The 144,179-nt window shown below is 41.2% G+C and overlaps 3 protein-coding genes across 4 annotated transcripts; 2 read left to right on the top strand and 1 right to left on the bottom strand.

Annotated features, from left to right (window-relative positions):
- The first annotated feature begins 39,343 nt into the window (after positions 1-39,343).
- On the top strand, positions 39,344-96,311 carry LOC137265805 (QRFP-like peptide receptor). Its single transcript, XM_067801264.1, has 3 exons — positions 39,344-39,478; positions 82,224-82,733; positions 94,960-96,311. Exons 2-3 carry the CDS (start codon positions 82,295-82,297, stop codon positions 95,751-95,753), a joined length of 1,233 nt encoding a protein of 410 aa, XP_067657365.1. The 5' UTR covers positions 39,344-39,478; positions 82,224-82,294; the 3' UTR covers positions 95,754-96,311.
- LOC137266278 (uncharacterized protein PF3D7_1120600-like) lies at positions 60,437-72,240 on the top strand. The gene is made up of 3 exons (XM_067801768.1): positions 60,437-60,673; positions 60,795-60,956; positions 72,166-72,240. Exons 1-3 carry the CDS (start codon positions 60,437-60,439, stop codon positions 72,238-72,240), a joined length of 474 nt encoding a protein of 157 aa, XP_067657869.1.
- A 4,866-nt stretch (positions 96,312-101,177) lies between the features above and the next one.
- Positions 101,178-142,570, bottom strand: LOC137265910 (transcription termination factor 2-like). 2 transcript variants are annotated; one of them, XM_067801386.1, is made up of 25 exons: positions 142,420-142,570; positions 141,703-141,814; positions 139,740-139,826; positions 138,793-138,862; positions 137,855-138,445; positions 137,158-137,331; positions 136,840-136,954; positions 130,862-131,086; positions 130,649-130,748; positions 129,724-129,863; positions 129,089-129,217; positions 128,465-128,618; positions 128,214-128,328; positions 127,486-127,685; positions 124,115-124,179; positions 123,598-123,686; positions 107,470-107,561; positions 106,812-107,064; positions 105,934-106,086; positions 105,458-105,525; positions 105,008-105,161; positions 104,413-104,495; positions 103,900-103,974; positions 102,889-102,972; positions 101,178-102,133 (listed from the first exon to the last, which is right to left on the bottom strand). In XM_067801386.1, exons 1-25 carry the CDS (start codon positions 142,445-142,447, stop codon positions 102,073-102,075), a joined length of 3,417 nt encoding a protein of 1,138 aa, XP_067657487.1. In that variant the 5' UTR covers positions 142,448-142,570; the 3' UTR covers positions 101,178-102,072. The 2 variants fall into 2 exon arrangements, with proteins under 2 accessions (XP_067657487.1, XP_067657488.1); XM_067801387.1 differs by having other exon boundaries at positions 128,223-128,328; positions 141,703-141,810; positions 142,416-142,535.
- Positions 142,571-144,179: the final 1,609 nt, after the last annotated feature.

Raw genomic sequence — 144,179 nt, 5'->3', positions numbered from 1 at the left:
AGTGATATACTGTAAACTGTTCATGTAGGTTGACTTACTTAAAGCACTAACCGAGAAAATAGATTATCAAACATATCAGAAGTCATTCCAAGAGAACCAGGTTAAGTAATCATCACGGGGATCATGGGAGTAACACATGCGTTTCCAACGGAATCTAATCAGCAGTCTGTTCAGCAACATTATCAAATATCATGTTTGGTGGAAATATGCTGAGTTGAGAGAAACAATGCAGTATTGTATTCATAAAAGTTATAACAAATTGGCCTCTGACGATGTTGTGGGCACACACCGGCTTCTGATGCATGTAAACTACCCTTTCCTATTCGTGCTGTATGATAATTGGATTGATCAGGAAAACTGTCTGTTTGTGTTGCTCATCGAGACTCATCATGATGTCCTATGGTAGAATCACGTTTACAATGCGCACTAATCTGAACTACATTTTCCTCGTAACATATGTCATACTTGGGATTACACTTTCTTAGTTAAGTACAAATTCTAGTACTTTTTTGGGTTGAGTCCCATCCGGGATTCTAAGTCGCACTTTCAGAGTCAGGCACCTAATCGTAAGTTCGAATCCCGGATGGGACTCAACCAAAAAAAGTATTAGAATTTGTACTTTAATAAAACAGTGTAATATGCCATGTTAGATTTGACCACTTTCTAAATGGCACTGTGTGATCATACATTTTCCGTGTAGTTGTGTACTTTTTGACAAATATAGTGGTGCGTGTGTATTGAACACACATATCAGGAACAAGAACGTTTCTGTGTTTTTGTAGTGAAACCTGAGCGCAAGCTTCCACTGTATTACCTTTAAAGCTGAACATTGAATTGGCAACAGGTTCGTCTGTTGTTGTTTTATCTTTGTATCTACACTTGACAACATACCCGATAAGGCAACGTATCAAAAGTTTAATAAAAACATATAAAAATCTTTTACTAATATTCGACACATGGAAATTCTAAACGAATGGTCCAGGAAAGTGTTCGACATTGTCAGTTTGTCGATATTTACACAGTCTTGTACGCTACACATTCTTAATATTACGTTTTGCTTGTACACCATACTTCTTTGTATACTATTTTTGTGCACGCACAGGCATCAGAATTTTTTTTGTTGTTGTCATTTCAACAATAGAACACTTGCTTTCATTTTGTTATGGCCGCCAGTCAAACACAATAATCTCATGGTCGGAATCGTCACAGCTGGTGTGGATCTGACAAGTACTTTTATCTTACAGATGAGTACTGAGCTGTTGTTGAAGACGTTTATGTCAGGTGTCATCGAACACCCCAGTATCGTCATTATGTGACCCTGATTCATGCTGGCGTGTTCATGCTAGTCTGAAAGTAAAAATCGATTCCGCTTTTGAAGAAGTTTCATGTGATATAGAAAATGTTTTATAGTGTTTATCTACAGTACTCCAAGTCAAAGATAATGTCAAACTGCCCGTGAAGATTTCCCAGTTGCATCATATTCTGTCTATGACATATCAAATCAGCTATTTACAGAACAGTCCTTAGAAAACACCCATATCTCTCAGACACTTAACATTTTCTCGCGTCTTGGTTCTGACGCCAGTACGTCTCACAGACACGTGGTTTTCTTATCATGTACGGTAGGTTTGATCAAAAGCGTAATGAAAATAGAATATGCATATTTATATGATCGGATAACATTAGACATGATCGTGTGAGTAATAGCGTTGTTGTTGCAGCTGCTGCTGTTGATGGTGGTGGTGGTCCTAGTCGTCGTCATGTGGTGTTACTACTCTGTTTCGCGTGCAGAGCATTACGCGTTTTGACGGCTTTTCGCAACATTTGGTAGTTGAATCTGTAACACTATAACAAGTGTATTGTCTGATGCGTTGTTTTCATTGCTGAAATAGTTTGCTGTCTGTATGCGTGTGCACCAGGAGCTGAACACCGATTTATCGCACCTGTCTGTTCACCCCTACCCAGCACGTGATCTAAACCTGGTAATAATGCATTTGTTTTTAAAATAAATAGAGAATCCGACACAAGTGTCAATTGATATTAATTACATCAACACAAGTTGATAAAGTTACAAGTCCGGTTACCCGGTTACCCGCCCCTGATTGGGGGTAGACAGGTGTGCGTGGCGGTGGGAAAAGAAGTCGAAAATTCCCTATCTAAATGCCCTGTAATACCCCAAATTTGGATTCAACGATTTAGAGAGAAGCATGGGAGACGATTTAAACATCTGGCGTATCAGAATTGGATGTTTTAGAATGCCACGAGGATGCAAACAAATAGAACATGTAAGCGAGACAAGATGGACACCGGCGATGGACTTCACGTACAGGCTCTACGCCGTGTGCATAACACTGACTGCTATAGTTTTCTTGGGCCAAAGCTTGCTTATGCAGAGTGGAAACTTTGGAACTATATTTTTGAACATCGCTAGACTACCATACACAGATAATTTCATAGGTGATTTCGAAAACAACAGCTTTCGCACTTGCGAAGCGAGAAGCACTCTTGCTTTCCTTTGATCAAAGATGGCGGCTTGCCATGTCAGGAGACATTGAGTCAAACCCCGGACCTGGTCCCAGCACAAGAGGAAAAGGACCACAACTGGAAATAGAGATGGACCCCACTATGAGTGAGTCAATTAAAGCTCTTTCAAGTCAGTTTGATACACTGAATAAGACAATATCATCTATGAGTGGAGTGTTGAGCAGTCTCAAGCGCACTGTCGATGAAAGTAACGCTAAACTGAACAGTCAGCTGGAACTTATTAAACAAGAAAATAGTGACCTCAGAATGATAGTAACGCTTCAAGCAAAGAACATTATAGCCCTGGAAAATAAAATTGATAAAAATGAAAATTATTCACGACGGAACAACTTAATTGTTTTTGTTACTGACATGGACGATGTAAAAGAAGAGTCAACAGAAACCAAACGGAAGGTTTATCTATTTCTCAAACATAAACTAAAGCTAGAGAACAGCGATGACATTACTTTCGATACTGTGCACAGGTTGGGCCACAACAGACCTCAGGGAGCTAATCCACTCATCATTATGAAGTTTATCTCAGGAGACGACAAATATCTTGTGCATAAAGCGGCAAAGGAACTGTTGAAAGGTAATACTTCTGTCAGAGTATCGGAGAGCTTCTCCCCAAAAATCAGACTCCGAAAAAAGCAAATGGTAGCCCATCTGAAACAAGCAGGGGAAGAGGATAAGACGGATTATATTAAAGGTGACCTTCTCTTCATTGATGACGTGAAATTTTCTGTGGATAGTACTGGAACTCTTATCCGTTGCCCTACTAGTCGGACTCCGTGGCATGATGACCAGTGTGCTTTTGTGCTGTAGCAATATGGTCTTGATCAGTGCTGCTGATGACAACCCCTTGGAAAGCTCGTGCACTCCTAACTCGGAGTTAGTTACAAATTTATTGTGCTGGAATATAAATGGTCGTTTCAGCAAAATTACTAACCCTGACTTTATACAATTTATTTCTGAGTATTTAATAATATGCCTAACTGATACGTGGGCCAAAACTGATGAGGATTTTAATCGAATACTCGATGATTTTACGGCGTTCCAGTCGGTGAGGCCTAAACGTAAAACTCTAGGACGGTGGTGTTGTTGTTATATACTACCCATCAAAAGATTAGACTCAATAGTGCAAATGTAGCCACTTACTTCAGTCACCTGTTTTAAATTACAATTTGCAAAATTTTCAATACCGTTTTAAGATAATGTTTACACATGAACTGTTCTGTTGTACAACAAATTAATACCACAGTGACTGAAAACATTATTGTCATGAGTTCAGTAAATGATGAAAAGCAGTGAAAATTGTTAAATTCTTAACAAAATTTTACACCCAAATGCAACTGTTCTTCTGCGCGATATTTGCACATGCTTGTCAGCAATTTGATGCTTGATCCTCATGCAGTTCATCTGCAGAAAGTTTGCAATTGAACCCCCCAGGATAGTGGAGAAATTCATTTTCAATGTAACCAAATATGTATACATAACATATAGTGAGCAATGCTATTTGATCACTATTCACAAGAATTCACGGTGAGTGGATTGACTGTGTTTTTCTTGTTGCTAAACGTCCTTTAAACCCAAATAAAATAAATATTTTAGGATGTGTCTACATAAAACCAGAATCACCCTCTTGTAAGGAAGAATTTCCTAATTGCGATTTTGTTATCTGTGGAGACTTCAACAACCGTACTGGCACAGAGCTGGATTATATTCATTATGATAATGCTGATTTCATACCACTAGATGATGATACATATGAGGAGTTTGATGCTCCACCAGTTTCCTAACCATAGAAACAAAGACCAAGTTATGAACAACTATGGAAGAGATCTTCTAGAATTGTGTAAAATGTTTGGTTTGTATTTATTAAATGGCAGGTTTTCTGTTGAAGACGACTTACTTACATTGGCCCAACTGGGTACAGTACACCTGATTATGTTCTAGTATCTTCTGCTTTGTACTACTGTGTGGAGGAGTTTAGAGTTGTCTCTCCTCCTCACAGTATTATTTTCTCCGCTGTTTATTGTGCCAGTCTAGGAGGATAATGTTAATAGCAATGTTCGGTTAAATGGAAATCTGATAATGCAAAACAGTGAAAACATGAAAAGTTTGTTGATATGTTACATTTTGATATCGAAAAAGCTTTGGAGATTCTACATTGTATATTTGAAACCTGTGGTAGAGAAATGAAGTATATTCAACCGAAATTTCCCCCTCTTAAACATCAGCCCGACTGGTTTGACGAAGAATGTTGTACTCTTCTCAAAAGAGAAAACTACAGATGTTTAGATATGTTTAGAAAACAGTCAACTAAAGAGAATTATAACTACTATAAGCGCAGCAGAAATAACTTCAAGTATACATGTAGAGCCAAGAATGAACGTTATAAGCATTCAATAAGTGAAGCTATACATGATGTAGCTAGTTCTAATGATTGTACAATGTTTTGGCGTCTTGTGAAAAAGCATGTTACAAGTCATTCGCCTGAATCAGCTATTTGCCCTTCAGTATGGGTTGATTATCTTAGGAATTTACTAAATCCTACACAACCAGATGATGGTGGTTTCGTAGAGGACATAAAAACGTATCTGAACAATCATGACTGTATTGCATGTGCAGAATGTTGTGTTGAAGACAATATTCTCAGTAGACATTAACGAACAGTATGTTATTAATGCCAGAAAAAAATGAAATGCAATAAATCCCCGTGTGATGATGGTATCCCAGCAGAATTTTTCAAAGCTGCCGAAGATGTCCTTGTGCCATATTTAGTTATTCTCTTTAATAGATATTACATACGGGATACTATACAATATCTTGGTCTACTGGTATCATTATGCCACTATATAAGAAAGGTAGTAAGAGTAATCCAAACAATTTTAGAGGAATTTCTTTACTAAATGTGATAAGCAAACTCTTCTCTACAGTTTTAAATGCAAGATTGGAATACTGTTTAGAATTTTATGAACTAGTTGGTGAATACCAAGGAGGCTTCAAAAAGGATCACTCCACTGTTAATAGTATCTGTATTCTACAGACCCTTGTACAGAAATGCATAACTCGCAAAGGTAGTAAAAATATGTTGCTTTTATAGACTTTCGTAAGGCTTTTGATATCGTTAACAGGTATAAATTATTATATATTCTTTTACAAACTGGAATTCATGGTAAATGTTTTACGTTGATACGAAATAAGTACAGTAATGTTAAAGCTACTGTATCATATGACTTTGGTAGAAAATTAACTGAATATTTTGACAGCTCATGTGGAGTGCCTCAAGGCTGTGTCAAAGTGTTGCTAGAAACTAAATTTCAGGATGGCATTTTTATATCTGAAAAAATGCTAAACATCGTTGCATTGTTGTTTGCAGATGATCTGATTTTGGTTGCAGACTGTGTTGTTAAACTTCAACGTCGTCTTGCACATGTATTCTTACAAATGGGGCATGGATATAAATATTGATAAAAGTAAATTATTGTTTTCAAGATGGGTGGTCCACTGCCTAAAAATGAAAAATGGCTATATAATGGTTCACAGGTGGAAACTGTAAGTGCTTAAAAGTACCTTGGACTTATGGTAACACCCAAATTAATTTGCACTAGAGCATGTAAAAGTCTTTCTGAGCAAGCTAGTAAAGCACTCTGGCCTGTTAACTCATTAATACGACGGCATGATATGTGTTTTTCTGATGCATTATATATTTTCAATAAGAAAATTGTACCAATACTTACATATAGCTCTTAGATTTGAGGTTTTCCAAAGAAAGCGAACATTGAAATTGTACATCGCAAGTTCTGCAAATTCATGCTACGAATTGGTTATAGATCTCCAAATGCTGTTGCTTATGGGGAAAGTGGTTAACTCCCTTTGTCACATGTTTACTTTGTAAAGTGTATTAAATATTGGCTAAAATTATTACACATGCATCCGGATAGATACCCCTATCAATGTTATCAGTTTTACTGTCAGTTGAATCTAGAAAACGACCAATATGGGTAAGTTATGTTAAGCATTTATTGTTCAGCTATGGGTGTGGAATTGTAGGGAACACACAATCTGTTGGTGATCCAAAAACATTTATTTGTAAATTTGTTGAGAGACTTAATGATTGTCTCTACCAAGAGCGGCACCGATCCCTTCATGAACACAAATCACTGTGTTTCTATTACTCTCATAAATCTTTGTTGAACTGTAAAAAATATCTTTTGTCTAACATTAGTAAAAAATATAAACGAATCTTTACAATGTTTAGATCAGGATGTAATATACTTGGTATTCAGTTAATGAGAACAGGTCTGGCTAGTGATAATGATAATGTTGTATTATGTAAGCATTGTAAAGCTTTTGAAGACGAAGTACATGTTATATACAGCTGTAAGTTCTATGATAGCATTCGCCAACGTCTAATTCCAAAGACATCAAGTGGAGATTATATTTCGATTCAAAGTCTTTGTACATCTTCGGATACCAATATAATAAACAACCTTGTGAAATATTTGAATTATGTTTCTACCCTTGTTGTATACCCATTCAGAAATTCAGCCATACTATATAATATTTCATATATTGGTATGTTTGTAATATTTAGACCAGAGTGCAAAATATTCGGTACGTAGTAAAACCAGAAAAGGTTTGGATACTGTCAGTGAAAATGTTGCTGATGTATAATTCTATAGTCATTAAGTGGGAAATATGTCTTTGCCTTAAGTCTTTGTATACTTCTCGGATATTTAATATATTTACAACTCTGTTAAATATTTAAAATACGTTCATCCTCTGACATAGTGCTAAAAGCATGGTCACCTTGATTGAATTGCGGTATGTACACATCTGATAGCTCAGCTGTATAATGTACCATCCTATGTAAACCTACAACCGGCCACTTTATCTCCATCCAATGTCCTCAGATATGTAACATGTCTAACAACCTTGTGATATATATGTATTAAGTGTATTCTCCGAAATACTGTTAGTGAAACTTGCCTCTTTGACCCATATTGTATACATATCAGGTAACGCATCTGTACTGTGTACTATTTTGTACTGTAGGTCGAATGGCCTTATATACAAATAAACTATCTTCTTCGTCTTCTAAGTTACAAATATCTTAAGCTTGATATAATTGATATCAGAGACACTTAGGTGTGATTATCTATTTATCATCAACAATCACTCTTCATAAGTTTTCAATGAAACATGTGTATCTCCGAGAACGGGACTACCATTAGACTTGCTGTTCATTAATGCTATAGCATTGTAACGTCATCACGTTCGTGACGTCATAGCATCGTCAGGGTATAGTTCAAAATCTACAATCCAATTCTACAAACAATAACTACCATGGAACACAGTTTTGTATGATAAATATTTATTTGGAGGCCATGTTTGTTGTTACCGCAACCATGACTCCTTGCTGTAATGGCTGCTGTTCATGACAGTAAGGACACATGTCTAATGCTGGGAAATAGTATTGTAGGGTTTTGGTAAAAGCTATCGACGTCAACATGATCAAGACATCATAACCATTTTGCATTTGTTGAAGATATCTTAACCACCTTGTGGATAAGATCATTTCACAAGCAGAACATTTTCCAGTAATTCAGAGCTTTTCTTCACTCATGTTTAAAATGACTCCAAGAAACTCTGAAGTTTGAAGTCATGCTTTGCTTGCTCTTTTCCTCAAATGTCGTATTCAAAAATACCTACATGTAAGTTTGGTAAATTTGGTACATGAACAAATTGAGAGTTAGTTGTTCAGGGCCGGCGAATTATCTTCAAAAAGTATATTCCAATTTTTTTGTTTTAATTTCAGGCTGCTATCTTCCAACGAACTATGAAACAAACCCGTAGAATATATATATACATACATTCCATCACCGAACACACCATCACGTTGTATTTGAATACCCAGCTGCAGGTGGTGTATGATATATAAATAAATAAACGAAATACCCACTTTGATTAACACCGGAGTCTCTGACTGCAAACCTAAATAGATTTTCGTACAAAACTTAATTATTACCCCGAGAAACATACGCTTGCTTCTGAACGCGTAACACGTGTTTTATGACCTTGTCTTACTGCGGTTGTTCTTTCCATCAAGACTCGATTTTAAAATTTACTGTTAACGGCGTCTAACTTTCATTTACTCACACATTTTCACACTTCTATACGTCTTGCCTATATAGAGGATACTAAACGACCTTCTGTGTAATACCATTTTTATTAAACGAGTTAATGATCTTTAACGAGTTTAATAAAAATGATATTTCACGGAAGCCAGTTTAGTATTCTGTTTATTACTCGCCAACATAAATTGACAGAAACTGCTGCGAAATTCCCTACAGTGTGACCATTCTCAGCTTTCCGAGTCAAGCAAGGGCTAGTAAAATTGCGACATCGGCATTAGCACTGTGACGTCACAACTTTGAAACATTTTGACGTCATACGTCAAGCGGTATTACAGTAGTGTAATATTGCCGTAAAAATATTACACTGCAGTATCTTCAACGGGCGAGTAATAATGCATAATATTTCACTTCCATGTATTATGGCATAGAATATATCAGGACCAAATGTTTGCGATATTACACTAACTGTTGTTGCTATGTGATACCAACACAATATTGATTCACGTGTAGCTATTTTAGGATTCAGTACTGAATAATCAGCGTTTTATTATTAGAACTACAGCCGTAATGAGTGTCACATTAATCACAGTTATAGCCTAACTGACTAGGCTCCTGGTTACCGCTGGCTGTAACATAACCAACCTCCTGTGTATAGGTCACTTAATGATGTCACGCGGTTTCTCTCGTGGCAGTGTATGGAACATAAACGAACAGTCATATATTATAGTCCATAATGTGTTAACATTGAGTCGACATGGTATGTGGCGTGAGAGCAATCAGCACTGCGCTCCACAAGATTCCTTCTTTGAACAGTTCGTTGGGATCTTGCAGCACTCAGTATGTCTATGTGCCAAGTTGAATTACCGAGAAGTTATATATGTTGAGCAATTTTGGACATCGTCATTGAGCAAGTTGAATTACCGAGGAAGTTATATATGTTGAGCAATTTTGGACATCGTCATTGAGCAATGCCAAGATGCATGTTTCAAATGGCGTTACACCTTGTAAAAGCTGACGCATGTGGTTGCGGAAGAATGTTATAAGTGTGTTTGTATTGACTATTTCTATTCGGAGACACCTGGCATATAAATGTCATTTGCATGAACAATCACAAAACTGTTTAGGCTGTTCCAATACAAACAACAGTAAGCGCTTGCTGTCAAAGTATAGTGTGACGTGTATAATGGAAGCATCAGACAGACAAACAGACAGACAGACAAACAGATTATTTATTTGAGTCTCACCTCACATATGAAAATGTAGGACACATATAAGCTATAATACAGAATAAAAGTGAGCCACCCGTTTAGGGTTATGAGAGACTATTGTAAACTTCACCATAAAATAGAATCATGTAAATCAAATTCCCAATTCACTTGGATACCTGAATACCATTGGGAGGCATTTGGGGGGATATGGCATATTGATCAATTTCCGTCAACTACCTGACTGTCTTCAATGACCTTTATCTGCTGGAGAGGTTGCATGATGTGTATGTTTGAGGTTGTTTGTTTTTCATTCTCGTCTTCTGTTAAGGACAAACTGTATGGATGATCGGCTTCTTTAATCGGGTGAAGCGACGTTTCGATACAGCTTCTTGTATCGTTGTCAAGCTCATACTTGCTTGAAGAAGCTGGATCGAAACGTTGCTTCACCTGATCAAAGAAGTTGCTCATCCATAAAGTTTGCCCTTATCTGATTCACCTACTTCTAATAATGTCACTCAAAGACATCCGACTTGTCTTCTGTTGTTTGTTTGTCGGATTGGTTGCTTGTTTGTTTCATTAGGTCTGGGTTGCGTGTCCTTCTGGAGGGGGGTTGAAAATCACTGCTGTTGAAATGCATACTGTAGGTTGTGCTTGAACATTAGGAGATCGAAAGACAGAAGGGAGTATGTTTTCTTTTTTGTCTGATTGTTTGTTGTCTAGCGCCACAGTTGGTCATGTCAGTGACTGACATCTGTGGATCGGATCACCCGACCTTGTTATTCGCCTGCCTCCTACGACAAACACGCATTTATTAAGCACTTACAAGTTGACTGAATTTTAACAAGAATGAGGTAAATGAATAGGAATTTCAATATTCCATTAGGTCTAATGTTATGCTTGAATGGTGATACGTTTACAAGGCGTTAAGTGCGGTTGAATATCGTTCTTAACACACTAATAGTTAACTTATAATAGACACATGAGAATAAATGAAGATGTGATCAGCTTTCAAATTGTATTCAAACGCTTTTAGGAATAACAGGATAATTCGGGTGTGTGGTTCGTGCAAAATTTATCAGGCAGTGGTATTCGGGGAGTCGGAAATTATTATGGACTTCAGAATAGTGTGACCGATCACAGCAATGACGCGTTTCGTATCGGAAATCAATATGCAACTATACTGATTAGAATAGCAATTGGTGCATCCATTTGTAAAAGATAAGCTATTAGTTCATTCAAATCCTAGTAGCTATAATAGCTAATGACATTGGGGTGAGGCTTAATTTGACCGAAATAGAACCATTCATTTTCTTGAGTACTTTCAATTAATACAGGTGCCTTCGTTTGCACTGGTACCTTTACGTTAATATCAAGAGATAATTACATTTAGATCCCGATTTATCTGAACAAACAAACATTCGTGGTCAGCCTTCTGTTTGTTGTTCAGGCTGGGTGTCAGTAAGAGGCTTCGAATTCTTCTACATCGTGCCTAACATTTATTTGCTGTTTGTAGAGTGAGCTGATATGTATAAACGTCGCAGTCACAGCAGTTCAGGTTTATCAAGCGAACAATTAGTGATGCACGCCATATGTGCCAGATGAGCCATAATCAACCATATAGCCAGAGCACGGTATCCGTTCTGGTTGACTATGACGGCGGTACTACGAATTCTACGCCTGTTTGCCAGGATACAAAATCAGTTCCTGTAGTTTTGAGAAACATGCCAGAGGCACGGAGAGTACAATTCGTAATGGAGATTCAGGGTGTTACTGAATAGAAACAAAACACAATGTGCCATCATCTCCAGTTTCAACTAAGGTCTAGATGTAACGCGAATAAATGGATCAAAGGGACAAGCTTCGTGACTTGACTGATCGCCAGTAATCCTGACGAAGTAACATAAATAAATGCATTCTTAGTCTTCACAAATGAATAGTCAACATGTTCTTGGCATCTCATTGACTACAACGTGTCTTCCAGTCTACCAGTCTACGATTCAGATCAGATGACCGCATATATGGCGTGAGGGGTGAGGTGAAGCGGAGTTTAACGTCACGTTACAGCTTATTGCACTGTTCAACTACGTGAGCGCGTGTATTTGTAATAGTCTCAACTAAAGCCGGTCTTATTGTGCTAGCCCACTAAGATACCAAGATGAAGTTTAACATTAATTTCCTGCTAAATTTATGTAATACCCAGAAATCTCAAATTCCATAGTTGTTGGGATCGCAGTCAGCATGTTGCCAAACGTTCTGTTGGGGTTAGTCTTACTTGAAAAATATCTTTTAGCCTTTAATTATCATCACTTGGCAAAAATATTCTCACATTAACGTTCACCCTCTCCTTTCTTGCGAGATGAAGTATTGAAGTTCAAATAAAATGTGGCATATCTTCAATGCGTTAACAAAATCATGAAATGTCCCGATAGAATCTTCTTTTTGCCATGGGATACTTTTCTTCACAAATTGAATGTGTCAGTGAATGCGAAACAGCAGTATTATCTAAACTAGTTTAATCTTGCCAAGTATTAACGTGAACATGTATAAAACTGTACAGTGACGTGTTCCTGCAATACCAGTAAATTCAGTCAGTGTCAGTGTTCCCGTCCCCAGGGATATAACAGAATCTGTGTGTCTTTGATGTACTCCTTAAGACCCTGCGTGATCAATTATAAATATATTATATACACATTTCAGTATGTTCATGGGGTGCCCTTCTTCCCAAGTCGTCCAAGGATGTCCCTCTTTCAAATTATACCAAAAAATGAACTGTATTAAATTTGATACATTTTAGTGTGCGGTGTGGTAGCACACCCAGTGGTTAAAGCGCTCATCCTCCGAGGACTCGAGTTCGATTCCCCACATAATTACAGTTTGTGAAGCCCATTTCTGGTGTTCCTCGCTTGAATACTGCTAAAGCGGCGTAAAACTAAACTCACTCACGGCCACTGTTAAGTCTTAGTGTCTGAAGACAAAGATGTTTTCTCCAGGGGTCCCTGTAATTACTCCTGTATTGATAAATAGAGTGAACCACTCTTTTTCGTGGCTAATGTTTACTGACCCGTTTCTTACCATCTCATAAATACCTTCCGTCTCTTTGATTTCAATGTCGCCACTTTTATTAAAACACCTCGAGACGATTGCAGTAAAATCCACACATGCTTACATATATACATCTATTTACTTTTTACGAGGGTAGGAAACATCATTGCGAGCACAAGTATTGGTCTGTTGTACTGTCTGTGTGTAACTGGAATATACAGAAAATTGATTCTATAAAATAAAGGGTTGTAGTAGAGGGATACTTAGATGAACACATCCGATAAGATATTATTTATCACGCACTTGTTCCTTGTGTGTCTCGTGTATTAGTCTGGAGACGTGAATGTCAGCGTTACAAAAATAACATATATCTTCTATAAAGTCTTTTATACGACATACGTTCCATAGTGTAGTGATCGTATTTCCACATTCGCCTTCGTCAGTGAGTGGACTTTTATATCCACCATCATTGGTGGTTTTGTACCACATTCACATCCAACAGACATTGCGTGTTTTGTAATTTAACGTGTAACACAAATGAGACAAATTCCTTGCAACCAGTCATTATTAGCGACTATTTGTCTCATTATTCTGGCTCAACCGAGCTCTACCATGACTTTCAAAGAGAATTAAATAATTACGTTATGAAATAATTTCCGCCCCCACTTTGAAATGGAAATATGTTTAATCATCTTTAGAACAATACGAACCCAGGAGTTAAACGTATACACACAGGGCTGGCTTAAGTCCAGCTTTTCTCTTTGTTAGTACTCATACTCATGTCATACTCATATAAAAGGCTATAACTGCATTGAGAAAAGTCTCCTAATGGATGTGGGAGAGGGGTTTGTCACTTGTATTCCCCAGACTGGCCCGACTTATCCCATAAACGCCATGGTGAAAGGCGGAAATTAGTGTGAATATATTGACTGCATCAATGAGCGATGACTTAACGCACATTATCAATCTATATTTGATCGATCCCGGCTAGACTGATTCTATATAAATCAAATGAACCATTTCTATATACGTAGACAGATAATCCATATAATGCAGTCACGTTGTGTTAGAAATTTGATAATCCTGTGAAACATATCACGAGAAAAGTATTATTTGGATATATCAAATAGTGACCAAAGAATATTCCGTTTCACTTACAGAACATTGCATGTTTCCCTGAGGAATATTGGCGAGCGATACATATGTTAGAATGTTCATTATAATACTGTGTACCTTTCATTGATCTTCACCTCTATTGATGATAAGACCCTGGACTACACTAGTCGTGGAAACAGCCTCATTATTGGAGCTAGTCACATAGTATAGGTGTCACAAAAACCTTTTCCTCATCTATCAGCTAAAAGCAGATAGCAGAGTCGATGTATTTTTCTAACTATTTTTGTTTTAGCAGCAGTACAGTTTACGATGTTGTTTGTAAACCCTCGGTATGGATCAGACAATCAAGTGATTGTCACCATGAGATACGATCACGGAGCATGTGTATATGAATCACTATGAAATACTTATGATACCACGTGTTCGCAAAAAAAGGCCAGTATGTCAAGCCTCAATAATGGTGCCAATAAGAGAGTGAGAGTGACGACACAAGGCTGGTATGTCAGTCCATTGTAATGGTCCCAGTGACTTCTTGTTACTATGACGACACATCAACAGTATGTCAAGCCTTGACAGTGGTAACTACAGCACCACAGTGCTGACTATTGCTATTGGGAATATACTCATGGTGACATAATACCATATGTCGCCACAAGAGCGCTCCAGGCAACAGCTCCTTCAGGTGCCTGTCACCAAACCTAAGGAGTTCGGCTCCAGATCCTTCTCTGCCTCAGCCGCTACTCTATGGAACTCTCTACTGACGTCACTGAAGTTGAGTTTAAGCATTATGCCTAAAAGGAAAAAAACAAAAACAAAATCTCATACTATTGTGAAGAACATACCTGCCTGTGCGACCATTATTTTGAGGCAATGCGCTCTGAGAATACCTCCTTGGCGTGGATATAGCGCATTATCTAGCCTCATGTAAGAATGTCGAGTTTTGATTGGTCCACGTGACTCTGATAAAAATACCATGTACATCCATCACGATCCGCCAGCGGGAGTATAAAAGTCGTATACTCCCGCTGCGAAAGTCATATCCTCCCGCTACGCCTCGGTGACGACGCGAGAAGTGAGAAACGCGTGCTTCGACAAGCCTTTAGTAACGTGCGGTGCATTGAGGTCAGACGATCAGCTGGTGTCAACATGGCAGCAAATCCATTCCATGCGTGTTGTTTTGTTTAGATTTTGTGAAAACATTCAGGTAGATAAATGCGTTATCATATCGTGTCTCGGGAAATACGGAATTTTATCAGTCCCTCGTAAGGTTGTATTGTAATACAAACTTACTCGGGACTGATAAAACCCCGTATTTCCCTCGACACGATGTGATAACTTATAATGTAAGTGCCAATATTATTATATTATAATCCTTCGCAGATACAACAGTGCGAAGTATGTCAGAATAAACAATGCAATTATAACAGTGAGTGAGTTCAGTTTTACGCCGCTTTTAGCAATATTCCAGCAATAACATGGCGGGTACAATTATAACACACACACACACACACACACACACACACACACACGGCACACACGGCACACACACACACACGGCACACACACATATGCAGTCGTTCACTTGAGCATCAATTCCAGAAGATTGCAATTCAGCTATACTGGAAAGGTCATTGGTTTAATTCTCATTTTGTCTTGATCAGAACAACTTACTGGCTGCTTTAAATCTCATTTTGAACACTGACAACAGTCTTTTGATAATGAAATGAAAGTTAAGGTTGTTCAATTTGGTGGAAATTGAAATGGACCAGCGTACAACTGCCAACAAAGGAATCAAAGCTTTTTTTACCCGACCGACCTGCTCACATCGGCGAATCAGAGAAAACAACAGACAGTGATTTAATTTGGATATGCTCATTGCCATTCAATAAAAATGTAAAAGAACAAATGACACCATGAAAAGGAAATACGTGACAAACTTGAGACCCAAATGGACGATTTTGTCCAAGACGAATGTCTCTGTCATCCGATAGCAACGGTGTTAGTTAAAAGCACCTCATTAAGAAACGTTTTCCGCTCGTAATAATAGAATGAAACTGTGAACTTAATCCTATTCTTCAGGCATTCGGATATGAGATCCAGATACTTCGTGCTATAAAGAGAAACTGGCAGTGAGGAAACTAATTCCCTCCATCTAAGGTTGTAGCTCTTGACGCTGAGACTGTTTTGATTTGTAAAACTAAACACTGCTGACCCAGGGAATTCTTAACTTAGCATTCATTTGTGTTTTGGAGGGGACAACTATGCCATTCATATGGCACAAAAACAAATTGAACACCTTGTTTGTTTTGTTTGTATTTTGTTCTTGGATATATGAATAAACCATAGTTCTACGACATACAAACTGAGATTTTGCTTTCTACAGCATGCATACAGTTTCTGAATGCCCCTGATCGCATTGTCAAAAATTGTTTATGATTGTGGGGATTTTTAGTAAGTAATGAGTCTTCGTCCTCAGTCCAGCATCTAACACAATGTCCTGGAATAGCCAGTGACATGATGTCCTGTAAGTAACGCAGATGTGGATGTGGATGGATGACTCACAATGTTTGAATCTGTATTTTCTGGATCACGGACCTGGTTGTGGTGGGCGCTAGCTTAAAGAACAGTATGCCTACCAGGTAATGAAACTGTAGCAGCAAAGTCCAGTTACACAACCAAATTAAATCGTTATCATCAGAGATCTGTGTATGGATTTGAATAGAGGTGTTTACATCTGTCAAAATATAGATATTTCCTGTTTGCAGATCATCATGAATTGTTTACTTATTCCAATAGCTTGCGTTCTTACTGACGTTGATGAACAGTTAGTGGCAAACGCATACACACGCACACGCACACGCACACGCACACGCAAACACCAAGATATACAACAACTGTTACTGAATGGGGTTAATGGAAGTTGAATTGTGACAAGTTTGATTTGATATTGAGAGTGGAATGGTTAGAACACAACGCGCGTTCGTGAAATCAATCCATCGCATTTCCACAAAAGACACCGAAGTGTCATAGGACATACACCGGAGCTGTCACTTCTGGTAACTATTGCTACCAAAGCTCACGTTTTTCACACTGGGTCTGACACTATAAAGAATAAGGACTAGTTTGTAATAAAGCACACCTTATAAGCTGAAGATGTAACAGCCCGAAATGAATAAAGCCTGCTCATGTTTTCACGACACACCCTGGAGTTTTGACACTTTAAAATGTCTTAAATCAGTGTCTACTTGGCCGTTACGAAGTTTGACCCAAGGATGATAAAGACATCACTGGTTGGAATATGTGCCTACCCGTACATTGAACTGACACACCCTGGTGCTCTGACATGAAAAAGAAATGTTAAAATGAATATCTGCACCTCTAGTATTACTCCCCATTCCACAGGTATAAATTAATGACAGCCCAATGTGTAAACTAAGTGAATGGTTGGGGTCAAGCCACAAAAATATGCCACGTTAGTCCATCAGCTTTGGTTCGTGCCATCCTTCTAGATGATGTTTACGCTCAATTCAGCAGAGGCCTAGAGAATGACATAAGTCGTAACCCAGTGTGCAGTCTGTAAATTGCCAGTTCTCTGCAGTTATGGTACAGTGAAAGTCATTGACCTGACTGGAGATGGAGATTCGATTTGGTTCGTATGTTATGGTTTGCTGTGAAACGTGACCATGATTTCCCTTGACAATTATTGTTGTTACAAGTGAGTGGAAAATGAGAGATGAACTGGGTTTTTTTCTTGCCTAGATCCACACAATAGAGAGGAGCAGGGAAAGATGTGATTCATAGTATGACCAACTTAAGATGTCATCACCAACACTGTACACTAAACCAAACAACCTTTCACTTTTTGACAAGTCAGTAGTGACAGGTTCTTAACAAAATTCGGAAAAAGGAAGTGATCATGCTACCACGTTTTCCCTCCGGTGTCAGTTTCACTTTCTGTTGATGTTTACAACCTTGTTTGACACACTTCCTTTGATGGGAGCTAGCCAGGTTGTACGAGATCCCTTGTGTTGGTGCATTTTTGCAAGTGTCCAACGTTGTGTCTTTGTGACTGCATCTGTGAGAGGTAATAGATATTTCATTACAACCAAGAACCACAAGCTGCATTTTGTCTGTTTTAGAACATCTTCAACGTCTTCAATCAAAGTCCACCATGTAAGGATCAGTAAAATCACAGCTGTCTAACATCTGACATGGACATAATATGACAACAGGTTCCTAAATGAATAGTTGGTGTTTACTATTCCGAACTGCAGTCTTAATTAGTGAAACATTATTCATTGCTTCGGTTTTAGTGATTGAGCACATATTTACTTCTGAATATAAATCATCAACGTCCAGATTAAAGGCCACTTATTGACGACATATGATGTCTCTCATTGTAACACATGGAACATAAAGGAGAGACAGCTACGTGGATCTGGTACTTGTGAGCATGATCCACATGGTATGTCAAGTGATTCTCTTTGGTCCTACATGTATGTGTCTTCTGATACCGTCGACGTTAAGTAAATATCTCAAGATGAATTAACGATCAGCTTTATATGTTTTGACACTGGATGTACATTACTATTCAGCACAACTAGCACCAGCTCTACACGCTGGTACTTTTGTTGTTGAGATAGAATGTGAGTAGTGTGGCCATTTCCTCTCAATCACCTTTTTCATTTACTGACGCATGGTTGAAAGTAACAAAAATAGACTTCGATGGTCACACAAGCAATTTTAGCAGTTTATCAGCGTTAAAGTATAGTGTGAAATTTATAACGTGACCATTAGTGGTGGACCCACAGATGAGAGGAAGACCTATTAATACTCACCTAAGAATGGGGAAACTCGGTTACATAGACACCACACACTTCCGCTTGAAAGTAATTGTGAACTTCCTTTGTAGTAAGACTTTGCAATGAGGAAATCAGCAAATAGACTTCAGGTTGATCGACTTATTTGTTTCTACACAACACACGAGAATGTGGAAGAATGTCTGTACACTGGAAAACATCATTGTGAGTTGTGTCGGTACTGTGAAAGCATCAGGACAATGAAATGGCTAAATTACGACTACTCACCATGTTACTTAAATCAGCCACTGCACAATGGTACTGTGTTTTCGCCAAGAAAACCATTTAATTTAGCTATGATTGGGTTTCACATCGACAGGAAACAACTCAAACACCATTGACGGGTAAGCTTGATTATGTGGAAGTCATGAGAATTCTGAAGGACTAATCATCTCGTTGGGATGATTTCAATGCATGTTCTGAGACCTCATCCTATGTCCTGCAACATGACATTTCATGATGAAACGAACATTATTCTAGCAACACGGAACAATCATAGATGTGTAATAATGCTTGAACATGTCGAATGTGTTGGGAGAGATATGTCACACAACAACCAACTCAATTTTCCTGATGCAGAAGTCATGTAGCTAAGATATGTGTGTTTTGTGTGTGACAAAAAGAGAGAGAGTGTGTCGATGTGTGTATAAGGGAGTGTCTGTGTGACCAAATTAGGCGCCTCTTTTGACAAGCATGCATTTGCGCTGAAGATGCAGGATGTCTATATTATAATTAATATTGCTTGAAAATAACTTTTAGCCTTAGAGTAAATAACGTTGAAGTGTCGGAAATCAATAAGCCGCTACTCTCCTTAAAATTGTTATGTTAAGTATTGATTGAGTAAACTACATGTAGTGAAAGCCAATAGCGTCAGCACGACGCCAAATTTGTTGAAATTAAGACCATTCATTTTCTTGTAAATTATTTTGTTCTGATGCTTTTCTGTTAAAATCGAGGAATAATAACCTTTGGTATATTTATTCGGGACGTCATGGCGGTATGTCTGGAAGCTGGTAAGAGACAGCACTTTGTTCTACCCAATGCCTCGCATTAAACCCTGACTGTAGATGTAAACATTACCGCTTTGAAGTCCCTGTGGGTCCTTGTTTCTCAAATATAATCATCAAAGCAAACATTAGTGTCAGATGAGCCGCTATCACTGACCATCATTGGGCCAGAGCCAGACCACCGTATCTGGTTTGCTCGACCATCATGATGTTCTAAAACAGAATCCCTACTGTTTCGAGAACGTGGTAACCAAAACAGAAACATATTAGAGCAATATTGACACCTGGCTAATATACATATTCTTCAATCATAGTCTCATGAAATCGACATCGCAAGTATACCCATCCATTATACTGAGCACAAAATATCGCGTGTTCCATGTTTTAGAAAGTACCCCATGGTGTGTAAGAACACGCGTTGCGATCTAGATTTCAATTGTTACCAATATTAAACGTCAGCGATTACCAGATTCTTTCTTATAATTGTAATGAACCTGTCAAGCCATGACAGATTAACTGTTATGATATGAAAGAATTGTTGGATTCCTAACGTCATTTAGAGACGTAGTATTACAGTTATATGTCTTTAATAACTTGCATTTAGTTGAACCATTCGTGTCACATCAGTTTGTCTCAGCGTTGACCAAATTCATGATGATTCCCCACTCCTTGTTGACTTTAATTCTTTGAATTTTTTTTCATGTGAGGTGTGCAACAAGTTTATTTTAACAAAAACATTCTTGTAAAGATTTCAAGTGGAAAGTGTCAATTCCAAAAGCAAAAATCCAGTCAGATTAAACTAGAGACTCAGAAAGACTACCTCTTCAGAAAAATGTTCAGAGAAACAATCGCGTCGGTAATATTCGATTAAACTCATGGTGACAGAGTGGGCAGGAACAAGTGAACAAATTCGCATGTTTCATCGATTATTACATTTTCGATGGTCCACTGAAGTATATGTTTTATTAGCCCTGATAACTACATCTTTGAGAAGTAGCCTGATTGGTTTAAGGTATATGTAGCTACCGTTCTCTCAATACATGAGATCACCCAATGATCACCCAATTCCTTATAATAAAATGTCATACTAGCTGTTGTAATATTAAATATATAATGTGATTCTTAACGCACATCGAGTAGAATAATTTTATATACAAATAAACACAATGTACACAGGCCTGGTCCAGCTAAGGTGACAGTCAATATCAAAATTTTCCATCCACACAGTTTGGTTTTAATAATCTCTTCGAAATGCTTGTTGAGTTAGATATTTAAAAAGTGTACCAATTACAATAAAATAGTGTGAAAATTATGATATCGGAAGTGTCCTCTGAGTGTACCTAAGTGTAAAAACCACATCACCTAACCGTAGAATTTCATAAAAGCAGTGCTTCCGCCAGACAGTCAGTATTGAAATGTGTCGTTAAAATCACCTCTATGAAGTGCGATGTCATCTCCAAAACAAAGATCCAGTCACATGGACAGCAAAACGTTCAGACATCCCATCAGAATCATCTCCGTGGGCGTGGCTTTCACCAAAGTGATCAATGTCTGACTTTCCTCCTACATTAAGCTGACATGCCGTGTTACAACTGAAATACTGTTCAATACGTGGACTGAGACCGGCACAGTCACACAACACAGAGACCATCCATCGCCCCAATACAACTGAGAGGAATCACTGCTGATGTGTGTTTGTCTGGGAGAATGCAGATGCCATTAAAGTTGGATTATATCTGCCAGCCAAGTGAGATTAATCCCCATTTAGAATTGTCTGCACACACTACCATCACCTCTCCACTGACAAGACCATGCAGTGATATGAACTCAGTATTAGTCGCACGTCTGTCTAATTCGTCAGATCAATAGTGGCAATTCAATACACTTCCCTCTGTGTGTAGCTTTGTCGGTGTCAGACAGCGGACACGTTTATTGTTCAATTTTTAGGCAAGTACTTCCGGAAGAGTACAACATGCTCACCTTTTACGACTGTGCTCTCCCTGATTTTTAGTCATTTGGTCATATAATCTGTTTTGTCGGGGGAAAAGAAAAACAGTTTGTTAGTGAATATAAAATTCAGTAAACTCGTCAACTAAACTTGTCAATGTTGTCATGACCACTCGTTAAATAATAATAATCAAAAATATCTTAATATCTTCATTTTTATTTCTATTCAAAGGTATTGTTTAACCACTTCTATATCTGTTAATCTAGGAGCAGTGCTTTTATTCGTAGCTCACATTGAACAGATGTCTTGGGACCCGCTTCTTATCATGTCATAAATACCTTCCGTCTACTCTTTGTGTGTTTTCAGAGTTCACAAAAGATTATGTCAATAGATACGATGAAAATTGAAAAGTAACGAACATTGATAACGGGACGATACCTTTACGTACATAAAATGTTATGAAATTAAATTATTACAGATAACAAATAGGACATCAGAGTATAATCCCTACGAATGATAGGAGTGAGTTTAGTTTTACGCCGCACTCAGCAATATTCCAGCTAAATGGCGGCGGTCTGTAAATAATGGAGTCTGGACCAGACAATCCAGTGATCAACAACATGATCATCGATCTGCGCATTTTGGAACTGATGACATGTGTCAACCAAGTCAGCGAGCCTGATCATCCGATCCCGTTAGTCGCCTCTTACGACAAGCATAGTCTCCTTGATTGGCAAACGAATGATTGGACTAGGTTGTTATTGCAAAGTTCAATATGGCTGTGGGGTAGGTAGAGATTCCAGCTGAAAGTTCTTAATTATGATAATTATAACACATTATAACTAAAATTGATGGAATTATCATTAAAATGCCTACACCTTATCAGACATGAGATGTAAGCGATTATCAGGCACGGTCTTAGGTGACGTCATTAGTAGCTCAGTTCTTTATGTTACGGTTACGTCTCGTTTGAATTTGGGCTCATTACAGACGATATTTCGTCACATGTACCTGTGCCATCATGCAACAGTAACAACGGAACCACAGATTACAATATACAGCAATGAAAACATTGACTGCAACACTAGCGTCGTTGAGCTCTGAAAATGAAAAAAATGGCGGCTGGTGTGGACAAATGTCAAGGTCGAATGTCGGCAATATTTGTTACAAAAAGTGTTGTTAGTGACATCCCTCGTTTGGTGTAGCAGTAAATGTTTTAAACCTTTGTTTTGTGTCATTAGAAATTCTATCCATTTAGCCATACTAACAGTAACGCTATTTTTCAGGGTATTGTCACTTGATTAATTGGTCTCACTCGGTCTTTTCAAATGCCCACCTTCTGGCAGTTAATGAAACACCACGAGGTTTTGCAAATGATAATGCCCTGAAAAATAGTTTTACCATCATAGTAACAGTTCTAACGAAAATAGATCATCTTCAGAGCGATTGATTAATATTCCACCAAGGCTTACTTTTGACAAGAAATATGTCAACTTTGGATACAGAACCTTGCGTAATGCTGATTCTGTCAGTTTTCTATAACCTTCGTGTGACGTTTCAATTTCGTTCTTTCTGAATTCAGTTATTGTAGCGGGGGGTTTGAGTAGTAGCATCTCATGCCGTCAGTCTACATGATCAATAAACTATAACATACACAAATACTATCCCTTGTGTGTACTGCATTTCCATGAAACTATATGTTTGGTAGTGATTCGCAAATATTGGCAGAATAAACCTTTCCAATAACGTCAAGACCATATCAAGTTGCGATATTTCACTTTAAATTCTCTATTATGAAATACATGTAGATTATTGATTGTTGTCTGTGGCGATAAAAATTTGAATTTTGTTACTATTTGTGATACACTCAGACTATTGATCATTTAAGAAAACATGAAATGTATGTTAGCTGACATTCTATAGTCTTCCCCTGTGCCTTCACATCCAACCCGAGTCCTCTCTAAACTCAACTACACCCAGATTACCACAAACAGCACATACGTTGAAAATATGAACAAGTAGACTGTGCCTGTAAACAAATGTATTAGAGGACATGCCTGTTCATATGTTTTGCAGTAAAGACTGATTACACCACACATATACTTGACATATTTTCTCCCTGATTTCAGTCATCATCAGATTTCAGCAATTATATACACTCATATTAATTGCGCTGCATCATCATAATTCATCAAGAATGCCTCGATTTTCACTTATACGTTTGTCAAATCAAGCTCTAACACAGACTACAGAAACGAACAAAAACATACTAACATCTGAAATTCCTACAATATCAATCTATTTTAGGTTTTACATCGTAATAGACACTAATAATTCTCTAGAGATCAAAAGAGCCTCCAAAAACGAAAATGAAACCTGTTATACGGCCATTTGCAAACCTAGACGTTTTCTCATCACAAACGTGTTACCCGTGTGAAATATAACATCCGAGACATATTAACTGAATGTTCTCGAGTCGCTTGCCGAGCTGCTAATTTCCTGAAAATACGCTGGTTCGAAAGAAGCATGCTGAAGATATTCGCTACTGAAGCTAACATATTACACTCACGGACGCACGGATGCACGCACGCACACATACACACACACACATGCATGCATACATACATACACACGCACGCACACTCATGCATGCATGCATGCATGCATCCATCCATCCATCCATCCATCCACGTACATACATACATACATACATACATACATACATACATACATACATACATACATACATACATACATACATACATACATACATACATACATACATACATACATACATACATACATACATACATACATACATACATACATACATACATACATACATACATACATACATACATACGTGCGAATAATACTGAGTTCATATCACTGCATGGTCTTTTCAGTGGAGAGGTGATGGTAGTGTGTGTAGTCAGTTCTAAATCGGGATTAATCTGTCTTGGCTGGCAGATATTATCCAACTTTAATGGCATCTGCATTCTCCCAGACAAACGCCCGTCAGCAGTGATTCCACTTAGACGTATTGGGGCGATGGATGGGCTCTGTGTTTTTGTGACCGTCCCGGTCTCAGTCTACATGTTGAACAGTATTTCAGTTATATCACGGCGTGTCAGCTTAACGTAGGAGGAAAGTCAGACATTGATCACTTTGGTGAAAGCCACGCCCACGGAGATGATTCTGATTGGACGTCTGAACGCTGTGATTCACAATACTGACTGTCTGGCATAGGCACTGCCTTTTTGATATTCTCTTGAGTGTGAGGTGATATGTTTTTTGCACTTTGGTATACTAGGTGGACACGATTTTCTCATATATCAAAGCTTTCATACTGTATTTTGTAATTGGTACACTTTTTAAATATCTAACTCAACAAGCATTTCGAAGAGATTAAAACCAAAGTGTATGGATGGAAATTTTTGATTTTGACTGTCACCTTAGCTGGACCAGGCCTGTGTACATTGTGTATATTTGTATATATTCTACTCGATGTGCGTTAAGAATCATATTATTTAATATTACAACAGCTAGTATGACATTTTATTATAAAGAACCGGGTGATCATTGATGTATTGAGAGAACGGTAGCCACATATACCTTAAACCAATCAGGCTACTTCTTAAAGATGTAGTTATCAATGCTAATAAAACTTATCCTTCAGGTGACCAACGAATGTGTAATATTCGATGAAACACTTAAATGTGTACACTTGTTTCAGCCAACTCTATGACCATGAGTTTAATCGAATATTACCGAAGCGATTGTCATCAGTAAGACTGTAAAAAAGAAAACGTTTTCGGAACATTTTTCTGAAGAGGGAGTCTGTCTGAGTCTTCAGATTCTTCATGAAAAAAAATGAACCTAAACACATTTTGAAGTGTTCTCATTAGTAAGATCTCAGTGGCCAATCATGGGTTACAAAAGATGGAAATCCAGAATAGGGCAGAATACAACCTATGACCTTTCCTCGTATACATGTATCTACTTTGACCCGCTTAATTGATAATATCATAATGTATCAAGCATACCTCGACTTTCACTTACATGTTTGTCAAATCCACGAAACGCCAAGGCAAAATACAGAAACGATTCAAAAACATATTGACATCCGAAATTTATACAGTGTCAGTCTATTTTAGGTTTTACAACGCAAATGCCATAATGATTCTCCGTAGATCAAATTAGCCACCTCGATATAAAAATAAAACAAAACCTATTACACAGTCATTTGCAAACCCAGACGTTGTCTCATCTCTATCTATTAATCGTGTGACAAATAGCATCCGAAACACATTAATTGAATGTTCTTGAGTCATGCATACATGCATGCATACATACATACATACATGTGCGCGCACGCGGCCCGCTCCCACCTTTCGCGTCTTCAAGTCGGAGCCACCACTTTATCTGTGTCAGGACTTCGACATTTAGAAAAGTTTTTAATGAATGCCTATTTTTGTGAACCACAGTTGAGCTGTTGAAGAACTGTTCACTCACGAAATCCGTACTGTTTTGTTATGAGGCCCAATCTAAAGGTATTAAAAACATCGATGGTTGGAATCAATGCCAACCAGTAAAATATAATGACGAACACTGCGACTGTTACATAAAGGGATGGTCGAGGTAAATGGCTGCTGGTCTGTCCGACTAAGAACGCGTGAATGCTTGAGATCAATAGCTACGTCCGTGTTACAAGCCACACAGAGAATGTGCCACATATGTCCATCAGATTTGGTTCGTCCAGTACTTCTAGATGATGTTTATGCTGTGTTCAGAGGCTACGGGAAGGACAGGATGTCTCAACCCACAGGTTAATGCTACGTAAACAGGAGACTGACAGCTCTGAGCGCATCTATGGCTAAATGTGCAACACTATTGACGGCTGGGGGGCATTCATCCATTGACGTGACTTTGAGAGCCATTGACACTACTGAAAATGTGGAGTCGATTTTGTTGGATTGTGGTGACAGACTGGAAGGTTGACTGACGTTACTATTGCATTTGTGGACAATATCATATTTAAGCTGAATAGACAATTTAATGTGTTTTCTTGTTTTTATCACCACTTGGAAATATTCCAATCCAGACAAAGTAGTGACTGATACTGTGACCAACACTGGAGGCACCATAGTATGATGACAGAGTCGACCAAGCCAGACAAACCGTTTCATTCAGCTGTCTCTCCACCTGACCAAGGGTTACTGGGGATGCATCAAAATTGTCACATTAATCGACAGGAGAACGGACGTTCTTAAATAATCCAAAGAAAATAATGCCATTGTCAGTTTTGCACCCATTGTTATAGATCGTACATAATCTTATATGCGGCAGTCCTTGGAAAGAAGATCCGGGTTTGAATATGTTTTCAATATGCCTGTCGTAAGAGGCGACTACTAACGAAATAAGGGTGGTCAGGTTCGGTAATTTGGATGGCACATGTCATCGTTTCTCAGTTGAGAAAACTGATGTTCATGCTTTTGATCACTGGATTGCCTTTCCCAAGCTTGTTTTCTTACATACTGTCGTCACACAGTTGGAATATTGCAAAGTTCAACAACTGTCAAGCCAAATCTTTCCTCTTGATTAATTTAGGTATATCACTGGTCTGAGGTGTACACGTCGAATACATCGAATATGTCGAATTTAGACAGGAAATCGGACAACCACGATGCATGAATGTTTCCTTAGTAAGTGGCCCCAAGTTCAGATCCAAAGACATACCATACCGCATTAGGTCACACGTTTAAATTTAATCTGTTATTTATTAACGAACATTTCCACACATATAAAGTAATACGTTGTATCTACTTTTAGTTTTAGGATATATCTATTTTTAGTTGATTCACACCATATGCATGTGGCAAATGTGGCTTTGCAGTGCGAAGCAAACATTGCGGCTCTTGGAATACATTTATCACCTGTAAATTCCGTCACTAAATACAAACAGGAATAAATTCATAACCGAATACGTTTCATAAATACATATTTCGAAAGGAACTATTAGATTAACGTCAAAGTTTTGGACTATTCAAAGAAAACCCAAATCTAGAAAGCGTTCGTTCTCGTTCTAAACTGAATTATGACACTGTTTTCTCAGAATCCTACACCTGCTCTAAAATGTCTCTCTGGTGCTAACATCCCACCACAGCGGTGCATTACTCACGGTTGGTCTCATCAGGACTCGTTTTAGAATATTGATGACATTCAGTAACTCACACATTTTGTCACACCGATTAGCAAAATGTTTTACTTGCTTGCCACGCAAGTAATATTCTAGGTGACTTGATAATGGTCATAGTTATTGCTGGATATAACATGGCCGACGTTTAAATTGTGGATCAGTAATCGATGCCACATGTTGTTACTCAATATGCATGAACGGGACATCCATGCAGGATAGTGTGCTGCGTGCACTGGTAATAGTATGGCTGAACATTTCAGTTCTCCATTACAGCTTTGCATTTTCAAAAGAAGACACCGTCTCATGTAACATATTAACATTTTAGATTTTTATAACGCACAAACATTTATCGCTCAAGAAAGGAACTTGCATTATTCCGCTTTCTTTCAAGCAGCTTAGAGAATTAGAACGGATTTTCCCAAAATACCTAAAGGTGTTGTATTTTGGGAAGCCTATGTAATGAGATAGATGCTTAATCCTCTAGGAATACGTCCCTTTGATGTTACAGTATGTGAGTGAGTGAGTGAGTAAGTGAGTGAGTGGGGTTAGTTTTACGTCGCACTCAGCAATATTCAAGGTAAATGGCGGAGGTTTGTAAATAATCGAATCTGGGCCACACAATCCAGTGATCATGAGCATCGATCTGCGCAACTGGGAACCGATGACATGTGTCAACCAAGTAAGCGAGCCTGACCACCCGATCCCGTTAGTCGCCTCTTACGACAAGCATAGTTGCCTTTTATGGCAAGCATGGGTTGCTGAAAGCTTATTATACCCCGGGACCTTCATGGGGCTAGTATGTCTGAACACAGCACTGAAGAGATGTCTGAAATCAATACGCACAGATTTACTGAATTAATATTGTGATAGATGTATCTGGACGTGATAAGACTTTGCTTGCTTTAACTACATGTAGTTAGACATAATCACTTCGCAGCAACGTCTAATCTTAAGGAATTAGGAACATTCATTTCCTCATGTAATTAATGTTACGCTAAGCCGTATTTTCTACTGATGCCTTTCTGTTAACATCATCTGGCATTTACCTTTGATATATTTGCCACATCAATAGCTTATACCACGGACCTTATCAGGGATGTCATGGCGATACGTCCGGATTTACTGGGACACGCCAACCTCTTGGCCAAGCCGGAAGTCCGTAAGAGGCTGCAGTTTGTTCTACACAATGCCTGACATTGATTAGCACTGCGCTGATGCTAAAGAGCCATGTTTCATCCTCAGTTACCTGTTGTCAGTACCAATATTGACATGGAGGAAATGCTTCACCGTAGACCTAGCATGAAAAGGTAATTCCACCGTAGGTTCAACCATTATGTTAACTTGGCTCCGGGCATTAATTAACGTAGGGAAATTCAGCAGTTAAAGAATTCTTGGAGATACGGATGTGATACTAGTTCTTCATGACTTGATGTTTGTTCCGTCAGTAAGGATAAGTTAAACCTTTCGTTATAAGCAAATATATAGCCATCAATACCATCTGTCCTCGATGAGTCGCAATCAGCCACAGAGCCCGTGCACTGTATCCGTTCTGGGCGAAAATCACGTGTAATTTTGCAAGCATTTTTTTACGATGATACTGTTCTGGGGAGGCTGGCCAATCCAGAGAAAGATGTGGCTCCAAGTACACACGGGGTCTAAGACTCAAGGTGTTACCAAATTAAAACAAGATACCTTATTAATAATAAGCAAGCATTCCCAGCAACGGCGAGTGAGTTTGCTAGTCTAACATACTTAACAAAACAAAATGTCTATAGCATTTGTCAGCAATCACCTATCCATCGCATAACCGTCATGACAGAATGAAAGTGATTCATCGTCGGAACTTGCTGTCACACAATCCACCGGGTCAAAGTTGACATACGAGGAAGTCATCGGTTCTATTCCGCACTTTTCTGGATTTGCGTCTTTGGACACTTGACCACTGAGATCTTACTAATGAGAAGACTTCAAAATATTTTCAGTTTTCCTTTGTTCATGAAAAGTAAGACTCAGAATGACTCCCTCTTAAGAGAAACGTTCCGAGAAACGTTTTCTTTTTTCCTGTCTTTCTGATGACATTCGCTTCCTTAATATTCGATTAAACTCATGGCCACGCAGCGTACAGATTCACTTATTTCATCGCATTTTACACATTCGTTGGTCAACTGAGGTATCCGTTTGATTATCAATGGCCTTCTTTATAACTGATAATTACATCTTTCAGAGGTAGTCTGCTTTGCTTGTAGCTATCTTCTCTAAATTCGACCACAATCACCCGATCACTTCTTATAATATTAACTGTTGTAATATTACATAATATGATTCTTAACGCACATCAAGTAGTATACATACAAATATATACAATGTATACCGGTCTTATCCACCTTGGGTGACAGTCAAAATCAAAAGTTTCAATAAACTCTTCGAAATATTTGCTGACTTAGATGTTAGAAAGGTGTACCAAATACAAACAAATATAACACATTATGAAAGCTATAATATATGAGAAAACCTAAAGTGTCCGCTGAGTGTACCAGTTGTAAACAACACATCAGTTCACACTAAATAGAATGCTTTGAAGGCAGTGGTTATGCCAGATAGTTAGTATTAAAATGTGTCGTGAACATCACCTCTATGATGTACGATGTCCACTCCAAAACAAAGATCCAGTCACATGGACACCAGACGTTCAGACATCCAATCAGAATCATATACATGGGTGTGGCTTTCACCAAAGCGGTCAATGTCTGCCTTTCCTCCTACATTAAGCTGACATGCTGTGATATAACTGAAATACTGTTCAATACGTGAAATGAGACCGGCACAATCACACAACACAGAGACCATCCATCGTCCCAATACAACAGAGTGGAGCCACTGCTGATGTGTGTTTGTCTGGAAGTATCCAGAGGAGATTAAAGTTGGATTATATCTGCCAACCAAGAGAGATTAATCCCCATTTAGTATTGTCAAAACACACTATGACCACCTCTCCACTGACAAGACCATGCACTCACATGCGCTCAGTATTAGTCGCACGCCTGTCTAATGAGTCAGATCAATAGTGGTCATTCAACACACTGCCCTCTGCGTGTACTTTTGTGCAGACTTCTATTCAAAGTGTTTAGTGGATGCTCAAGGCAGAACAGGACATGCTGATCGTATTTACGGGCATCCTGATTTACCCACATGGTCAACGTATGGGTAGTTGCGTACTAATCTCGTACGTCACAAGAGTGTCGTATCGCGTTGACCTGTGTCGTAACGACTTGACCTGAGATTGTAACGATTTGATTGGATAACCGATAACCTCTCAAATAAGTCACGCTCTCACGTAACTTCTTTTTTATTCATAACAAAGACGTAAATTCATTCACCAACTTGTATGCATTGTGGTAATGTAAACATTGCGACCGTTGCCGTGTCGCTGTTTCATTGTGAGTCGAACTGAGACGTTATATCCGCTGAAAAACATAAACGTTGTGTTTCCACCAGAGATGTGGAAACAGGGTGCTACTAAGTAAGAGACTGACAACTGAAGCTACGTCTCCATTAAACCGGTTTCGGTTTGAAACCCTTAAAATAACAAAAATACGCTATTTTATCAATTTATGTCATGCAAGACGTGGGTAATAAATAACATATCAAAACCGGTCTCATTACATACGAATTATACTTAACGAGTGTCGTTCCTATGGTATCTGGCCGATACCAGTAGTGTTTTCTGTATACTTTGACTGAGACCGACCGATACAGTCACATAACACAGATACCTAAATACATCTCCCAATACATCTGAGTGGAATCACTGCTGACGTGCGTTTATCCGGGAGCATTCAAGTGAGAATACAGTTGGATTATATCTTCCTGCCAAGAGAGATTAATCCCCATTTAGCAGTTCTACAAACTTATCCCAACAGCTATATACACTCAATATTATTTGCACGTCTGTGTAATTGCTCAGATCAATACTGGCTGTTGAACACCTGACTTTTATGTGACAACTGCTGTGCGACCAACACAACCGGAAAATAAGGGCATGTGTACCCTTGTCGTAAACGGCAGGTGTCACCTCTGACTTTCAGTGATCTGTTCATATCATTTTCTACACCAAGTGAGGTTTACGTCGATCGAGTAGCTAAATGGATAAAGTGGTTGGTCTTCAAGCCAAAATTCCGGTTTCGATTCCCAACACTGATCCCGACTTGATCTTGCTAAGTCATGACAGACACGCTGGGCAGTGTTTAAAGAGTGTCGTCAGCAATGCCCCCACGCTTCAGTGCGCGGACAGACAGAGAGTGATAATAGCCCTGCGATCATGTCCAAACTTATTTTATTAACCGTGGATGAGAAATGTGTTTCGAAAGGTAACGCTGATTACAGTAAATCTCCGTTAGTAAGATTCCTTGAGTGAGGATCCCCTGTACTCAAGGAATACGGAAGTCCTCGGACTTCAGAGTCCAAATATGTCAGTGGTTGTGAAGAACGTGGTTGAATTAAAGACAGTACAGAACCTAAATGACACTAGTCTAAATCAAAGAATTAATGAGTCAACGGTGGAGAGGCCCAGAAATACGCTTCACACACTGTACAGATGTATGGAATCGAACCCTGGCCTTTGGCGTGACGAGGCTATCCCACCGTCCCAAAAAGGGAAGAGCAGATTCTCAGTAACTCATTCATACTGTAAGGGGCAACTGAGTGGAATTGGATACTGCGATTTGGTCAATGACGGAGTGGGGCGATGTTCATAGCATCAACCGCTGTTGTGTTTGGTCCAGACTGATGTATTGCTGGAGCGGAGAAACGTAAACAAGAACTTCTAAGTTTTCACAAAGAAGTTGGCATCGTATGGCTTGCGTAGTTTCTTTCTATCTATCAGGGTTACAAACAAGATCACCTACAATATGCGCACGGGATGGCGGTTGACGTGGTTACAGCGGCTCATTTATGGCGAAAGGCATACCCCTATGTGTGCCTGTCATTGTGTGTAGAGGTTGGGGACTGGAAAGGAAGGAAGTGGGGTTGATGTGAGCTGCTACCGAGCCCATCTTCAACCGGTTATGTAATGGATGACCACTTACGCACCACTGAAGAACGACGGACATCGCAAACGGTGCTTATATGAATATATTACGTATATTACCTATATACAACCGACGTTCCCATTCCAGAATGCATGTATATTGGCATTATATGGAATCTGTATTTTACTTTTATGTGCTAGCTGCAAGATAATTGAGCAGTATTACCTATAATACGTTACTTGTGTTCTCCAGTCAAATAAAGAAATAGGAACGCTTCAACATTCCTGTAATAGAGCATTAAAACAAATAAACCATGACAGTCGTCTGCATGAACTGTCCTTGAGTGGATCGGAAATAATATTCTCCTTCCAACTCCTTACGAGTTTATGTCTCCCCCGTACAGTTATATATGTGCGTGAGTGTGCTTGGCGATCAAACAGCGCCCCCTACACAAGACCTGATCAAGATTTACAACAGATTAAATGACTATAGACGGGGCTGCCAATATTCACGTCCCGTATCTATGATCAAAGAGGCAAATAAATATCTCGCTGGTAATTGCTTGGTACAAGCATCACCGCTAGTGGTTCCGTTTCCATTTTGGTTCCATCATTCATTTAGAGATTGCGTCGCCTGTATCTCCTCCTGACGAGGAAGGGAGCTGGCGAAAGCTATCATTAACTCTTGCAGTATCTGTACATGTTTTGTTTGTTATTATCTGGCCAATTCAATACGTTATTGCAGCTTGTTGTTGTGGAACCGTGTGGTGGAATGGGAGTCTTCATTGTAAAGAGACTGACTGCATCTATTTTTCCATATCTGCATCAGTATCCGTCACGCTATTAGAGGAATAGTAATCAGTTTGTATTGCAGCATTGTACTTTTCCATGTTCAGTATCATGCTACAGGCGCAGCCTGCAAGAAAAGTTCATTCGAGACAGTAGTTTTGAAGGTGGGATAGGTTGAAGAAGTACGGAGTGTGCGGACTGGTCGTATCAGGCGGTGGAAGACGCTCGGTAGAGTTGTCTCCCTTAGCAGTGCGCTGAACTGCGCTGATAGTGGTTTCGTATTCTAGATTATATTACTGTTTAGCTCGCACAACATACAAACTAAACGTTAACTACCATCGTAACATTTTCTTTCCTTTCAAACCGTGATAAAAGTGAAATATGTTTTTTATAGTGGCGTAAAACAAGTTCATCACTCTGAGTCCAGAATTTCCGGTTGCTAAAAGCAGTAACATAATTGTGTATTTGTCACACTGAACAGGTGAATAGCAACTTCCAGTCAGTTCCTCAAACATGCCACATGTGCATCTCGACTAGCATCGTCAATACTGAATGCAGCAACACTGATTACATTACGATATAGCAGGGATACTCTACCACTATATGTTGCCTGGACGTAGTCAATGCGAGCGACTGGCCTCAGAGAAAATTAGCTTCCTCCGTCGCTTTATTCAACAGCGTACTCGCCCACAGTAATTAATATGAGGTCGTTGTCATGTTGCACGATTATTAAGCCGCCACGTAAACCGCAAAATATTTCGATTTAACCTAACCTTTGTCACCAATGATCACCGTAAGTTTAGAGTTCAAACGCCCAAAACGGCATTGAACTTGTAAACACGTTAAGGGAGGTTTGAGTCAAAAGTGGATGAAAAGAATAAATTTTAAAAAAAACTTCAGCAAAATCGCCAGTCACTATGAAATTACTGTCACAAATCGAGCAGCTTGATCTAGGCTTTGACAAAAACTTTCCAATTTTTTTCATCAACCTGCTCAAAAGAGTTAATGACACTGGCAAGGTAAATCCCGTTTAATTTCTTTTAGATCTTGATTATCGACATGGGAGATGATATCAGAAAGGTCAAGAGGACGGGCACAGAAGGGACATAAGTAGACATTGTTTCTGCTGAAAGAAAATCCAAAAATTGCTCAGTTTGAACGGAAAGACATTAACACGGGATCTAGAATTTGGGGACAAGTCTAGGCACTTTATTCGGACAGAAATCAAAGAGTGGGACGTTCAACCGAGATGATGAAAATGTGTTAATCAAAATGGACTGTACACGGGGGGGATAATCATGACAAGATTGTCTTTGGAGGCGACGTTATATATTCGCACTTTTTATCTGGAATGTTGACAAAATAATCACTAACCTCTGAGTCCTGATTGACATTGAAATTTACTGAGTTTATTTAATGCTGGCTACAAACATTTACTTTTGTCTATATCTAAGCATGTTATCTTTAACACAGATCTGATACTTGGGCAGATGAAGCTGAGTTAAAAGTTCAAAGACCATACATTTCAACATCCTTGTCTCTGGAGAATGAGTTATTGCAATTAAGTGGAAACCCCAATGCCGCTGAGGCAATCAGATCTGGCCATTTTTTCTCAACTGGACATATATTCCAATTATCCAGGCCGATATTGTAACACCTAGCGTTCAAGCCTTCATAACGAGACAGACTGTAGAACAAGATGACCTATGAAGACGCAGCCCATCTTCCATGCACGATAACCAGTGTCCAGTTTCATGCAAATAATCCTAATATGGTGCTACCAAAATGGTATCTCTTTCAGTCTATTGATCTAGATGGCGATATAGAGGCTCATTTGGCCTCGAGGTACAAGGGTTTATATTTAAAGGTTTAAAATTCACAAACGTTAGATTTCTCGGGGGATTAGGGAAGGCAAACCACGCCAAAGCGAGCAAATCGTCTTTTCAATGACAGTCTCATCACTTTCGTCAGATGAATGGTTTTGAAAATTTGCCTATTAAGATTTATTACAGTTGGAAAGATTTGCAATTCTCCATTTATTACGTGGTCGTTTGTCATCCGGGTCACTAGAGAGTCTGTTTCGTAATCATGCACTGATGACGCACGTAACGTCGATTTAGTTTTCATCTGAAAGAGCCGTCTGAATAATTTACATGGGCTTATTTTGAAACTCTTTGATCTGGTAGTTCATGGTGTAAGGTCACGTTTACAGCCATGTAACACGACAGTACGTGAGAGGTAATGTCCTCAGATACTGCTCCGCGGTGGTACAGGGGGTTATACACTTGAGGCTGTTGGACAAACATGGCATGTTACCATGCCGTTTGTGACAATCCACCATGTCGCTGAGGCGTCGGAGGAAGCCAGATATGACGTGCATCGTGATGTCCGTCTGCATTATCCCAAGGGTATAATGCCGTTATATCATATGTATCATAATGTTCCTTCTGCACTATCCTGAGGGACAACTGTTGTCATATCATGTACATCGTGGTGTTCCCTCAGCACTATCCTAAGCTTAAGGCCCTAATGCAATCATATCATGTACACCGTGGTGTTCCCTCAGCACTATCCTAAGCTTAAGGCCCTAATGCAATCATATCATGTACACCGTGGTGTTCCCTCAGCACTATCCTAAGCTTAAGGCCCTAATGCAATCATATCATGTACATCGTGGTGTTCCCTCAGCACTATACTAAGCTTAAGGCCCTAATGCAATCATATCATGTACATCGTGGTGTTAACTCTGCACTCTTCTAAGGGTACACATCCCTCATCGTATGTACATCGTGATGTTCCCTATGTACTCTCCTAATAGTCTACTGCAATCATATCATGTACACCGTGATGTTCCCTCTGCACCCTCCAAATGGTATCGTGACCTAATCGTATGTACATAGTAGTGTTCCCTCTGCGTATGTACATCGTGATGTCATGTGACACTCGTACATGCCACATATCACGTACACCGTGGTATCCCTCTGCGCTATCCTATCTGTCTACTGTACCCCCCTTATGTACATCGTGATGTTCCCTCTACATTGCCATGCAGGTCTACTGCCGCCATTCTACGTTCAACATAGTGTCGCACCATCTTAAAGGCCTACTGCCGCTATTGGATGTACAATGTCATGTCACGTCTACAGTATCTTAAAAGCCTACTGCCGTCAATGCATGTACAACGTCATGTCCCGTCGACAGAATCTTAAAAGCCTACTGCCGTCAATGCATGTACAACGTCATGTCCCGTCGACAGAATCTTAAAAGCCTACTGCCGTCAATGCATGTACAACGTCATGTCCCGTCGACAGAATCTTAAAAGCCTACTGCCGTCAATGCATGTACAACGTCATGTCCCGTCTACAGAATCTTAAAAGCCTACTGCCGTCAATGCATGTACAACGTCATGTCCCGTCTACACTATCTGAAAAGCCTACTGCCGTCAATGCATGTACAACGTCATGTCCCGTCTACAGTATCTCTACTGTCGCTGTTGTCTTTACAGCGTCATGTCCCGTCTACAGAATCTTAAAGGCCTACTGCCGCCATTGTACTTACAACGTGATATTCCGTCTACACTTTTTAAGGGTGTCCCACAACCTTATTATTTTCATCGCGATACCCCCTCTAAACTACCCTTTAGTTGGCTAACGACGCCCCGCTTTACTCTTCCCTCTGTGTCTGTTGAGGCCCTTACATGAACATCGTAATGTCCTTATACCATCCCCTCGATCTAGTTACACCATGGCCACGTACATCATGACCTTTTGACGTCAGCGTGTACATCGTGATGTCGTAATGCGGATTCATTAAATCAGGTCACACCTCTCGGGTGAATATCTGACAACTTCCCCGTTTAAGTTAGTTGGAGAGGACCACACTGATGAGTCAAACCATCTAAATTATCAGAGGAATGTATCTCATTTCTGAATCCAGTCAAAGGCGAACTAAATCTGATCACCTCGATATGTACATGATGCGACGAAGTGGTGTCAGTCTTAGTGAAGACATGTTAATACTTGTCATGTCTGAGCTCTATGGTGACTACGCCCAAAGGAGCGTACCAATCATGGACTTACTGTTTCTTGTGATGAGTGACCCTTTTCCAGAATCGACATGTCCGGATCGGGGATGAAAAGAAATGAATCCGACTGTCTACAGAAAGCACATAATTGGCTCAGGACCCATGTATTCCTTCATCCAGAATGAGCAGTCACGATTCTCTGATGGTTCTGTGGGAGCGACCTTCGGTGAAGAAGTTTCCAGATATAGCTCAGAGGCAGTTTGATTTTGAAATTGTTCAGTGAGTCTCGTTTCTCCCGGCTTGGAACACTGTTTCCGCTTATTGCCTCGTGACATCTGACTTAGGAATACACGGAGCCTGCAGGTCGGGGACATGTACTTCTAAAAGACACACACATGTGTGTTCTGACGAACCAGGGATCTTGCGATAGAGTGGAACCTGCATTCAGACAAACAACCTCTGGATATTCACTACTAGCACACGTACAACCGACCATGTAGATTTCTGGATATCAAGAAAATGCATTTATTGCATGTAAATATTTTACTCTTAACCCCATTCAAAGGCGTCTATTACTTTTTATCAAGGAAGCAGTCTTTAGTCAGGTTCAGAGAAAACTATGTTTTTTTCTTTATTATTTTTCGTAAGGGCATGATATAGTTTTACTCGCCATGCACGAACGTTAAGCGTTTGAGTGGTGCCTCAATCAAATTAGTTTTGTCGAAATTGTTTAAAAACTAGAAATGTAATGAAAAGATGCTGTTGGGTTCAGCATGCTACGATTTACGTGTTTTTAAGTGCTTTGATTATTACGGCTTGTATTTGTCAGAGTGGCTATACGAGGGAAAACAACTGATCACATCCACACTAATGATGATACGGATTTCGCTTCAGGCACACTCAGCCTGTAAAGTTTCGTCCTGAAGCACGTAAAAAACATAATATTGTATTTTTTTAATAATCAAGGTCCTTAAACGTTATTCAGCCAGCAAGGGCCTCATTACTTGTGATTTACGTTGAGTCAGCGTGAAAAACGTAGTTATGATAAAACATGATCATTTGTGATGGTTCTGAGGTACTTCACGAAGGATGTTGGCCCACCTAGTTACAACTTAATCATAAAACACGGACCACCTGGGAGTTCAAGAACGCTATCAAATACCACAATAGGCCTGTAAAACCTATGAAAACTTGTAATTGCAAGACATTCTCTTGAGTATAAAACTATTCCGACGACACTGGTCTGAATGGTCCTATTTCTACCTACTCGCCATGGTATCACTGACGGCGTCGTGTGTTACTAAAGATGTCGTACTAACACCGTCAGGGTGATTATCCCCTTGATCATTCGTCACAAGCTCTCACTGCGAAGACTGTTGGAGTGAAAGTTTACTCCCGCAGTGATGTTGGTCCGTATTGGACAATCGATTCCCTCCGACGAGGTTGTCCATAACGAGTCACTGAAACAGCAGGCTGGGTTGGTGGAAGCGCTGTGAGTTGTGTGGGGGACGTGACAGTACGGCAGTGAGCGCGGCACCAGTTGATGATGATGTTGTTGTCACTTGGCTAACACAAAATTCTGAACACGCGGAGGGTAAGTTATGTTTACTTTTCATTTTTTTCTAATTATCCGATTCATTAAATATTACTCCACTTCAATAGTTCATATTTAACCATATATGGGCATATTTCAAATTGTTCTGCTAGCGTGAATTGTGAACATTGGCATTCTTAGAAAACATTAACCTGTTTGTGGAGTTCTGCACTGCATTCCGTCACTTAGTCATGTAGTTGTCATATCCGTTGCACATGCGAATCAATCATTGTTGTAAAATGGTCTCTGACATCTACAAATCAACAAAACCGTTTCCATAAAGATAATAATTCACGACTAGGAGCATTGTACATTGTATTACTGCGACTGTATCACAAGTACTTATTTTATGAGTTGTATAATTGTAATTGTATTGCAAAATGTTGGATCTGGTGGGAACATCTCTCGTGCTTGATTTTATGTTCTAAAATATAGCAGAGGGTCTGAATATATATAGGCCATTTTAACTATTTGGTGTAGAAGTACTTTCAACGTATCAAGCTATCTGGGTTAATGGTTTTGAATGTGATTGTTAACTTTGCGAAGCCTTGGATTCTGTCGACACGTCACCATATTCTTGAAATGGTAGAGTGAACTGTTCATGTTTCGTCCATTACGTAATACTTCTTAATACCGCGTCCTTATGCCATGCAGAGTTTCGACATATGGTCGACCTGAGACCGGTACTGATTACTGAGGTTCTCAATTCGCAAAATACGGATTGTCGATTTACGACAAACCGTAAGTCCCATTACAGTTTATTCATGGCGTCTGAGTTAGATACACACGGAGTATCGACATATCATCTGCCATTGTGCTCATAAAGAATCTTCTTGCACTGAGTTCGAGACATACGGAGTATCGACAGTCCTGTGGTCGATATATGCCGTCTGTTTTGATTTAGCTATCACTATAAGTACGATATACGATAGGACACGTGGAGGCCGACACGGTTTGACACCAGGTGGTCGATACTATCTGCATGAAGACACATGACACCATTGCAGATACAATTGTCATGGCACACGGTCCAAGATACATTATGTATCATGGTACAGGGCGGAAGATAATGTGTCATGGCACATGATATGTTTGTTGATACATTTCCCGACAAATGGTTGAAGATACAGGGTTGGCAGTTTGTGATTCATGTAGGATCCTGTATTGGCACAAGATAGTTTGGCCCAGATTCGACTATTTGCAGACTGTCCGTAGTGCTGAAATATTGCTGAGTGCGTAAAAGTAAATTCACTCACTCACTTAATTCATACATGGATCCTCCTGTGACGGAGGTTGGACACGCCAGCAGTGGGGCAGTACCACATTGCCTCAGCGGACATACGTCTTTTGTTTTATTGACAACGGGGTAGACGCTGAAATATACCCCCGCCATAGCTACATGACGCCAAATTGACATATGTTCTCCCGAAGGTGCTGATACAAGATATAGGTGGTGATCTCACATGTCGTCACTGGTCAAAGTGGAAGGTCACATGCCATCGCTAATGGTAAGATCGTGTGATTTGCTAGAAACGACCCCTTGACATTCGTTAAAACACTTTACAATTGACAAGCAGCAAGTGACTGACCTATGTTTCCAGACATTATCTGCCAATCTGTGTGTTTAGTTCCCTTGGTTCTGCTGTGCGGTATAAATGCATCATCGGGCTTTGGAAAAAAGGCAGTAAACTTGATGGTTTTTAAGTAGTCTTACGCTGACGCTTGACTGACATTGACTTTTAAAACATGTTTGTGCATTTAACAGCATTCCTTCAGCTTACGAGGGGTAGCCTTGTGGTTAAAGCGTTATACCGAAGACCCGGGTTCGATTCTCTATATGGGTACACTGTGTGAAGCCCATTTCTGGTGTCCCCGCCATAAAAATGCTAGAATGTTTCTTAAAGTGTCATAAAACTAATTCTTTCACCCACTCCTACACTTTTGGAATACGTATCACTCGGTGTTATCAAATGACGTGTGCATTAGCTTCAGAAGTCGCCAGTGATTTTGATGCAAGCGGTCATGCGTTGCAAGTATTTGGTATAAATAAGTAACATCATACAAAAACAGTTTGAATCATAAGCCCGAAGATGTAATGGTTGTTGTCGAGTGTAATTAAACGTAATCTGTTTTGTGTGTTGTTCGTATAGTGGTAAGGTGGCATGTGTGGTATATTTAGTTGGGGCGCTGAGTACCCATGGGCTTGTCATGTGTATTTTATTTCTGACCGTATGTGTGTAGCTTTGAAACGAAACAGACAATGTCGGTTATGGGTGGTCGCGGCAGCTGTCGCCGACGATGGTGATGTGGCCGATGATGGTGATGTCACACCTTGTATAGGTACCGGTTAGAAATGGATGGTACGTGTAACATCTGTATTTTACAGGACACCTCATGAGTCTGCAGTAGAGGGCGCGTGTCAAAATGTAGGTTTGGTGGGAAAGAGTTGAAACGCCTATATATTTTGTGTGTGTGTAGCAAAAATGCTTTTCTGATATTTTTGGGGATGTGTTGAAAAGGCGCTTTGGTTAATGGCATTTGGGGGTTTCTATGTGTAGCTGGACGTGGCGTCATCCCACAAATGACATCCTTTCCTTGTCAGCTTGCTGACGAGGTTAACACCTTTGGTCATGTGGAGAAGCCTGGACTCAGAAACGTTATGGCCGCTAGATATGCAATATTCATTCTGTCTACTTTGCTACAGGCATATTCTGCTGTGTGGATGAAGGTGAATGCAGTGTAATATGGGCATTGTCATTATGCAAATGGTTGTCGTATAAACTGGCTCTATGCACACAGCTGGTCTAAACAGGTATATGTGATGGGTTCAAGTGATGGGCTTTACGTGGGAGTAGTATATCAGCGGACGATAACATTTGACATGACCCCTAGCAAAGTGGTTAATGCAAGTTCACCACATTGCCAGATTAGCATAAATAATTGACATGTAAGTACATCTGAACCTAACTTACGAGATGCATTTCATTTGTATAATTGGACATTTTCAGAGTGGTGTGACCATGTGCACAAGGAACAGTTCAAACATTTCTCATATCATGAACTGAAGCCCAAGTCAGCCTCGCTCTTCCCTGTTCTCACCAAGGGCACGATCGCCCGTCTAAACACTACTGGGCAGCGGACGTATTTCAAGGTCAAGCAGTAATATCGCGGTCATTAAATACTCATCGTGACTATATACTCATCAGTCCGTCCTCCTTGCCATGAACGCAGGTCCTACTTATATTAAAGATAAAACCTTGATTTGGTGCTGAATAAACAAATTGATTTGCTTCATCTGCATCTGTTCATATTTTGATGGTCGCTGTGTCCAGTGCATTATAAACACGGAACTTGGGCGTCTAAGTGCATGACCATAAAGGTGTCCCCGTCGATGCTTGCTGTGTTGATAACGAGGCGTGATATGGTTCCTAACACTTGGTTGTATTCTACTATCTGATGCTAACGTGCACTGCGTGGCGTCACCTGCAGAACAGTATCTATGGTGACAGCGCTAGTATACTATATCCTCGGTATGAGAGGGGAGGGGCTCGTCTTGTTAGGCACCCTAGTTCATCGAGCAGAGGTCTGCCGTTTGGTCCTGGACTGGTGCTTAGTCTCTGAATATGTCATCATTTTGACACTAACAAATAATCCCATTTTAATTGAAAAAGAGCGACAGGAGATGACAGATCCAGAGACTAATACATCTGCATTGGGGCTACTCGCACTGGGGTCGTTATCAGTTAAAGGACTCTAAACCTGAGGAAACCTAGACTTGCTTCATTAAGTGCTTTAGCATTGCAGATAGGCCCAGAAGGGAAATTTCTGAGGGACAGACTAGCCTCGCCCCTAAGGTATGTCACGTGTATGATAATTACTGTCAGCCCAGTGCAGACTGATTACAGTGGATGAGGGGAGGTGGTGTTGCCTGATGGCACCAGTTGACTACACTGGAATGGTAGGGTAGCCGAGTGGTGAACGCGTTCGGTCGTCACGCCGAAGTCCAGGTTCCATTCCACACATGGGTACAATGTGCTAATCCCATTCCTGGTGTCCTCACCGTTATATTGCTCGAATATTGCTAAAAGCGGCGTAAAACTGAACTCACCCACTCAGTTGTGTACATGGGCTAAAGAGGATAAGGCTTGTCGTCATAGGGATCTCATTTTGCCGTGTACAGTTGCTTCATTGTAGCCACGATTGGGGATCACGTTGATTATGTGCCTAATCTATCGGAGGGCTAAACGTCTTCAATGTCACGATCATTTCGTGCTTTCCTCCCGTGACATTAAACTCACTCACTCACTCACTCACTCACTCACTCACCCAATCCTGGAATTGAGGGTGAGACTTTCTGTCGAAGACAGCTTGGGTAGATTTCGGCGGATTAGTCTCCTATAGTTTACAGACGGTATTACCGATGCTGTATATGCCTGGAGTCTTGTGATTGAAGCTGTCAGGCTCGTGATAAGCTCAAGACTACAGGTCTTCTCCAGATTTGTCTACGTTGGCGCACACATTTGATATTTATCGCATACAAGACTATTTCAATATTGGATATTGGATATGAGGAACATTTACGATCGATTAAAGTCTACTAGCATCTTGACTTTTGAAACAGGATATTGTAGAATCCATTAATGTAAGACAAGTTAATCAAACAGGGGAAAGAATTATCGGCATCAGCTGCGAAATCAACTTGTCGCAAAGTAACTTAAACGGTGTTTAAGGCGGCAGCCATCTGGTGTACTGTTATTTGGGGTATTTTTGACGAGTTTCCTGACACTAAGAACAACGCTCTCTTCAGTGTTGACTGGTTTTATCAAAGCAAAGAGCTCCTCCGCATCCGACACCCTATATATCCAGGTAAATGAGCACTGGGTTTAAGGCCCTTTAGAACAGGAGTCAAGGTAACATGACGTGTAATGTCGCGAATCAGAAGTCCCATGTCCGGAGACGTAGTAGACAGCGACATCAAATTAAGATCACGTCTCATACTAACTTGTGCTAGTTTTACCGGGATACAATGTCCACCAATAAAATAGTCAGGTCACTCAATCCCTTCAGTCGTGGTCGTCAAACAGCATTCCAGAACACGTGTTTCAGTCGATATATGATGCCATTTGTCATGTCATCATTGTAACAAGACATGATATTAAATTCCACTAGTTTCCAAGGTTCCCCATGAATTTCATATCAGTATAAATCTCTTTTATCATAAACGTCGTTTTATTATAAAGATTTTATCATTGTCCTTTTGTGATTCACAATTCGATCACACACAGCAACTCTACAGTATTTTATAAGAACGATTGTCGCACTTACAATAACAAGGTCCCATTTATGGATACAAACACCTGCTTATATGATAATGGACCGGAAGACACTTAAGGCAGAACGGAAAGGAGTTGTGGTAAGCCCTTTACATGGAACAGTACTGGATGCGGATGATTCATTACAAGCTGTTTGCCGGTCGGTGCTCGTTAACAGCATCGTTCCATGTAATGGAAACTCTTTTTATGCTACAACCGGATGGTATAGAGCGAGTGAGTGAGTTTGATAGTTCTCCAGTTATATGAAGGCTTGTGAGCTTCATGTGGGAAGAAAGTCTGATCTGTGCACTTCTTGGGTCTTGGTAAATGGGGGTGGTGGCGTAGTCTAGTGGTTAAGCGTTCACTAGACACACTAGACAGCTGGGTTCGATACCACACACGGTTACACGGTGTGTGAAGGTCATTTCTGGTTTTCCCACGGTGATTTTGTTGGCTTAAAGTTGTGTAAGACATACTGGTGAAGTCACACCCACAGTCACGTGTAGTATCCGGTACGCTCGATGGGGGGGGGGGGGGGGGGTACTACTCCACTGCGATTTACTACGATAAGAGTGTCTGTCTTTGCATGCAGGTATTAGCTGGAGCTTTTAGGCTGTTATTGTGTTATTGACAACGTTTATGCTGACGGGGGAATCACCTCCGATTGAGACGAGAAATCAATGTAGTAATCTGTAGTCAGTTACAAATACTGTTGATAAGGACAAGTAAAAAAAGTAAAAATTCTACAGGTCCCGTCCAGGCAGACGGACGGACGGGCGAGGGAGCAGGCAGATCCCTCGACCAACGGAATAACTGAGTAAGGAAAACGTATTGTTGTTATATTAGACTATTCCTTGGTCTCTGAAGATATATCATTTTGATAGTAACAAACAAAACCATTTTAACTGAAAAGGAGCCCGGGGTGAGACCAGAGATTCCTGAGGAAATCTAGACTTGCTTCATATATGGTGCATATAACATTAGTCCAGAGTGGTGTAGTCCGCTTTTGGTGACGTCGCTATTATCTTGGTTCTCCGCACACACGACACAAACAATAATTGCACAACTTTCTTTGTTGGCCTACCCCTGACTAATGGTCACAAAAAATGAGATCCGTGGGTTACACCAACGACGACTCTATGTTATTACTACGTCGGCCACTCTAACTTGATAAACACCGTGAACGACTGCAGCACAATGTCCGTAGTCGGCAACACTGGGGCTTCGCCACGAGTGATGGTGCGCATACAGAGCCTTGTGATTGCCGTCAGAAAAACAGAGGCCGGTAATCAGGCAGGTCGGAAAACACGGAAATAATCACATGTCTAGTACCCTGCTTGTCTCGGCTAAATTACACTGTCAGACTCACTCAGTTTGTTTCTGTGCTGATTCCTTGATGCAAATCTAATTAATGTTTGTACAGACCATTTACAATAACATGGTTGTGTGGATGATCATTACTGTTTGTAGACAAACTTCTATATGTCGAGTCTATAGACAATACACCGAAACATGTACGATGGCGTGATACATTATTTATACGCAGCTGGAAACAGATATGGCTTCATATCATTGAAGTGGTTTTGTATTCCCGTTCCCAGTCATGGATGGCACCAGATGCCTACACATAATGAAGCACTCAAACCTTACGTTTGATCTCATGCGTTCACCTGAACATCCATACGTCTGACTAAATGTCAGCTACTTACACGTTCAGCAGGAAAGCCTGCTGTGTCGAGATGAAGGTTATTCTGAATTTCACTTCCAATCACCCCTTAAACATCTACATCTAAATATAATCCATAGAAAGGTAAGATTCAATTATCTCTCTCTCTTTCTCTTTCTCTCTCTCTCACCTCTCTCTTTCTCCATTATCACTCTTGCTTTGTCTCTTCTCTCTCGCTGTATCTTCTCTGTTCTCTATCGTGTTCTTCTCCCTTCTCTCCATTGTCTATGTCTCTTTCTTTCTTACTTCCCTCTCGTTCTTGACCACTAACTCAATAATGTTATCCCATACTCAAAAGCAGACATGAAATCAAAGTCACTCAAAGTCTCAATTCGCCGTTCCGTGCTCTTTAAATCTTGACGATGACAGCATCTGCTCGCAGAGGACCGTGACCCGGCATCCATAGTGTTATCGTCTGCTTGTATCCCAGTCTAAGTAAACTTATTCTCAGTGTATTTCGTGACACTCCACCTCTGAGTCTAACAAAACCTTATGGGAGGTCGCGTCAGGTAACCTTTGAGATTGACCAATCAGAACACAGCTGACCAAATCGCGAAAGTGGACATTCGCACATACCTTTTTAACGTTTTATCTCGAAAAGGTTCGTACCCGAACGATTCCGAATGCTATGTAGCGTACGCTCGCTTCCGGGGGATGCACACGGCGTACGTACAACCATGACAACGATGAGTAAACAGTCGTTGAAAATGGTGTTCTGGGCAATATTCAAGGATGTCATCTTGCGGAAATATTAGCTAATGGCAACCATGTCAATAGAAACCCCAAAGCGTTTATACTACAGGTCAAATAACTTTGTTATATGCGGATTTTTGTTTGTGGAGAGATCTGTGTCGGTGACCTGAATATTTTGAAAGTCCCTCCGATCCCTAAATAGTAGCCGTTGTCTGATTGATTAAATCTATTTAACGGTCACGCGTTTGATTGGACGGTCATTAGTCGTTCAAAGCTTACCTGACGCGACCTTCTACTAGGTTTTGTTAGACTCAGTGGTGGAATTTAACGAAATACACTGAGAATAAGTTTACTTAGAAGTTTGCATCCGTTCAGTTTATTCGGCAATTCTGAGATGTCAGAGTCTCCATCAGCAGTGCCAACAGCATTAAAAAGTATACGTCTGCGAAACCCACTGAAAAATGTATGAAGTAATGATTGAAACAACGGCCACCTGGTTCGGGTAAAGATTGCACGATATGTAATGAATTGGAGTCCTACATGCCATTGCTGAGCCGAAAATACATTCCTCAGTCCTCATCTACAAATCTGAAACAAACCATTAATTTTCCGGAAAGCGGTGACAAGAGTCGGAGACATGCCACCTTTAGTATTGGAAGCTAGTTTGTTTAACATGCATTCCACACACTGGAAGGATGAGTCACGGACACGGTGCCTACTTTGTTGCAGCTGTTGTCGAAGTATATCGTCGGTGTTGCTGCCGACGTTTGGTCGCTATTCTCATCCCTATTTTATGACGTGAAAGATACGGTGTGCAATACTGCACAAGGATTGATGTTGAATACCGGTGGTACCAGCAGTCACCCTGCATCACCCCTTTACATCTCCCTTCCCACCCCTAACAGTCACCCTGCATCACCCCTTTACATCTCCCTTCCCACCCCTAACACATCATTTCATAACGTGACACCTAACTGTAGATACGTTTTTTCCCAAATAATCCGTTTATTTCTATCTTTTAATCCGAAATATACTGTTCGAGCTCTCACACAGCAAACGAATGGCCGTCCGTGTCGATGTTGTATCCTAGATGGTGGATCTAAAAACAACGGACGTCCATGGTCAGGAATGTCCAGAATCGAATCTAGGTCGTCAACATTGCCGGGTAACGCTTTAACATACTGCGTCTGTGGATGCTGAGACAAGATCTTTGAGGTTTGTTTGCGATCTGTAAATATTCCTGCCCAGAGCAGAAAATCCAGTGATTGTCACCATGACCATCAATCTGCACAAATAGGAAATGATGACGTGCATCTACCACCCATTTCCGCCCCGTTACAAGTCATCTAGGGCTGAAAACTTCACATATCCCGTTACGTTATGTGGACTAAGCCAACCGTCGTGTATGTATTTCGCTGTACTTAATGTTCCCATTTCTGTGTTCCGATTCCTGTTGCCCTAATGCGAGAACTGACAGCACGTTATTTGTAATGTAAGACCATGCTGTTTACCATATTTATAAAGCTTCGTGTCTGTACGCATGATATAAGCATAAACAACCAGCTCAAATATATTCCGTATTAATATAACAGTTATAGCGACATTTTCATTTACCTGAATGAAATATTCCTGATTGTTACAGCAACTTATATCCGTATATGTTTACAACCATAGCTAGCACAGCCAACAGGGGAGAAGTCCGGGTTTGAGTGAAGTTAGTGAGTGAGTGAGTTTAGTTTCACGTCGCACTCAGCAATATTCCACCTTTATGGCGGTGGTCTGTAAGTAATCGAGTCTGGACCAGACAATCCAGCGATCAACAACATGAGCATCGATCTGTGCAATTGGGAACCGATGACATGTGTCAACCAAGTCAGCGAGCCTGGCCACCCCGTCCCGTTAGTCGCCTCTTACGACAAGCATAATCGCTTCTTCTGGCAAGCATGGGTTGCTGAGGGTCTAATTTACCCCGGGACCTTCAGTCTTTACAGTAACAATGGGTTCTATCGAAAGTGTAATTGTGTCTCCTCTATGTCCTGTTATAATAACATTGCAAGCTGTTGCTTGTTTTGGAAAGACTTAACGTGGAGACCGGTACTGTTGTACAAAACAACCTTATCGCTAAGACTAGCTTAAGTCTGTGTTAAGATATGGGTCACTTTACCGCTAAGATCACTTTGAACAACAGCGCCCGGGAGGACAACCGTTTCATTTAAGTCACTATATAATATAGTTTTATCATTTTACGTTTGTATTTTAACCACCAGCCGTCGGTTCAAGAAAATACAGGTAGTAAATGAGGTAACTGACACGAAGACTTGAGGATACTTCAGCTCAGTGTACAAGGCTGAAAATAGATGGTCAATATTCATGTCAATACATCAAAGAATCTTTGAAGTGGGGCCATTGGTCACTTCACTGACTGTTTCATTGATCCAACAAACATTTCAAGAATTTACACGCTGTATGGGACACATCACCTTTGATTTTTCACTTTGAAAGGCAGTTCTGTTAAAACACTGAAGAAAGATGAGGTAAACATGACGCACATGATGAGGACCTGGGGGTCGTCCGCCGGTTGGTTACGGTCTGCTAAGTCCGGAATCTACAACCTATTCCTGACATGTCCATTGGCAACTGAAACGTGTTAAGTGCCCTTTTGTTCCAACTGTACTCACCTTCCCTCCGTCCCAACCACGACAATTATCTTGGTAGACTGAGCATCTCCCTGCTAATAGGAGGCATGCTTGATGCGCACGCAGCCACGAGAACCAGTTAACGATGGTAGCAAACGTGCGGTCACAGGACTCGATTTATAGTGTAACAATACTGTGTTAATAGACAGCTTAGTTAAAAAGTTGTTTATTTCATGCAGTATGGACCATACACTGACCACAGTAATACTGATGATATTGTTGTCGTAGTTGGGGTTGAGTTTCTGTATGATTTTCCATCACCATGTAAACTAAAAAATAAGACATTGTGACGTCGCAGTTTGTTGGCAATCGCTAACCTGAAGGTGAGTACTGCCCATTCGTTCCAATCAACGCAAAAATAACAGCTAGACTGACATGAAAGGTCAGAGAATGATGTATAAAACATACCCCCCTTGATTCCCAGGATCTCTTACGTAACGACGTGATATGATTATTGTTTTAAATTTCATGTTTCAATAGGATCGGCTTTAAAACAGAGCAATACTAACTCAATTTAATTGACAGATATTCTTTAAAGTCGATATCTTTCATGCTTGTTTCCAATTTAAACGAATTCATCCATCATTGCCAGCTCACATTCCTTTGTGCATGGGATGATAATGTGCCGCAGGGGAATAGTATACGCTCATAATGTTTTACGTGTATGACAACCTGATGCATCAATCACGAATCAAGTTCACACAATTTGAGAGACGAAGTTTAATTGTGTGTTAAGACAGGATCGAGGGAAAATAAGCAAGCAGAAGTTCGCCTAGCTGGTGAGTTGGTAGATGTTGTTAGTTGTGCCGGCGAGTGAGTGTGTGGTTGTTAGTTGAGCTGGTGAGTGAGTGAGTGGGTAGATGTTTCTTGAACTGCTGGGTGAATGGTTGTCGTTTGGAAGTTGTTAGGTTGGTGAGTAATAGGTTGTTGTTAGTTGAGCTGGTGGGTGAGTGGGGAAATGCTGTTTGTCGAACTGTTGAGTGAGTGGTTGTTATTTGTCGAGTTGGTGAGTGAGTGGATAGAGTGTTTGTCGAGTTGTTGGACGAGGTGGTAAACGTTTTTCACATAGCAAGATCGATCTGCGACCAACTCAAGGGGATATCGCGAACTGTCACAACATGCAACGCGAATTAATAGCAAACCGAATGCTTACACTACCAGTGATGAATACACGCAAATATTTACTCTGAACATATACAATCAGCATATGGTCCAGTTGTATATACCTGTTGTATACCTGGGTACAGTCCAATTGTATATACCTGCTGTATACCTGGGTACAGTTCAATTGTATATACCTGTTGTATACCTGGATACAATCCAATTGTATATACCTGCTGTATACCTGGGTACAGTCCAATTGTATGTACCTGCTGTATACCTGGGGACAGTCCAATTGTATATACCTGCTGTATACCTGGGTACAGTCCAATTGTATATACCTGCTGTATACCTGGGGACAGTCCAATTGTATATACCTGTTGTATACTTGGATACAGTCCAATTGTATATACCTGTTGTATACCTGGGTACAGTCCAATTGTATATACCTGTTGTATACCTGGGTACAGTCCAATTGTATATACCTGTTGTAAACCTGAGTACAGTCCAATTGTATATACCTGCTGTATACCTGAGTACAGTCCAATTGTATATACCTGATGTATACCTGAGTACAGTCCAATTGTATATACCTACTGTATACCTGGATACAGTCCAATTGTATATACCTGCTGTATACCTGGGGACAGTCCAATTGTATATACCTACTGTATACCTGGGAACAGTCCAATTGTATATACCTGTTGTATACCTGGGTACAGTCCAATTGTATATACCTGATGTATACTTGGGTACAGTCCAATTGTATATACCTGTTGTATACCTGGGTACAGTCCAATTGTATATACCTGCTGTATACCTGAGTACAGTCCAATTGTATATACCTGTTGTAAACCAGGTGTGCAGCATATACCTGTATAATGATGCACTGTTTACCCAGTCATAATGAAAATATATTAAATATTTTAATACACAACATAGCTGCATGGACAGAGAAACTCAACATTGCGTTGCTTTGTCACAATTACACAACGTATGGAAACAAGCGACTGGACGAAATCTTTTGTCGACATGACAAATGTCTATTATTCAATGGTCAATCGAACCTGAAACATTCGTCTCCAGTATCCGTTACCTACTAATTTCTCACCATTCGGAATGTCCTTGAACGTAATGAGATGATGGGAACGCTGGAAGGGCACGAAGTAGTCATGGAATGGCCTGATTTGCAACGGTAAGCCAGATCACAACAACATGTCCATGTCAGTTTCGGCAGCTGACTAGCCAAGGCTGATATTATCAATACAACGACTCAGCTGTCCCGAATGACTTGCTAGTTTTCAATGGCAGTTTCCTTCCGGGTTGTACCAGGTCAAGGTCAGTGTAATCAAGGTGTTAGTAAGTTGTTGATTGGGATGTGGATGTTGCCGCTCGAGAAAAAGACAAATATTATGGTTGACAACTTCATCTTTATTGTATGTCACAAACAATACAGAAGAAGTTGTTATTCATAGTATTTGCATTTTACAGGATGTGCGTTTAATGATCTTCGTAGAACGCCGAACACGTCCTTGTGTAATGCGAGTAAATGAAAGCACGTAGTTTAATTAAAGGGAAACTGAACCCAGTTGGTAGTCCCGGCACATTTGTTTCAAATCCAGCATATTCCCTGTTTATCTGTCACCCAATGCATGTTTTGTACATGAGTCGTGCAGTTAATGACTACCATATCTGAACAGCAACAATGTTGGAGTTTAGTTTTAGACACTGAATCTGGTTTGATTCTATCGAAATAGATAATTTTGACACTGATGAGCATTTAGTACCCATGCCTGCCTATTTCCTTGTCTAAATTATCGCTGGAGCAAGTTGTCTACAAATAAAATTGTATTTATGGTGGAGTGCACATCCGGTGACTGTTCATTATGAGAGAGCATTGTCAAACTCAGTAGAGGGAGTCCAGGGCCTCCTTTCACAAAGCACCAAGGTGATCGTAAGTCACTAAGTAACCTTAGTGCACTTAGTGGAATGAGAGTTAAGGTTAACTTTATTAAATGTTCTTTGAAGTGAAAGCCCCGAACCCCGAATAGCTTAGTCTCCTGTAGTCTTGATTATGGCTCCGATGTCATTCATTCAGCTACCAAATTGTTCCTCGTCAGTGGCTGATTTTGGCATTTCCGAATACGACGTCCCAGTTATTCCATTGGTGTCAAAGACAGATCTTGAAGAGATGGAACTTGCCTTCGCCACCTAAGTCATGAAAGGTCGATAGGCATGAATACGGAGTCGTCTGGTCACAGTCTGTCTGGTGACTGGATGTCCAATGCTGTTGACGCCTGATGACGTCACAGTGACGTATCGGCTCCTCAAGCGCAACTACCAACAACATGCCGGTTTTCAACTTCGGTAGAGCCCTTCAGTCTATCACTCTTTGACCTGTTTGCACTACTGCCAGACTGTCGTAGATGTGTGGCAAGTCTTCCGATGATGGATTTGCAGCATCCCATGGTCGTAGCCACATGCTCTTGCGTATCTTCAATCTGTAACATACCGATTGCTCTCTCCCTCTGGCCTGGTGTTAAAGAGGCATGTTCCTGGTTGTCAATACTGATGTCAGAGAATAAACCTACTTAGCTTGTATACCCTCATTTGGTACTGCTAACTTTGCGTACAGATTCCGTGTTATTCGAGTAAATTTGGGTTTTTTCACAACATACGAAATGAAAGTGCAAATGTTCATTGGAAATAGACATTAAGTGTTCGAGATACGTGTTTTTGCCTATTTCAAAGAGACGGACAATTTTATTTATTTGGTGGCGTTTCTTTCGTCCGCTAGTTTTAGTAACCGTAGAGGGAAACTGAATCCGTATTTGAATGATTCTTCTTGTCCATTGCCTAATGTCATAGACCCTTCTTAGCAGCGAATAACAGTATGGAATGGGCGTGTGGTGATTTATGTATGGGCTGCATAAACATCTGTCCAGGAGGTTCATAAAAACAAACCAGTGCTGACCTCGCAGTGCAGAGTGAAATATCTACATTTTCCGGAAATGACTAGTTGGTAAACATTTGACGACCTATATGGCACTGTCCATGTCGACGTACATACGTGCAGGTTACCACAGCAACCGATATGCTTGTCTTTGCAGATAAAGGTCTGTATCTCGTATTTGGGAATAATCAACTCTGGATGTGACAGATACAGATGAATTAGTTCCTCAATGTATCCTCAAGGGCAACTTGTTTCCTTCGAGATCCATTATTCACCATGGCAGTCAAGACAATTGGCGATTTTCTTGTTTCTGCCAGGAAGAAAATTTTACAAGATATTTCAGCTAGGAATTATGTTGAAAAACAGTTCAAACTCACCTTTCGAAAGAAACTAATGCGAAAAAAATCTGAAAATCTTCTGGGAAAGATCGGTAGGCGACCTCTCAGCCCTAAGCCAGGATGACCTAGAGTCTGCAGGGAAATATAATGTGTTGGCTTATTATATTATACGTTTCATTTAAACTGTCATACGACCAGTTTGAATTATTGCTTACTTGCTGAGATAAAACGTTTGTAATAGCCTCTTCACTGTTCAGAATTTGTGGACAAGAGCCAATTATATTTATATTTCTTTCTAACAAATTTATCTAAATTACCCGAATGTCATGATTCAATATAGGCGACGTTTTTACACTTTATGGCAGTTGCGGTAATCGTTCAACGATAAGGACTGATACGAAATGGATTAATAATTAACTTCATGCCCCGGAGATTTGGCATAGTAATTAAATTTAACCATCGTTTCAACCATTGTGAAATACATCTAATGATTTTTGTCACTATAGCGGCTATGACTGCATCAGAACTTCCGCCATCTTGAAAAAGGACATTGACAGCAAGATAAAAACGATTTTCCCCATACTTGAACAAGCACGAACAATCCAGAAACCTCGTTTATCTGTTAAGTTGTTCAAGTGACCGGAAAGTGACGCCCAGAAGAAACGATCACGTCCTTGAATGTTTTTCAAGAACAACGATTAATGTTAAACTTTTGTTGCAGGGGAGACAGTCCATATACGCTATTACTAGCTACCAGTTTGGTGCTGTAACCATCTTTAACGTTCAAATCTCCCAAAATGTCCCTCACCACTTTACACACACTAACACATATACACGTTTGTCAAATTCATAGCTAGTTGGTAACTTTAGGAGTGGTGGTCAAATGAAATGGAAAATGGAATTTAAGATTTAGCAGTTATTTGACAAAGGAGGATTCCCTCCGTGTTAAATTCGCCCCATATTTCACAAACGTATCTATTTCCCTGAAACCAACTACACCTCTGACACGTCTTTCTTGTTACGCTGCATTTCATCACGCAGGTTTTTTGGCTGCAGACAATTTACATACATCACGGTGACGGATTACCAAGATGAAAAACGCGAACTGAAGAGGCTAGATGTAGCGTCATTAAGGAAATGGTCGTCCATTTAGACGGAACGCAGTTTACGATTTCAAGGTGAAATGGGCAACTTAGTACACCCTTCTTTAAATAGAAGAATAACAGTTTTACAGCTCTCGCGATGGTCCCATTTGTATCAAATGCATGTCCTTTTAAAATACGAAATGTTAGGCTGGTTTTTTGGGGGGTTTTTTTTGGGGGGAATATACGGATGCAAGGGTATAAGAGGTTATGCCGAAGTGTTTTGACGTGTGCGTTGGATATTCAGAAGGATGAGAATCGATTCCGTTACCTTTTATTGGAGATGAGACTCTTATATTCACTAGATGTATCGTACCGTTATTCCAAACCGTGATAGATAAAAACCGGATATATCCTCAAAGAATCTATAAAGTTCACTTCACCTAAATGTCGGCAACTATGTTGCTGTTGTTGGTACGATTGTTATAGCCGTATATCGCTAAACGAGTGCTCGTTATGCACTGTTTGGAAGAGAATATCGCTTGACTTGCTCGGCACAGATTAGATGATTGGTTCAGAACAGCTGGTTGGGTATCAAGTACGGATTCCGTATGTGGACCAACACTGTTTGGTTTGACATAATAGGTTTTGGGTTTTACCTTTCAATTTAATATTGCTTGACCATTGTGGCAATGCCGAAAATGTTTCTTGAGTTAATACGTAGTGACACCTGGAAGGATTTCCCTTATATTCAATAGTGTCAAATCAGTACAAACTCTAAATCCACGTCTTTGCCCTATATTGTCAGCAAACGGGCCGATATCGCTAATGATGTCGTCAGGAAAAGACCACAAGGGTGTCTCTGTCACCTAGCAGTTGCTGGGAAATGCATGGCTCTATTCAAAGATTATGTATCATGAGGATATGAGACGGTCATAAGTATGGAGAATGAAGTATAAAACAAAACTCTACAGCACTGTTATTTCGTGGATGTCTATACCATCCATCGGGTGCTGACTGGTCCATAACACCCAGCGAGGTTTCAACTACACACGCTGACGAAAGGATGGTGGGTTTATAACACCAGACTGCTACTTCTTGGTCCTCCTATATAAACTGTATCCTGAAGACTGCAACAGGCGCCAGCAAAGATCCTCCAGGGCATTTACGTTTCAACTATTCCAAATATTAAATAAAACATGCGTTTTCAAACAACTTGCAATCACAAAATGAAACAGTTTAATGCTCTGCATCTGGTCTCACTCTTGAAATGAGTATACCCAGAGGAACAGTCCGATACGGTCATGATCATTATCGGGGATGTAACATTTCAAAGAGCGAGTATTTAAGCTTAAAGAGGAAGATCTTTCTTTGCCAGTAAGAAGATTAGCAGTGGTGCACTTGAGGTAATGTCATTAACAAAGCGATAAAGACCCCAAAGAAGGAAAGTTTGAAAGGAGAGTTATTTTGGACCAAATCCACAGTCCAAACACGTCTTTCACAAGTTCGACGCCGATTGACAGTAGCGAAAATAATGTGTCGATGCTGCCTAAACTATCGTTTGGCATCCTACAGGTGAATGTAAATTCATGAATGAGAAACTAATGGGTGCGCATTTTATGTGCTCAGTGTTAGCATTTGCTGTGGTGTATGAAGTCATCAAGGCCAGGGGACCCACTCTATAAGACATGCCTCAAAGCTAGGGACTTGTGATCAATATTCTTTAACAAGTCCATTATTTCGGACCCTTGAGCTCTAAGCCAATAACATCGGGATGTGTTTCAAATATAAACCTCTGTATCTAATTCAGGCTCATATGAGGTCAAGGAATCTGGGATCTAATCAGATTTTACTATCAAATTCAGAACGAATTCTAAAGAAATTAGAAGGTTTGTGCTTAACAATAACATGCTGGTGATTACAGTTTCCAACGGGAATGATGCAGACTGTGTCTGCCCAGAGGATAAACTCGGCAAATGGAAAACTGATATGCATGAAAATAATGTGTATTCAGATAAAATAACGACATTAACTGTAACAGAGCTATAAGAACTGTATTTTTGGTGTGTTATACAGCACTAGATGTCCTCGAATTCATGATGAAAATTCAAACAATGATTGTGCTGTCCAGGAACGTTTTAAACTGTCTTTAGATGGCCTTGTCACGCTTTAAAACTTTCTTTCCAACTTTTCATGAATGTTATTTATGGGTGCTCGAGAAAATATTTAATGTGAAGCTATTATTGGTGATGGACAGGAGTTCCCATTTCCGTGGGGAGTACCTACGCTGCTTTATGTGCACACTTAATGCTTTCTTAATGTTGTCACTCCACATTGTATGTGATTTCCATTTGTTTTCTGTATCCAGTTGATGTTCATTGATAATGCTTTTGAAATTGTCATAATACTTGGAAATAGGTTGGGACAAATTATGTTTGGTCCTCCGTGGGTGTCTCCGCCATGCCCATACAACGTGTCAACCGGATGTCCGTCGTGTTCCTACAAGGTGTCTACATGACGTCCGTCATGTTGTTACAATGTGTCCACCGGTTGTCCGTCGTCTTTCTCCAAGGAATCCACTGGGAGTCTGTCATGCTCTAACGATGTGTGCACCGGATCTCCGTCGTATTTCTATAACGTGTCCAATGGAAATCCGTCGTTATCTTACGATGTGTCCATCGGATCTCCGTTGTCTTTTCACAAGGCGTCCACCGGATCTTCTTTGGGTTTCCACAAGGAGTCCACTGGAATTCCGCCATGTCCTTACGATGTGTCCGATTATCTCCGTCGTGTTCCTACTAGGCGTCTACTGAAAGGTCATCATGTTCTTACAATGTGCCCCCAGGAATTTCTGTCTTGTCTCAACAAGTAGTCCCCTGTGTCTCTACCGTGTCTCCATAAAGTGTCTACAGGGACCCTCCAACAAGTGTCTATCATTGTTTGTTACTGTCAAGTGGCTACATGACGTTTGTTGTATCTCTCTGTAGAGACTTACATCGCTCTCTAGTGTGACAACCAGTATAAGACTCTAGTGCTAACAAACTTGATTGTACTGGGAACAGACCTGTTATTCAGACTATCAGATCTGATAATAATACACATTAATTTAGGTAACTTCTGCATGAACAGACAAATAGAACTTGGGACAACAACTGCTGACACAACACAGCAGTCCCTGCCAGTATCCCTCCAATCACACACTCAGTCGTCTCGCTACAGGACAGTAAACCAGGTTACACCGAAAGACAGCGACAAGCGAGCCAGACACTCTGACCCTACAAAGATTAGGTCAATCACTAGGTTTAATTGCTGTAAATTGCATCTGACAGACGTTTCTGTGGTGTGAAGTCAATTAAAGCAACTCGCCGGACCGAGGTCGTTGGAATAACTGCATTTGACATTTATTTTGTTAAAACCATTTAGTATTTTCAAAGACACTTAATGTAACATTGTATCGGTGCTTATGTGAACAATGTGATGTTAGTTCGTAGTTTCTGTGATGCTTGCATTAAGCGTCACACCTTTAGCTACCGTTAGCAAAAACCTGGTGTCATCAGTGATCTGTCCATATAATCCACATCACTATATTTCCTTTTTTGGTAGTTGTAATATATTAAAGTGAGTGAGTTTAGTTTTACGCCACTTTTAGCAATATTCCAGGAGTGTCATGGCGAGGAAAACCAGAAATTAACTTCACACATTCTGCGAATGACGGAACTGACCCCAGGTCTTCAGCATGACGTGCGAACAACTAGGCTACCCGACCGCTCCGTTATATACTAGTATCAGATATAATCACACTGTAAACCCACAGAGAACACATGGCTACAAGAGTCTTCATTTCGTCTCCAAATCACAGACGTACACCTTTCGATGTACGGAGCAATTGTTTACGTTCCATATATTGCAAGTGTTCTCTGTTTGGACGCTCTCTGTCTCGAGGGTTCAATTATCTATTTCAGGCAGGTCGTAAGGGATAGTAGGTATATTATAGCATCGATGGGAAGCTTAAGTGAGTGCACAGGCTGAAATGTTGTCGAACGTGTGTGATAGTCTGCCTTTAAAATTTGACGCATGAGCGACAAGAATCATTTCCGATACTAGTGATTAATGTGAATTGTACCATACGTTCCCCTAGTAGTAGTTCCATGTGAGCAATAGGGCTAAGTCCTGTTTGAGAGAGATTAATAAACACTGTCATGATGTCAATCACCGATTTATTCGATCAATTACAAAACCTCGGCATACAGCTGAACTATTGCTGAATGCGGCTTGGAACAAACACACGAACACACACTTACTCATGATGTCGTCGGAAGTGTGCATTCGTCTCAGCTTTACCAGCGATTTCCTCCAGATGTGCAAAGGGATTTGGCGGTTCTATTTACCGATGTCCATGGACGTCTACAACCTAACTGAGACAAGGTTCGCCGTGCACGATGATGACACAAAATGACATCTGGCCAAATCTATGTAAAAAAACATCTCATCCACTCACATGATGATAAAGAAAATGAAAGCTCCAAGTCTTTAAGGTATATGTACTTGATATGATATACTGCCACGTGGAGAAGATTAGTTTAGCAGAGCAGAGTGACGGAAATACTGATCATATCATAATGTGTGATACATTTTCTCTTTTTCAGTGATAAGCTTTTTATGTTTAATTCATAACAATATCAATGCTCTGTTTGTATACTGATTTTATCATTCATCTGGTGAATAACGCATGACACAGATTATCTGTGTAGATAGTGTGGATGTGACGTAAGATAGATCCGGGTAGTTACATGTGAAGCTGACTCGGAATAGCACTGCTATAACAATCATATTTTCAGCTATATCACTTAATCCATGCGATAAACCAGGCATGATCACAATGCATTAAGAAAACCGCGGGAGTAATATGTTCGGTGATCCCATTACAAAACCTCCGCTGCATCTTGTATAAGAGGCAGCTGAGGTAATAGAGCATTAACAAGATAAGAACAGTGATGACACTTTCTTGTCAAGAAATACATTCCTGCCATTTGAACTTAAGAAACAAAGATCCGCACATGTTAGGCAACATCAAACAAATGGGCAGCATGAAAAAGGGGTTGGTTTCCATCAAAGAGATTGGCAACTTCTTACAGGCGGGCAACATCAAACAGTTGGTAAACATCAACCAAGTGGACAGCATCAAACAGAGGGGCAACATCAAACACGTAGGCAACATCAGACAGTTGGTAAACATCAAACAGGTGAACATCAAACAGATGGACAACAGCAAACACTTAGACAACATCAAACAAGTGGGACATATCAAATAGGTGGACATCAAACAGATGAACAACACCAAACAGATGGGGAACATCAAACACGTAGACAATATCAAACATGTGGGTAACATCAAACAGTTGTTATATGAAACAGATGGGCAACGTCAAACAGAGGGGCAACATCGAACACGTGTGCAGCATCAAACAGTTGGTAAACATCAATCAAGTAGACAATACCAAACAGGTAGGCAGCATCAAACGAGTGGGCAGCATCAAACATGTGGTCAGCATCAAACAGGTAGACACCATCAAACAGGTGGGTAACATAAACCAAATGGGTAACATCGAACAGTTGGGGAAAATCAGGCAGGTAGACAGCATCAAACATGTGGGCAACATCAAACAGTTGGGAAACATCAAACAGGTAGACAGCAACAAAAACAGGTACATAGCATTATGCGTTGAAAGATGCTTTAAAATCAGAGTTTGCCCTGAAAACCTTAAAATCGTGCATACATATTGACAGCATTGGTTGACCTCGACTATATGGATACTAAAAGACATTCATTTCCCGATTTCAGTACGTCGTATGACTACGTTGTCCTTCAAGCAGAGCGTTAATGAATTGATAACAGTTATCGCTTCATGCAATTGGCTTACTTGGGTCGCTGTCTTCATCAACTGATGAACGTCGACAATACAACGTCCGTTCTAATATATTGACAGACCTCACCTTGATGAAGACTACCAAGTCGGCTGTAATTAACTGAATTGTTCCCAAAGAAATTATGAAGGCACCACATGTGATCAGCAGAGCGTGTTCTAAATGAATGACTAGCACAGATCTATATACAGTGTTTTTGCTTTCGGAAGTACGAAAGTTAATATGACAAGGAGTGTTTTTCTTAATGCGTTTACCTCCTTGTAAAAAACACATACTCTCACTCTAGCCTTTCGGCCCCACCCCTTCGTGTAATGCAATAGTTTAATAGGGAGCCAGTCTAGGCCCAAACTCCTTCTGAATCTCCGAGCTCACTGGGGCTAATTCAGTATGTACAGAGTTCTATATTCCTGTTACAATTTCTCATTTTCAGAGGCTTACGCTATATATAATACTGACCCGTGAAGGTCCCGGGGTAGAATAGGCCTTCAGCACCCCGTGCTTGCCATGGCCACTATGCTTGTCGTAAGAGGCGACTAACGGGATCGAATGGTCAGGCTCGCTGACTTGGTTGATACATGTCATCGTTTCCCATTTGCGCAGATCGATGCTCATGTGTTGGTCACTGTTGGTCACTGGATTGTGTGGTCCAGATTCGATTATTTACAGACCGCCGCCATATGGCTGGAATTTTGCTGAGTGTGGCGTAAAACTAAACTCACTCACTCACGTTTATAATACTATACTATAGTATAGATATCCAGTTAATTCAACTGCTCACGGGCGCTTTCTTTTCCCCTCGATCACTGGATGTCCACCACAACGCCAAATAGTATTTTCAATCTCAACTCCCTAGGGACCCTAGAACTCTTGCAGCCTACCAGGCGCACAGAGTTAATGTGACTTCCCCATCCTTACGAGGCACCCATTCAGAGCTGGGTGGACTTGGACAGATAGTCTCAGAACTTTGTCCATGTTTACTGCACGTTGCTGTACCCGTAACTAGGTGTTTACAGGTATTCGTGTGGCCACCATCTGGTCATCTACCACAGGATTCGTGGGTTCTTTTAAGTGCACAGGGTTATGTACTGCACAGTGGGGGTTGTTACAACACTGAAAGAGTCTGCACACAAAGTTGACTCCAAGGTTTTTCACACCCGGTGATTCAAACATACCCCTCATATTCTTCTTTTTTTAAGACCATACCTATATTTCTGAATCTCTGCCACATTACAAAAAACTGTTGCTAAATCCAATATTGAATGTGTGTAACCCATTCATGGCATTATTTTCCATATGTTTGATTGTTTGTTAGGATTGTTTGTTGCATGTGTATGGGCTGGGGCTATTCAAGATAAAGGTGTAGCTGCAAGAGTTTGAACCTGATGTGTACAAGTTCCCGTGACCTTGACATTGTTGACATTGACGAACATGTCAACTGGGTATACACTATGCCTATTAAAGCAATAAATACGAATTGTCATGAAGGAGATGTTACTTGCGTTATGATGACAATACTCACTCATCATTCTTTAAAAAGCAACGAAAGATGTCTTTATAATAGAATTATGCATTTAGGAGCTTTCTATAATGTGATGTGATTTGTGCCCAATAGTATCCTCGACATATTTGTTATCGTTGATGTTATGTAAAGCACGCAGCTGTTACAAAGTAACAACTTTTGTTTACTTGTAATAATTGTTCATGCATATAGTACCAACCAAAGGTATATATGATCTTCAAATGATATTGCTGGATTGGAAAAAGTGTCGCTTTGGAAAAATTACTCTTAATTTGTAAAGTTCAACTCTTTCTTCTCATCCAATGCCCTTTCTATTAAAATTGACTTTACCAAACTAGCCATGATCATATATATAATATCATTGTCCATAATTTTAAATCATGATCTGGGCATTCCAAAACTACTATTTCGATGAAATGTTGTCAATCATCCAGCTAGCGGTTAAATATTGTCATAACTGACATGACATGTTGCACCTTAAAAGGGCCCCTGCACGGTAGCTGATGACAACCGTCTATAAATCAAAGCTAAATCATTCCAGATTGTGACAAATCACATCCCATACGGACGCCAGAAGTGCACCACATCTTCACCATTTTGGGGGCCTGCCTTCTGGGCCATTTTAATAATTGGCAATGCATATTATCATACGCTCATCCACACAGCTACTAATCACGAATCCATTTGTTATAAATAGACGTCAGCAAGGCTCCTATGACTACAGGTTTTGATCAACAATGGGCATGGATATGAACACAGATGGAAAGGATATTGCCACGATTATATTCCGAAGAGTATAATAATATTTCTTAACGTTACGGGAGCATAAATAAAGACGTGAAAGCGTTCTTGTTATATGTTAACCCACGGAAAACACTGAAGTCGGGGTTTTCAAAGAACCAAACACTCTAAAGTACTTTAATGTTACCATAATATTTTATGTAAGAGGCTTAAAGAGAATGTCTTGATTTCTCCAGAGAAACCAGACTCAGTTGCCTTTTGGGGATAACTTTATTAAGGGTTATTAATACTTAAATCAAATGTTTGTCTACAAGCAAGCATAATTACCAATGCTTTGTAAAAATATACCACCGTGCCAATAAATAACAAGCTTGTGGATATGGATCAACTCTCCCTGCACAGACACATTACAAGTGTGTTAAAATATATTGATCTCAGTAATTGTTACGAAAGATGTCCACATGTTTCGAAGTAAATCATAAATAGCTCATAAATATGATATTGTTTTTCTTTAGAGGATCTGAGGACTCTATAATTTAAGAATAACATTTATGAAGACTAATGAAAATATACTATTACTCCAACAGTCACTGTCAGCTTCTGTACTCTTGATTCGTATGAACGTTAATTGCGTTGGCAAATGTACGTGACGGTATTTATTAAACTGAACCTTTAGAGTGTATACAAAAGAAGAGTGGCACTGATGAATGGTTTTGAAAAAGTGCGACTCCGGTGACGTGTTCAAGGGTTTTTCAAATTACTCCATAAAAAATTATAATAATCAATAAACACCTTCCCTTGCTATTTGTCCCAGAAAGGGACAAAGGGTCGTTTCAAGTGTAAGATCCATTGATCTCAAAGTGTCAAATGTGCAATGACATAACTGTACGTGGAAGATGTTACTGGCTCCTGTGGCAGAGACAATGTAGGCCATGGTTGTCTGGAAAGTTAATCCACCATACGTAGTTTCACTGCTAAAGACGAACATGGCCAACTTTCTGAAACTTCTGACTTATGCCAATGCACATGTTTCAGTCAGACCTTGTAGCCCCTGATCTACCAATGTAAGTAGACCGCTGTGATAAATATGGCAAACTTAGCATGGTACCAATTATGGATAAGAGTTAGTGTGTCGTCTTTCATCGTCCCTTTGTACTACATTTTCCAAGTATCCGAGTCATAGACATTTACCGGACATGATATTGAAGACAGGGGCTTACCATGTCTAAGACACGCAACCCTACGCGGCAAAATGTGGTGCCTGAGACGACGAGGCCGTCCTGTGAGGCCGAGAATGAGGACAAGCAATGCTATCATTAGAACCACGGTACTACAAGGGATGGTGTAACAGCCATGGTTTAGCATTAGAACAATACTGCCCTTCATCAGGGCCCATATCACGTCCTTACACCTCAACAAGCAGCATGCGTTGACAGTAATGTGACTGGTGTGGTAGTAATGGCCATACCGACATGCTTCAGGAACAATACTGCAAAGAGAAACGAGGAGTCTTTGATGAATGGACCACCTTAGCGCTCTGTCACAGAGACGGGGCGATGGGGTACCCAAGTGGTTAAAGCTTTCACTCGTCACGTCGAAGTCCCAGGTTCGATTTCCCACATTGATGTAGTGTCCAAAGCTCATTTCTAGGGGTCCCCCGTCGTGATATTGCTGGGACCTTGCTAAATGTGGCGTAAACCCGTACTCACTCACTCACTCACTCACTCACTCTGTCAAGGGAGAAAAATCTTCACATGACATTCTGGCGTGTTTTGACTATAACGTGGTTTTTGAAACCTACATGTAGACGCTAGCAGGATCATAACTTAAAATGACTGGTAGGTTCTCCACAATGTGTGTTGATTGTTAATGTTGCTATGTCTCCGATTTGGATTGGTATATGAGAGAACTAAGCGAGTTGAGACAACGTTGAGATGGATAATACACTACTTAACCAATGTAATTTCACAGCACATTTGTTTCAGCTTATGAATGTTCTGCTTATAAAACCCTACCTTTCAGCTCATGAGCGGGTTAAATGTAATCAATGTTAGGTTTTGGAGTTGGGGTCTTAAAATATCACAGTAAAATCTATTTCGTTCAGCGTCCGTTGTCACATAACACTTCCCCAATTACACACTCCACGGAGGACCATGATTGTCCGGGAGATGGTGGAATATTCAAACTGATTGAATAAAGGCTTCCTCTGATCTTTATCCGAGCTTCCAAACGGTGGCTGACCTGTATATAACCAGTTATTGATAAGGTAAACCAGTGGTTGAGATGATCAACGTCCACTGCAGTAGCTGAGTCAAACTCTCCGAACCATTTTATTTGTCTCTTGAGACAAACATGAGTCCCTGGAGAAACCATCTAACCTAGAAAGAAATCAGAGGTTTGGGTCGAAACACATTTGCTCGGTGCCTCTTTAAAAGAAGGTAATGTATGTCTTGAAGGGATGATTTTGATCGATTAATGCTAAAAGAGGCTTAAAACCACAGTCCACTACTATAAAATCCCAGCAGCAAACAAATCGTGCACACAAACTTTGAGATAAGACGACAGGTCAGACAAATATGTACACGTTCATTTAGCTAGCCTTGATATCTTGAGACACGATTAAGTCTGACATGTTGTAATTGTTGGCGTTTAAGAAGTCGCAAACTAGCAATGATTCAGCTGTAGTTGTGGCATTCGTCTGTCTGTCTCCTTAAAGAAGGATTACTGTGTAAATAGAAGCAGCTTTCACTATTACCAGTGTTCTATGTATAGACATAGTAATTGGATTGGTAGCGATCGACATACTGTGTGTGTCTGTATGCCTCAGAGGCCTTAGACATATTGTGAACTGGTGACACGTACTGTACAGGCAATGGAGTCATCAGAGGGAAGATTCGGTTGTCTTAGATTCAGAGTCATTATGGAATTCCAAGAAAAGTTGGTCTTTGGTTCTAAAGCACGATTGTAACCGTTTGTGAGCCTTTGTCGTAATGTCATTGATGAAATATCCTCCTCCTATAAGGTAACCTTTCACAGGCTTTCGTCTCTACAGAGGCGTTGTGATTGCATTTAGAAAAGGATTCGGGCCACATTGATAGTATTCATCAACCACGGATGACCTTATGTTGTTGGATGCCGTTTGACACAGATAACCAATAACGTGGTCGATGTTATCAAGACAATCAGGAACATCCATGAACACTGACGATCACTGATGGCCACAAAGTCATCTTCGATGACCTTATATATACATGAATCTAACTTATGGCATGGATAACGTATCACGAAAATCTCCATTCAGCAAGAGTCTCATGAGATAAATAAATACTCACTTCCCGACAGCACTGTTTCCGAGTGCTGGTAAGGACTGAGTGCGCTTCAACGCTGCTTTGAACACGTTTTTGAAATATACGTCTAAATCCCAAAGTGGTACTAGTCTTGACGTTCAAAGACAAAGCATCTCAATCATGGTAGATATAATATTCGGGTCCATGATCCTCAGATCCTTGTAGGCCCAAAAGACGCAACTTTTGACAGCAATTAGCGGCGATATTCGATGCCTGGGCCACCAGTGGGAGCGGAAACTGTTACTTTCTTCTGCAAAGAGCCAACATTTGCCCTCAATACAGTTAAGCTAAGCTTACAATCAACAGGAGGGAATGAAATTACGTCTTTAGCTACATGACACCGGAAGTCACCCCTATTAAATAGTGTATCAGGTGCTTGAGAGAAAAGTATAAAAAGAGAAACCATTAGAGACTACTGTCATGTGAAAAACGAAACTGTAAAGCTTGTATTAGACTCGGATATTAGATAAATTTCATTCATTTATTCATTGTTCTATGTAGAGGGCACAGATAGATACATGTACCTCATATACATGCATGAATATGAAACGAGAAATATCTAAAAATGCAAGCACAACAACACAAGATAAAAACTTGGAGAGAGTATTGGGGCAGTATGACTGTAGCATCGGTCTGCCAATCGTTAAGCCCCTAATTATAATGCTGACTGTATTAGATTATGATAACGGTACTGAGTAACCAAGATCGTTCATCACTTTAATGAACTATTTTCAAGGGGAAACTTGAAAATTTGTGGCTAAATTATAAAATTATAGAGTCCACTGGTCTGGTTCAACCCTAGAAACGAGGACGGGTCTGTTGTCGTCAAATGTGTGTACATAAGTGATCTTGGTATATAATAAACTTCGGAATTGTAAAATAGCGGGAAAAGATTAATCGTGTTATTTCAGACTCTAAAGGTGCAGGAAACCACTTCCTTTGTTGTGAACATTTACATATATGAATGCAGTTAAAAGGTTTGGGCTTTCAGGCGCCGTTTGTGTTATTTTCGTAGTTCTTGTGTTTAAATGTCGATCCGAACTGACTCCAGTCCATATAATACTACCTTCCCGATCTCAGACAAACTGCAGATACAGCAACGGATCTAGAATTACACGTTACGCCCCCTTAAATAAACTGCAGGCGCCATCTGTTGTTGCCAGCAATGATACACTTAAATGAAAGTTGCTAAACACTTCAGTCAACGAAGTTTTAGGTTTGTTCAGAAATTTCATTGGAAATAGGATATACATAGATATATAATGAAACATTTTCCCTCAAAGCGGAATCATGAGAACAGAATTTCAATAAGAGGACACCTTGTCTCGGAATTCCTAATGTTTGTTGATTTGCTGCCATATATATACTTCAAAACATGTAGGGAATCATACGTTACAACGTTGTGACGTTTTAACGATTAGGAATAACTATAAGTGTTGACGACTAACTTCCTGTAGCTTGCTCAGCTTGATCTGTGCTGCTGTACACATGCGTGTCCCGGTAGGTCAGTTTGCACAAAACGCAGGTGAAGTTAACATCATTAAATAGGGAGCAGAGAATGTTAAACGGATGCCTTATCTCAACTGTTCGGACATGTTGACGATCAACTGACAAAGGTGCACCCCTTCACAATAACAGATCCAACCACTTGTGACATGGTAACGAAATGCATTTGTATTCATTTGACCAGGTCAAGCCAAACAAGCTAGTAGGCCAAAATGTTTGCATCTGTAAAAACCCACACTGCACAACACCGCATGCAGAAGCACTGCACAAGGTGTGTTATTCGTGGTGTTTACACTTTTAAAGATCCATGTTATCTTTGCTGACGTTTCTGTATGAGGAGTGCGTATGGTTTTAGCAATACTCCAGCAATATCACGACAAGGATACCAGAAATGAGCTTGAAACATTCCATCCATGAAGGGAATCGAACCCGGAGCATGACGAACGAACGCTTTAACCACCCCGTTTATTGCGTCTAAGAGTGGTTTATCCGAAAACAGGTTCAAAATCGAGTTCAAACGGCAAATCAACAACTTAAATCATTTAACTGGACTAGATATGGGTCAGAAGCCTAGTAATCGTCTGCATCCACTTTATGCACCTGCTCGACGTTCAAGTATGATGATGTCCTTTTCAAATCACCATATTCCCAACAGACATCAGTGGTGTGCACACAGTCGAAAATGGGGAATCGTTGGTGATGAAGTGGAAATATTGCATATTTGTCTCTGTTTACTTTGTACTTCCTATAAACATGAGAGGTCGTGCTAGCCGACGACGAGGTGAATGTCAAGCAACCGTCAACCTGAGACCTCATGAAAAATTCGGAAATAGGGGTAATCGTCGGTGATTAACTGTCAACATTGCAAATTAGTCCCTGCTCCCTTCCTAAACACGAGTGGTCTTGTCAGATGACATCGAAGTGCACGTCAACGTGAGACTTCAAGACAGATTGTGCAACAGATCGGTTATAGTTTGGGCTGTCACACCTTTGTGCATGGATGGTTCACACCTGTTTCTGTACATCATACTGGCACACTGTGCTGGAAGGTGTGTGGAACGTCGTTGTGTATGTCAGAACTCCATGAACACCAGGTGTCAATGCTCACCCGTTCGGGCCCATTATCACTCAACTGAAAGCCATGCTTCGTGGACAAATTATATGCGTCAAAACCATTCTCGGGTTTCCATCGAAACATATCAGTTGGCTTTAAAGGCTAACTCGCAGTGGAAATTGTATGAATGGACCATGGCGAAAATGATAGCCTGTCTGCCATATCGCCATAAAGAGATTCACATGTCTCGTGTCTTGAATGAAAGTTTGACAAATCGTACTACTGATTGAAAAATAGCAAGTTGATCAAATTTCCAATCTTACCTGCATAGTCCTTGGAGGTTCTTGGCCTCAATTGTCATACTGCATTAACGGTCGTAACAAGTTCATTAATATCATACAGCTCTTTCTAGAAACTCGCATCCCTTAACAATATGGCAATTCTGAGTTATCTCCCTGTATGACCTACTTTGGTAGAGCACATTTGATCAAATCGCTCTCGGGGGAGATTCTCTATAACAAGAGCAAATTCTGTGATGACAAAGGAACATCTTGTCCAAATTCTATGACAAGTGCGACACAATGAGAAATCGTTTAACATGAAATACCAATACATTGTTGTCCTCCTTGCCTACAGACCAAAATGGCCGTTGTGTTTGGATAAGGCTTCTTGAAGGATCAAAGATGCTCTCTAGAACAATTCCTACTGAATATGTCCTGTATGAAATGGTCAGTATATACACTGAGGCCAGACTACTTCCAGAGTCATTGGTATTAGGTCGGAAGATATTGCTTCCAGTAAGCCCTGTGGCTTCTGTAGAATAATGACACCGGCATAAACAGATGGTCTGAGATGGAAGTAAAGATTGGAGGCCCCTGGAATAGCATCAGTCTGCTTGTTACTTGGCATTCAATAAAACGCAGAATTAGCATAGACACATTTCCTGGTCACCGACTTTGTAAAGATTATACCAGCGTAATGGAAGAATATGTACTCTTATGACATGAGGACGATATGAAGACTTCCTTGTCATGAGCTCTGCTAAACTGGCAGTGTTAATACCGGGACCTCATGTAATGGCGGACCATGAGAAACAATTACATGATTCACATTTAGACACGTTAACGTAGGACACAAAAGACATTATTTCGTCTTTGTATGTCGAGAGAATCGAGGAGTCCTATTAGGTCATTGTCGTAGTTAGATAAACTGACTGAGCTCTTGAGACGACAGCCGATACTTGACACAAGACGTCTAATGGACTCTTGCCATCCTGGATGTCATATCTGTGACTGACATGTCAGTCAGTGAATGCGGTGTGCTGAATATTGGTCGGAAATGTCAATAGGTACATGGCAGAGACAGGCCACGTCAGCATTTAATCATAGCAAGGCTATAGCATCATCTGTCAACAGATATAGAGCCAGGATGCGCTGTTAATCGGCCAATCCATGAGTATATCCATACGACATTGGCATTACGACGATGGTGCTCCTTTGATCAGATATATCCCAATACCGCCCATATGTACTACCATCAATACATGTATCAGCCACACATTGCAATTAGCCACACGTGCAGCTGTTTCTTGTAAGAGGCGGATGGTCAGACTCGCTGACTTGGTTGACACAGGCCATTACATCCCAGTTGCGTAGATCGATGCGCATCTTGTTGATCACTGGATCGTCTGGTCCAGACTCAATAATTTACAGACCTACGCCATGTAGCTTGAGCATTACTAGTTGTGGCATCAAACTAAAATCACTCTCTTTCACTAAGAGCATTGCCGTGTGGTCTACGAGGTAAAACGTGGTTTGACATTGCGTTCAAGGAAATAGTTTTCGTGCGTCCACGTTTGTTTCTGTCAGTCTGTTGGTGTGCATGTGTCTCATAATCCGAAATAATTTTTCATAGCTTTAATAGGAATAATCTGGGCATTATAACTCTGGGCCGAATAGTCCCTAAGGCTGAGCGTCAGCGTAACAATTAATGTCAACTTTAAAGTGTTTTTGTTTTTGTTTTTGTTTTGTTGTTGTTGTTGTTGTTGTTGTTGTTTTGTTTTGTTTTTTTGGGGGGGTGGGGGTTTTTTGGGGTTTTTTTTTTGTTTGTTTATTCGGACAGCTGATCTGGTCAGCAAGCTGACCAGTACAGCCATCAATCTGGCCATGCCAGCAGAATGATCAGAACCATGGAAAGCCATAATGAAGCATTTCTAGCTTTAAGATATAGGTCGGGGTAGTTTGGCAAGCAACATCATATCAAGCCACCATCGACTTGTGCCAATTACTGCATCTCTCTAAGAACTATTGCCCCCAAAACCTTTATCCAAGCAAAACAACGTACCATGATCATTTTTTCAACAGCTCAATGTTCTGTGAGTCTTTGAATTGCAAATCGTCGTATGCCTCGTGCAACTGGAGACCGACCCTACGGCAAGTGCCATGGACACACAGATGCAGTCAACTCAGTTCTCAAAGTTTCACTGGCGTATGACGGATAAAATCAAAATATTGCACATTACGCCAAGGCTTGCAAGACGATACAGGACCAGATTAGCATCAACGAGGTCATGATGTATTATCAGAGGAATAGGAATCTAGTTTACTGTACCCGTACACTAACCCAATGTCACTCAGCCTCTTTCCTCAAAACCTACATGCCTACACAAGTAAACAGGATATGTCTATGTTACAGAGGAAGGACAACTTTACAGGCGATCAGGGGCGGTGGGGTAGCCTTGAGGTCAAAGAGTTCGCCAGTCACGTCTAAGATTTGGGTCCGATTTCACACAATGTGTGAAGGCCATTTCTGGCTTCTCTAGTCGTGATATTGCTGGAATATTGCTAAAAGCGGCGTAAAACTGAATCCTATCACCCAAATCACCCACACAGTTATAGAGGATCGCAAATTAAGGTATGAATTGGCATGTTAATAATTGCATTATATATTTTTTGTCATACATGTACGGAATAAGGTCATGGTGCAGGCGGACGTATGAAAACGAAAATCTGACATCGCAATGCATATGTTCATCTGCCTGGCTACATGTGTTCTCTACCATTATTGGAGTACCGGGAAGCCTTTCAAAATATTACTCAAGAAGTTTCTCTCGCCAGAGGGCGCTATTAACACTGACACACATCAGTGTCACAGAAACATCTAGGTTTTGTTCCTTTCTGCAGCTGCATCTAATTATACCTTCTAAGCACTCATGGACCGCTCACGATATCGGTGTCAGCACCTCTGAGCTCAAAGAATATATATCTCAGCTTGGAGACAGCAATTTTCATAAAAAGTGTACGTCTGAAGGGCTATATTTAGGAGAACTGGATATGGATGTGAGAAACAGCTCACGAGGCTCTTTGAAATTTTATATTTCAACAGAATATTTTTTAAAAAAACGTATTGTGGTCCAAACTGAACTTGTTCTGAGCTTTTCTCTAGATGTACGTATCTTGCCTTTGTCCCAATACCACGTACAATACATGTCTTCTTCTCATCCTATACCATGGCCATGACAACATGTGTTTCGTTTTCGTCCAAATACCACGACACACACTGGATGTCCTGTCCTATGAAATAATTGTTACCATGTATGTTAGATGTCTTCCCAAAATTCCCTCTATTATCACGACTGTGTGCTATTGTGAGCATCTGTGTGTGTGCGTGTGAGCGTCCGCGACTACGTGCGTGTGTGCGTGTGTGCACGTCCATGTGTTAGGTTCTCTGAACATGAATGTCCCAATCCTTGTTTTATCTATGATAATAAAACCAAGCGCCAGGCAGGATAAAAGCAAATTTAACACCTCTCTACAGGCCCCCTGTTCAAATGCCCCATCAAACAGACCACACGACAATCTAGCTGTCATTGAAACAAGGACTTCGCGCTTTGTTTACTGATGTTATTTCATGATATCAATCCACAGATGTTTGAGTACATAGGGATTAACGCCGATAAAATCCGTGTTCGCAATATTGAATAATATCTTTGGCAGACACGCATTATTCGGTTCAAAGTAAACTTTATGGAATGCAAATAAAATTCGCTAATATTTTCATTGCAAACGTTTATCGCACAAGTAGGGGTCGTACAAATGTTCTACACGGCTCTCGTGTATGATTGAAGTTTCATACACAATGAGAACGTTTCAACATAAAGACATGAACTGTTACGTTCTGTCATATCTCACAAACCGAATGTTGATCTATAATTTCAAAGAGAACAGAAAGTGTCAAAGCTTTCATGTTGTCCCAAGGAAAACTGTAAACACACGCTAATCATGGGTCTTCTCCGTCATGCCATGGACAAAGACATTCATCTTAAGGAATTTAAAAAGAGTTGTTTTTCAAATCAATGATAAATGATCAAGTCGAATTCGGATTTGGAAACAACGGTTTCTTCTCTTATTGGCTTTCCTTTAATCCATTGATTACACTATTGCCGATTGATTTCCGAACAATTGGGAACAGTTTGCTTAGCATGAAAGTTTACAATAAGCAAGATTGTTATAATCAAAGTCAGGATATGGCTGTGGATACACCAAGTATTTGCTGAAATCGATGTTTTCACTCACCTGAACCTTTCAGAAACATGACGCGGTCAGAATATTACTGCAGTTGCACAAAACACGTGCACGGGTTTCGTTCGAAATTTTGACACTTATAATAATATTAACTATTATGCATCTAGCATTTGCCAGGTAGCGTGGGTTATCAGGGGTAAAATGATCAAATTGTGCGCTTCGATCAAGATATCTAGTCTGGAATATATATTATATATGTTATATATATTCTCCTTATTATTATCAATGCATATTATTATCTCTGAGGACGATTCTTGTCAATTGTCACGATTCTGCTTACGGTCGTGTTTACATGTGAATGAGTATGATTTTACCAATGTTGGAGCAATATCACGGCAGGGGTCACCAGAAATAGGCTTCATACAATACACCACTGTTGGGACTCAAACCGGCATCTTCGGCTTGACGAACGAACGCTTTAACCACTAGGCTACCAAACTGCCCAATGTTTGTGTATGAACTGGTGATGCGGAGTCTTCAACACTTGGAGCGTCTTCGAGGTACTCTCGTGAGGCAGCGTGCAGTATCCAATCAGTAGCCAATGACTGTGTTTAGCGGACAAAGGAACAGGTGGCAACAAACCCTAAATACTGACAATCGAGCTTGCTCATTGCGTCTATGGTCAGCGACAAGTGTGCAGGAATGGTTGATCCAAAATCAGGTTTTACGAAATCGGGCTCAAACGGAAAATTAACATACTTCCAACTTTAATCAATGAAATGCACTACATATAGTGGCCATGCCGAAAGGCTGTGTAATGTCCTTCACGAATCATCATGTTTTCAGCAGACGTCAGAAGTATGCACACCGTCCAAACTGTGGTTCACGAGATATGCGTCATCACAACACACTGGGGTGTAATATTTGTATTATAATTGCAGAAAATGAAAACGATATGTCATTTGGTACCCTTGGATAATGGTATATACTCAGAAAATATCATATAAAATATACTCAGAATGGTATTGAATTTGAATTGCTTGATTTAGATTTAGACAGAGGTTGCTTTTTAAGGACATTTATACTTTGATCTTTCACAAAGATATTCAAGATGGCATTGTTCACAATATATTGGGAGCTGACACTTATGTGACAATTCAATATTTAGTTTAAACCCTTGGCATCATGTATGAATAGTAAAAACATTAGAATCAGTGATGCTCTTATGGTGAAGCCATCTGGAAGGGGTTGAGTAGTGTCCCCAAAACAGGCTCTTTCAATAAACATGACCTTTGACAAGCGATTGTAGTTTCATACAGCTCTTTGCATTTTGATAAATAAGTTTGACTTCTGCCTACATCAAACACACGTAATGTTTCCTGCATATCTTGTTTCCTGAAGTTTGTGATGCATTTATTGAAGATCAACAATCATAAAACTTAAAAACAGCTGCATCTATGTCATTGTCACCGTCCTGGTGAGGCTCACTATTTTTAAGTACCTCTCTATCGGGTTGTAATTTGTTCATTAGTGTCATACAACTCTTTCTAGAAACTCGCAATATGGCAATTCTGGGATATCTCCCTCGATGTCCTACTTTGGTGGAGTACATTTGATATCAGATCACTCTCGGGGAGACTCTCCATAACAAGAGCAAATTCTGTGATGACAAAGGAACATCTTATCCAAATTCTGTAACAAGTCCGACACAATGAGAAATCGTTTAGCATGACATACCAATACTCTGTTATCCTCCTTGCCTACAGACAGAAATGGCCGTTTTGTTTGGATAAGGCTTCTTGAAGGATCAAAGATGCTCTCTAGAACAAGGTCCTACTGAATGTGTTCTGTATGAAATGGTCAGTGTATACACTGAGGCCAGATTACTTCCAGAGTCATTGGTATTAGGTCGGAAGATATTGCTTCCAGTAAGCCCTGTGGCTTCTGTAGAATAATGACACCGGCTTAAACAGATGGTCTGCGATAGAAGTAAAGACTGAATGCCCCTGGAATAGTATCAGCTTGCCTGTTAATTTGGTATTCAATAAAACGCAGAATTAGCATAGACACATTTCCTGGTCACCGACTTTGTAAAGATTATACCAGCGTATTGAAAGAATACATCCTCTTATGACACATGGGTGAAATGAAGACTTCGCTGTCGTGAACCCTGCTAACCTGGCAGTACTATTGCTTAGACTTCATGTGATGGCGGATCTCGAGATACATCCATGTAAGAGACACTGGTTCACATTTCAACACATTAAGTTACAGCACAAGAGACATCATTTGTCTTTGTACGTCAAGAGAATCGAGGAGTCCTAGGAGGTCTTTATCGTAGTTAGATAATTTGATTGAGTTCTTGAGACGACAGGACGGCTAATGGAATCAAACCGTCCTGGGGGTTGGTCTTTTATATACGTGTCAGTCAAAGAATGCTGTGTACTGAATTTATTGGAACATGTCAGTGTTGACAAGGTAGAAATAGGTCACGCCACCACGGTGGCCTTGTGGTCACATTTACAACCAGGATTCGCCCAGCATTTTAGTTAATATAATCATGACAAGGCTATACCGTCATCATCATCTGTGATCAGATATACCACCAGGATGCGCTGATGATCAGCCAGTATATCCATATGGTTGGCATTACGACAACGATGCTCATATATACCCCAATACCACCCAAATGAACTGCCATCAGTCTAGTCATGTATCAGCCACACATTGCGGTTAGCAACACCAGCAGCTGTTTGTCGTAAGAGGCAACTGACTTGGTTGACACATGTCATCGGTTCCCACTTGCGTAGATCGATTCACTTTTGATCGCTGGAGGTTTTAGTGCAGACTCGCCAGAAACCTAGAATACTGATGAGTCCGTGAAACTTAAGTCACTCACTCACACCACCAGCATTGTCGTGTGGTCGGCGAGACGAAACGTGGTTGACATTGGGTTCAAGATTTTTACAGTCACATATCGTGCGTCCTTGCCTTTCTCTGTCTGTCTGTTAATGTGTATGTGTCTAATAGTCCGGAATAATGCTGTTTTTATAGTTTAAATGTAGATATTCCATGTATTATAACTCCAAACAGAACACTACCTAATGCAGAACGACACGGTAACAATCAGTATCACCTATATAGGTCATACTGCTTAACCCAGACAGGTGGTGTGGTCGGCGAGCTGATGAACACAGTTATTTATCTGGTCATGCCACCAGAACGATCAGAACCATGAAAAGCTTTAATGAAGCATATGTATAGTGTTTTATTTCTTGACGTTTCAGGTCATTGACCCACAGAATATAGGTTAATGACAACATTTTTAACATACTGAATGAAAAACGATACATGAAAAAGGGTGATACTTTGACATCAGGTGTGTGATGAATGCCGTTTAAATGAAAAAAAATCTTTTATAAAGACAAAAGTGCGCATTTATAGTCAGTGGTCATCAGCTCAAAACATATACTGTATGTAGGACTAGATTGAGTAGAATGGCTTTTGGTGTTTACTTCTCAGATGTTTATAGGCGCCACATACAAGCAAATAGGGATATTCGTTTTCAGTTTCATCAGTTGCAAAACATAGTCAGTAGACACACAATTGATCTTCTCGTTCGGTGTTGAGATGTTGCTCTCAATCATGAGGGTGTGGCTGGAGCATGGAAATCTTGATGGGGCTTGGTTAAATATAACTTAGTCAACAAGGAGATGATGTTCAATAGTTAGAGGTGATTTGAAAACATGTGTAGTTCTAAGAGATAAGTTGCGATGGTTTGGTAAGCAAGACTGCATCCCTCTGAGCACTATAGCCCCCAAAACTCTTACCCACACAAAATAACACACCATGATCATTTATGCACCGTGTTTAATGCGAGTTTTCTGCGAGTCTTTGAATTGCAAATCGTTGTATGCCTCGTGCAATTGGAGACCGACCCTAGGGCAAGTGTCATGGACACTCAGATGCAATCAACTCAGTCCTCAAAATTTCAATCACATATGACGGATAAAATCGAAATATTGCACTTTGTTGGTGAATAGAAACCCCCCATATGGTAGGCCGAGGCTCTGAAGACGGTACAGGATCGCATTAGCATCAACGACGGCATAACGTATTTTCATGGGGAATAGGAGTCTGTCTTACTGTCACCCGTACAGTAAGCCAATGTTTCAGTCAGCCGCTTTCCTCAGCACCTACATGCATACACAAACAACAGAATATATAACAGAAGAGGGACATTTTTATAGGCGATATTATAGGTGATTGGGCTAGCCTAGTGGCTGGAGCGTTCGGTATCACGCCGAAGACCTGGGTTCAATTCCCCACATGGGTACAGTGTGTATAGCCCGTTCCTGGTGTCCCGGTCATGATATTTCTGGAATATTTCTACAAGTGGTGTAAAACATCACCCACTCACCCCTACACACACTCGCACACTTACCCACTCATCCACACACTCACACACTCACACACACACTCACTTACTCACTCACAGACGATCAAAAATTTGAATAATGGATTTGAATGCTAAATAATTATAACAAATTTCTATAAACGTAAGTTCATGATCTGAAAATCTGTGACATTACAATGCATATGCTCAACTGACTGACTACTCTTGTTCTGTACCGTTACTGGAATACCGGAAGCCCTTCAAAAAATCACTCAAACATCTTCTCTCGCCAGGGGCTGCTCTTAACACTGACACACATCAATATCACAGGAACATTCAGTTATTTATGCAGCTACATATAATTATACCTTATCAATACTGATGGAGGACTTCCCCCGATATCTGTGTCAGCACCTCTGTGCTTAATGAACGAGTGTCAGCTAATTTCATGTAGACAGCTAATTTCATAAAATGTGTACCTGTGCAGGGCTACATTTAGGGGAACTAGATATGGGTATGGGAAATAGCGAGGGAATCTCTGATCATTTTTTTAGTGTGGTATAATTTATTAGGATAGTTAAAGAAGCATTGCGTTCCAAAAGGAACGACATTGCATCTTGTCTTCGTCCCGTATCACATCTATGACACATACAACATGTATTTCATTTTTGTCCAAAAACTACGACACGTACACCGGACGTCCTGTCCTATGAAGTAATCACTACCATGTAGGTTAGAGGTCTCTCCAAAGTCCTCCCGAGAGGGTATGTAAGTCCCAAACCATTCGCAGTAAATTACAACCTTCGGCTGTTTTAATCGTAGCATGTGTGTATTTTTTAAAGTACGGCTGGATGGTGTAAATCCAGCAAGGGCCCATGCAGGAAACAAAGGTACTGTCAGTCCTCACGGTCCCTAGTATGGTGATCTGCCTTCTGTCGTTGGCAATCTATAGCCCGTGCTTATATTGTCGTGTCCTTAGATTTCATTATTAGTTTTAAATGGATATCTGTGATATACTAGTGGTTTTACTGTTCTTCGTCAACAGGGTTTTAGTTTAACATTCTTGATATACAATGTATTTTTTATTGCTCTCATCACAAAATGACTGCAATATTGCCGCCATAAAAATGACGATAAATTTTAACTCACTCACTTCTTCCCATCTTTACCACGAGAATGTTCTGTGCGCGTCCCTGTGTGTATGTGTCCTCTGGTGTAAGGTCCTCTGGTGTAAGGTCCTCTGGTGTAAGGTCCTCTGGTGTAAGGTCCTGTGGACATGGACATGCCACTCCCTGCTTTGTGTAATAATACTACCAGGCTCCATGCAACAACTTGTTTAACACCTCTCCTCGACCTCCTGGTCTACAGACAGAAGCTCTGTCAAATAGACCATGGAGACAGTTCAGTAGTCATTGAAACACGACGACAAGCTTTGTTTACTGATGTTATTTCATGATATCAATCCACAGATGTTTGAGTTCTTGAAGACAAACGTCGATAAAATCTATGCTTGCAATATTGAATAATATCTTTTACGCATTATTCGGTTCAAAGTAAACTTTATGGAATGCAAATAAAATTCGCTAATATTTTCATTGCAAACGTTTATCGCACATGTAGGGGTCGTACAAATGTTCTACACGGCTCTTGTGTATGATTGAAGTTTCATACACAATGAGAACGTTTCAACATAAAGACATGAACTGTTACGTTCTGTCATATCTCACAAACCGAATGTTGATCTATAATTTCAAAGAGAACAGAAAGTGTCAAAGCTTTCATGCTGTCCCAAGGAAAACTGTAAACACACGTTAATCATGGGCCTTCTCCGTCATGCCTTCGACAAAGACAATCATCTTACGGAATTTAAACAGAGTTGTTTTTCAAATCAATGATAAATGATCAAGTCGATTTCGGATTTTTAAACAACGGATTCACTTCCTGTTGGTTTTCCTGCATTTGTTTTGTTGGTGCATTAAAATCAATTGAACACACTATTTTCGAATTCGGAACTATTTCGAACAGGTTGCGATAAGCAAGATCGATATAATCAAAGCCCGGATATGGCTGTCGCTGAGGCCACATCATATTTTGATTTTGTTGGAATCGATGTTTTAACTCACCTGAACTTTCATTAAAGAGACCACACATGGCCGGGGCTGGGGTTGTGGGATATGTGTGGTGAAGCAAATTGGCCACGTTCATGGCGGACACCTATTCCAGTTCGCCCCCAAACTGTTTCTACTCGTAGTTCTATCTTCACCAATCTCGTTACCTCGGGTTTCACCAAATCGACAGAAAACGGGATCTGAATTCTGTTTGGGGGAAAAAATGAAATACCTCTCCAGGATATAACTGGAATACTGTTACGGGATATAACTTGACTACCGCAGAGGGATATAACTGGAATACCGTGCCGGGATATAACTGGAATACCGTGCCGGGATATAACTGGAATACCGAGCCGGGATATAACTGGAACACTGTTCCGGGATATCTGGAATACTGTTCCGGGACATAACTGGAATACCTTTTTTCTTTGCACTTTAATAAATAAGTTTGACTTCTGCCCACATCAAACACACAGAATGTTTTTTGCATATTTTGTTACCTGAACTTTGTGATGGAATACTGTTCGGGGATAGAACTTTAATACTGTTCAAAGTGCCGTTAAACCCAACTCATTCGCTGGCCCTTGGTAGTTTTGTAATTAAACATCACACTGAAGACCCGGGTTCGATTCCTGATGTCCCCTGCTGTGATATTTCTGGAATATCTTGCTCGCTCTCCTGCCACTTTAATGTTTCTTAAACACATGGCAGCAGTAATGTCTGAGGACCTATGTGTAAGCAGTGGTCCAGTGACCAGCTGTGGCCCGGAATCGTGATATCAAATGTGATGTATTGCGCTTAACAAATGCTCGACTGAATCAGTTTAATATCAGCAACGGGACTCGTTCAGAACATTTAACGTCACTCTGGATTCAGATTTGGTTACACGATCGCCTTCATCTCTCACGGCTTGTCATGCATGTCCGTACAGCCTGCACATGGCCACGTTTATCCTGATCACACTGAGTTAATGGACGCCATTGCTTCTCTATTTCGACTTGTATATAAATACAGACATGGATTATAAATCATTTCCACCTGAGAAATGAAGCATAAAAACGACCTTGACCACTATTTTTGTTTCGGATTACAGTGGGTGCTTTTTTATTACGTCATCGTAATTAATTTACATATCCACAAGCAGGAATATCCCATGCATTAACATGGATTACAGTGGGTGCTTTTTTATTACGTCATCGTAATTAATTTACATATCCACAAGCAGGAATATCCCATGCATTAACATTTGAAAGAATCACTGTGTTTATCAAACGTGGCCAGGAATATCACTCACGCTGTTTGACTATCTGATGTAGAAAGTATAATGAATTGTTATGTGGCACAGCTGTGTGGAAGTACCCTACTTGCTGGGTCCCCAGCGACCCATGACTATGATCTGTGAGTGCGACACCAGTGGTTAATGATCATATATCCTGTTTACTGGACCGAGTGTCCCCAAGGTCCCTGTCCAATTCCAGGACTGCTAAATCAAACTCCTACAACGTCTTGTACAGGAGTAGACAGCTCCGGGCCAGATAGGGAGCACTCTGTCCCCGCGGTCGCCAGTGACGGGTTGCCCAGCTGATGGATAGAGTCTTCCAAGGGGGGATTTGGTTCATTGTTACATCTAGTGATTCACATGGTATTGCATTTATTTTCACTTTCCCCGTTTCAGTTCGAAACTGATTAGACTTGATTTGACTTTCACCATTTTTCTTTCAGTATCCGCTCAAATGGGGGTCGACGTACACGTGTACCATTCTTGAAAGATTCGGCCTTAACACCATTTCAAAATGACCTCGTCGGACATGCGCATCGAGGGTGTAGGAAGTCAGGAAGGGGACATAACCCGAGTTATCAGCATTGTGGACAAAACGAACTGTTGTCTCAACATGACAACGTCGTCTCCGCTGTACAATGTCATAGATGGAAACAAAAGTGTGCTTAACAACTTTTCATCATCGGCATCCGATTTGGGATCCATGAAGATGGAAATGCCTCTGTATCTGATCCTGTACTTCACGATTATCAACAGCGTGGTGTTCCTCACGGGGATTATAGGGAACACTTTGGTGATTCAAGTCATTGTGAGGCTCAAGTCCATGAGAACCCGCATGAACTACTTCCTGATGAGTCTGAGTGTAGCGGATCTACTCGTCCTGCTCGTGTGTCAGCCGTCGGCTATGTTGGAGTTCTACGGCAAGGACCGATGGCTACTAGGAGAAGTTATGTGTAAGTTACTGTTACTTCCAAATTTGGTAGTACCGACTGCATGGTATTTTACGTGACAATCAGTATTGTTGCCATTTGCCATCGAATGTTGGTGCTTGTGTGTGTGTGCGTGAGCGCACGCGTTTGAAAGCAATTTGTGGATGCGTGTGCATATTTGGCGGTAGAGTTGACTGCACGACTCCGTCAGTGAAAATAATTCGATGTATACAGGGACAGGTCAAGAAATGACCCCTGTCATCATAACACCAATTGCCATTGTCCCTATTGCGAACATCGACGCTCAAGCTGTAGATCGCTGAATTGTCTGGCCCGGACTCGATGATTTACAGACCACAGGCATTTAGCTGTAATTCTGCTAAAACTATCAAACTAAACTTACTCACTCACCCAATTATTATTGACACTCAGTCAGCTCACATAGTGTAAGCACCCGATCTCAAACACGAGTTGTCAAGAATGCCATAATGCAACATTGTCCATAATCCCAAATATATCTTCAATGAGTATAAATAAACAAATGTCTCCACAGCAATACCTGCCTGAGATGGATAGTTGTGTCTGATGGTAACGCAGCAGCGAGGGGTGAATCACCATCACTTGTTATTGAAACATCGCTGGGGTCAGTCGATTAATTTCCAGGCTAATGGGTTTCCATAGGCAAACTAATGGTGTTTTTAAATGACAGCACAACAATAACTCGTAGCCAGGTAAAGCCTCCATATGTCAATCATGCCTCAATACACCTGTTGGAAATGATCAATATGGACCTTCCAACGTACCTTTTGGTCTGCCTGAAATGTCGAGTTCATAACGCAGTAGGGTGTATTTATATCTTGTAATAAAGAATCCAGTCTGGGTATATCCAATGTCACGTTATGAAAGAAAAATGGGTTGGAAGATCAAATTTTACTTTGCTTTCCACCAACCGACAATTTAATTTACTATCGGAGTACACGGAATGAGTGTTATGAGTGAGGTAGGTTGGTCAACAATCTCTTTATATAGTATTCCAGTTATATGAGCTTCCGGGTGGAAAAGGGGCGATGGAGTAGCCTAGTGGTTAAAGCGTCCGCTCGGCACGCTGAAGACCCAGGTTCGATTCCACACATAGGTACAATGTTTGACGCCCTTTTCCGGTGTCCCCCGCCATAGCAGTGCTGGAATATCGCTTACAGCGGCGAGAGACCACATTCACTCACTCACTTAGTCACTCAATCCGGGACGAAAAAATATTTCGACATGAACAGGGAATGTTAGTGTATACGCCTAAGAAATAGTCACCCTCGACTATTTGCGGTTATAGACACCAAAGAGACGTAAGATAAAATATTGAGCATTAAATCACATAGCAGAGTCATGCCAGGTGCTCGATAAACTGGTAAGCGCATTCACACATACGATTGAATGGAAAAATAATTGTTTACTTAATTATACTATATTTGAAATTACATTTTCTCATATTCTGGAAATATTTTTCATTTCTGTGGAAGTCGCAGTGGCTGAGTTGGTTAGATCACTGACTTGATGGGCTGTTGCCTAGGTACCTCACTCTGACAGTATGGGTTCAAATACCGTATGGTACTCAACCACTGAAATACAAAAATTTTAAATAGTACTTGTATCTGAACTTTACTGAAAGTTTAATTCCAAATATAAGATATGTCACATTAGACCTCTTTCCAAATGTGTATTTATATTATTTTATCTGATGCCCAACGAACGAACGGTCCTAAAAGGTGTAAACGGGATCGAAAAAGAATTGCCAACTAGGGATTGAAATATATCTGCCAAGAAAACATTAAAAGCTCTAAGGTGCGCAGATGGGGGGAAACCAGATATCTTGAACAAATGTTACGCATTGGATATCGTTCAAACTCATCATCCTCTCCCTTGACTTTAGCCAAATCATTCCGGATAACGCGCTTGTGATTCGTCATTATCTTATTTATATTTCAAAAGAAATGCGTGCTTACGCTTTAATTGACAACTGATGTTTTTTCGGTATAATTGCTCAATTCGGAACTGCTGAGGCAATAAGGCAGCACGAGATGGTAAAACGATGTTTGACATTTAATTTTATGGCTTTGCTAATGAAATGTCAAAAGTGATCCACACACTCGGTTTGGGGAATCAAAATCGACGATTTACGCTTAATGTTTGACGTTCATTTTCCTATTAATGCTATTTTCAACATTCGAGTGTCATGTGAGGTATTAGTGAGACAATAAAATGAAAAATAAAATAAAATATAATAATGATAATGTCGACCTGTGCTACACCCTGAACTACAAACAAAGTCTTTGGAAAGAAAAACTGAATGCAGATTCGTTGTAAAAAACATCGACTTTCATATACCCTTAGGTGAAATGGTTGCAAACAGAGTAAAGTTTTATTCAAATAGTGATCTTAATAGGGAGGTTCTTAAGGAGATGCATGTGTTCGAATAGTCTTCTCATGAAACCATGGTTCATTTCACCACAATAGCCACGAACGTGACGCGAATAACACGGGACATAACCCTTACATCAGACTCCCAGGCCATCAAGGCTCCGTTTTATTGTATAACGAAGACCAGATTGACATCACTAAAGTAGACGATCAAATATATGCGTTTCCAATGACACATGGGCAACAGTTAAGCCATCAACATCTATCCTTTGGCCATACGAGACCTTTCTGGATGTCGGTTTATTCAATTGTTCTCATAGTGGCACCGTTTGACAATTGAGGTTACGAAAATGGACAGAGTGTGATGGAATTTCTGTCAGGTCCCCTTATTGAAAGAATCACGATCTGGAGGAGGGGACAGACGCTCAATAAAGGTCGTTGTCCAATATAAAGTTATTAACCTCGCTAGTGCGAGCCTTTGTATAAGCTAATTAACTGGGAGTCGAGTGACCGGTCACAGTCAGAATGGAATAGGCTTCTCTGGGACAACATTTAGCACAGATTGAACCAGACAGTAAATAAACCTCGAGAACATCCGGTTATTATATGTAATAATTTGGAGATATTGCGTTTGGTAAGGCGTATGTGTATATAGGGTGACGCATGGGCTTAGGTGTTAACACAGTGGTGGTGTATTCTATAGGTAAACTTTCATCGGTCTTTACAGTTATCCTTGGGGACAATGCCTCATTGTTGAACGAAATAGAAAAAAACCAAAGGTGATCAGCGGGTTTGGATATTTTGTAGACAGAAACGATTAGCACGCACATTAAGCCTTTCAGAAGGCGAGCAAGTCAATTAGCGTTAAACGCCACTTGGAAAGCTTTTATGTATAAAGACCGACGTTTCGGCCTAATGTTTGAGGAAGCCAAATTGTGTTGACCACTTTCGTCTGAGAACCGAGGAAAGATATGGTGACAGTGCAAGGTTCATTGTGAAAGTGAATCCTGGAAAGAGAACGTGATGGGCAGACCCGGTACTGTTAAGGAGCACACTTCTGCACAATTGTGCATTCAGACAGCAATGTTTATACATATCTCGAAATATGACCCCTGTATTGTAAAGCAGCAACTATCTTTACCATACATCAGAATTGATCTTCAGCCATCCATGCTTGTCGTTCGAGGCGACTAATGGGGTTGTGTGGTCAGGCTTACACATGTCGTTGTATCCCAGTTACGTAGACCGATGCTCATGCTGTTGATCACTGTATTTCTGGTCCAGACTTGATTATTTACAGACCACCGCCACATAGCTGTAATATTGCTGAATGTGGAGTAAGATTACGCTCACTCACTCACTCACTCACTCACTCACTCACTCACGCATGTTTCACATCACCGTCCTCGCGAACATAAATATCGTCATCGTGATCTTGCAAATGCTGGTCACATCCTCTAAGGTGATCTGAGTAGAAAATCAACCTTCACAACTAAGTCAGACGACAACACCAAGTTGCAACAGAATTCTGACGAACGCGTTTTTACTTTTAGTGAGTTGTTTAATTTGATTCAGAAATGATTTCGAAGTGTTACAGATCTTTGATAAGGTATTCACGGTGTCTTCTTCACATATTTTAGAGGACACGATTAGCGGTAGGAAATTCTTCACCAAAGCGTTGATTTCGTCTTTAGGTGTAGAACGATCTAAGTTTCAATATTTAATTTCCTTGAGTGCTCGCACTCCTCATCGAACCAGTTCGCACTTACTAGTTTGTGTCATGAAAAACTGCCTTTCCTCCGCGAACCACACGTGCTGCAGGCTGAGTTAACGTGAGTTAGGATGTAGACGGAACTATCAACACTTCAAACACGTCGTCTTTAAAGTTCTCTGAGCTATACGCCGAATGTGCTGATTGAAGCAGTTTTACAACCGTTTCTAATGTTGCCGTTTTTCTGTTTCCATTTAAACGTTTTAATCATTGTCTGTACTACACCATGTACTTGCTGAATCATGTTTAATGTATAAATGTAGCTAGATACAGGAAAAGGTGGTAAAATTCACAACATGTATCAGCGTGATCGAAGTCTAACAATTCCGAAGGACATAAACAATAGCGTGTATCATCCCCGACAAGGCGTCGATGAACAGGGACCATTCATCGTGTGAACAACCAAGAGCAACATGAACCCAAACCACGCAAAGTTACTATGTTTATTACTTCTCCTGGACATCTGAAACTTTCCATTTCTACCAAACGAGAACTATAAATGTATGTATTATCCTCACGAATAATGAATTTGTTTGCTTCTTGTTTAACGCCGCACTCAGTGATGTGTAAATAATTGAGTCTAGGCCAGGCAATCCAGTGATCGACATCATGAGCATCCATCTACGCAACTATCATACGATGACGTGTCAACCGTCAGCGAGCCTGACAACCCGATCCCGTTAGTCTCCTCATACAGTAGACAAGGCTTGCTGGCGATCAATTCCAACCCTGGTCTTCATGGGTTTTATGAAGAAAGGCATCTTTGATGTTATCAGTCTCGTCATTTAAGTCCCCACTGTGATACTAATGCGTGCCCACAATATTGAATATCTGAAACCGAAGAAAATAAACAGTTCTTTAAGTATCCTATTCCTTTGAACAACCTGGAATCATTCTTGGCGGACGAGTTTGCTGGCTATGTATAGACACATACAAACAAATTGTAATGTGATAATCTATAAAGTGGTCCACTTTAAAAATTGAAATTGCAGTCAATTTAATTATTCCATAGTTTTTCACGAAAACAAAACATGTACATGCTTTCTGATTACCGCCTAACGTAACACTGGTGTTATTATGATGCCTTTGAATGCAACCCACAATGCACTACATCAGTGAGTAACACATGCTCCATGGTGACCTTATCCCAAGTTTCCAGCAACCCTATACAATCAAACTTTAAACAAATTATATTATTTAATCCATATCAACCAGTTTATGCTTCAATCCTACAGTGTTCAATGTGGCTAATAGAAACTCTGACCGAGGCTTCTTCGGTTGAGCCGGGCAGCCCCCGCCCCTCCCCAAACCGCTGTCAAGGATACCACATGCCCGGACACATTCAATCCCAGCCTTATATTCTTGCCTTGGCGTGTTGATGTACTGACGTCAAATGATGTGAATAATCATTGTCTTCCACATATGATTTGCTAACACGTGGTTGTGTCAGTGCCAATCTTTCTGCCTTTGACCATGAATGAATGAATGAATGAATGAATGGATGAATAGTCTTTTGTTTAACAAGTGGAGAAAAATCCTCTCTCACGAACACGACAGTTTCTGAGTACTTAATTTTTTAGTTCTTCAGAGGCCTTCAGTTTCGAGAGTCCTTATTCGTTCTTTACGAGTATCCTTCAGATATAATTGCCACATCCTTATTGATACGATGTGTTCTGTGTAGGCTGACCCGTGAGCTTCAATTCGTCATTGACATACGTCATGCACAATATGTCAACAGTGACCCTTGAGTTCGCCGGATTTGGCATTAGGAACACCGTCACGTGTTACGTTGGTGTGCCACTCTGGTTTTCGACATGAGCGGAAAGTAGACTTTCACAATCTCTAAGGTAATAATCAACAGTTTAAATGATAATTTCTTTTTAAAAATACAAATATTCCTCTGACAGTCCTTCCTCAGCTATGTAGATGTACCTCTCTTGGCTCAGCATTCAGTACAGTCTTGGAGCAAGGCTAAGAGGAAAGTTCCAGCTGTGCCTTTGCTCTTCTTGTCGATCTTGCCAGTATGCTGTCATATGTATAAGGCCCCATTTGCTGATTAAAACAGCGTAAAACAATACTCAATCAGCACTGTCATTTTTCGTGTCAGTATTTGGGCAAATGTTCATGCTAACGTCTCTGTCGACACTCGAAACTATTCCACAGATATTATCATTGCTTTGTATCTGGCTTGTACTGAATACAACCTGTCATTATTCGTGTAGAAAGATTTGTCAGCAGTATGTCTTGTCACCATATCAGTCAACATCTTCACATACAGATTGACTGTGACAGCATAACGCTATCTTCAGTCGCTTTGTCATTCTTTCATAGCAATTTAACGATGGTTACAAAATGCAATACAAATCCTCATGAGCTCTTGTTGGCATTGTATTGGCTAATTCTATTCCCGTTCACAGTAATTCGGGTTAATATCGTTTCAGGAATGACACAGAATGTTATGGACCGAGATAATGCAGAATAGCTTCGGAGTACGCCAGTACCTCTTGTAGGAAATGATGATAAGATTTCGGACTTTGAGCACTTTCGGTCACTACTTCGCCTTGTCCAGACTCGTTTTTCTTCACGGGCCACTGTTAAAACCTGACCTTGAAATACTATTTTGTAAATGAATAATGGTACAATGTAAGTACTGCTTGGCACGTATTAGATGAGTCTGTTTGTGACAAGTAGGCGGGGCAGTGAATGTAGACGAATGCACTTTATTGCTACAGGTGCATGAGGTAGATCGGGGATTAAGCACGCGTAATACACGCTGAACATGGCGTGAACTAAATGCCGCTTCTGTTAAACGAGTGTCCCGCAGACACGATTCGCACGAGGAAATTGAATTTGTCAAGTTGGCGGCGACGACCTGTTGCACTCATTTTCAAACGGAATGTTCTGGAGGGCCTTCCCGTATAAGCAAACTGAGGTCATTTGTCAGGTCGTGGCTCATCTAATACTGGTTTATTAGCATTACCTTTATCATTACGTTCACAAATCTATGTTTGCAACACAGCATTTTAATTAATCATTCTACATAAAGGCTACGTATCATTTTACTTATCTGTAAGCCATTAGCGGTAGTATGATCGTAACTCTGATGCATAGACTTTCGACAGTCGTAGCGCTACGACTGCTTTGAGGAACGGGGCCCAGGTTACTTGCCCCGCCTGCTTGTCACTGTGCTGAGACATCTAATATTTGTGAAGCAGTAGTATGATATAACGAACGTTTCAATAATTAGACGACAATTAGTTTCCCTCTTGCTTCAAATGGAATACTCTGAAGGGCGTCCCCATATATGCAAATTGGGGTCACATGTCAAGCAGTAAGTACAAATTAATCACTACAGAGTAACCAGTCTCGATTATCTGCTAAACCTTCCTAAGACGTGTGTAGTGACTTTTTGTCCATTCACTAATTTAAGATACCATGCTATAGGCCATCATGAGATCTACAATACTGACTCGAGATCACTAGTCCGTGTCTCATTCCTTAATGCTGAGAGCAGGCACTGTAACAAGAAGTTCCATGCATTAACGTATTTGATCGTAGCTTAGTATTTCAAGGGCTCGAACCTACGACCTTCCGCTCTCGGGGCAGAAGCTTTATCCGCTAGACCACTAAGCGCTTACCATGCATTTAATGGAACGCGCTTCCTCCTTTCACGAAAACACTCTCGGGGCGGACTCGTGTCATGTTCTTCCTTCCCTACCACTCCATAAGACACAATGTTGTTCTTCTGAGTCTCCAGACTCCTTAATTAGGGCTACTCCCTTGCGCTTTTCTCATTAGCGGCAAATGGTGGTTACCTGTTGAATCGTGCAAATAGATGACGTCTTTTCTCTCTCGTCCTCTACACTTGATCAAAGAAATCACAAAAAATATGAAGAAAGCACACAAAGATCAAATCGCCAAAGTTATTTTCAGCGATGTTTTTTCTGAATTCCAGCAGATAATAGGTAAATTATTCATGGGAGTTATTTGAACTTGGAGCGGTGCTCGCATGACACGGCTTAATAACACCGATCCAGGTTCGAATTTTCAATTTCTCGTCTGAACGCTACCGTTTCTATACCCACAATCGAGCCTAAATTTCAGCTAATTTACATGTTAAACGGATACAACTGCATCATCTATTTTTCACTGGGTCGAGATGATAGTGATTCTGGAAATCACTTCCACCCTCTCCCCACCTATCCTTTGTAACAAACATGACGTCAACATGTAATTATAACCCTCAGAGTAGCTAGACTAAAATTAATGAAAATAATTCATTCATTCTCTCTCTCTCTCTCTCTCTCTCTCTCTCTCTCTCTCTCTCTCTCTCTCTCATTAGAAAAGTATAGTACTTTATGGATAACAACTGCTTTATTTCTATAATGCGACGTTTCGGTATAGCTTCTTACACCCGTATCAATCACTCTTGCTTGATAACGGTATAAGCAGCTATACCGAAACGTCGCATCTAAGAAACAAAGAAGTTGTTATCCATAAAGTACTATACTTTTCTATTATCCATCAACTTCTAACATGCTAGTCAAACAGATCTCTCTCATCTTGAATTACGCAATTAAATTCAGTTCTTATACTACCTAGTAACGAAACATGTTCTTTGCATATATGGACTTAAGTTTGTAATCTGGTGCATTAATTTTACATAGAAAGTTTGCCTCTGTAACATACACTTCCGTTTACCTCTCTCTCCCCTCCAACCCCAACTAACGTCTAATAACTGGCAACTAATGCTGTTAAAACCATAGAATCCCGTGACTTACAGGCCAGATACTGGTATTATTCTACCGGCTAATTTCATGTGACAAACACAAGCAAGAACGCAATGAGGCAATGAATCAGTCTGGTTATTCCTTGGGTATTTAACTTGTCGAGCTCTTTCCCTGCGCAATGAGTAGATTAGATTCATCTATCACAATGAGAACAGATAATATCAAGTGTTGCCTGCGGCGACTCTATCACCTGTTTATCCTTGCATCAGTGCTATGGAGGAATCGGATCGTATAATCACGCTCATCACTATTTCCCTTAATCGATTCACGTGTCAGATACGCCATTATTTCAGGAAGATGATTCTGTTGGGAGAGAGCGGCTTAATTATGAACAGGAAAGGTTAGTGTGAGATTTGCATCAGGATCTGCTCTGTAGCAATGCATAGGCTCCATTCGCTCCGTTTGACAAACCGGTCAGCACGGTATGCTATATTTCACCTATAGATGACACTGATGGCTAAGGAGGGTGATATATCACTTAATCTACCAAACAGTTTATAAGTACGGTGTTAAGCTGTTAGGAATTTGTTAAATAGCTTATAAACTTTATAAGCATTATATTCCTTAAGAGACATCTCCTGATATTTTCCAGTGGGGTTAAATTTCACATGTGGGCGTTACAATAAATCCTGGATGTTAAAAATAAAAGGCCTGGGATTATATTATACATTATACATTATATATATATATAATGTTTACTAATGAATGCCCCTCGCTAGAAATATGCACTAAGCAATGCCTGCGCAAGGAAATGGAAGATAATAACGACAAGAACGTTCCTCACATTTTAGAGAAACATTCTTGCAAACATCCTATTCTTGACAGACAATGCTTTGAAGAATTGCTCCTCAAGCACGTGCGCCAGCAACAGGTATTTTATGTCCGCTGCCTAAGGATCATGGATCGAAACATAGGTCGTACCCAGGTCAAAGTTCAACCTCTAGGCAAACCCACCCTCTCCATGCCTCCTCAGACGCAAACAAATAATTCTTGAAATGCCGTACACGCACACACAAACACCAAAAGGGGTAATTCTTCGGTGTTTTGGCTGTTATGGTATGACATATAGTTTCTCCAGTGCATGTCAAGGTTTTCACGTCATAAAGAAGTATCAATGGTTTGTCATCAGTAATTTAAATCTGTAATATAAATATGTAATATAAATATGTAATACAAACGAAATATTGTTTAAAATATTGCCCAAGAATATCGAGTTTCAAATATTCAATTTGAATTTGAGAGGCTAAACCGCCATTGCCCTACAAAGTGACGTTGGATCTGACATTTAGTTGGCGCCATTCTTTAAGATACATTATCAGCCTCATGGCGTTGTAATCATTCCCCGTCTGTGAGATATTGTTCAAATGCTATTTCAGCACAGACATGTCTTAAAGTGGCAAAGATTGAGTCAGTACTGTCGTGACGATGAAATGTGTCCTTCGCTGGATTGTCTTCGTCTAATCGTTCGTTCATCTACGGTCGCGTTTTGTAAGTTTTAAAAGTGTCACGTGTTGAGTCCCAAATTGAGATTCAGATATAGTATTGCAAAAAATGTATATTCTTTGACAAAAGTTGCAACACGGAATCTTATTCTTCATGGCTCTTGAATCATGGCTTATTCAAAGACCACTGAATTGATTACATTCTTAAATACTTTGGTAATTAAAACTATTCTTGCGTTTGTGTGAATGGTGAGTGAATGGTTTGTCTTGTACAAAACGTACACCTCTATCCCATTAGATCGTCTGACTGGGCAGTTCCCAGACTGCTGGGTCCTGGCTGTAACAAGGAATAAGAAATAAAATTTAGAAACAGTAAGTCTGCTGAAAGTCCGGCCTTAAGAGGATTCGGTGTGAAACTACCAACCAACAAAGGAATGTGTTATATTTCATAAATGTGTTCAAAACGTAACTATGTTTACAACTCAGTACAAACCCGATATTGTAAAGGATTACAGTCGCAGACCAAATAGATTCGAAGTACACATGCACAGGCAGTACAATTACAAAGTGACAATATAGTGTTACAGCAGGAATTACAACAATAAAGACAGTGATGATCAGATTGGCCTTACGTCAACAGTGGACAAGCTTTAAAAAATCAGATTGAAAAGTGTTCTTTAAAACAGTGCTGAACTTCTTGTAATGTAAGAAATAATACGTCCCTTGTGAAAAGGTTCTGCTACCTATCATTGCCCATAACTCCACCATTAACCCCAGCCCAAGCCCCAGACCCAGACCCAGACCCAGACCCCGAAATGGCAACAGAGGCAATGTAATACACTTGAAACAAAGAGACCATAATACATTGAAAAAGTTACTTTGGGGTTCAAAAGTCAGAATCATAATTTATCAAATTACATCTTTTAATGGTCGGTTAAATATATTCGAGAAGCGTCAGCCATGACACTAATAGTCCATCTCAGGGGATCCATCACTGTGTCATTCACACGGTAATTTAAGATCCGGAGACGCACGTAATGGATCCATGGACAAGTGTAGATTTACCGAAATGCGAGCCCTGGAGATATAGAGGATGTGTACTAACTTGAGAATTGAAGTCTTCGATTGGCATTTTGAACCTGAGTGAACACGAAGGCAATTTTATGGAGAACAATTTCTTTTCCTTTATGGTTCGTAATATCTCATGGATTCCCTCTTTGTCATTCATTTATTTGCTTGAAATCATCCTGACACTTTCTACGATAATAAAGTCTTTAGCCATGAGAGTTTCACGTCATAAGTTTGAATATTCCTGATTAACCTAGGGATCTACTCGTGGGTTTCTCCGAAGCGATAAACGTAAGATAACCACGTCACATCGAGATCCGTTCCCATTTTAAACTTGCGCTTCTTTGAGTGGCACTTTAGCAGTTGAGAAATACAATATAGACAAACGTAATAGATTACAATTTCTTGATTTCGTGAGTGCGACAGATTCTTGTGTCGCTGTCAGTCAGGAACGAGCCGTTGTCTCTTTGTAATCCATAGAGTTTGTCCATATTAAACTTGCACTTCGTGATTTGGCTAGAATTCCGTGTAGAGGTGTGCCAGAACTCACTTTTTCTTGTCGTAAGAGGCGACTTGATGTATCGGGTTGTATGACGCTGTGACATGACTGGCGGTGTGGACAGATGCTTATGATGTAGATCACTGGTTTGTCTGACCAATTCTAGATTATTCATAGGTCATCGTCACAAAGCTGAAATAGTGCTGATTGCGATGTTAACTAACAAACAAAAGCCGCACATTTATTAATGTTTGTTCTTCTGTTCCAGGCAAGATCGTCCCCTTTCTGGAACACGCCTCGCTGCACTCCTCTGGGCTAACCCTCCTCATCATCGGCTTCGAACGCTACCTGGCCATCTGCCACCCACTGAAGGAACACAGAGGGTGCCACCTAGCGAGCGCCTGCATCGTCATCACCGTCATCTGGCTCGTCTCATACGTCTTGTCCCTGCCCTTCGTCTTCATCACTTTCATCGAGGACGCAACCTTCAACATGGATGGCTCGACGGTACAGGTGTGTCGGACCAAGACGTCAGGTGTCTGGCAGAAGACTTACATCTTGTTTGTATTTGTGTTCCTGTTTGCTCTGCCGCTGTGCATGCTGGTCTTCATGTACGCTGGCATCATCTGCAGGCTCTGCAACCTCACCGACGAGAACTATCCCGGGGACTACACCAACAAAAAAACAATCAACTCCCGGAAACAAGTCGTAAACATGCTGATCGCTATAATGGCGCTGTTTTTTCTGTGTTTGATGCCGATGAGAATGGTGATCATCTTGGTGATATTCCTGCCTCCAAACGTCCTAGAGGACATGGGATTTGAAACCTATCAGAATATACTGTCGTTCGCAAGGATCATGATGTATGTGAACAGTGCTGGAAACCCTATCATATACGGGTTATTGTCCTCGAAATTTAGAGCTGCGTTCCGGCGCCTTGTTCCCAGTTGTAAAGATGGAATATATGTGAGAGAGTCTGCTGTATCCACTAGAAGAACGGGCAAGAACACGTGTATGATTCCTTTAAACCCCGTCAATGGCTGTAACGGAACTGCCATATAGTTCTCTTGTGTCCTACTTGACAAAACAGTGCGAAAGGTTTCGTGATGTTAAGGTACCGACATTGAATCTAAATGAAAAATGACTCATTAATGCGTATCGAATCAAATGTTTGTTTTTGTTTTGCTCGAGTGTATTACTTAGCTTACATCCAATGAGATTCGCCCGTGGAAGACAGGCCGTGCCAACTAGGAGACGTACCTCTATCCCAGAGGTGAAACATGTCTACTGGAGACAGATAATGACTGTCCCAAAGGACAATGTGTGCCATGTAGGACAACACCAAACAACTGTCTTCCACAGACATGGACAATATCTGTACCGGCTAATATCTGTACCGGCCAATATCTGCAACAAAGGACAGAAAGGTTTTCAAGAACTAAGACAAACACTGGGCTACCCGACACTGTATGCATGCAAAGAAAGTTAAACGAAAAAATACGTAAATAAATAGATAAATAATAGATATATACTATTATACACTATGAATGTCATGTTTAGTTCATACTTTGGCATAAGTATCGACTATTTGCCGTCTCGAATCCAAACTTCTTTCTATTCAATATATAGTTTGTCTGTGTCATTTCTGTGCAGCTGGGCAGTAACTCTCGGAAACATAACGGACTTACTGTCTAGGCCTGCATTAAACACAAATCAGTAATCCATCTGAATACATTAATTGCCACTAATCCCAGGTATCCATGAATTACACTGACATTCTTACTGCCAGGTTGTGTAGGGGAGATAGAATATTACCAGTGAACAGCCGGTCTTCAGCTACCCATGCTTGTTGTAAGAGGCGACTATCGGGATCGAGTGGTCAGACACGCTGACTTGGTTGACACATGTCATCGTATCCCAGTTACGTAGATCGAGGCTCATGCCGCTGAACAGAGGATTTTGTGGTCCAGGCTCAATGTTTTAAAGACCGCCGCCACGTTGGCTGGAAAATTGTTTAGTTTGGCATTAAACAACAAACAAACGAACAAAACACAATCACAGCTTGTACAGTTTGCTACGGACACCTGACTCCCATCCACGATGCATTCGTAACGTTACGATCTGTCGTACTCTGTAGTTTACGTAGGCTTGCGGATGTCGTAGCTCTGTAGTTTACGTAGGCTTACGGATGTCGTAGCTCTGTAGTTTACGTAGGCTTACGGATGTCGTAGCTCTGTAGTTTACGTAGGCTTACGGATGTCGTAGCTCTGTGGTTTACGTAGGCTTACGGATGTCGTAGCTCTAGGAACGCTTTGTGGGTCGTGACCCTCGATGCTGTACTAACTACTCTCATACCCGTATCATACCCTTAATAGTTGACACCACAAGAATAGTTTGGTTTCCTTCAAAATGGGATTCAGCCTAATACCTAAATTTTTCGTGTACTTTGAAAAGACACTGAAATTCTGTGTTACTTTAAACTCTTTATAGCATTTATACATCATCACAAAAAACATTCACGCAATTAGGCGGGACAAGTCCATGCCATAACCACTAGGATACCCCACCTCCAATTTAGCAGTTAGAGGCCAAAGACGTGAAAGAATGAGTGACATCCAAAGCAGCGCTGCTATGCTCTCACCAAGATGAACATTCAGTGGTAAACATTGAAAATGCACACGCACACGCACACGCACACGCGCATGGGTACAAGAAATAACAGCTCTTATACCAACTTTGGAACATAGGAAATCTACTTGCAAACACATGATCTTCTACGACTGTAAAGATTATTCTGTGCCTTGAAACGTCATCGTTTCCCAATTGCGTAGATAGATGGTCATGTGATCACTGGATTGCCTGGTCCAGACCGCAACCATATAGATAGAATACTGCTGAGTGCGGCGTAAAACTTAACTTACTCTCTCATTCACTGTCTTAGTTTTCTCACTCAGCAATATCTGTAAACATGCTGGTCTCTGAATGAGATAGTTGGTGATATTGTCTGTTAAAAGTCTTTTCAGCAATATTTCAGCAATATCGTGACAAGCTTTGTGGGGTCGTTTTCGGCCTCAGCAATTTCAGGACATAAATATGAAAAGTGCATATATCTGTCGGGATTAAGGACTTAGCATTGAAAAGATTCGAACCCATGCATGTTTCTGTTGTTAAGAAATTAATCTGGTTTCTCTGCCCGCTGTGAATAGGCACGTTTGAGGAGATGGTGTCTTTCGAAACTGTATATTCGAGTGCAGTTCTTGTTTTGACTGAAACCGGGACCAGTAGAGCACTTATGTCCAGCAACACGACTTCCCCAATGTACTATACAGTTGGTTCTACATTCCACAGATGGAATATATGATTGTATATAATTCACTGGCGTATACGCTCTTGTGCCACCGTTGGTGGTGGTGGGTATTTACTTAAATCATAAAATATATTCTGTTACATTATGCGGCTAAAATGGCTATCAGGAGAGACTAAGGCTCAGTCTCTGAATACATATAATTTTGATAGTTACAAACAATTGAACAATTTAATTTAATAGGAGCTCCAGGTAGACAAGAGATTCAGAACGTGGGAAAATCTAGACTTACTTAATTTAAGGATTTAGCACTACAGAGAAGGCTTGGCAGTAGGCAAAATAATGTGGCTCAGGGACTGTGAGACAGACCAGCTACCAGGATAAGAGAGCAATAAATTATTACTTGTGTACGCGGAGAGTTGTCTCCCCTGTTCTTTTAATTAACCTTGTTCTTGGCAGCAGTGTCGGACATCTGTGTCGCGATTCATATAACGAGCACTGACCCACTCAACGTGTGAATGGGTGGGTAAGTTTAGTTTTACGCCGCTATTAGCAATATTCCAGCAATATCACGGTGTGGAACACCAGAAATTGGCTTCACACAATTTAGGGAGAGAGAATGTCGTGTTTGAAGTAACACTGATTTTTCTTTGGGCAACAAAAACACTTACTTGTCTTAGTGGAAGTCGCGGTGGCTGAGCGGGTTAGGCTGCTGACTTTGTGTGCTGGCGATTAGGTGCCTGATTCTGAGGGTGCGGGTCGAATCCCGGATGGGACTCAACCCAAAAAGTGCTAGACCTTGTGCTTTACTAAGAAAGTGAAATCACCAAAATGACGTATGTTGCACTTACCTGTCTTGTATTTTACATTTTAAGCACCTGGAAGACAAGGACCATCTTGATGTATGAACTTTACAATGTTCCTAGGCTATTTCTTGACCCATGATAATTTTCATTTTAACAATTACCTAGCAGTGCCGCAATAACTGACAAATATACCATCCAAATGGGTTATTTCAATATTAGCAGTCAATTCATTTCATTGAGCAAATGCTTACAATAATGCATCAGTTAATGACAATATGTAGCTATATAATACTCACAACGATTCCAAGAGATAGAGGCAACTACACAGACGTCATTGTTTCCAAAGCTGTACACATGGCCACAATACAATGTTTATTCTGTATATTTGCCATCACAAACCACGCTCGGGTGTTTAACTCTATATCAATATTTAACAAAATCATTGTGATTGGATGTTCCGTGGGGCCATCTTTGCTCAGTCTTTTGACCCTGTGGTATTGGTGTTTCTGAAGATTTAGTAAATCATAAAAGTTCATTTCATTTTCTCTTCTTAAAATTTAACGCTTTCTCCCATGTTACATTCAAGTAAGTGCAACGTTCTCTAAATCAAAGAATAAATTACACACTGGGAATAGTTGGCAGGACGATGTGGAGCTTGCAGGAGTTTGCTGTTAAATTTTCTTAAGGTTTAGTATAATGGGAACAAGGCTCACAGAAAATACCTAAATCGCGATGGCTGAGCGTTTTTCATGTGATCGGTCATGTGATCGGTTGGCCACAATAAACTAAGCGAGCACGCTGCGTGTAGCAGTATTCCACATATATCACTGCGGTACACACAAGAAACTGGCTTCACACATTGTACCCTTGTGTGGATTCGAACCCAGGTCTTCAGCGTGACGAGGGAGGCTATACACCCAATGCCCAACAATAAATAAGACAAATCAAACAAATCATATATAAATGGCCATTTTCTGTGAGCTACACTTCGTTTCGTGGCGTGAGTGGATGCAATATGGCTGTGGTTACTTTGTGGTTACTGTGGTTACGGAGATTGAATGTTACGGAAGGTTACATTATTGAATGACATTCTAGGTAACATACACTAGATTACAAATGTGTGTCCAGATATGCAAACAGCTTGCTTTTTTACAACAAAGCACAAGAACAAAATTTAGTTACGTTATCCAGTATGAATTTGGTGACACTATTTCCGAAGACTGATCAAGACGATAAGATGACATACTGCCGGATGTTCGGCTTATCTACGGTTCATACAATCTTGATACTGATTTTAAGCATCAAGTTAGGACCTAAGCTTTTATACAGTAATTATACGTTACTGAGAGTGAACAGCTTGCTGGTATGCCATATTAACCGTTACTTGAGACTTAATCAGTGTTGACTGTGTTTGAATGAAGAAAGTCTTACTTGGTTTCTCCTTGGACAATAGGTCAATATATGGTACAGCTTTCTTCTATTGCATGTAATTTGAAACAGTTGCAAACGCAGAGATAAAAACCTTTTATCATTTTACAAACAGGTCCCAGTTGGGGTAAAATGGAACTAGTGAATGTGTCATTACTCAAGCGGTCTGTAAATAACGAAGTCTGGGGCAGACAATCAAATGATTGAGGTCATGAGGATCGATCTACGGGATAAGGTTGCCATGGATACCATGACATGTATCAAACGTCCATGGATTCCTGCAGAGCGTTTGAACCTGATCACGGGCACCTGACAGCAACATACCTGATGGTCACAGGTTGAAACTTTCATCAACATTAGCCTACATAGTGAACTGACCTGACCAAGTGAAATGTGATATTTGGATTATGTACGTATACACATGCTGCAAAAACATTCATATATCTGTCATACACGAACAGACACTGTCTTCCAGATAAATATTCTATTGATCAAGATGTTAAGTGATATTTGCAGAACTATAATACATTGAAAATATGAACACAACTCATTGCTTTACAAGCAAATGGACAAATGAAGCGCACATAAAATATCTCGTCTTCTTAAGCCACCGGAAATGTTTACCGTGATCTTTCAACAACCAATCCTGTTTTTGTGCATATATTGTTCTTTATTATACAGAAAGTCCCGTGCGTATGCTTTGTCAGGGAATTAACTAATTTTTAAACTAGTTTACCAAACTGTTTTAAGAATGGATGTGTATACACAGGTGACTGGAGACATGTTCAACCAAACCATCTCCCCATCATTGCAGCAGCTTTTGCAGTGCCAGGTGTGTCAATGTTTAGCACACAAAACACATGACAAAATATTTCTGACACTCCAGGGAGCATACATCGGGTAGATTCACGTCCCTGAATCCTTTGACCAAGAGAACAAAGCAGTATGCATGTTTGAAATATTTATTCTCATAGACAGAATAAATAGGTCAACAAGAAGATTGACATCAAAATTAAATACACTGATGTTTGAGTTCCTATTCCAGATATTTCCAGACAGAGGTAATTTGTGAAGATGAGGAGGTATTTGTGCGACTAAAGAACATTTCTGGATTGTCTGTTGTATATGTGTGTGTGCTACGATAGCACTAAACTGTAGCACTTGCAAATATTCAACAGAAAAATAAATAGCGCATATATTGTAAGCTAAGGCATCATTCAGTACTTAGCATAACACCTAAATAAATATGACAGGTTTAGATTTAAAAGCTTCACAGTCTCCTGAGGAGCCCAATTAAAAAAGTCAAAGCAGGTGATTTTGAAACATTCATAGTTGTCAGTTCAGAAACATCTTTGCAGAAGGAGACCCAGGAGACAAAGAATGAGTGAGTGAGTGTGTTTGGTTTTACGCTGCTCTCAGCAATATTCTAGCTGTAGGGTATCAGTCTCTAAATAATCGAGTCTTGAACGGACAATCCAGTGATCAACAGCATGAGCATCCATCTGCGCAATCGGGAACCGATGACATGTGTCAACCAAGTCAGCGAGGCTAAGCACCCGATCCCAATCCCGTTAGTCACCTCTTACGACAGAGTTGCCTTTTATAGCAAGCATGGGTTGCTGAAGGCCTATTCTACCCCCGACCTTCACGCGTCCAGGGGTCAAAGAACACAGAGATCATCTGACAGTATGCTAGTATAGCGCTAAGAACATGCAGTCTGACCCTAGACCTTACACCTGTCCTTCCTTACAATTTAATATTACCTTGGCTCTAGAGTGAAAGCAGGAGTTGATTAAGCAATATCCCAGTCCCCATATCTACATGCATTATCTTTACAGTTTGGTTAAACACCAAACATTTGTCGTAGATCAGCTAGTGACAGCTTCTGACTGCTTGCACCAGATCTGGAAAGACAATATTTATATACTTACTACAATATCAATTATTGAACCAAAATGCCATACATAGTGAGTTTATTTCATCATAACAGAAATAGGATGGGAGAGCAACTTTAAGCAATTTATCCCAGTGGGAACTGAACCCAAATATCTTAACTAAAGTACAGTAGCAAGAGAATTTGAGACATCATAAGCTTGTTTGTTATGTTACATCACACACAGCGTTATTCCAGCTTAAAGAGGACAGTCTATGAGAAACTGAGTCTGGAACAGGCCATAATTAATCTTACTAACTGGGATGTGATGGCATGCATCAAACATGTGAGCAAATGGCATGGTGTTGCTGGTACCGTTTCACAAAACTCTCGTAAGCCTAAGATCTCATAACTTTTCTCGTAGCATTTGCACCTGGTATATTGTAACATAGGAGGTGCAAATGCTACGGGGAAAGTTACAAGGCTTACGGGCGTTTTGTGAAACGGGGCCCAGATCTATGCACGCCTTCATGATTTGTCACACAAATGAACTCTGTATTGGGAAGGTTTTATCCTGCCATAACAATATTCATGCCATATAACTTCTGATGCCACAAGGTTCAACATCCAACCACTGGGAACTGAACACTGGACTTTTGTTATCACAAGCCAATAATCTGTCCCCTCAGCAACCACTCACCACAATCAAGGACACAGGAAGACCATAGACATATTGCTAAACACAATGAACAGAAAGGAAGTGGGTATGGAGAGCTGTTTACGTACCCTGAAAGTACATTCTTGGCTAGAGAGAGTTTCCTTTTCTGGAGCTCCAGGATCTTTTCCTCAATCGTATCTTTACACAAGAACCTACAAACAGATCCTTGTTTGTCAGATGACATAAAACACTGGTAAATTATTGCATGAATACCTTCTTTACTTCTACACAATGCCTAAATGAATAACGTCTGTAACATTAAATGCACAAAGGGAGAAGAGGATAGAAAAAGAATTGAAACAGGGCTTTTCAAAAAAGTTTTTGTTTTGCTTATTTTGGTTGCTCAAGAATGTTATGAGTGGGTGATGAGAAAGCAAGGAGCAAGTTAGAAGAAGAAAACAATAACTTTGAGGGCAATACGTGACAGGAAACATAAATGTTACTGGGTGAGAAAAAGTCATTCTTACATCTTCTTTGTGAAGATAAGTAAAGAAAAGAAGATGTGTCAGCTTAACTTTTCATTTCAGTAATTGTTGTCTCGCTGAATTAAACCTTGTACAACAAAGTGATATCAATGCTGTTGTTAGTGTACCCAGTATCTGTGTTATAACAATCATAGTGTTAGCGTTTTGAGCTTTGTTGCATGGAGATATGCACATTGTAAGACTTGTCATTGTTATTGCCAGTGTAAGCAGTGTTTTGTGCGGGAAGGTCCAGTCTAGTCATGGCTGTGCAGATAGATATCTAGATTGTTTGTGTACACAACATTAAACTAGTTCATGTCACGACCCTATAATCCAGGCACACATCCTGTTTCAGGCTCCACAAACCTATTCACTGTGCATGCGCAGCACTGCAGTTGAAACCAGTTTTTCCCCAAGCACAGGGGGAAAATTAGTGAATTGTTTGAACTCTGATTTCACAGTCGTTTTTTTCAATGTATTTTTTTATAGGTTGAACTGGCATTTTTGATGATTTGTTTCGTTTTGTGCAATACCTAAGGGTATCAGAATCTGCGAAGTTGTGTTTTATGTTGCATGTAACCTTTAAAATGGTGACTGTGTACAGAGGAGACTGACCTGTGTATAACCACATCCCTCTGTTGACCAACACGGTAGATCCTGTCACATGCTTGTTCCTCCAGGGCTGGGTTCCTGCACAATAGTGGATGGCCATTAGGTAACACACAGGTCAAACACAGGCATTCATCACCAAACAATAAACTCTTCTACCCAGGTTCCCAGTTAATAGTGTATTATTTCCTCCACAGGTCAACAACATGACAATACATTACACTACACATTAAGGATAGGGTATGTATGGGAGGTAAGCACCTGCACCACCAGGCTACATCACTGCCAAGTCCTACAGACATATGAGTGAGTGAGCTTGGTTTTGCGCCACTTTTAGCAATATTCCAGTAATATCGCAGCAGGAGACACCAGAAAAGGGCTTCATACATTGTACCCATGTGGGGAATTGAACCCAGGTCTTGGGCATGCCAAACAAATGCGTTAAATGCTGTGCTAACCCACCACCCCTAGAGATACATGAAGAATATATGTGAAACCTGAGACTGTTTGTGCTTTTACCAGTGGTTATCTAACAGGAACAGATGACTCCCACCAATGAGGTTGAGGCCAACACCGCCAGCCTTCAATGACACTAACATCACCTGGAAGAAGGCAATATTGAGAGTTATCTCCCTTAGAGATATTGAAACAAAGCTATTGAGTCCAATATTTACATAATGTGCTGTAACAGTAGTCTCAGGTACATACATGTTCAAAATTGGAAATTTTTTAACTGTAAATACAGTAAAATACTTTTATAACGAACTACAGGGGACCACTGAAATTAGTTCGTTATATCCGTAGTACGCTATTCACGAAAATCCATTGAAAGAACAGTAAAACACTATACAGTACAACACATTCCTACTCAGTTTATTCGTACATTCATTCATTCATATTACGTTCTTTTCACTACAAAGTCAGTAATCTTACACAGGTCACTTGTCACTATGCACTCTTCATTGAATATATTGTAAGTCTCACGAGCATCAAAAGCTTCTGTCCACATTCTGTAGTGTGTTAATATACTTTCATATATTGAACATTGTCTCCAATATTCTACAAAATAGCAAGATGCAATCAGTCTTGTTAACTTCATGTGACTCTTACTAACCTCTGCTCCTTTTGGATTTGTGTTGAAATCCTCCACCATTTCGATCCTCTTCTTTGCAGAGATGCTGCCCTGTATTATGTTGAAGGAGATGTTGACCCTCCGTAGGTGCACGGCAACAATGTCCAGCATCTTTGTCCACTGTGACACCACCACACTAAACAATATAAATAAACCATTGAGAGTTTCCAGTGCCCTACAATTGGACTATTGCTAGTTTCTGTTTAAAACCTCTCAGGGCAGTATTTAAATAAAATACTTGTTGTCAACTCATGTCAGGGGAAGGCTTCAAACAGCAAATGTCAAGTTCACCAGTTTTGTGAAAGCCGGGCATTATATGAGCCACAACCAGCAGGAACTTGGGTCATAATGGTGATGTCCTACACCGCTGGATGTTGGACCCCTTGAATGAGTAAACAAGATCATTTGAGGTGTTAACAGCTTGTATCTCACCTCTTTATCACAGATCCTGGCTTACTCTCTTTCTTAATTTTGTGCAGCGTGGACATCAACTCTTTTAACTGAAACAAAAATATGTAAGTGACAAGATGAGTGATGGCACATTTACAAGCTGGGTAAAGCTTTTCTTCCCTAAATCCCATGAAATTAGTAACTGAGAGGATTCTGACACCCTAGTTTTGAAGCTCAAAATAAACCCTGGGTAACCTGTCATCAGTTCAGTGTCATTACCATCACCATTATGTAAGGGACACCACTGGATGGTGTGGACCAAGATCATCCCTAAAATGAGGGAGCCTTTGCCTAAAGATAGTCAGAGCATATACTCATCCACGAAAGGGAGACAATTATTGTGGAATTACCAACACCAAGGAACACAACAGGTGTGTGGCAATCCCAGATGAATTCAATACAGTTATATAAATTCTGCATCAAAGAATTTGTCTCGGACTGGACTCAGGACAAAATACCTTTGTGCTCAAGGAAGACTTCTCAAACAAGGGAGATGACTCTGTCTTGGCCCCATTCTCCCCTTGTGACATCTCATCCAACATCATCCCCTTCATCTGTTCTTCCAAGGTCAACTCAATGCCCTCATTCTCCATTGTCTCCTGCTCTATGTGCTTCAATAACAGAACAACCATTTAATTACATATTTACTGACTATCAAACTGAAGGTAAAATAGCATGGTTCTACTAATACTGCAACATACCATTTCACACTTGTGCATTAAGGTATACCGAATCGAAGACAAAAAACTTTTGTTCTACTAATACCGCAGTATACAGTTTCACCACTACATTGTACCCAAGTGCTTAATCAAAACTGGATATTCAGCATGATGAAGATGCTTTAACCACTCAGCTATCCCACCACCAGAATCTTGCAGTGCAATGATAAAGGAGATCTAAACTTCCATTGCAATGATGAAAGAGGTCATATCGTGCAGTGCAATGATAAAGGAGATTTTAACTTCCAATGCAATGATAAAAGAGGTCATATCATGCAGTGCAACGATAAAGGAGATCTAAACTTCCAATACAATGATGAAAGAGGTCATACCATGCAGTGCAATGATATAGGTGATCTTAACAAAGATGCAGTGATAGGAGGTCATATCATGCAGTGCAATGATAAAGGAGATCTTAACTATGATGCAACAATAAGAGGAAATATTGTGCAGTGCAAGGATAAAGGAGATCTTTACTAAGATGCAGTGATAAAAGAGATCAGTGCAATAACAAAGGTGACCACAACTCACCATGGTAAAGTCATTGCCCCTTGTTTACTGGAAAAGGAATTAATTACACACAAGGAAACGGTAAAGAAGACAACACCTATACTTACATCTCTCATAAGGCTGAGATGGCAGCAGCACTGGCGTAGTCGCAGCAGGAGAACCAGCAACTCACTGGCTCCAGCCTTCTTTCCTTGTGACGGAGGGACATTGTCAAACCCTGCTCCATGGGAGTTCCACGCCCCTCCCTTTATGCTCTGTGAGGTGTTGTCCCTGAAGGGGTTGGACGACAACTCGGAGGTATCTCGACTTATCCCCATTTCCCTCTCCTCATGCCGCTTGACATAGTCCTGCACGGTTGACCTGGAACAGAGTGGCTTTGAACATGTTTTGAAAGACAGAATTTTAACAATAGGCCTTGCACGTTGCACTCACTGTAGATCAGTCTTCAATGAAAACATTACATGGCTATCTAGATTTGTTTTACTTTATCACTCACTATGTTCATAATCATCACAAGATATTGTCACAGATTTCCAACAGAAACACTGACGACCCCCAGAACCTACTTTATACAATTATTTATTGACTATGTCACTGGCACACTTTTACAAGGAATTCAAAAGTCTGAGTACAAAGCTTGCAAAGTCACTGTATTAAAAATAACACCAAATGAAGAACACTGTACACATCTAATAGAAAGACCTGGCAGGTTGTATAAAGCTTGATTTGATTGCTTAGCTAGTGTTAGTGTTAAAAACATCATACTTTGTCTGGGCAAAGACTTTGTCATATATCTTCCTCTCCTCTGGTGTCAGCTGTACCTCAGTTGTTTCCACCGACTTCGATGGCAGGTTGACCTGACAAAGAAGACAAACAATGATCAGTACCAACTGTTGAATTTGTCTCAACTGTCTCTTCAAATTCCATCACTTGTGTCAGTGTTACTGAAAGCAAAATTCCTATCATTAATATTTCACTTGCTATAGCAAGCAGTTTCATAAATAGCAGACATTTTACATATTTAGGGAAGATGGTAAATAGTTCTAGTAGACAGTTTGCATATTTTGGGAAGATGATAAATAGTTCTAGTAGACAGTTTACATATTTAGGGAAGATGATAAATAGTTCTAGTAGACTGTTTACATATTTAGGGAAGATGATAAATAGTTCTAGTAGACAGTTTACATATTTAGGAAAGATGATAAATAGTTCTAGTAGACAGTTTACATATTTAGGGAAGATGATAAATAGTTCTAGTAGACAGTTTACATATTTAGGGAAGATTATAAATAGTTCTAGTAGACAGTTTACATATTTAGGGAAGATGATAAATAGTTCTAGTAGACAGTTTAAATATTTAGGGAAGATGATAAATAGTTCTAGCAGACAGTTTGCATATTTAGGGAAGAAGGTAAATAGTTCTAGTAGACAGTTTAAATATTTAGGGAAAATGATAAATAGTTCTAGTAGACAGTCTAGATATTTAGGGAAGATGATAAATAGTTCTAGCAGACAGTTTACATACTTAGGGTAGAAGGTAAATAGTTCTAGTAGACAGTTTACATATTTAGGGAAAATGATAAATAGTTCTAGTAGACAGTTTACATATTTAAGGAAGATGATAAATAGTTTCTAGTAGACGGTTTACATATTTAGGGAAGATGATAAATAGTTCTAGTAGACAGTTTACATATTTAGAGAAAATGATAAATAGTTCTAGTAGACAGTTTAAATATTTAGGGAAGATGATAAATAGTTCTAGTAGATAGTTTACATATTTAGGGAAAATGATAAATAGTTCTAGTAGACAGTCTAGATATTTTGGGAAGATGATAAATATTTCTAGTAGACAGTTTACATATTTAGGGAAGATGATAAATAGTTCTAGTAGACTGTTTACATATTTAGGGAAGATGATAAATAGTTCTAGTAGACAGTCTAGATATTTTGGGAAGATGATAAATATTTCTAGCAGACAGTTTACATATTTAGGGAAGAAGGCAAATAGTTCTAGTAGACAGTTTACAAAACAACTTCCGATGGTTAATGGTCCCAGAAGCCAGACATATAATACTTTCTGAAAAAGCGTTTCCATACTTATTGAAAATGAATGATATCTGTCTAAAAGGAAGGAAGTAATAGTTCTAGTAGACAGTTTAAATATTTAGGGAAAATGATAAATAGTTCTAGTAGACAGTCTAGATATTTAGGGAAGATGATAAATAGTTCTAGCAGACAGTTTACATATTTAGGGTAGAAGGTAAATAGTTCTAGTAGACAGTTAGCATATTTAGGGAAGATGATAAATAGTTCTAGTAGACTGTTTACATATTTAGGGAAGATGATAAATAGTTCTAGTAGACAGTTTACATATTTAAGGAAGATGATAAATAGTTTCTAGTAGACGGTTTACATATTTAGGGAAGATGATAAATAGTTCTAGTAGACAGTTTACAAAACAACTTCCGATGGTTAATGGTCCCAGAAGCCAGACAAGTAGTATAGGGAATGACAGTTCTAAAACACTTTCAAGAAATGTCTCTACAAAGCCTTATTTAGTAAATAAGGCTTTGGTTGGGTCATTAGCTCTTGCTACTATTACCCCTACTACAAAAAAGTTGGCGGTAATTACTGTGCCTTGGTAGGAGGTAATACTGTGCCGTACGGTACGATCAATAATTCTTCTCTTACAAATCCCCTACCCGGCCCATCCCTCAAGTAGTACAAGTTAGGTTCGTCGGCTTTCATATCCACTTTATCTATGTTGTAAGTTTTGACTGACCATATAGGATCGGTGGCTCGCTTACGGCTATCGCCCTCGTGTTCCCCTATGTTATGTTTATATCGAGGAAACAGTTTAACGTGAACCGCCTATGATCTCTTTGGTGTTCGTAATAAAGGCTTGTTGGGCTTTTTGTATCCCCTGTTCTATGTACTTTTTTTTCTCATCCTCGCTGATAGCAGACTTACGAGACTTGGACCGAATATCTTGTTTCATTCCGTTATATTTTGTGAGTTCAGAGAGGATTGAACTAAATTCCTCTTCTGAGATCTTACTGTCAGAGAGTGCCGTGGAAATACGCTCACTCACTGTGTTCAGCTTTGCTTCGGCCAGAACCCTGATCTCATCGTGTTTCAATGCCTTACGATTAAGTCTGCGTGATACTAACTTAAGCGCCAACCCTACCAACCCTGTCACCCCAGCCGTTATTTCAATACCTAGCACTATAGGTGCAGCCACGATGGTAGCCAACAACCCAACGCCTGCCGCCCCTAGTCCCATGCTGGTTGCCATAAGGGTAGTGTCAGCCCCGTCCACGATATTGAAAGCTCTATTGTACTTCTTACATAGTGCTTTCCGCGTGTCACGGTCTTGTTCTAGTTGACGTTTCACATCACATAACTGCCTCAAGCGGAACCCATCTACGGTTTCCAGCGTCTTCGCTACTTCCTCTACGACTGGGTACAGACCCATCCTATAATATATATTTTGAAAGATATTTTAATTGGGTTTCAGTTAAAAATCTATCAATATATTTGAAGTCTACAAGTTCTAGACTTCTACTCAGGGTAATAGGTGAGAGGCTAATAGACTTTCCTGTTGTAATAAAAACCCCACTGAGGCTTATTAAGCGGTTTATAGGACCCGTGGGGGTATCCTGTTGTATAATAATACGACAATATTGATCTAAGTGTTCATCAAACCAGTGTATTGACACCCCGGGTAAAAATTGGTGTACTCTTGAGGAATTTTCCTGGTCAAAATACGTAAACATGACTTCTATGATGATTGTGTAGGGGGAGGATATCTCAAGCTGCCTTTCGTGTAAATACATACTGCTAAATGTTAATTTACTTTCTATTCCAGAACCTAATCCAATTTTTCCTTCATAAAAATATACCGTGTCTGTTGCTTCATTCCCCGTAATGAAACCCCCGGGCCAGATACCGTTATTCGTAATCTTAGAGATAAACCTCCACCCCTCTTTTGTTGTGATATAAGGTGAGGTGAATATTAAATTGATCAGCCATTTGGGTTCTTTTAAATCTGATAACGACACCCGTCTGTATACGTTGTCTTTGAAGTGCAGGATGTAAAATTCATCTTCCTCACCAGGCTGATCGAATCCCTCTGTATCTCCCAGGTCGTTAAGTGTAGTGTTGGGATGATGACTGGTCATTATTATACTATTACGATATAATTTCCAACTGGTTTTCTGATAATAATTCAGGGGTTAACTTCATACCCATGAAGTGTATGTTGTCAGGCAGGAAGATATTGATTAGTGATATCTTGTTTTCCACGATCACGTTGACCCCCTGCAGACTGGTCTTGGAGTCGACACCCACCCGCACGTAAACGTTGCAAACTTGAAACTGGTGTTGTTTCACCCACCCGAGTTTGATCCCCTTCACGATCTCGACATCATTCACCGATGGTTCCCCTAGGTAGACTTTGATGATCAGTGTTGAGTTTGCCGGCAGACTCTCTAGTATCTTGACCACGCCTTCGAATTCAGACACCAACTGCAATTTCACGTTTTGTATGGTTGGTTTACTCGATAGCATGTGGGCTGCTATAGTGTTGACTGGGCTGACGACTATACTACGTCTCTGAGTTGGTACGTAAGCCACGAGCAGAATTCCATTGTTCACGACTTTGTTTAGGTGGTTGTCTTTGTTATCAGTGAACACGTAGGGGGAGACGAGTCTAATATTGATAAACCAGTCGTTCTCGGGTAACAACACCCACTTGTCATCTTCGGTGAAGACGAGCATATATGGTTTGTTTTTGACGACGGTAGTGCTCTCAACATCGTCTAAGTCGAACAGTTTACCACCGAACGATGGGTATATTACCCAATTATTATCACCGGTGTTGACAAGGGTGTACTTAGTGTTGACTGTTGCTCTTGTGGTATCTACTATATCACTTAGGGCTCCACCGGAGGGGATTTCAACGCGTTTGTAAATGTTGTTTTTCAGTTGCAAGGCGTACGATTTACCATCTACTCCGGGAGCGTCGAAACCGCGTGTGTCTCCGAGGTCGGAGATCCCGATATTAACGCATTTTTTCACTCCGGGCCCTTGTGCGCTGGTCATGTTACATGAAGTGTTAAGCTGAGGTATCCTATATTTACAGGATTATGATTTATATCTAACACCGATATTGTCAGCTCAGGTATGTTGCCCTGGGTTAATCTCTTATACTGCCGTGGTGAAAACGACTCGGTTCTACCGTCGTTGAATTTCTCAGTTTTAACCGGCACTGCTCTCAGTATAGTGGAAGGGTGTCCTCCTTGAATGTTGTACGTTGTGCTCACCTGACCGAGATGAATGTACAGCTCTCGGTACGGTACTAGGTCGGGTAACTTCGTGCCTGTGACGGTTGTTGTTGGTTTTATCTCGTCAGGAGACATACCGAGTATCCTCGCTAATGGTCGGCCGAGCCTCAAGGAGGTTCTTCCGTTGTTGATTAACACCACTGTTCCGTTTGAGTCGTTCATCTTGAGTTCTGCTCCCAGGGGTTTGAAGACCTCGTCGTTTAGAGAGCACACGCTGTAGTAACCGTCAGTTATCTGACTGCGAGTTCCACTAACGAACAGCTTATTGTTGCTGATATTAATGTTAGTCCATTGCGGTAGGTAGGTGATATCGCAGAGTGCGACTTCGAGTTGACCTGACGTGTTATCGATCGCGTGAGTCAGCTGAACGGCCTCACCGCTCGTTATTCCTGGAAGTGTTATGTACATATTACATATATATTTATTATATAATAGTTTTAAAATGTATTCCCCTGGTGTGTTTTACCCTAAACTGGATGTAGATTTCTCCCCCATGAAGATCGTGGTTGCTCCTGAGTTGTATTTCAATGCCCAGCTTTTAGATGTGTTCGATAAGTATAAGCTTTCGGTGACTAACATCAAGGCAGTCCACGCTTGGTTCAACAACCCTATGCAGTTCTGGCAGAATCAATTCAACTTTGCCGTGTGGTGCGCTACAACGGGGTGTGGTGTGGCATTGGCCGACACTCGGCGTGGACCGCTGAGTCAGTCTGTGTTCAAGTTCCACGTGTACTACCAGGTCAGACGTATCCTTAAAGAGATCAGCGCCCCCCTCCCACAGGACAAAGCGTGGGGCGCAACAAACAACCCGTACGATAGACGGGCCTACGAACGTATTTGCAATGAATTCGAAATAAACCCGAAGACGGATTGGCGTTTGCCGGGGCCGAACCACGGGTTGGGTATTCCTTATGATGGCGCGCGATCAGTGAAAGAAGTCAGTGATGATTTACTGAAACAAGATAGACTACGCCAGGACTTTGCTTTGTCGAGTAATGAATGGAGGGATGATCGTATGAACTTTAAAGGTGGTGTTGCTTTCACAGTCCAGAAAGTGGAGCAGTCAACCGCAGACGGGTGGAAAATGTTCATGCTGGACACGTCGAAAGGATTCACTCGTGCCGGGGTAGTCAGGTTGAACGACTCGATTCGAACGTACGTGTGGGCGCTGTTGGGTGCGCAGTCGATGACGCGTTCCAACATCCTCGGTAAGGGAACTGCTTACGACGCTCAGACACAATTCGTTTCCAACGTTGAGGATGCTATCAATTCTCCAGTTGATCTCCCGAGGGCCATCGACCGTTACCAAAACGTGTTAGAATACGCCAGATCGAAAGTCAATTACGTGTTCGGCGTGGGGTTGTACATGGCTCCGAGTGATATGCAACTGAGAATAAAAAAAGTGGTGGGTTATAACAACAAAATAGTCATAGCCACGGCGGACCAAAAGTTGGGTATCAACCCCGATATTAACACCCCCTATATCCCACACATCCCACCACGTGAAAAGGGTATAGTGGCGCCACCTCCGGAGCCTAAAGTTCATGTGGGGGTACCCCCCACACACCCCCATATTCAGGCCTCCAATCACATCGATAATAAAACAGCCCTAGTGGTTGGTGGGGTAACTTTGGGACTTATTTGGTTAAAGATTTCTTAGCCGCTACGTACACCAGACCCGCCACGGCGACTATGGCTGCCCACAGGTTTTGACTGAGCCACATGGCAGTTTTAGACAGAGCGCTCAACAACCACGAGACGATGCTACCCAGGATGCCGGGAAGGGCTTCGGCGGCTTTACCAGCCAGTTTAGCTAGGCCTTCACCGAGTTTTTTTATCCAGTCTTTAACACCACCACCACCGCCTGGGGGTGTGGGGGTAACTCCCCCCACAGGGGTTCCCCCTGTCAGTGACACCACCAGGGTTGATATAATGAAACCCAATGCAGTCAGAATACTGGCGATGGTGATCCCTTGCTCCCGGAACAATATCCGAATCCTGTTGGCTAAAGTTGTATCCTCATTCAGTATTCTATCGATTGTTTCCCGAATACGACTGATCTGGGATCGAAGCTGTTCACGATTCGAGGAAGCGGCTTCCAATCGTGTACGTCTCTCGTCTTCTAAATCACGTATTCGTTCATTGATACGACGCTTCATATCATCGTTTTCAGTTTCGTTGAGTTTGGTTTTTTCCCTAGCGATGTGCTCGTCGATTTCGTTCAGTTTCCCCATGTTGTTCACGAGTTCTCCACGCACGCGTTTCACGGCTTCGTCTAAGCCGCGCAGTTCCCTTACCGGAAAGTCAAACCCCGGTAACGGTTTGTCCCAGTAGGTGCTCAACAGTTTTTCTATGCTGTCCGAGGCTTCTGTAGCACGCTGTGGTGTCATTTCATCTCTAATGGTGAGGTGGGATCTGGTAGCTTGCAGAACGGCCTTAGGTATTGCACCACCGTAATCATTCATGTTTAGATTTGTACGGATAAATTCGACACCATGGCGGCTGGCTAGAGTTGACAAGGCCAGTGGTTTTTTATTGCTCTTGTTAAAGAGGTCAACCCCTGGGTCAGACTTAAGGCGTAGAACACCCTTTGTATCAATAAAAAAATTCTTATGGTATCGACCCTGTGGTTCAACGTAGTTTTTATCTCTTCTTAAACTTTCGTAATAATCATTTACCGTTGTTTCCAAGAGTTCTTGGTTCAATGGTGAACTAGTAAATGAGGTCTCCTGCTCATCATCGAATGCCTGGGCACTAGCGCCCGGCATCTCCGTCATATCTATGTCTTCATCCATTAGTATTAAAAATATATTTCTTTTATATAACAATGTACGGCAGAAAATTAGATCCTTTCAGAAAATTGAGAGAGCCATTAGGAGCCAGAGCCGTGCGCCAGTCGGTGACCATCACCAACAATCCCAGCAAGATAGACCAGAATCAAACTCTGCTGGTTAGATTTCCAAACCTTGGTGAGAATGACCTCATTGTACCAGGCACTGTTCGACTGGCGTTCAATATCACGTTGACCTCCGACAACGACAAACGCGAGCTAGTGCGGAACGTGGGTCGAGCTATCATCAAGAAAACGACCGTCAAGATCAGCGGTAACGAGGTGCTGAGCATCGACGACAGCGACGTGTTTCACTGCTACAAGGATCTCTGGAAAAGCGATGGAGAACGAGTCAATGATGTGTGCCAGGGTATCAGCAAATCAACCCGGGCGCGCATAGGGTATGTCTTCACGCAAGACCAGCAAGACAAGCTATCGGACGGTGAAAAGGCCATCGCTCTAGCATACGGGAATCGATTCTGCGTGCCGCTCGACTTCGAGTTGCTCACGGGACACGCGCCGTTTTACCAGGCCGCGCTGGGTGATAGGCTCGAATACGAGCTCACGTTTAACGACTATAGCAAAGTAGTGCGTACGCCGAACGGTGATGAGGCTAGTTATACCATAGACAACATCTCTCTGGAGTTCGACATGGTCACTAGCCCGGAGCTGGCCAGGCAGGTTCGAAACCAGTACTCTGGGAAGATGGCCATCCTGTACGATCGCGTACTGAGGCATAGATCAGTCGTGCGAGATAAGAGCGACACTGTGTGGAATATCAACCTGAACGTGCCGGCGCGATCGATGAAAGGTATCCTGGTCGTCCCCGTGGAGGATTACGAGCCATTCCAGAGGGACAGCGAGAAGTTTTTCAACCCCGAGATTGAAAAGGTGGAAGTGACCATCGAGGGCGTGCCCAACCAGCTGTTCAGTCATGGTATGAGACCACACCAGCAGTGGGATGAGATAAAAAAGCTACCAGTGGGGGATTACATAACAAAGGACCTGGACCTAAGCTCCGTGCAGATCGGTGAATACCTGACCACCAAGTACGCCCTATGGTTGGACATGCGATCCACGGATGATGATAAACTGCACGGCAGCGGGCGCCGTATAGATAACGGTAGCGAAGGGATAACCATCCAGATTACTAAGAAGGCTCAAACCGCTGGTAAGTTGAAATTATATCTGTACGTTATTATGGACGCGCAACTTAATATAGACAATGGGAGATTCGTGCAAGCCATCTACTGATGGGTGAGACCCCCACACCCCCCGGGGGTACCCACAACTACCCACTGACCCACACTGCGCCATAGTGTGCGGGCAGACTGGCTGTGGGAAGACCGTTTTCGTGTTGGATATGTTGGAGGGTTACTACAAGGATGTGTTCGATAACATCGTTATCATGTGCCCTACTCTGAGCATGAATAAAACGTACGCGCGACCTTGGGTGATGACGGACACGGACGTACACAAAATCGACCCTGGAACACGCCTGCAGGACTGGTTGAAAGCTCTTCACGAAAAATTTAAAGGGGAACCGACGCTGTTCATACTGGACGACTGCAGCGCTAATCGCGAGATAACAAAAAAGAGAGACATGCTATCGTACCTGGCCTTCTCCGGCCGGCATGCAAATCACAGCGTCTGGGTGCTAACGCAGAAGTTCAACTCGGTGTTGAAAGACCTCAGGGAGCAGACGCGATGGGTGGCCTTATTTCACTGCAAGGACAGGGATTCGTTTGAGGAGTGTTTGAGAGAGAACGATGTGATGAGTAAATTAGAACGGGAACGGGTGAAGAAACAGCTCGCTGAAACTAAACACGCTAAGCTCGTGCTCAAGACCGACCAACCAGTAGCATATATAGTATGCTAAAGCTAAGCTAAAGCTAAGCTAAAGCTAAGCAAAGCTAAGCAAAGCTGAGTATATAGCTATGATATTTGAAGTGTTTGTCGTGTGCAACTTAACCTTCATTTCTCTGTGTTTTGTCTGCATCGGGTATTATATAGTTAAAACTAAATCTTACTTGCTATATTATAAGATGGAGTGTGAGGAATTGCTCGAACAATTGTCGTTGGAGGGTTCCCCCACGCCGCCCGCAGGCCCCACTGATGACAAGCGAGAGAAACTGGTGGCGTTGGCTGTTGGCGGCAAAGCCAAACATTACTTTGGAGACTACACTCCGGATAAAATTCACAAAATGTCAGCCGAAGAAATCGATAAGCTGTACGCTAGATACGAGTCCCGGCTCGGAGCAGAAATGACAAAAACAATAGGATCGGCTATGACCCAGATATACACCGGTATTGTGTCATACTTCTTTCCCATTCCACCAGAGCGCCGACTTTACCTGTGGGAGGACCTCGAGAAAGACCCTTTTATCGAACACGCCGTGAGCTCTATCAGCTGCGGGCTGTACCACAAATATGGTATGTTGTTGGCTCCAGTGACGGCGGCGATTATCACGGCAAAACATTGTCAATTTGAGAGAAAGAATAATAATAATAGTATAGATGGATGCTGCACGGGAACCAGTGGAAACAGTGGAGGAGACCCCACCCCCAACATTGACGGTGGAGACCCCTCCCGAGGTGATACCCCCCACAGTAACCAGACAGAAGAATCCTAAGAGAGTAGCTGCCGGTAAAAAACGGTGGTGTAACCAACATAAAGTGACCAACCCCCGACTGTTGTTGGCTGTAGGTGTAACTGCTGCCTTGGCTATCTCGTGGTTATACGTGGGGGTACCCTCCCACAGTGAGCCACCACCCAACAGTGAGCCCCCCACCCCCACGGTAGACCCGCATATCATGTTATAATTTTAATATTTTATATCATATACATAATGTCTGAGGGGAAAACGTTCGTCAACGACGCATACCACGCCACAGTGGTCGCCAGTCTAGCCGTAGGGTACGCTCGGTTGACTAAAATGGTGCTTAAACAACCAACTATCAAGCTAGATTTCAACCTGCAGGATATGGGTATGCTCATAATGAACCTTGGTATGGCGATGGCCACAAAAGACATCCTAGTAAAACAAGGAATAATACCTGATAATATAATGAAATAAATATAGGGATGGCCACGATAGCTATGATGGTTGGTGGGGCGTTAGTGAATGCCCTGGCATTTTCCGGGAGTAATTTCCTCTTCTCGAAACTACGAGATGATCACGCGGCTGAAATACAGGAAGAAAGGAAGCGGCACGATCTCGCTACTGAGAAATTACAAAGAGCACAGGCTGAGTACGCTAAAAAACGTCTCCAGAGGATCGATTTTATTAATGAACAACTACAGCGTGAAAACCATGCCGTTCAAACATTCAACGATGTCGATGAAGCAATGAAAGAATACTATTTACTAACTGGTAAACAATTGGAACCGCTCAATAAACCCACACTCGCTCAGTACTACACACCATCCAAGGGACAAATGAATCGTGAACTGGGCTTCATAGTGTTGGGTATAGCAGCTACTGCGTTGGTTGCGAAGCAATTAAACTAAAACACCTATATAAGTAAACATGAGACCCGCTCCATACCGATGCGAATACATACTTATGGGGAAGACCGAGGCCTGTGGTAGGAAATGCAGGAATCAGGGGTTCTGTTGTTTCCATATGGGAAGTCCTAACTACACATGTTCTGTGTGTGGTATCGGGGTTAAAGGACACTACTGTCTATGTAAAGCTCACGGAGCGAACGTAGTCAGACATCAACTCATCTACGAGAATAAAAAAGGCTACATAAAAGAACGTAGGCAACTGCTCAAGATAGACTCCAGTGCGTGAAAGGGTTACCTCCCCTTACTGTGAACCAATTAGACATTAGTTCTCTTAGGTGTAAACACTATGTATACTGTGCGCGAGCTAAAGCGGGTCGCAAAACAGAGAGGTGTGATCGGGTATTCTCGAATGCGGAAGTCAGCATTGTTGAGATTACTAGGTTTAGAAGCCCCTCCTACGGTAAAACAATTAAAAGCTCAAGCAAAACAGTTTGGACACACGGGTTATTCAAACCTGGGGAGAGCCGGGTTAACCGCATTGTTATCACATGCCCCCGCAGCACGTCCCACTGTAAAACAACTGAAAGCCGAGGCACACGATTTGGGTTTAGGCAGGTATTCCCGTATGAGAAAACCACAGCTTGTAGAATTATTACGACAGAATAGAGCTATTGACCTACAGTTCGTGCGCACTAAGCACGCCGTAGGCAACTATTTGGGAGGTTGGCGCATGCACGTTGATAGAAACATAGACATTACAGATATCAAGCCTCTGATAGCTGATAAGGTCAACCAGGAACTAAATAATCTAGGAAGTATCAAGTTTCAGATCACAGTGAAAATGTCGCTCGATAAGCAGGTTGGGAGTACCACTGAGTATGTTCAGCCTTACTTCCGAGGTCAACAAGAGGTCGTCACACATGCAGAGACCATTGACGCATCAATCGATACAAGTTTTCAGCAGATACGAGAATACCTAGAACGCTATACACACTTGGGGTCCGGGTGGGTTGTAGATAAAATCGATAATGTCTATCTAGACATAGCTAACTACGTGCCGTTCAGAGGCGGGTCATACCTAGCCTTGCCTCCCTACTATAGGAACAAACATGCTATAGTAAACGTTAAGAATAGAGGAAACGATTGCCTTAGGTTAGCTATCAGGTCAGCCTTATTTCCAGCTGACACTAATCCGAACAGGCCTTCTAATTATCCCCAAGACGATGGGCTCAACTGGGATGGTATAGATGAACCCACCCCCATATCCCAGATCACTAAAGTAGAAATACAGAATAATCTGGCTATAAATGTCTTTGGGCACGAAGGTAACACAACAATAGTACACAGGGTCAGCCCGGTGAAGGATCGCCAAGTTATCAATATATTCATGATCCAACGAGGTGAAAAGTATCACTACACGTGGATAAAACATCTCAGCCGGTTGTTGCACGACCAGTCGAAACACGATGGGGAAAAACACTTTTGTGTACGATGCCTACACGGTTTCAGTCGAGCTGATTTATTAGAATCCCACCGGGAGGATTGCCAAGGTGTGGGGCAGACGACCATACGAGTCGACATGCCTAAGGAAGGTGACAATATCCTAAAATTCAGTAACCACAAGAATCAAATGTCTGTGCCTTATATTATATACGCCGACTTCGAAGCCTTAGTTGTGGGTGGGGATTCCACCAGTGGTGGTGCCTTTACCCACAAAACACAAGAGCATAAAGCCTGTTCGTTTGGATACATTGTCGTCCGTTGTGACGGGGAAACGAAAGCTCCGGTAGTGTATAGGGGGCCTGACGCGGCTGAAAGGTTTCTAAAGTGTTTGCAGGAGGAAGAAAAAATTATTAGGAATGCATTGTATAAAATCGCTCCCATGCGTCTGACCCAAGACGACAAGCTAGCTCACGCTAGTAGCACTAACTGTCACGTGTGTGAATCACCACTTAACGGTGATTCGGTGAGAGATCACTGTCACATAACTGGTAAGTATAGAGGCGCCGCTCACAACGCGTGCAACCTCAAGCTTAAAATCAACCCTAAGACAATAAACATCCCCGTTGTCTTTCACAACTTGAGAGGGTACGACTCACACTTGATCATGCAGGCCATCGCGAAAATCGATGGTAATATAACGTGCATCCCCAACAACATGGAGAGATACATCTCCTTCAGCTTAAACGGACTTAGGTTCATTGACTCGTTTCAGTTCCTCCTGTCGTCACTCGACAGTCTGGTCAAGGCCAACAATACCTTCCCTATCACCGATCGATACACAGACGCCGAGACTAGACCCCTGCTTATGAGGAAGGGTGTGTACCCCTATGAGTACATGGATAGTTGGGCTAAGTTCACCGAGACCAGACTACCCCCTATTGACTGCTTTTATAGCAAGCTGAATGAGGCGTCCGTCTCACGAGATGATTACTCGCACGCGACTAACGTATGGAATAAACTGGGTTGTAAGAACCTGGGTGATTATCACGACCTGTACTTGAGGACAGATGTACTGCTGTTAGCCGACGTGTTTGAAACGTTTAGACGGACATGTTTCAAGCAGTATAAACTCGACCCCGCATGGTATTACACCAGCCCAGGTCTGTCGTGGGACGCCTTGCTTAAAAAGACCGGAGTTAATTTGGAATTGCTCACAGATTACGACATGCACCTATTCATTGAGAAAGGTTTGCGAGGTGGGATTTCCATGGCATCCAAACGATACGCGAAAGCAAATAATCAATACGTGAAAGGTTACGATCCTAACAAACCAACCAATCACATTCTCTACCTCGACGCAAACAACCTGTACGGCTGGGCCATGAGTCAGTATCTACCTACAGGGGGATTCGAATGGGTACCCCACGTTGATGTTATGGGGGTTTCACCAGATTCGAACAAAGGTTATATCCTCGAGGTTGACTTAGAGTATCCCAAGGAATTACACACATCGCACAACAGCTACCCCCTGGCCCCCGAACGTATGAGGGTTAACCCAGACTGGATGTCTGAGTACCAACATAACTTGTCAGGTGGGCGTGTGACAGACGTTGAAAAACTCGTGCCTAACTTAATGAATAAGACCAAGTACATCGTTCACTATCGCAACCTACAGCTGTACCTGTCGTTGGGTATGAGGCTGACCAAAATACACAGGGTGCTCATGTTCGACCAGAGCCCATGGATGGAGCCCTACATCAGAATGAACACAGACCTACGAAAAAAAGCCACCAGTGATTTTGAGAAAAATCTCTACAAGCTCATGAACAACTCGGTGTTTGGTAAGACTATGGAGAACCTGAGGAAACGCGTGACCGTGAAGCTGGTTCGGTCGAGTGAGGAAGACAAGCTCAGGAGATTGATAGCCAGTCCGGCATTCAACCGCAGTAAGATATTCACAGACAACTTGGTTGCCCTACACATGAAGAAAAGTCACATAAAATTCAACCGGCCTGTTTACGTGGGGATGAGCATCCTCGATTTATCCAAACACCTGATGTACGACTTTTACTACAACGAGCTCAAGAAACAGTACGGCGACAGGTGTGAAGTGCTGTACACTGACACGGATTCCCTGCTGATGGAGATTCGAACCGAGGACGTGTACGAGGACATGAAAAAACACCTCGATTTATACGACACCAGCGACTACCCTAAGACCCATGCCATACACAGTACGGTAAATAAAAAGGTCCTAGGTAAGATGAAGGACGAGTGTGCTGGCACGCCCATAGCCGAGTACATAGGTTTGAGACCTAAGATGTACTCCATACTGAAAGCCGACAATAGTGAGATCCGGAAGGCTAAGGGGGTTAAGAAGTATGTGGTGAAACAACACATCAAACACGCCAGATTCAAGGAAGCCCTGTTCAAGACCCGTACCTTTAGGCATAAAATGAACACACTTAGAAGTGATGGACATAAGATATACGGACTGACTATAAACAAGACGTCCCTGTCGCCTATGGACACGAAACGTTGGATAGCTATTGATGGGATAAACACATACGCGTATGGACATGAAAAAATTTGAGGCTATTTACTACAGCCCATGTGGGTACTGGAAAGGAGCTAGCGCAGTAGATAAGCTAGCTAAAATAGCGCGAGTACCCCCGGAGGAAGCCAAAGCGTGGCTTGAAAAACAAGCCCTGTGGCAGATCTATTTGCCGGCACCACACTACGTGCCTAGAAGGAGGTTCGGTATTAACATACCTAATAGCGTTCACCAGGCAGACCTACTGTTCCTACCCCACGACAAGAGGTACAAGTATGCCTTAACCGTAGTGGACGTAGCCAGTCGTTACAAGGAAGCCGAACCCTTGACCACGAAAGATTCGGCCCAGGTAGCCAGAGGATTCGAACGTATATACAAACGCAGTCCGCTGACGTGGCCAACAGAGCTGCAAGTTGACCCCGGACGGGAGTTCATGGGTGCCGTGTCACAACTGCTAGCCAAACACGATACAAAGGTCAGGCGTGGCACGGCCGGAGCCCATCGCAGCCAAGCCATAGTTGAAAGATTTAATAGGACTTTGGCTGAGCGCTTGTTCGGCTATCAGTATGCTAGGGAGATGGCCACCCCTGGAAAACGATCGACTGAATGGGTCACGAGGTTACCCAAGGTGGTGTCGGCAATCAACCATGAAGTCACCCGTCTCACCGGTAAGAAACCGGCAGACGCTATCAATCTAAAATCAATAGTTGCAGAGTCGGCCGCTCCATTGCGTGGGAAGGAGAAACAGATACCAGATAGGGCCCTAGTGAGGTATCTATACCAGCCGGGGGAACACGAGGGCGATAGCCGTAAGCGAGCCACCGATCCTATATGGTCAGTCAAAACTTACAACATAGATAAAGTGGATATGAAAGCCGACGAACCTAACTTGTACTACTTGAGGGATGGGCCGGGTAGGGGATTTGTAAGAGAAGAATTATTGATCGTACCGTACGGCACAGTATTACCTCCTACCAAGGCACAGTAATTACCGCCAACTTTTTTGTAGTAGGGGTAATAGTAGCAAGAGCTAATGACCCAACCAAAGCCTTATTTACTAAATAAGGCTTTGTAGAGACATTTCTTGAAAGTGTTTTAGAACTGTCATTCCCTATACTACTAGACATATAATACTTTCTGAAAAAGCGTTTCCATACTTATTGAAGATGAATGATATCTGTCTAAAAGGAAGGAAGACTTGGATGCTTACTAATGGTTTCCCCTCTTTCCCAGTCTGATTCTTGGTTCGTCGCAGCAACAGAGACCTGACGATGGTGTTCAGTTTTGTGGTGCCATGAGCTGTGGAAATAATCAAGCAAATCACTTCACAAACATAGACCATAGTTTACGTGCGAAAGGAAGCCCTGAAGCCACAGTCATCATCAGCTGGTAGACAGCATGAAGATCTGCATCACTCAATTGTTGGGGCACACAATAAGCAAGGCCATATATTCCACCTTACTCTGTATAGTATAGTTGCACTTGCTTCTTGACACAGTCACATTAATCACAGTGAGTATCATTCTGCGCCACTATTTCATCAATATCACGGCAGCATGAAGAGTAAATGCTTCAAGCACAAGGCTACAGTAAAGAAAGGGAGCATGGGTGCATACTTTAATGTGATCAATTTACATTCCCGGTGTGGTGTATCAATATTTCAACTTTTAAAGATGAGTTGATGAATGAATGAAACATAAGAAAATGAGTTATCGGCTGCAACTTACATTTTCCTGTGTCAACATGCCTCTTCCATACCTTGTACTCATCAAATGGGGAACATCGGAGAAATCTAAAAATACACATTCACTATCATTTCAGAAGAGAAAGACCTGTTCTGGGCTTCACACACTTTACCTATGTGAGAAATCAGTCGAGGCCTTCAGCTTGATGAGCAAACATATTATTGTCTTGGCAATTCAACCTCCCCAATTACATATAGCATATCTACAAGACTTCAGTCAACTGAACTTCAACACAAGACAAGTCAGCAAAGACAAAGGTTTGCTTTCTTGCTTTCTTGCTTGCTTGCTGGCGTAAAGCCATGTTCCAGCTGTATGTCAGTGGTATGTAAATATACACAAGCATAAATTAAGCACCACCCATTTTCATGTGATAAGATAACACAACACACTGGTCATTCATGATATGGAAATCATGGTCATAATTTCGTTAACTGAACCATCTAAAGTGTCAATCCATCAACTACCAACACTGCTGCTAATTTCACCTGTAATTTAGTTTCTTGTCATATGGGGGGCACTAAAAACATTACCAATAATCATGTCCAAAACTATGGTCACACAGACAATGTCTATGGTCCAACGTACACAAAGTTCTCAAAAAACGTTCACTGTTCAATCCTAAGCCAGCAGTAATGGTGACATCAGTATTTAGTGATATCCTCCCCTCACACAGATAACTGCTGCAACCCTCCACATGCCGCAACCCTCCTCCTCATGCTGGAAATCAAACGCCGAATGCGCACCATTGGAATCCTCTGCCATTCCTCATGAAGAGCCTGGGCTAATTCCTGTAGATTTTGAACGGGTAGATCCCTTACTTGAACTTGACGCCCCAGATGGTCCCATAAATGCTCAATTGGGTTGAGATTAGGGCTTCTTGCAGGCCAAGGTATTCAGTCACCTGCATTGTTCTGCAAGTATGCGATAACAGCACTGGAATGATGGGGCCTAGCATTATCGTCCATAAATACTAGCCAACTGGCAAGACGGTGGTTATCAAAATGCAGGATAACAGCAGCTTCCAGTACTTCCTGTTGGTATCTCTTACCATTGAGTGCCCCTTGAATGGTGATGGGATTCAGCTTACAGTCATAGGAGATACACCCCCACACCATTACAGAGCCACCTCCAAAGGGTTCAGCTGCATGGATCACCCGCTGTTGATAAGCCTCATTACTCCTTCTCACAGCTGTTTAGGACCAGGCATCTTAGTTGATACACACAGCGTGGCTGGCTGAGTCAGGAAGGCAGAGAGAGACAAGGCAGTGCGGTTGGACTGTACATTCCTGAGCCCTGATCTAGACCGCACATGCTATATAAAACCTGCACGTGTGTTGCGGGTATTCCCTTTAGGCACTAATATACAATGGAATTTGGTCAAGGTTGTCACATACATCACTGCTATCTACTATTGTTTAAGAAATGTATGGATGTATTGGATTTATTCAGGCAGAAAGCTGACATTCCGTACATTTTCAAAACATTATAATAAGAAGAATCTGTTCATTTTCAAATCGCTTTAAGAGGTCTTTGTAGAGATTTTCCTGCAATTCAGTATATATGCACATTGAGTGTGTTATCTAATTCTACCAATACAGTCATGCAGTCATATTCAAGCAGGGTATTTGGCCTCAAAATTATAAGGAATTTGGACTCACTGTTTTGAAACTGATAAATCCATCCACTGCAGTTAATAACACACTTTCGGCACAGTAATTCCAGTTTTTTAAAAGTGATTTTCACATATTCTTTCCATTTTGAGTACAAATTCCAACGAAAATAACACTTAAACTTGCTCCATATAGAATACACAAAATGCAGCTTCAAACCTTCTCGGAAGTGCTACTAGAATGTTCAACACCCAGCGTACTCTGTCTGCCACACTGTATGAATGAAACCTATGTTTGCGATAGATTCATGTGAAAACAAACCCTGCTTGAATAAACTGTGTTAATTTCATCTGAAAGATGGTAATTGAGGCTTTACGACAGCGTAAACAGTTTCCTGTAGAAAACCCAGATAAGATAATTGTGACACTTCAACTAAACATACTTTTCAGTTTTACAGGATTCCAGACTGGGTTTGTTTATTGTGACCTCCCTTGTCAAGATTTCTACAGACAGTCATTAATCTTCATTTATGGTTTGCCACAAAGTAAAGTGTTAAGATAACACCAATTATGTTAATACAAACAATGTTAGAGTGGAGAAATAGTGTGAGTTAAGCTTCAGATGGAAAGGGTTGCTAACATGGCCGCCATCTGTAAATGATGATGCCAGCCATAGCAACAGTTAGTACACGCATGCGCAAGCCATGACTGATTACTCTCCTCGCTCTCAGCAGAAGGCAGACTAAAGAGCCTGCCTGGGCCAGATATAAACAGCTGTGTTCTCCAAACTCGCCAACGGCCATCAGTAACACGAAGAAGAAAACAGCTTTCATCGGACTAATGGATCCTGCGCCATATCCTCAGATTGTGGTTTTGCCATTGATTACACCATGCCAAATGTTGAGCCGTGTGAGTAAGGAACGTCTGATTGGACGACAAGCACGGACCTAAGCTTCCTTCGGATGGTGCTGGCTGAGAAAGAACACCCACTCTCCATTGTTCTCTGAAAACTTTGGCACTGGTCATGGGCCTGCGTCTAACTAGGCGAACTAGGGCACGGTCATCACGGGGAGTGGTCTTTCTCAGCCTTCCTGAGTGGGCTTCCAGTGGCCGCATGTTTCCTTACAGGGTGACTTATGACAGTGTGATTGATATTCAGTCTGGACCCATTGCTGCGACAGGACAAACCAGCTTCATGAATACCAGTAATCTGCCATTTGGTATTTTCAGAAAACCTACACCTCAGCATGTCAAAAAAAAGTTCAATTTCAGCACTGATCACTTACTGATGCGTTGATAAGAAAGCAATGAGAATAATTCACTTCACCTTTCTATGCCCCTCAGTCGCTTGTACCATGACAGAACTTTAGCATGAAAAGCATGCATTTGAGTCAGCACGTGAATTTCATGTTAAGTGCATGTGTATTTAGATATAACTGGTTGACTTCTTTTGATCCCTTTTTGTTACAATCGACACTTAATTTTGGTGGTGCTTAATTAATGCTCATTTGTACGATTCATTCTTGACCAGATAAGCCAGTGATTGACATCATCTACATCGATCGGCCTCAGACCACAATATCCCATTAGCCACACCTTCCATGAAGCATCGGCTGCTGAAAACCAACTCAGATCTTAAAGGGTTTGGTCTCACCTGAGAACAGGTCGCTTGTCTCACCTGAGTAGAGAGAATAGTAACATTTGTTGTACCTGAGTACAGCATACACAATGTCATTTGTCTCACCTCAGCAGAGAGTACATATCAAGTAGGTCATTCTGTATGGGTGTTCCTGTCAGAGCCCAGCGGAAATTGGCTCGCAACTTGGACACAGACATGGCAGTCAGACTCTTGTGATTCTTGATATTGTGAGCCTCATCTAGAATGATTCTCTCCCATCCAATCCTGAGCATCATCGGCTGCGGCCCTGACTTGTCTTCCGAATCCTGATACAGCAAGTTGTCACAGTTGAGAAATGTCCACATAATACTGATGATTCCAATACAAAAGAGATGAAATACATTGCGTATACTTTAACATATATCAGTAACTAGGTACCATACAGGGATTCATCAGCACACCCAAAATTATTGCACATACATTGTGACAGGCATGCATGCATTCCTGTATGTGCAAGCCTGAACTAATGACAGAATAACTGTACTGGCCCACTGAGCATTCCACAGTTTCAAAGGGATACCTTACCTTGAAACATTCAATGCACAGTTTCTAATCCATTTAACAACAACTTAAAGCATCTTTTAACATCTTTAGCTATGATGCAGCCTGGAATAAAAAAAAACAAGCATCCCCTCACAGAGACAAATTCCCTATTTAATAGACCACATAGGCAAACACATCCATGTTGACCAGACTGACACAGATGAGGCTCCTTACAGCACTATATGTGAATTCCTATTCTGTCAATGTTCACACATAAAACCTGAATGCACTGTATCACAGCACCTATTTACCTTGTTTACCTTGTTCCCATCTGCTACAGGTTCATCCGCACTCTCCCCTTTGACAACACCCACTTCCTTGCTGACAATGTTGTAGGTGGTCAGCACAATATCGTTCTTTGCAAGCCTGTACACAGCAAGTTAGTTTGTAAACAGAGAGTATCATAAGCTTTAAATCCGAAATGAGTACTGATTCTGAACAGTTATTTAGGTAAGGGCCAATCAAAGAATCAAATAATGGGACAACTTATCCGTTAACTTACTTGAGTATATTTCTTTCCCTGTTAGCACCATGGTAGACTTCAACTCTAAGAAGTCCCGATCGTGTTCGCTTCTCAATCTCCTTCTGCCATTGGTAGATAAGTGAAGCTGGACACACCACAAGTGTTCCGCGTGATGGCACAACTGACGCATCCACTGAGAAAACAAATACTACCAGTGATATAAATGATGCTAACATTTGAAGATTGTCAACATCACAAAGTGACGACCTGCAACGTGGGGACGGGCAACAATGGTGTGAAACACTTCACACAATGATGCACTAATCAGTGTCAGCATACACAGAGTGAGTGAATGCTCCAAGCAAAATCAGCATTTAACCAACAAAAAATCACTGCCAGATCCTGGGAAACAAATCTGTGATAGTATGAGTGAAGTGTTACACATTCTGCCATAAAGACAGATATTGAAGTTACATGACATAATAACTGTGGTTACAATCTGGAATTCTTTCACTCAAGTCATAACAGACTAACCATAGCAATATGAAACAACCAGATGTTACTTTAGAGAAGTCTAGCATCTCCCATGACAGGATCTAATGGCATGAAGTCCTTGATTCAGTGGGGGTACTACAGACAGAGCAAGACGACACTTGAACTTACACTTCTGTAGCTCCTTGTCTCTGTTGAGCCAGGCAGACTTTTCCTCATCAGTGCCAGCTTCCTGCATCTCACGCTGTTTCACAACATGTGAGATCATTGTCAACGTCTTCCCAAGTCCCATATCATCAGCTGCAAATACAACACAGGTGTGAGATAACTTTTGTTCTGTTGTGACATGTAACAACCCTGCATTCTGACTGGCTTATTGATGATATCATAATAAAGTTACACCATAGTTCTGTTGAAAAATGTAAGTGCAGTCCATATTTCACTGATAGAAACATCTACATCTACAGCACCCAAGAGAGTGTAATGAGACATTCAGGCATGAACACACCAGGTGAGATGTATGTTCAACACCACAGCCTCTAAAACATTTACAAGTTAGCTGTTATGAATACATACAAAAGAAAAGAACATGAAATCAGTAACATTACTGTCATTTCGAAAGGTGACACACAATGCTTCCTCATATAAGTTATGATACAAAAACATCTAAAAGAATGGACAGAAGGGAAAATATTTTGTGTCATCCACAAAGGATACTTGTGATTCTGTTTCCAAAGAAGGGGCTATATTTTGCAGCACAACAGGTTATAGAAACCATGTTTAACAGAAGTACTGCAGAAAATTACCCAGAATTCCACCACATGGCGTTTGTTTCTCTCGCCATGCCATCCACGCTAGGGCCTGTCTCTGGTGAATCATGAGGGGGACAGTCAAACCCTTGGGGTCCTCCAGCTCCTCGTTCTCTGAGGGACATGACTCTAACTGTCTGGAAACAGGGGAGATAATCCATGTGATATAGTACACTAAACAATCAGGTCATCATTGATTTCGAATCTCATCTTAACTAACAAAAGCTGATACACAGGTACCTGGAAAAAATTACAACAGACAAGTTCAAAACGGAGTAATATCTTGACACACATAGGCATAAGTTATGGTGATAACAATGCTTAACATTGTGGTCAATTTTAGTTACTGGATGCATGTGCTTTCAAAAAGCATAAACATCTTACACTATTTCATCCAGTCACAGCCGTCACAAGTCTCCTTTCAGTTGTTTTAATACAGTGCCTGCACAGGGAGCATGTGATTCTAATTTAGTGTAGAGTAACCTTGAAAGGAATGTTTGTTGTGATGCTTTTCTAAGAGAGATTTCTCATTGAGAAATGGGATGTCTTTGTAGGGTGATAAGTCACTTGTGCTGCTTGGTGTCATGAAAGAGGGGCTTTCAAGAAGGTGACATTTGGTGCAAAACTGGGTTTGATGTGTTCTCCTTCCTGTGCTTGGGAAATGACCCAGGCAAATTGTCCAAAAATTGTGTTTTATTGTAGTTTAAGGCCTAACTGTACCCATGTGTACATGGAATGGCTGTTGATAGTCTGGATGAGTTTTAAAAGAAATATAAGGTTACTATAGAAGTCTATGTGAAAACATTTGGTGTTGTGTATTCTTTAAAACACCCACCACCACAACGGACTCCTTTTAGTAGGCAAGCATCACAACAGAGTAGTCTCCCTTTAAAGATGCCTGCCATCACAAGTCACCACTTACTTGTGGAGTTTTTCAAGAGCCTCCTTAGTGATGGAGGAGACTTCTCGAAGTCTTGCCCCAGTCATCCTGCCTCCATACAGCTGCATGGCCTGAGGCTTAGCTGAAACAAATGTGTGGAATAAATCATTCCAAATTGCTCCATGATTTAGATCATATTACACTTGACCATGCCCAGCGTAATGTCAATTTCATGTAGTAACTATGGCAACTTACTTGCATACATCTGCTGCAGCACATGTTGAGGAATCTGAACCGCGTGCTGTAGAAGAGATGTCTGACGCGGTCCAGTACTTCCTTCAGATTTCATTAAAACTTTGGAACCGTCTGGCATCACTTTGATCACTTGTGGATCATTTACTTGTCCAGCCCCAACTGTCTTGGTCTGAGGACCTGGACGGACAGTTTCTGGCCCTTTTTCTTTGTCCACAGAGATGATTCCTGAAAGAATTTGTAGATATCTGGGTAGAAATTTCCTTGTCATTATCTGAGAACACCAAGTGTGTCTGAGGAGCATAATTGTGATCTTTGCTGTCCATGTTTTCATAGAAACATGGCCTGGAGTTTTATGTAATAGTCAGTCTATGTAAACTCCACCACTGAGTCTAACAAAACCTAGTAGAAGGTCGCGTCAGGTAACCTTTGAGCGACAAATGTCTGTCCAATCAAACGCAAGACAGTTAAATAGATTTAACCAATCAAACAACGGCTACTATTTAGGGATCGGAGGGACTTTCAAAATATTCATGTCACTGACACAGATCTCTCCACAAACAAATTCACCTGCAGTATACACGCGTTGGGGTTTCTGTTGACACTGTTACCATTAGCTAATACTTCCGCAAGATAACATTATTGAATATTGCTAAAAACACTATTTTCAGCGACTGTTTACTCACCGTTGTCATGGTTGTACGTACGCAGTGTGTACCACCTGGAAGCGAGCGTGCCCTACATAGCATTCGGAATCGTTCGGGTATGAACCTTTTCGAGATAAAAAGTTCAAAAGGTATGTGCAAATATGCACTTTCGCGATTTGGTAAACTGTCTTCTGATTGGTCAGTCTCAAAGGTTACCTGACGTGACCTCCCATAAGGTTTTGTTAGACTCAGTAGTGGAGCATAAGTTTCCTTTGACTGATTTAATAGTAAAACTGTTTAAGTCATATGAAGACATATCAGCATATAATAACTAATACATAAACCAAGGATCGGAGGGCAAATCTTTAAATCAATGCATCATGGCACAATATGGGGAGACAACTCTGAACAGCCAATGACTGTCTTGGAATTTCAGACTGTATTATCTCTAGTTAAATGTGCTACAAAAGCTACAAACATTTCCTGACCAACCTATGTATTACTTCAGCTAAAAGAATTCGAACAAACCTGTAGAGGTTGCAGATTCTTTGAATAGAGTCCTCCTTGGGGTACTTATAAGCATTTAAATGTTCTTGGGACAGTTGTAACTATATTTTTTCAATAAAAATATGTACAAAACAAAAAACATCGTTTTTGTCTTGTGAGACCACCCCTACAGGGCCTCTGGCCCAGTGACAGCCAAAAGCAGGTAACTCTTCAGACTAAAGCCTCCCGCAAAACACTTCCGTTCTGTAAGCAATACAGACAGAATTTGGGGAGGTGGGTGGCCATACCCCAAGGAGGACTCTATTCAAAGAATCTGCAACCTCTACAGGTTTGTTCGATTCTTTTTCATGGAGATCCTTCTTGGGGTACTTATAAGCATAAGCCAGACTCCTAAAGACTGATCTTAAGGAGAGGCATTCTGTCTGCTCATAAACCTGACATAAGATGATAACCTTTATTACGAACTGAAAGTAACAAGGAATCAAACTTATCTGGTCACGTGACCTTCTGTGCCTTGCAGCGGGTGTGCGGACCAGGGCCAGGCTAGTACACAGTCTAACCCTACCATTCTACAAGAAAGCCGTAGGGTGCCTATAAAAAATTCCCCTCCCCCCCAACCCCCATTTTTTCCAAAACACGGGAGCCAGGACAGGCGACCGATATATCGAGTTCAATTCTCAGGCACCGGCCAAGGTGCTAGGGACGGACTCAGACAGTCTAGACCGGTAACTAAAAATACCACCACCATAATAGAGCCCACCACCGGGATAAAAGATGGTTTTCAGTAAGACACCACCACCAGTCTACTTGTTGCAGCTACAAAGTCCAATGATCGTTCATCAATTGCGTGGGCAGCTCAATCGGCTAGGGCACTCGTGCCCTGCCCACTGGTGAGAACTGACTGGCCAAACCGAGCACACTCGCTTGACGTCTGACTAACTGGTAATGACTGATGAACGTGCTCACTCGGCTCCAAATAGCCGCGGAGCAGATCTCCTCAATGGGCAAGGCAGATGCATATGCCTTAGAGGTCGCCACAGCCTTAACCGAATGAGCTTTCAAACCTTCAGGGGGCGTACGACCTTTCGAGGTGTATCCCATACAAATGGCAGAGACAAGCCACCTAGATATGGTCTGCTTGTTCACCGGAAGGCCAGCCTTGCCACCACCATAACAGCAGAACAATTGATCATTCTTCCTAATGTCTTTTGTTCGTTTGATATAAGCCCTAAGGGTCTTACGGACATCTAAGACGTGAGCACGTCGAAGAGAGGTACCGGGCAGTGAATTCTGTGTGAAAGCAGGGAGCTCAGTAGGCGCCGTTACGTGAAAGGTGCTATCTCTCTTAGGACGGTAAGTATCTGGCAATCGAATGCTCACTCTATCTTTGTGGAACACCGTTAATTCAGGGTTGGCGGACATAGCATGTATGTCGCCCACCCGCCTGCCAGAAGTTACCGCCACAAGAAAAGCAGTCTTCCATGTCAACAGCTGGAGGGAAAGAGCCGACAGGTTGTGAAAAAGAGGACCGGGCAGCCAATCAAAAATGACTGGCAAGTCCCACAGGGGACTAATCCGCCGGACAGACGGACGGATTCTGTTCACGCCTGCAAGGAAGCGCTGAACTAGAGGGTGCTGCCCTAATAATGCACCGTCAACAGGAATGTGGAAGGCAGAGATTGCCGTGGAGTAACCTCTAACTGTAGAAGCGACCAGACTGGCTCCCAGTTTAGATTGTAGAAACTACAACACAGACACTAGATCTGCAGAAAAGGGATCGAGAATCCCCCTGTCGACACACCAGCACGCATAACAGGCCCATCTATCCTCATATTGAACGTTCGTCGAATCCCTCTGCGAAGCCAGAATTGTGTCTGCAACTGATGCAGGAATTCCTCTCGCATGGAGGCGACTCATAACAGCGGCCAAGCCACCCACTGAATCCTGGGATTCGGGTGCGGCACTCCGTTCTGGGCTAGTAAGTCCAGTCTAAAGGGTAATAGTACAGGAGGCAGGAGGTAATAGTACAGATCTACCTGGAATGATCCGAACAACTGGGAAATAATCCTGAATATCCCCCGATGCAGCATCCACTCATGTGGGGCTAGTATACGTCTCGATAGTGCATCCGAAAAAGCTGCTGTTGCCGCGACTGCGGCAACGCAGGACCCTTGCCTTCGCCCTTCGCCCTCTTGCTTCATTTGTGTTGCAGTGGAGCAGTCCACTTAGCACCCTCCTTCGCCGGCGCCGAAGGGTAAGACGAAGCAAGAGTGGGAGGCCGTTGGTGAGACAAGGAGGGTTGCTCCAACAAGGGCTTAGAGTCCTTGAAGGTGCTAACAGCCTCCGCGGCCTCCCGCACAACCTGCAGTGCCCCAGGGAAGACGGAAGACCCCAACCTGTAGGGCAGTGCTAGGAGTGCCTGCTGGGTAGCGGGTGAGTACCGGGCTACAGACAACCATAGCCGCAGCAACCCCATGACGGTCACCATCATCTAGCTGGCACAGCACCTAATGCTGTCCCACGCCAGATGAGAGTGCACATCCGTAAGCTGCCAGCCCAACACTGCCGACGGAGAGTCGTCAACAGCGCTCCCATGGTCCAACAGTTGCCCCTGCAAAGAAAGGTAAGTTGAGTGAACCACAACTCTCAGCTGCTGGGCCGCACACCTATACAATTCCTCGAAGGAACGATAGGCGGACCTAGGCGTCGGAGCGGCCGTGGAGAAGGGCGGCAGCCGCCGGCCCTGCCTGGCCGAGGCCAAGGAAGAGGAGGAGGACCCCCCCCAGGGTGACCGAGGCGTACACACACTCGTCCACCACTGGCGGTTCGAACAGTGAATCCTCATCCAACTGATACCGGCGGCTGATCTCCGGGAGATCAAAGCGCGACCTGGTCCCTGAAAGGAGGGGATTCACTATCTCCCCGACAAGCGATGGGAGCATGCGCAACCTCTCCTTGGCGACCTTCTTAGGCGCAAACGCCTCCCCGGGAAGCCGAAACTCCAAGGGGTCGGGCTCTGACACAGGAATGGAAACCTGAGGCAAGACCTCGCCAATTTTCTCCCGAACCTGTCTAAGGGACAAACCGAACGAGTATGGGACCTCCGTCTCGCACTCCTCCCCAATCCCCTCCTCCTCCAAATCTATCTCCTCACGCTCCTCGGACAGGGAATTCTCGCCGTAAAGCGAACCTGCCGAGGGCGCTACCGAGACTGAGCACGAAGGAACAGAAGGACTGAGAAGGACCGAGACACTAGGTTTGCCCCTGCCACAGCCCGAGCTAGGTCACCTGGGCACCTGAAACAACCAGCCCACCGGAGGGTTACTCAACTGCCCAGGGAAAGGACTGGGTGCCCCCAGCTGCTTGGCAGCACTAGGCTGCCTGCCCACTGTGGCACTAGGCGCGCTCACCAGAGTCGAACCGCCTACACCGGGCGTCATTGCCCAACTTGCTCCACGGGTCAAGCTGGGGCCGACTGCCCTAGGCAAATCCGCCGGTGTGCCTGAAGCACAGGATGGTTGCCCTGAGGGAGGAGTGTTCTCCGAGCCTAAGCCCGGCCCGCTGCCTCCCTCAAATGAACCACCATGTCCGCTCAATGAAGATCGGGCGTCGAGCTCCTTACGGAAACCAGACAGCGCCGCTACCATTGACTGGACCGAGGACATTTGCTGCTGAAACAAGGCATTAATGGATTCAACAGATATTAATGGTGTTTGAGAAGAAGGGGGTGGTGCAGGGGATACAGTGGCAGGAGAAGGGGAAGGGTCCCTAGCAACCCTGGCCTTCTTAGCCAACCCCTCCAAAGAGGAAGCTGCGCTTTTCTTTTTATGTGAACGCTTGGAAGGAGGGTCCTGTGCCCAAATATCCGCCCCCCCAGCCTTAAGCATGTTGGAGTAAAACAAAAAGTCAGCATGTCGTGACTTTCTTGTCTGGGGAGTGAATTCCGCGCACACATCACATGACTGGTCGTCATGGTGACATTCAACTAGGCACCTTAGACATGCGTTGTGAAGGTCCTTGGCCGGGATAGAAGATTTGCATGTTGAGCAGGATTTAAACTGCAAAACATCAAATAACCCCTAGTGTTGTGTAATGTAACAATAAATGAAACAAGACACACATGGGCGCAAAGCTAAATAACTATAACTACCTGGGTAGTTAAGGTAAAAGCTAAGTGCCACTACACCATAATTTACAACAAATTTATACAAAATTGCAGTAAATATGGAAATAATACCAATAAAACGTATGAAACAGTATAGCTGAGCCAACGCTTACTTTAAAAAGACCGCCATAGAAACTTAAAAGTTTTGGAGGGAAAAAAGCTTGCCTTCCACCATTTTGCCAACCACGTGGCTAACAACAGGGACAGCAAAATGTTACAACATTTTGGACAAGCAAACTGTAAAAAATTATTCCTAGAGTGCCCATGCATCTAATAAAGAAACCATACATAGAATTTGAGTCTCTGTGTTACTCATCTTAGAACTTGTCTTGTGTCTTAGAATGCAAGAATCTCTCAGAGCGCTGTAGCACGCCTTCACAGGCGGGCGACAAAAAAGGAAGTGTTTTGAAGAGTCTGAAGAGTTACCTGCTCTTGGCTGTCTTGGGGCCAGAGCAAGACAAAAACGATGTTTTTTGTTTTGTACATATTTTTATTGAAAAAATATAGTCACAACTGTTGCAAGAATTTAAAGAACATTTAAATGCTTTTAAGTACCCCAAGGAGGATCTCTATGAAAAAGAATCAGTGGTTCTGTACATATGCCTAGTGATCTTAGATTTTCATGGATACATAAGTTGTGTTACATAAGTATTGCTTCTCACCTTTAGCAACCCTCTCGTCCAGCTGCCTGACACTGGTACTGAGGGAGTCTATTATCTGCGTCAGTTTCACACCTCCATCCGGAAGATTGGACAGTTTCACTTTACGAGCAATTTCCTGCAGAATAAATAAGGTCATTAGAGACAAAGCAAAGGTATTCAGAATGGAGAAAAATCAAACAGCTTTTCTGAAATGTACTACTGAAAAGGTAACGATAAATTAATTCAAAAATTCTTTGAACAAATGATATAGTTATTTCACTATAAATGTGAAAATATCAGTGAGGAATGGCCTACAATCAATCCCACAAGTCCACTAACCTTGTTTCTATGAAGAGCTTGAAGCAAATCTCTCTTTCGAGAGATGGCTTGTTGCAAGGTGAGGTCCAAGTAAGGGTTGTCTTCCCCTTTTCCCAAACCCATCTTCTGGACTTCATTACTTAGAGAGTCCACAGGTGACTGATCCTTTGTAGGTTCAGGTGGTGGGTGTTCAGACTGTAAGAAATCAGAATAAAGTCTGTACTCTTTTGAGACTCACTATCCCAAAAAGGTCCAGGGATAACCGCGGTACTAGAAGAGTCAGGGGCTGTTATTAAGAGTCTACTAACAATATTGGGCCAGTAGCTGTGTCAAGTTATCATAAACAACCATTTAGACTTATAACCATGACATGACATTCGGTGTCTTCACCTTACTTTACTTAATCAGGTTAATTCTCATATTACCATTCTTCACTTTTCAGTTTTGACAAAAGACAAACTGGATGCCTAAAATCAAATCATTTGAATTGAACTCTTTGTCTGCTGTTCAAGATATATTAACCAGATAGATATTGCGACAATATCTATACAAACATACACTTGCAAAATTAACATCAACTTAGCCTGAAATTCAAGTTCGGGAAGACAAACATGACCTTCTGTTAAAGGATTAAAAGTGCAACACTGACAGGACACTCTGCCCTTGAATCATCAAGAAGATTATAGTGTTGCTCAGGAGTTTGAGCACCTGAACCTACCTTGGTTTGTCCTGTCCGATGTGAACTCTCCACCTCTTGCCCTCTGTATGATGTGAAGCTGGATTTACCCTCAACTGCCATTGCCTTACTTTTAGGTGTCCTTTTGGCAAGACTGTGGAAGCTTGGCGTGTTATCATCATCACTGCTGTCGTCAACAACTACCACCTCTGGTTCAGTTTTGTCACGATTTACATGTTTTTCCTTGTTCTCTTCGACCTTCTGCTTGACATCCACTTCTTTCTGCTTGATGTATGCTTCTTTCTGCTTGACATCTGCTCCTTTCTGCTTCATGTCTGCTCCTTTTTGCAGCATGTCTGCTTCAGACTTTCCATCTGATTTTGAATAATTTCTTCCACTGGGTTCAACTTCTTCAGATTTTGAAGAAAACTCACTTCCTGTAGTCATCTCACTACTGTTTTTACAACAGTTGACTTCATCAGTATTTTTGCCAGAGTCCGCTAAGTCGCTATTTGATGAGGATGTCTTCTTATTGCTTGAAGTCTCTTCTGTACTTTTACAAGATACATCACCTTCCTTCACTGCAGACTTATCTCTGTCTTGATAATTGTAATCCTTCAGGGCTGACTTACTCTGAAACAATCAACCATTCTCAACTAAACCACACAAGAAAAACAGCCATAAGTACTGAGTGGGTTGGATTGAACAATCTGAACAATAGTCTAGCAACAACTTTCAAAGAAAAAACAAGCTGCAGCTTTAACAAGGAAACCCCACTAAGACAAAGTATGATGAATATTTTCCCTGCCAAGTCCCAGCACGAAGCAGAACAATTTGCTATCAGCTGATCAGAAGAATCAAACAACTGACCTTCCATTCTCCATGCTGACAATACTTGTCTAAAAATCATACTCAAGAAAAGCAAAGGCAATCCACAGGTTTTCCAGTAATTTTCTGCAGTACAAGCACTGAAGCATTACCTGAGTTGAGAAGTTGTAGCATCCACACCACGTCTTGTTGTTTCTCCCATCAGCACACCTGTAGTAACACCTGGAAACAGCAGCAACATCCTGCACAACATTCAAAATCAACTCCAGTCCTTAGACCTGAAGTGGACTGAAAACCACTCAGACCCACAGCTTTTGTTTTCTGTTGGTCCTAATGACCAACAGCTTTTTCACCTCCAAAAACTAAGAGTACTATAATTCCATATTGAAAGATGGTTCATGGTTCTGGGTCCTTAGTGCTTGTACATCTTCAAGGTGAAGGACACTGGTCCTGCACTGATTATAGGCCTCTACAAGGTATGCATCACATGTCATAAAACCACAGGAAAGTCCAAGATGAGCCTTCAAAGACATTCCTTATCATATTCGATTTTCATGACGGGAAAAGTTGCATTTGTTAGAAATTTTTTGGGTGTTGTTCAACGCCGCACAGAGCAATGTTCCAGCTATATGACAAAAGCCTGACAATATTCGAAGTACTGCCAACACAATCCAGTGGCTGACGTCATGACCATCAATCTAAGCCATTGCAATATAATGACATGTGTCGGTGAAGTCAGCAGGTCTCATCAATTGATCCCAAAAGTTGCCACTTATGAGAAGCATAGGTTGCTGAAGACCAATTCCAAACAGCATCTTCACATGATCCATTTGCATGAAATGAACCCTAACACCCTTTCTGATCTAAGTTAGTGCTGTTTCCATGGAAATTTGCAACTTCCAATTTCTAAAAATATCAAAGGAACCAAGTTTCCACTAGATCTATTAAGGTGCCAAGTTTGGTGGAGCAACCCTGTCCAGTTTTCATGTGGTACAGAAACATCTTGCATGGAAAAAGACTACTTAATATCTCATTAAAGCCATAAAGCAACCCATTTTAACGCCTATGGCAACATTGCACTAGCACTGTTTGCACTCACCTCTTATCCCCAGACTGTTTCCCCATGACCATTCTCTGCAGCTCCACAAACTCCCCAGGATGGTTCGGACAACACTTCGGTGGCAGGCTAGGACAGATACATACAGTAGAAGTGAAATGGCATAAAATGGTAATACTAATGCCACAGTATTTGGCCTTCAGTTCGGTGTACCAAAATGAAATCCCAAAATTCTGTATTTTCGGTTTTCACGTCATCATTTCTATCTAGTCACAAACTGACAGTTTTGTTCACTAAAAATAACAAAGAATATGGTTATTGTTTTCCATGCTATGAAACAATGTACAGTTACACTCGTCAGTTTTCTGCATTTATATAAGCATATTTCTTATACTGACCCAAAGCCTATGCACCACAATTTGTGCAGTACTGTGTTAACAGCACATCGTTCACTCCTAATAAACAGTGGAATAACACGACTACTGACACAGTGGTCAGGTTTTCTTTCAAATTCATTTGCTTACAATTTTTCAAGGTCACCAATACTAAAATATCACAACCATTTTCTGCTTACAGCCTGGAGATCATGAGAAGTAACAAGGCAATGATTGATATTAGCAGCTGATGAGTCTGGCATAATTAAAACTAGTATTACTACATCATGTATTGTAACCAGTGGCAACCACCACATTGCTCACAATGAGCAAGTATTAATGTTTGTTTGTAAGAAACCATTCTTGAGTATCCTGTGTCATATACATAGAGTAACAGCACTCACAGAACTTTCACTTCTGGATTTTTAAAATTAGTCAAGATGCCTGGCAGACATACCATTTATTCATTATTCAGAGGTTCTAAAAAATTCAGAATTTTAGCCTTCAATTTGCTACTAGTCATACCTGGATTTTATATGTCCTCAGCAAAAAATACACTAGTTTTGAATTAATAGAACATCAAACTTTTATGACTGTTTCCTGCTGAGCTGAAAGGATATGACCATTCAAACCAAAAACACTTGACATCATTTTTATGCAAGATATGCATGATGCTATCATATCATGCAGAGTGCAACACTGTCAAAGAATCATATTACTGCACCAACATTAAAAGTTGACTGGTTCACTGTAGATTATTCTCGCATAGGATAGTTGTAAAATCGCTGATATCCAGAAATGTCATCCCTTCATAATACTTAACAATGCTACCACAATTGAGAGAATATGATAGCAAGTTCTTGTGTTGATGTTGACCACAGTCGCCTTCCTCAGGGACAATGCAATGTCAGACTTTGGAATAGACGACTGATTGCACTAAGTTCTAGAATAATGTAGGTGGCTGTTCTGTGACCAAAACATGTCAAGTTAGACAAATAACGGATTGCAGGACTTTAAATGAGATATACTTTTCCACAAAGAAGTGCATTCACTCGGCTGATACATAGCATGTCAGTAAGTATGGTTTTATACTGCCTTAGCAGTATTCCTGCAATATGATGGCAAGATACACCAGACATGGGCTTCAAAGGCAAATCAACTATGGGTCTTCCGCACAAGAAGCAATTGCATAACCACTAGGTGAACATTCATAATTTATGGCTAGGGGGGTAAGTTGATGATGATTTTAAAAGGGTCAGCTATTTTGCCATGGCAAGGTGGAGGGGGTCATCGGTTTTATACACATGTTCTTGGGGTTGGGTCATTGATTTTGTACATGACAAGCAGGGGGCTCACTTACTTTGTACACTAATTTTAGGGGGGTCATTCACATTGTACTACTCCATCAAATTCATCATCATCCCACCCCACCCCCATAGCCATTAATTATGAACGGTCCCAGTTACGAAACACCCCAAATAGAACAGATCATGCACGGATATACTTATGTAAATATAGATACACATATACAAGATACTTGATACTGTTGATACAAATTTTTGTAAAATGGAACAAGCATCAGTATGCAATGTGATACAAGAGGATGAGATACTAGCTGAAGATTAACCTACGATGTTTGTTGTACGAAGTCGCATTGTCCATCAGAATTATCCATGCACAGGTAGAAACTCTTGCCTTTGTTGGGTCCTGGCTTGGTGCCTGTCTTCAGAGAACATGGCCTACCTGGACAATATAAAAGTTTGTATGGATACAGAGCATCAAAATCTCGGCTGTTCCTACCAGCTATCCGAGATGTAGCCGAGAGCCGCGATGCGGTCCTATACAGTCAAGACATGTCTTGACTGTATAGGACCGCATCGCGGCTCTCGGCTATCCGAGATGTAAACTGATCAGTGATTGTGTCCACTCAGAGATCTCTTGATCGAATACTGAATTAACAATTTGGCATAAAATTCACGTAAAAAACTGAATACATGATGACATCCTTATGTACACATTGGTCGATTGGAGTGATATCTCTAAAACACGACGAACAATTATTAAAAGATTTTCGTGAAAAAGCATTCTTCGTTGTACACTGACACAGCCCAGATTATTTCTCATTCTGAAAAAACTACGTCATGTAATCATATTTTATATATTTATTCAGGCAATGGCACCACAGAAAGTCAAATCGAAAATAGAAACACGTCATTTCATCCTTAGTTTACTTACGAAAGGCCCCAATCCCCATATAGGAGCCCCTCATATACAAACATCTCCATCCCGAGACAGTATTTCTACCGTGCTGTCACATGTGACGATGTCAGTGTCATCTGTATACTTACTGTGTTTTGGACACGGTATGAGTTCCATTGTTTGGGTAATTTTCGAAATAATTTGTTTCGGTCTTGAGACATTTGTCAACTCAAATGACGCGGTTCAGGAAGCGAACTCAAAATTCAATTACTTCCTGGAGTGTCAGTGTCGTCAACCAATGAAAACCCAAGGAAACCTAGTTTCCGTCCATTTCCGGTATGGGAACTCTAAGCAATGCTGGGGTTGGAATTCAAGCACGTAAAAGTTAAGCATTTACTTTTACCACCGGGGAACTAATAAATGTAATTATTCTCTTGACAAGGTTTGTCAAAATCGGGCTGGGGCTGACATCTCTCTGAAATCGGTTATTTCAAATAAACCTTTAGAATGTGTCAGTAAATATTCTCATTGACAAAGTTTAATGAATCAAACATGTCCACAGACTTTTGCCGTAAAATAAGCAAACCAGGATACACTGTAAATGAGATTCTTCAATTAAGCATTAAAACAGGAAAACAGGTAAACAGGTAAGGTATATATCGTATCGAGGATAGTAGGGTGTGTATTTTTTTATAAATCCATTCTTCAGTAAAATGCACTTTCAAGAACACGGTCTTACCTCTTTACATAATAAACTTGTTGCTGTATCCTCAGCCCTTGGGCACCCCTTTCTAGATCCTTAGCCCTTAGGCACTCCCCTTCTAGATCCTTAAGCTTAGTGAGTAAAGGTTAGGGTTGGCTTACCTTTGGTGCGAGTATATCCATCTGAAAAGAAAATCGGAAAAATTGCGCCCGGTAATATGCACTACTCCCAAACTTCTTAAACTGAAAATAAAATCAGGTAGGATATCGATCTGTCATACAGAGGATGGTGGGATATGTATTTTTTGTATGTCGGTTCTTCAGTAAAATATACCTTTCGGCACACGGCCGTACCTTTACATTAAAATTAATTTCTTATATTAAATAATAAAATAGGGTATCTGTCGTATCGAGGAAAGTAGGGTATTTTAATCTGTTTATATATTGTTATAACGTTTACAACCCATTGAATTTCCGTTTGTTAGATCTTTAACCCAGTTCGAGGCAATACGTTAACTATCTAAACAAACCAATCAAAACTAGTTTTATTTTATTTTAAGAAACGCTTAAGTCAGATGGGAACTAATCAAATGGGCCGAAGGAGAAAAGGGGCCCGTGGAGAAAGTCAAAAGATCCGAGGTGAAAGTCAAAAGGGCCGTGATAAAGAGTCAAAAGGGCCTTATTCCTAGTCACGTGCGCCGAACAGAAAAAAGTTCAGAAAAGTCTTACATTATATAATGACATATATAACATTGAAACAAAATATCATCATGGCATTAATATAATGGTAATGGCATGGCAATGGGCAAGCATGTGGCCAAGTTTGTGTATAATGACAATACATATCGTTCATAATTTACTTAATTAATACAAGTTCTCATAATTAAGAAAATTAATTTACACAAGTTCATTCATTAACAATTTACTCAAGTTCATTCCATCCTAAATTTATACTGGTCCATTTGTTCATGATGTATCGGACTTTGGGCGGACGGGATAGGACATGAAGTATCTTTCCGATGACTTTCACATTTTGAATGCCACTTCCACAACCCACCGCTGTGTGCCATGGATAACTGAGCTAATTGCCGGTCAGTAGCAATCAAGAGATGCCTCTCTCCCTGACCTGGCAGACCTGAACAGGTCTTGTGTTGCAGTCTTCTTCACCTATAACAAGGTTGATTGATCTAATTAAGAATCAGTTTGA

This window comes from Haliotis asinina, chromosome 15 (assembly GCF_037392515.1).
Source record: "Haliotis asinina isolate JCU_RB_2024 chromosome 15, JCU_Hal_asi_v2, whole genome shotgun sequence".
Lineage (NCBI taxonomy): Eukaryota > Metazoa > Mollusca > Gastropoda > Lepetellida > Haliotidae > Haliotis > Haliotis asinina.
This window is presented reverse-complemented; position numbering and strand designations above follow the sequence as displayed.

What these genes read in the sequence shown, in the direction of transcription:
- LOC137266278 (XM_067801768.1), top strand. Translation starts at nt 60,437, where the DNA reads ATGTTAGGCAACATCAAACAAATGGGCAGCATGAAAAAGGGGTTGGTT. An exon ending in ACTTAGACAACATCAAACAA is followed by an intron (nt 60,674 to 60,794) that starts GTGGGACATATC and finishes TATATGAAACAG; the next exon opens with ATGGGCAACGTCAAACAGAG. An exon ending in AGGTAGACACCATCAAACAG is followed by an intron (nt 60,957 to 72,165) that starts GTGGGTAACATA and finishes TCTATGTTACAG; the next exon opens with AGGAAGGACAACTTTACAGG.
- LOC137265805 (XM_067801264.1), top strand. Translation starts at nt 82,295, where the DNA reads ATGACCTCGTCGGACATGCGCATCGAGGGTGTAGGAAGTCAGGAAGGG. An exon ending in GCTACTAGGAGAAGTTATGT is followed by an intron (nt 82,734 to 94,959) that starts GTAAGTTACTGT and finishes CTTCTGTTCCAG; the next exon opens with GCAAGATCGTCCCCTTTCTG.
- LOC137265910 (XM_067801386.1), bottom strand. Translation starts at nt 142,447, where the DNA reads ATGGAACTCATACCGTGTCCAAAACACA. An exon ending in AAACAGTCTGGGGATAAGAG is followed by an intron (nt 138,863 to 139,739) that starts GTGAGTGCAAAC and finishes TGCTGTTTCCAG; the next exon opens with GTGTTACTACAGGTGTGCTG. An exon ending in GCTACAACTTCTCAACTCAG is followed by an intron (nt 138,446 to 138,792) that starts GTAATGCTTCAG and finishes TGATTGTTTCAG; the next exon opens with AGTAAGTCAGCCCTGAAGGA.